This window comes from Lepisma saccharinum, chromosome 9, assembly GCF_977018435.1.
Source record: "Lepisma saccharinum chromosome 9, izLepSacc3.1, whole genome shotgun sequence".
NCBI classification, from domain to species: domain Eukaryota; kingdom Metazoa; phylum Arthropoda; class Insecta; order Zygentoma; family Lepismatidae; genus Lepisma; species Lepisma saccharinum.
In genome coordinates, this window is record NC_139237.1 from 76,390,427 (window position 1) to 76,531,074 (window position 140,648).

Here is a 140,648-nt window from a genome sequence, read left to right on the forward strand (position 1 = left end):
AACTCAGTGCTATGGCATAACTAGACATCCTTATTCCGGCGGACAAAATCAACGTTATAGAACAAAGTATATGTTAACAGCCAAACAATAGTTCATTGAAATATATTTGTACCGCCAGAAACGTTAAAAGGGTTCGCATAAAGAACAATTAATCGCATTACGCTTAAAACCCTAAACAGTAAATTGTAAAATAGCAATGTAGCCAAGAAATCACATGAGTATCGTCAAAGTATTAATTAATTTAACATTTGTAATTGTAATATTGTCCCAGTATGCCATGGAATGTGTGTATGTATGAACGATAGAGTGAAAGAGGGCATGATGTACTGTTTATTTATCTGTTTTTTAATATATGTGTATATTCTGATCACCGTAGTACTATGTCACGTCATTTCAGGTGCTTGAAATCTGTGCTCCTAGGTTTATTCTTAGTAGCTCCGACTGTAGGCACTTATCCTGACCGTTTTATAATTCAGGTAATGATTTAATTAGAGTGACAAGTGTGAAATTGTGAGCGATTCTGTGTTGTTTTGTTGTTTAATTTTGCATGGAAAAGAGTCGTCGCACAACATTTTGCTCCTAAGCTTCGTAATTGATAATTTATTTTTAGTTTTAGGCAACTTGGGAAGCAGTGTCGAATTTATGCAGATGCAGAGAAGGAGTAAGGGGGTTTCAAGACTTTCATTCTGCTTATTTAATTTTTCTTGAAAGTTTATTCACACGAAATTACACAAATATTCGAAACTAATGGCAAGCTAATCTTAATCTTCACTACCAATATCACTGGACATTTTATCTAAAATAAAATTGCGTAACAAGGTCACTATTGCCGCTCAACTGAAACAATTGGCGGACACAGCGGTTTATGCTGGAGGAAGGAGATGCCTCAAAGTGTGACCATTTGTTCATTGGATCCCAAAAATGTTTATGACCTGACCTGTCTCCGTGTCGATGAGCAAGGGCCCTTGTGCTTCACCGTGTTTAATGGTTAACTTGATGAAGGGACACTTACAAATACCCATGTCCAGGCCGGGATTCGAACCGCACCCCTGGCGTGATCATAAACCGCTACCAAACCAGAGATCCCAGGTTCGAACCTTGGACAGTTATGGTTGCATCATGTCTGTCCCATCACCATTTCATCATCGCATTTAACCCAAGAGGTAGAAAAATGGTACATTATATTAATAGCTTGTTAATTGTTAATGGTTTGATAGAAAAAATGCTTACATTTTGGTTTTGCCCCCCTCCCCAAGCCGATCAACCTAGCTACGTCCCTGGTCACAGCTTCCGCAGTCTTGTCATATATCGGCACGAAACAAAGGAAGTCTTCTCGAATACAGCGGGATCGCGAAACAATTACTACACAGTGAAAACCCTTCAATTCCCAACACATCTAATATTTCGTCTCACAATATGATCAAATGCTTACTCATTTATCTCCAGCGACGTGCCCAACGGAGGGTTGGTAGGTCATAACCCCATTTGATTAAGTATTCCTTAAAAAAGAACGTCAAAGATAGGAAAAGATGGCAAAATGAGTACTACCATTCTATGGTACTACCACCAAAAATAGTATGCCGCCCTTCCGAAAATCCTGGGCACGCCACTCTTCATGTCAGACACATTTTTAAAAATCAACTCACCAGAAGTTTTTATCATTTCGTAAGATGCGTTCTTCCTACAGGTTTGGATAAGCTTATTATCCGTTAGGGTGAAGTTGCCTGCCATCGCACCTAACCTTAAAAAAGCTATAATTTTCCATCCTTGTGACTTGGATCTTCACGACTTAGGAAGATCGAAGGGACATGCGATACCTATCGTTTGGAATGGGCCAAAAAGGGCCGAGTCTGCTGCCACGCACGTGTCAGCAGTAAGAATAAGCGTCACATTTGCTCCTGCCACGTAATTCGTCTGCTAAAAGGATGTTACAAATCTTAAGAACAGGTGAAGACGAGTAAATTGCAAGTTTATGATTAGTTGGAATGAATTACATGTAATTTAGAACTTTTTTTTTTAGAAAGCATTTAGCAATATTATTTTAATGCTAACGGAACCTAACCTAACTACGTGACAGCAGACACTACCGCACTCCCTTGTGCTATCCCTATAGCAACTATGCAAGACTGTTGGGCCAATAGGCTTGGCCTTATCCATGGGAGTGGAAGCTGGATGGGTTTTCAATAGTCGTCTGCTCCAGGCTAAGGTTTATGTTTGAGTATTTATTGACGAAAAAAATGCATTCATTGTGTATATTCCAAGAATATGACTTTCCTAGTTTTTACGGCTGGGTTGCTTGGGCTTGGAAACTGTAGCACCAGGAAGGCATGATAAAATTACGAACATATGAAGTGTTTACTATTTTAGTTATATTTTGTTTATCAAGTGTGAGGAGTAAAGTTTGCGAACGATCATCAACCGAATTAAACTTTAATAATGTTGAGGGTCGTAGTCCAAGTAAGATAGAAATATCATGTCCAAGACCTGATGATCCTAAAGATTACACTGAATGTTGTGTGGAAGGTCCCTGGTGCTGCCCTTCACAGCCAATTATTTACCTGATTGATGATGAATTAATGAAAATCGTCAGTTTATCTGTGATATGTACATGTCTATCTCTAACAGTTTTAGTTGTGATATGTTGCTTCTCTAGTCGTTGCCCACTGTACAATACCTGCAGAGTAAATTATACTGACAGAACATCGATCGCATATGTAAAAGGTGACGATCCACTGGCTTCTGTAATGCCCCAGGAGGATAAACCAGGCCAACACCACTACTCCCCAAATGCAGTGAAGATTAAGTTCGTTGAAGAAGTTTGAAAATGTGTAGAGACCTAACTTAGCACTTGAAAAATCAAATTTCAAGAATATATTGAACAGTTTGAAAGTTGTGTTCAGACAGTGTAATTGTAGAAAAAAATGTACTTTACCCACACACGGGAAAATAAAGTGAAGGAAGATCAGTCAGTTTTGTGGTGGAAGACTTGTGGGTCATCATGAAATTCTGTTAACCATGTAGAAACTTACGAAGTACGTAGTGACCCATAACTCAAGACATAGGTGAGTTATTTCTCACATATTAAGTTCGTTTCATTCAAGTCACTTTTCATCTTTTGCCCATTCTTGCTGCTACTTTTTGGTTAATGCTGATTTATATTATTACATGTTCACAGAGTTTAGATTGAACAATTAACTTTCATGTTGCTGTAGCACAGCGATGTCCAAATATTTTTGTATGCAGCCTAATCTACTACTTCAGTTATTTGTTATGGGCCATATTACGGTACTACTATAGTATGGGATGACACCTATAAATCATATATTTCGCACTTTTTTACATTGCTAACATACTATTTTGGAATGCGGAACATTTCCTAAGGTGGAATAATGCATTTCTAACTAAGATAATGTCTATTTATTACATTTACGAGTACTTACTGTTACTTGTTATTTCGATTCTGTAACACACATTATGGCGACAGTGTACTGGTTCATCGCATGTTGTGCGAGTGTTTTGTCGATTTATGCAGTGTTGCAACCTCGTTCACTGGAAAATACCTACTTTCGTGACTGGATTTGAAATAATGCCAATACCTCTCAAACCATTGACGTTAGCCTCACAAACCATTGATGTTAGCCCCCCTAACCATTCACGTTAGCCCAAAAAAACATTTTCCGTAAGGTTAGGTTAAGTTAGGTTAGGCAATCATAGTTAAAAAAATATTAAAAATAAAAATACTCGACATGTCATGTTCTAGTGAAAACACGGCGAGTTTGAAACACTGACTACGGGATTACGTCCTCTAACACAAGGAACAGTAAGTACTTTCTCCTGTAAATTTGAAGAAATCCGTCACCCCTATACTATAATGTTACCCATATTACTTTTAATGCCACAAAGTAAACTTAGTAACAGTTTGATATAGGGAAAACACATTTCTTCAATTTTACAGGAGAAAGTACTTACGGAAATGAGTTTCTGTAGACTTTTGAAAGGTCGTGGAAGTGTTTTCTCGGTAACAGTTCATTATATCGGAGACACATTTCTTCATTTTTACAGAAGAAATAGGGTTACCAGATCGCCGTAAGGGAATTGTAGGACATGCTGTCCCAAAATGTAGGACATTAAGTCAAAATGTAGGACACAAAACATTCTCAATAAATAATACATATTTCTATAAAACACGTTAGAAAGTAGTTGAAAAATGACACTTTTCAGTTTTAAAAAATGGATTCTTAATGAATTTTTAAATGCAACATTTCAAAACTTGCAATCACACTAATCAATGCACCTCTTACTACATGATTTAAGTGGTACTTCTCAAAGGAGACAATTTTTATCAAAATCTCAGGTTTAGTCAAACTATATTTATGTTAGAGTGGACAGTCAATTTCAAATTAGGGACCAGTACCAAACGAACATTTTACAGACTTTATGAAAAAATAATTTCTCTCGTGAGTCTATTGTGCTGATGGTAATGAAAGTACTCTCTCAACATTTGAATTATGACCTGTAATGACAAACAAATATTCAGCAATTACCGTAATTTAAAATGGTTTGTGAATTTTCATTTTGGCTAGTTTTTAGTTCAATAACAGGGTGTCTACCAAAATAACACATCCAGAATTCTTGAATTTTTCTGGACTCTTCTATGCCTTTTTTCCGTTTTTCTTAACGTTTATTTATTCGACCCCTACTTAGGTAAAGTTGGAAATTAGTAATGAAGAAAATAAATATTTATTTAATGAAAACCCCTACCAAAAGACCAGTTAAGATAAAAACTGAAGCTGAATTTAAGAAGAGAATTAGATCTCCTTTCTCGTATAAATGCATCCTGAACTGTGTTTGGCAGACAAGCGAGGCTTTGGCATCTGGACTCACAGCCAGTATAATCTTATGTGGGACTTGTGTTGGTTGTCCCTTATCCCTATATGTTCATCCATCTTATGTTACCACCATTCATCTTCATCTTTGCGATTAGCCAAAAGGACAGAAAAAGTGAAGTAAAATAAACTAAATCAACCAATCAGTCATTATGATAGCAAAAATTCTTGACCACAAAAATATTTTTTTTATTATTGAATTCTTGACCTACTTGTTGATTTCTTTACTTTTTCTTGACTACCATGACTTTCTTGACTGGCAGACACTGAATAGCTTTGTTCTCTATACCTCTGCTTTACAATAAAATTATATTGAATAAGAATGGGAAACACCTTGTTCCATCAGCATAAACCCTAAGGCAAGAAATTCTACTCAGGCATTGAACAGTGACGTTATCAGAAAGTGGTCCCAAAACTTTGTTCATTAAGTGCTTCCGTTTTCCCCGTTTGTTTAATAGCACGACAAACTTTTTTCTTTTTGTTCAATGACTGAGTCAAAATAAATTTCACCATTGAGTTTGGAAGTGCAGTCCATAGACTTGTAATTTGCATGATTTTCTTCTGTTACCTATTTTCATAATTAATATTATGTAACGCTCAAAATGTAGGACATTCATGATATTTTTCAAATTCCTCCCGGACGCCGGACATAAGGCTAAAATGTAGGACATGTCCGGGAAAATCCGGACGTCTGGTAACCCTAGGTATTCATTTAATTATGCATATTTTTTGTATTTGTCATTGCTCCTTTACAAGCTGAGGTAGCTCAGTCGTGAGAGCGTCTGACTACCATGCGAGAGACCCGGTTTCGATCCCTGGCGAGGGAGAACCGAGATTTTTCCCACCTGTTCAAGCGGCTCCGGCGCCTACCCAGCGTCGTGTTTCCTGGAGGAAACTCTGGGAGATAAAGGCAGCCAGGGGCGTGGTGCTGATCACATCGCTCCCACCTTCGGCCGTGATGAAGAAACCCCCACACATCCTAGATGCCTTCATGGCATAAACCCTAAGGCAAGAAATTCTGCTCAGGCATTGAACAGTGACGTTATCAGAAAGTGGTCCCAAAACTTTGTTCATTAAGTGCTTCCGTTTTCCCCGTTTGTTTAATAGCACGACAAACTTTTTTCTTTTTGTTCAATGACTGAATCAAAATAAATTTCACCATTGAGTTTGGAAGTGCAGTCCATAGACTTGTAATTTGCATGATTTTCTTCTGTTACCTATTTTCATAATTAATATTATGTAACGCTCAAAATGTAGGACATTCATGATATTTTTCAAATTCCTCCCGGACGCCGGACATAAGGCTAAAATGTAGGACATGTCCGGGAAAATCCGGACGTCTGGTAACCCTAAGAAGAAACTACTTACGGAAATGAGTTTCCGTAGCATTTGTGGAGGTATTTTCTCACCGTAGAATGCTGCACAGCAAGAAATAGCACTTTTGATATAATAAACTTGCATTTTGTGCAAAGCGACAACATTATGCCGTTGTTTTATGTACCTGCAGATGGCGCGAGCGTCGAAAGTCACACGGTCTCGCCAGTGTTTCCAAACGTGTCTCTTTTTTTTACGAGATTTTTTTTTTATATAACTATGCTTACCTAACCTAACCTTGGTCCATGGGGTTACCGTGACTGGTTTTTGGGACTATCCGTCAATGATTCATGGAGTTATCATGAATGGTTGTTGGAGCTATCTGTCAATGGTCCGTGGGGGTATCGTGAATGATTTTTGGGGCTATCCGTCAATGGTTTGTGGTGACATAATGAACACGAAAGTAGGTATTTTTCGGTTAAGAAGGTTGAAACACTGCATACCCACTCCAAATCGACAAAAAACAAGCACGACGCACGATGATCCACAGCTGTGCGTGCCATATTGTACGTTCCGCAACGGAAGATAGGAACCAAAAGAATTACTCGTAATGTGAAAAATTGATGTTATTTTCATGTAAAAAGCATAATGGCACCTTCAACTATGTAACGCAATACACAATTCATAAGTACGAACCATGAGAAACACAAAAGATCCGATTGTAATGTTTCTCCGATATAACGAACTGTTACCGTTTTCTCCCTTTGTTCAACTTATTCGGCCGGTAAATCATGTATTTGTCGACATTAATGTCTCTCCGATGCACAAAAGCTCTTGCCTCCATTACCTTCGACTACGTGAACCAAATGTTCCGTGCGTTTGATGACGTAACCCCCCAGTCAGTGTTTCCAACATGCCATTGTTTTGCCAGAACATGACAATTTTAACTATGTTTGCCTAACGTAACAGAACCTAACTTAACCTTGCCGTGCATGGTTCGTGGGGCTATCCGTAAATGGTGTGTGGGGCTACACGTGCATGGTTCATGGGGCTATCTGTGCATGGTTCGTGGGGTTTTCGATCCCGGAAAAAAATACAACACAAAAGTAGGAATTTTGTCGGTGAATAGTTGGAAACACTGCATACGCACTGATGATAGACGACGCTAGTCAAGATTTGCCTGCCATATTGTGTGTAACACAAGCGAAAGAGAAACGAACAATAATGTGGAAAATTGAAGCTATTTTCGTAAAAAAAAAAAAGCAAAATCCCACCTTAAAGAATGTTTCAGAATTCATAATAGGTAAGTACGAATGTAAAAAATGACGAAATGAACGAGTGAAATGTGTTTTCCCCTATATCAAACTGGTACCATAAACTTTTGTTTTATCTGTTCTAAGGTGGGCACAATGTGTCCTGCGGGACATAGTTTGGACCCCTGCTTTATTTTTTCTTAATTTTTTTGTGATAAAATATTATTTCAGTTCATCAATTGTAAGTGTATGAAACATACTTAACTCTGCATTGGTCGTGCACATACTCTATTTTGGAGTGTGTGGTTTTAATGTCACCATTTAACATGCCAACTTTGAGAGTGTGGTACTTATTACAATTAACAGGGCAAGATTGATATCATATACTTGTAGAGCACCTCAGTAGGTTTCCAATGATGTATGACAATTCCATGTTCACTTAATTTGGAATTTTTTTGTCATAGTTAACATTTTTGTGGAATTGCTCACTATAATAAGCTAAAAGAATTGGATGATATAATTGCAATCAGGGATGGGAAATTACAGGGTGCATGGTCACCATGGTGCCCAAATTTTCAAATACAGTAATGAAAGAAACATAATATTTCAAGTGTGCTTACGAAACTTCCTTATTATTGTGTTACATACCGAGTATAGTATGTGTTATTTTTATGATTGCATTTTTTCTGTATCTTGTGTAATTAAATCAGAATAATAAACATGTCATTATAATTTTTGCACTATTGCTAGCAGACTTTTAAAATCTGTAGCGGTTAAACAGTTGGCCATATATTAAAATGCATTGCATTGTTATTCATGATGTTACCTGTTGAGCTGTAGGAATGACAGTTCGGGACAAGAATTAATTGCTTTTAATTCAATATTGTATTAATTAATATATTAAATGTTTTAAGGTCACATTTCAAAATGTGTAGTGCTCATATTTCAAGGCATATGAACTTATATCACTATATTATACTTTATTTCTAGGATGGTCTCACAAATCTGGGAGATTTTCAATGGAGCTAATTCTTGGCTTCAGTACTGTGGACTGAATGGTGAGCAAAGAAATAATCTCCACACTGTTAGTCTGCTAGTCTTGAAGGAACGTATAGAGAGGAACTGTGTAGAAACTTTGTCATAATGAGCCTAGTGTTGCTCAGTGAATATACACTGTGGCAGAACTTCTAAAATAGTCATAATGATTGCAGTAAGGAAATAAGTATGTTTTATAAAGAAGCTCCATAATAATTGTGTTTTCTGCTGTATAATGTTCCTATCACTCAGTATTTGAAAACATGTACATTGTGCATTGTATGTGGCATAGGTATATTTTGTGTGAAATGTTCCTATACAATGTTTAACGTTTTCAATTTTTTATTTCTGATCTTGAATTTCAGTGCCACTGCCTCAAAACAAAAAAACTCAACGTGGATTTCTGAGGTTAGCCAAAGATTTTTTTTACATAAGTATTTTTTCTAGAGAAAAAGTGCTTCAACAGTTAATAACTGCCCTTAATGTTCATTATAATACTTAAACTTTATTAAATACTGTGTGTTATTCAGTGTCTGTGCATATCAAAGTGCCACTTAGTTAAATGTATTTACATACATGGCACAATTCTTCATCTTTCACCTTTACATGTAGAGCTTTAACTGTTATATATTTATAAAATATCCTTCACAATATTCATTCAGTCATACGCATAACAGAATTTATAATAATACTAATATTGAACTAAATTATCTAGCAATATATATATTTCATATATTTTAAAATATTGAGGAGCAGAATTGATAGCAAATAAAAAGTGCCATTGGTGGTTTTGTTTTTGCTATTTTCTCAAAACATGTCAGTATGGACTAATTAAAACCTACACTGAAATTCCTGTAATTTATACTGGTAGATGTTACAAATGATATTTACAATATGTGTTTCAGTAATTCCATAACATGCTAAATTTCTTGCGACTTCAAATGAAATTACAGCATTTGTTGAATGTAAGTTCAAAGAATCATTTATATTTGTGGTAGTGTTGAATTGGTGAATTTTTCACTTAAACACATCATTAAATTAAGTGCCAGAAAGCATGTAGAATCAACCAGATAATGCTCTCAAGTGTAGTAATCTTATTAATAATTCTTTCATGCTCGATGTGAAATAATATTTCTAATTTTGTAAAAATAATATTTCCAATGTTGCGGCAATGCCATTTTTGTTCACACACATTACATGACGCAAAAACAGCATGACAAAAAGAAGGGGATACTATAATTGGTCGTCCTCCTCTGTGGCCATGCAGTCTAAGCTTGGACTCCGACTGCGTGACGGCATGGATTCGAGTTCAGTCTGGGTTTTCGGCCTGTGTATAGGACCGGTGGCAACCAATCATCATAAGGATATTGGGGAGCTACGTGTGACTAGCTTAACCTGGTCTGGGAAATCTATAATGGCTGAAGTTTCGACGTGCTGACCCCATTATGGGCTTAAGAGCTTGACGCCTCTAGGAAGGATTGTGGGAGGGAGACTGGCAGTCGGGAGATAGGCCATGGCCCGAAGGGCTGTCGAGCCATGGGTTATTATTACTGTAATTGGTCCCAAGCTTTCAACTTTTCCCCATAGTCATGAGGGAACTGGATGGTGGGGTGGGAAACTGCTGGAACAGTGTTGCCAGGAGCCTTCTAGTGACACTGCTGTATTTGCCTCTCCCTTTCTGCAAACCAGTTACCTCATAATAACTCTTCGGAGCCAAGAGTAGAGATGGCCATATCTGGATATAATTTTATCAGCATATTGGGTAATTTTCTATCTTGCATTCTGATATCTGAAATATCCAAATGTGCATTATCTGGGCAGGTTTGCAGATTATCTGCTTTACGGATTTACCAGATATTCTTTTATTCATCATGTGTGTATTTCTGTCAAATGGATTCTCAATAAATCCATCATCCAATCTTGCCATTTATCAGATTCTCTGCATATTCTTTAAATATTTACCCACACTTTTTTTTTCATAAAAGGAATCTCTGTATCACTTAGTACACTCTGACAAGGGGGGGGGGGTGATGCTGAAGGAACAGATGTTCTTCATCACTTAATCCAATAATTGTCCTGTTTGTACCACACCTCTTTTACAATATATTCTTGAACCTTTATTTAGTAATTATTTCATTAATTTCAGACACTATTTTTGACCGAATAACTTACAAAACCTAAGAAAGTAAATAGCAATCCGCTATTCAGATATCTGTTGAATCCAAAATGGAGACGGGATAATTTGAAATTGGATTTTGTTGCCATCCCGAGTCCAGAGCTGAGGATCAGTTATAGTCTTGTCATGCTGTTTTTGTGTTGTGTATTGTGTTTGAACAAAAATATTTAATTCTCTTCATTTCGTGATCCTTGGGTATTCTTTTTATTGAAATAGGAAAAGCACCCACTGTAGTGCTGCAAGTAGAATAATGCAAAAGTAATCTATTTCATCTTTTAAAAGTCAGTGCAACAAATGTGAAACACATCCATAAAAGTGGTTTATCTGCAACAACTTTACTATGCAGTGACGTGAAATTGCATTTGGCATGCATACCTAATATAGTATCGGTTCTGTTGTTCAATGACATGGTACTTAAATGTTGACATTGTGCCAATATTGGCTTCACGGTGCACCACAGTCAGAAGCAGAAATAGTTTGGTTTAGAGAAGATAACATAAGTGTTTGCAGAGTTGCTATCCTTGAGCTTTTGATTCTACAGGTAATGGGCAACTATATTTCTTCTTGAACCACTGTGTACTGTGCCTCTAAAATTAATCAAAATCTCACCCAGCAAAATAAATTATAAAACTGTAACAATACGATTTAGCACAAACGGATTTCTTTATTTTTACAGAAGAAACTACTTACGGAAATTAGTTTCAAAGTTCGTGGAGGTATTTTCTTTCATCGTGGAATCTATTTGACCGGGAATTGATGTATTTTTGAAGAAAAATATCTCTCCGATACACAATTGCCATTGCTTTTTTTTCTTTCTCTAAGTGAACCAGATGTTGCGTACGTTTGATGACATAACCCTCTGTCAGCGTTTCCAACCACGCCGTGATTTTCTGATGTTGAATTCCACTGCGAACCCTTTTTTATAACTATGTTTACCTAACCGTGAATGGTTTTTGGGGCTATGCATGAATGTTTTGTGGGTCTTTTTTGGTTAAGAAGGTTGGAAACACTGCATACCCACTGATGATCCACGATGCGACTCAAGCTGTGCCCGCCATGAAGCGAAAAAAGCAAGAACAATAATAACTGTTAATGTAAAAAATTGCAATTATTTTCGTGAAAAAAGCAAAATGCCACCTTAAAGGATCTTTCACAATGTATAATCGGTAAGTACATATGTTAAAAATGATGAAATAAACGAGTGAAAGGTGTTTGTGCGAGATTAAATAGGTAATATTAAAACAATTAAAGATGAAATATAAATGTAAAAACATAGTCCAGAAGTACAAAATAAATTAGGCTTGTGAAAGCAGCTAATTTAAATATATGTTGTAAAAAGTACAACACGCAACTGCTCACGGAAGTGAAATAAGCATGCATCCTGAAGGATTGAAGCAAATGGATAACAGGCTTAATTTCACAACTGACACGCCACTTGAATGTTGTCATGAACATGCAGATCATTATGTAAGTGCATGCTGATGTCCCTGTAATGACTTGCCAATGAATGAAGGGAGTTTGAGGTTTAACAGAACCATGACTATAGCTCTGTAACCGGTAATTTCTTTCTGAAGATGTCTCAAATTATGAAATATTTCTGCAATTATAATAACTATAAATATGGCATAATATATGTTCTGAAGCCACCCATGTGTCCATTGGTATATATGAACTAGAGTTAGCAATAACATAGTAAACCACTTTCCATTGGAGCTGCAACTACATGAATTATCTTTACAAAATACTACATAATATAAATCGATGTAAATACACATACACATGTGTATGTTCATTCACTGCATAGTAAAGTAGCTGTCGATTTCTGTCAGTGTTTTCATATGAATATTTTCAGTCACTAGACATTCCATATCTGTGGCTAACACTTTCGAACCTGTCAATAAAAATGCATTGTGATAATTATAAAATTATTGCCTAATGCTAAAAAGTTTATCTTCTCATGTGTATATATGCACGTATATTTGTAATAAAAAGTGCCAAGGTTAGTACAATAACATGTTTGATCTTCAGTATTAATATTTGTCAATCATGTAATTGGTGTTCAATAATTATATTAATGGTGATGCATATATAAGCTGTAACTTAATTAGTAAGGAATGTCTGTTTTTCTTCATTCCTTTCATAGCACAAATTCTTGCCACCTTGAGTCTTTGAGAGAAAGTTCCCTTTTCTGTCTTATAGTTTCAATACTTTTTTCAATGTAACTTCACAGTTGTTGAATCTACCTCACGAGTTTTGTGTATTAAATCATCACGAATTTCAGGTCAGGCCTGTAAAATGGATGTTTGCCTGCATTGCTATAATAATCAAATACAGTAGAGCGTCGATTATCCGAAGTAATTGGGGGACATGGGTGTTCGGAAAACTGGTTTGTTCGGATAATCGAACTGTACATGTTTATTTGCCAAAAAGAAGTACTGTACAGTAAATTTATTCATAAAAACAGGCATCTCTTTAAGTATGTATTACAAAGTAACGTACAAAGGCAACTTTAGTAGGAATATATAGTATGTGGTACAGTTTATTAAACAAAAATATGTACATATTACATACGCATTTTGCATGAACAATACACACAGTACACAAAATTAACGTTTAAAAAAATCCTTTATTTTGGTCTGTCTAAGCAAGCCTACACGCTTACGAGCAGCTAAGTCACGTACTTTTTTCATTACAGATATCTGAAAGTGAGCGAGTACACAGTTCGGTTAAGCGGTCGTTCAGTTGACCGACGTTCGGATAATCGACGCTCTACTGTAATCATAAAATATGAAACATCTATGGTGGAACCACAGGCAAAAAAGCCTTCGCAAACTATCCAGTTCTGGCAAGCAAACGATCAGCTGTACCGTATGAATGCTGTTGCAACGATAGTTGCTCCGCAGAACGCACAATGAGTGTCACAAGAATCATTAGAAACAGACTATGTTCGTGTATGGCTGATAAGTGATTAAATCTTCCTTGATTCCACCCTATGAGTCCAATATTTTAAAAGTGGTACAAAATTATCAATAAGTTTGCTGCAACAACTTTGTAATGTGAGAAGTTATTACCATTTATGTAAAATGTTAATTCAATCAATGTCAAAGTAACATACAATAAACATGTAAATGTTTATATTGAAAACAATACCTAAAGTAAACATATATTGCTTAAGTATATCTGTATTATATTGTTCTGCAGATTTTGCCCTACCAAAATAATTTGTGTAAATAATTCTGCATAAAGATGGGGGAGGGGGTGTTCCATACCTTTTGGGGGGAGAGTACATAATAGGCTTTGGGGGGATGGGCACTCCTGTAATGAACCAGTCTCATTCGAATGAAACCACATCAATCATCATTTACATTCTTAATTTGCACAAAGAAGTCTCCAAATCTTTACTGATAAACTATCCTCAACTTTGACAGCTACGGTAACATGAACACGATGTAGTTCATTTATTTTTACTACAATTTCTTTTGATAATACGTGAAGTTTAGCCTTTTGTGCATGTGTCTTGAGATTATGCTGTGATCACAATTGCTGTGTTTGTATTGTCAGAGCAGTTTATATTTTATATATTTTTTTTTGGAAGAGTTAAAGGATGTATGGTGTTTTTAACTATCATATTTCTTCAAATTGAAGGTGCACTTTTTTCTTCTTCTTTCTTTCTTTCTGCAGGTTTTCTATATTGAAGATTTAGGTGTGCCTTGGATTTGAGTATATATGTATAAATATACAATAGCATTAGTATAATATCGAATGGAGTATTTACCAATTTCAATAACCAATTTTTTTCCTCGATGTTTTACTGAAATTCCGGTATTGATAAAAATAAACCTTAATGAAATTTTCTTACAGTAGTACTGTTAACAATAAATGTAGCAACAATGCAAATGTAATACAAGGGATAGTCGAAAAAAGTTTACCTAGTCTTCCATCTGCAGCGAGTTTATTTGTGACACGAGTGGAAAGAGGCATCATTACTCTTTTTTCACATGGTCCTCAGTGACATTCAGATATTTGTACTGGCTCACAAGTTTCAAGAAAACTGTGTGTTCTGTTTACGGATGAACAGACTTTAATTCATTGTTGAGAAAAATCAAAATTTTCATTTTAATTGCATTTATTTGTCTCATCACATGACGTATCGGAAATCCCACCCATTCGTAGCTAACAACAGCGTAGCTAACAACAGCTCGCAATTTATCCTTTGCGATTGCAACACACCTCTGTTCCCCTAGCCAGCCGGGCACACACTTCTCACCTGTCTTCAGGGCAGCAGTATGCTAGCACCCTCTGCAAGGAAAAGGTCGCGTGGTAGACAACATAAGGATGATCAACAACATATTACCGGCCCAAAATTTCCAGAAATACACATGCGCGAAACTTTTTGTCCGACTGTTCCTTGTAGTATACAGTATTGTTCTAATAAAGCACCAGTATTACCGGTGTGTAAATCTGGGCATGTCAGATTGGAAGTAAATTTTCTTGTCGAAAGCTGAAGCAATATGTATTGCGGCTTACATTGGACGGCATCTTCAATTTGAGGAAATACGGTAATAGCTTGAGTAAATTGTCCATGATTCTATTTAGAAATACAAATACGGTAGATGTTTTAGTTAGAAAATTATGCCTAGTGTTAGTATTAGTTATGGTTCTAGTCTACAAAATAAATGCTTCCGTCTTATATGTATTACGTGCAAAGTTGAATTGAAGTTATCAGCCAGGTGAATGCTGGTAAAGTTTTTATAGAAGCATCATCACTCTTATCTGTAAGTTGAAGTGCGCCTCATTTGTGTATTGCACTGCTGAATCCCTTGGTTTTAACCTGTCGCAGACAAACTACCAAGCATAGCATACACTTGTTAGTCTCGCATGGGACCTATTTGACCTTTGAGGTCGCAAGTGCACTGCCTATGTACGACCATTCGAAAGTGTCAGCACGAAACATGACGACAGCACAATCGTAGCTACTAATGACTCACCATGTGCATAGAAGAACAACGGGAAGTAAATGTACTGGAGGTGTAGAGAGGAACCTTCTATGGATTGTTCACAAAATGTTCAAAACACACCTTTAAGTTGCACCATGAGCAAGGGTTATCAAATGACATGCCACAGTGATCACAAATTTTCCACCAGCAAGATCAAAGGTAAACTCCTTGGGAGTTGTAAAGTGTTCAGGATAATCAGGTAAGTACCCACTCTTATGTTTGCTTTTTAGCCAACAATGCTTTGTTTTGATGTCAATGCTACTAGTACTATAGCACTGTTGTGCTTTATGCTTCAACTTTACCATTCGACTATGTCTCGTAGCCACACGTTCGGATACCTCTTGTTGCACCTCCTGTTGCAATTAGCAGCCAATATTGTGCATGCATGGTACACGTCGTGTGGGGCTTTGAACACTGCCAACACCATTGGGCGATTGCGACCTTGAAGTCCGATAGGTTTCTTGTGTTATTGCTTTTGTGTTGAAGCAAGCCTAATGATGACACAGATGATAATCCAGCATCCTCTTTTACATTGTATTTTTTTCTGCCGAGTGCCTGAAGATAAGAGTGATGAAAGGTTTTGAAAAATTGTATGAATATTTTTAAAAGAGTTGATTCAATGTTTCCCGTATTTGTGAGTATAATTTCTAAGTACAAAGTATAAGTTTATTGTAGATTAGGCACACACAGGAGATGTACTACGTAGACATTTTTCGCTGAAAAAGTATAAGTTTGTATGAATTTCAATATAATTTGAATTTATTGTGGCTGTGAAACTTTTTATTTGCATTTGAGATACTTTTTAATATTTTTGTGTGATTATGCTCCCCATACATATTTTTTCTAACGTTTGTGAATTAATATGGTAAAAGCATTTGAATTTACTTTCACATATAATGTTGTTAATTCATTCATCTGGAGTAAGCATAAGTTTCTACCCCTAGTGAGGCTTTTAGCATAAGATCAATACAAAAATGTCAATTTATATCCAATAATAGCTTATATTTTTGTGCAATTTTGTGAAAACTGTGCGCTCATATTGCATGCATACGTACCACTGTTTTTTCTGTCCATTTGTGCATTGTTAAACTACTAAACATTTATACACACAACACTAGTGATGAAATTAAGTACACACTGAATGTAAAAATAATCATACTTAGCTTTGTAGTTTAACATTCTGTTGTGTGTTTACTCTGTAACTAATATTGAGATGTATTTTCAAACAAATACTATTTCCTGCCTTTCGATTGTGCTTACTCATTCAATGTTTATCATTGGTGTGATGCCATATATTCTTATAAGTGTTACACAATAATGAACATGTTGGGTCATACACTCACTCTATTAAGTATGAAAATGTATTGTTTACTGAAAAAAATAAAGTACTTGATCATGTAACTTACATAAATCGACACTATCACAGGTTTTCAATTTAATGCAACTGTCATCTTCAGGTACTTGCATTTTCACAAGTTGGACATGAGACATCTTGTCCTACCAATGTTGAGTGATACCACAGTTGGTACACTTCCGGCTTGTGACAAAATGGGGTTGTCACAGGCTTTGTGATTGTCAAGAGCTTCAATTGTATGTGTTATTTTACACCACTTCTCTTCCATGTTTGGGTGATCATGAGGATGAGTGATGAAGGGATACTCACAAAGGACACGCCCTTGCCCAGGCTAGGACTTAAATCTTGGAACTTCAGTCAACTACTTCAAGAATACGCAATGATTGGAAAACAAAAATAGAAGCTGAAGCAACATTAAAAACAAACCTGGAGATTCCTGTCAACTCACCCTTAAGTAGGTAATTCGCACATGACAAATCTCTACCTTAGTGGATAATTTTGAAAATTGCAAGGTTTTACCAGTCTCCAAAAATGCATCTTCTGTACTTGAAGTACAGAAGTGCTGCTTCAGTGTCGTCATGGAAAAATGCAAGAAGCTAGGGGTCCCAGGTTCGAATCCCAGCCTGGAAATGGGTGTACTTTTTTAGGTCCCTTCATCAATTTCATCATAACTCATCATTACGATCAGCCAAAATGGGAGAAAAGTGACCTAAAATAACTTAATTCAATAAATCAATCAGGAAAAGCATTCATGCAGCTCGTCAATTAGCACATACACCTCAGCTCAAAGTGTAAGATAAACACAGCTAGCAGAGTGCCAACGTGGAAGTAGTGTCTCAATCTCATGGTAATTATGCCAAGTTAAATACTCTGGATATCTCCTGGCAGAAATGCAAACTAACTCAGGAGGCAGCGGATACAAGCCAGAGAATGTTGAAGATTGATATATCCATCCAACCCACTGCAGATAACAAGTGGGCATGATGGATATATCCTTCATACCCACTAAAAGTGTTGAAGCATTTACACACATGACATTGACAGGCTGTTCTCAGCATTTACCTCTGAATAGTGTAGATATATGTAAGTACGTACTTTTGCTTGCAAGTGCAAAAAGTTCATTACTACAATGAAAAGTCATCATTTTGCAGAGAAGTATTTGCTCATAACTGTAAAGAATATTGTTTTGAATTGTATTCACTTGACAACCTTTGATATTTCCGCTAATGTCCAAATGTGTTTTTGGAATGATTATAATGATTTTGTGTTGTGCCATGAATTAGTAAATTATGCTTCTGTGCTGTGAAAATGCATCTTGTTCTAGTGTAAAATATAACAGCCAATGAACATTCTTTGTATGTTTGTGATTTGTAATCTTTAAGGCAGCCTCCTTAAGCATGGAGCCATATTGGATCACATGAAAAATGAGCAACGCTTATGAACAGGTGCCTAATGTATTCATGATGGATGAGGTAAATGAGTTTTTAATATTGCATAAGTAAAGTTTTGTGTTTCCATGTTGCAAATTAGTTTTTTTCCAAGATTAATTTTGAAGACTCCATCAACTGGGTCAGATCTCTGTCCCAGATGCTGTATCCTCTGTTAAAGAAGGGTACATCCAGCTGCTAACAGTTTTCCAAACATGCTGATAGCACCAAACTTAACCCTTCTAATTAACTTACATGCATTATTTTCACAATCATAATCCTAATAATTGCTCATGCTGTTTGGTTGGGGGAGGGGTAGGTTTAGGGTAGGAATGGCCACAAAATCTGGATAAAGGATATCTGGATTTCAAATTGTACAATATCCATTTGGGATATCTGATTTGATGATGAAAACATAGTAAAATGACGAATAAAAGAATTTGTGGATAGCCCGTTAAATGGATAAATAATAAACCTGCACACATTCAGATACCCAGACATTTAGGATAATCCAAATATCCGGATTTGACCATCCCTAGTTAAGGGCAGTTATAAACCCATTTTTGTGACATGTTAGCAGCTGGATGTGCCTCACCCGACAGTCAATCTTGATAAACACCAGAAGTGGTTCAATAAGAAATTTTAGACAACACTGCAAGTATTATACAGAATTTACCACTAACATACAATGTTCAATGGTATACTTTCCATTCTTAACTCCTTAATTAACATTCAAACAAGCGATTTCAATGGGTTTTGCATTGAAACACAAGTCCATGAATTACACATTTATATTCATGAAATTAGTAACAAAATTGTAGAATTGCGCACTCAATTACACATTACTTTTACAGGGGCGGAAACTAGTCAAAGGGTTCAAATTACTGATTTGACTGACCAATGTAATTACAGTTTATCGATAAATTAGTATTTTAAAAGTCAAACAAGGATCTATAAAGAAAAAAAAATATCAGGCATCTCACAGTCCCCCAAACCAGTCGTGACATATTGAATACAAAGCTATAATTTCTATGAAGGTAAGAATGTTTTCATTATTGTACTATATTATATTTTCATTTTGTATTAAAAAGTTTATGAACTAAACAAAGGTGACTTTGTAACATTTTGCTCTACTGGAACCATTCAGATTGAACGTAAAATATAATCATCCAGGAATGTAAAATTATATTTTCACCAAAAATTGAAAGTTGCTTTTAACTTGTTTGTTTGTATGTAATAGATAATGCAACTTGAGTGCATAATTCCAATTTAGAAATCAAAGTAATACACTTATTACATATATATGGCAGTGTATTATATTTTTAAGAAATACATATGACAATGGACAGCTTTTAAAGCTTCTAAACAGAAACAAAATCATCTTAAGTAAATACATGGACTGGCACAGTCAAACTGTCAGAAGAAAGTAAAAGTTCTTTAAAAGTTCAATTATAATTTACTGAAATCTGTCCCAAAACACCCCACTTGCACTGGATTCTTACAAAAATCATACCTTGCACACTTCCATTCAATGTTTGTGGTGTATGATTTTTATGTTTATTTCCAATGTTCTTCTGAAAAATTATGTGGTTCCTGAACACTGTATATGATATCACTGGTAAATTGAGAAAAGTTAATGACAAAAACAACAAAATCGCTCACAAACTCAACTTGCAAGGACAGATTTCAGTCGGATCCATCACACATTTGTACTGTTTGAACCAGATGCGTCATCGTCTACACTACTATCACGAGTTCTGAGCAATGTGTCATCTTCCTTATCGTCCCCATCATCGCTATCTGGAGCATTTTCGTTGTCAGTCTTCCCTCTCTTTGTCGGTGGCTCGTCAGTTTCCCACATAAAGTCGTTACACTCTTCTAACTGATCCCCGTTCACACTGTCACATTCCACTTTAATGAACATGTCCTGACTCTCCATCATCGGAGAGTTGGGTCTGCTTGCTGTCAAGGTCGTGCTACTCTCATCATCCTTTGCACTGAGTGCCTCGGCAGTTGGTTTGTTGCTAATGTCATCAACAACTGCCGGCTTCGGGTTAGAGTCGGCCTTTGCTTGCGTTTGTTGTGGGGCCAACTTCACCATTTGCAACTGATTCAGAGGTGCGAGAATTATACTTTGATTTAATTGGCCACCATACACTGAAGGATTTGTGACTAAAGTTACGGGGTTATTTACAGGCATTGTCTGAAAAAGAAATAGACAATTTATGATACTATCCTAATGTTTATAATCAATTGTTGTACTTCTTGAACATTTTACACTACAGAATGGTGGCATACAAGGGGCATGTAAAAGAAAAAAAAAAGGGCCGATTGGTTATTACAGAATAAAATCAAGCGAGAAAATTTTTATTTTGATGCTATACAAGTGCATACCCTGCATATTTTTCTACATAGTCACCATGACACTCCAAGCATTTTTGGTACCGTGGAACAAGTTTATGTAGACCCTCTGCGTAGAAATCTGCCACCTGGGATCTCAGCCAGTCGAGAACTGATGTCTTGAGAACTTCACTATCATTGAAACGTTGCGAAGCAAGCCACTTTTTGAGATGAACAGAAAGTAATCACTTGGTGCAAGATCAGGACTGTATGGTGGGTGATTAAAACGTTCCCATCGGAATTTTTGAATTGTTGCAACAGTACGGTCAGCTATGTGTGGGCAGGCGTTGTTATGAATAAGCAGAATTCCAGACCGTAACATTCCTCTTTGCCGTTTTGGATGACACGTCGCAGATTAGACAGTGTTCGAAAATACACATCTGCTGTGATGGTTCGTCCCGGTTCCAGGAATTCCACGAGGATTACACCCTTTTGGTCCAAAAACATGGCAGCCATGATTTTGCGATGTGATGGTGATTGCTTGAATTTCTTCGGTTTCGGTGAACCGGAGTAACACCATTGCATGGATTGCTGCTTCGACTCACCAGTAACGTACGATATCCAGGTTTCATCTCCAGTCACTGAGAAAACAAGTCATCCCCATCCTCCCAGTGGGGCAAAAAATCACGTGCTGATTTCATTCTTTCATCTTTGTGAGTGTTTGTCAACATTTTTGGCACCCACCTCGCACACAGTTTGCGATAACCCAGATTGTCCATTACAAATCGGTGCAATGTTTTATCAGACACTTCAGGAAACTCCTTGCCTAGATCAGTAATGGTGAAACTGGGATTGGATCGCACTTTCTCATTAACATGTTGCACAAGGTCGTCCGTCCGAACACTAGGCCTGCCGCTCCGCTCATCATCATGAACATTTGAACGTCCTTCCCGAAAGCATGGCACCATTGTCTTACCTTTCCTTCACTCATTACTGTTGGTCCGTAAATGGCACACAATTCCCAATGAATGTCAGCTGCACTCGGTCCTTTTGCATTGAGAAATCTAATCACCAACCTCACCTTGCATTTGGCGGGATTTTCTATTACAGCAGCCATTTCAACTTCCTCCTACTCGTACCTCCACACTGAGAAATATACCTCTGTTGCAGGTACAGAATACTAAAGCATGCTTCCGTGCACGCACAGCTTCATCAGCGTTGCCAGTCCCAAGTAAAAAATTATCGGCCCTTTTTTTGACATGTGCCTTGTATACCAATTTTACATTCCCAGGCTTTGTTTTCCCACATACATTCAATCTTCATGGTGCTAATGAAGGTGTGTGTAATATTATTTTCCCATATTTTTTTCATATTGGTTTCCTGAAAAACTTAAAATTGAGGTTCCACTGTACTCTATAATGTTAATACGGTGGAACCTCAAATATACATAGTCCCATATATAGATTGACCAATACAAGAATGCCCCTGTGGCACCATAGTCGAATTTTCGACTGTAAGCAAGCAGAGGGAGTATGGGGAATGCAATCAGCTGCTTGCATTGTTCCCATGTTTCTGTGTTAAGAAATTGTGCAGCATTGTCCAAAGGCACAAAACAAGGGGAAGCAAGAGGAGAAAACAAACGACTGTGCTTTTTGGTTCATGAGTTTGCCAGAGGCATTCTTATCTTGGTTAAGCTGTAATGTAGAACAGGATGCATAAATATTATAATGCACCATGAGTAAAATTGCACTTGTTTGCATCCAACTGCATTTTACCTGTGTCTAGTAACTAAAGCAACGTGTTGTAAAAATTTTCCCACATTATATAAGGTCTTTAGCCAGCCAAAATATTGGAATCACATTCCATAGTACTTTATATTGGATTTGTTGTTTACCTGGAGCACATTAAATTTGTACTGTGGTATCTGTATCATAATGCACTTATTTACCTATACCAGTAGATACTTTGCAGAATCATGAAATGTTTTATTTAGGGCTGAGCCGATGAATCGGTATTGGAAAGTATCGGTTGAAATTCATCTACTGATACCAGCCAATATTTTTCCTGCATTTTGGTCTTTCAAGGGGTCTAATTGTCCTTGAAATTATGCAAAATTCAAACTTTCATTTTATTTTGCATGAAAACTGTATTTTTTTTATTAACATATTCTGATGTTTTTCTTGAACATTCTAAAGCAAATATCTTGGTAAACTGATGCATATAAATAGAGAAAAATATTTACACACCATTATTGATCAATATTTTGAACAAATTTTGATTATTGCAATTCTCAAAGTATCGGTATCGGTGGGAATCGGTAAGAGTATCGACATCGGTATCAGAATCGGCTCAAAAGTGGTATTGGCTCAGCCCTAGTTTTATTACAAGGAATGCAATTTGAAGTCCAAATATCCTGGGGAGTTAGCAAAACATTGATGCATTCGAAAAGTGTGAATCAATAATAATATTTTTAATACGTAGAATGGATTGCATTATCTCATACGTCAAATTACTAAGGCAAGTCAAAAATTATTTCTTTTGTTACAGCGTAAACATGGCAGTGTGCACCAAGGGAAAACAGAAATCAGTGATTTGAAGCTTGTCTTGGATGATTTTTGCATACAGGGGGCTTCACGTCGGTGATGGATGTCTTGATCCTGCTTCATGCTTCACGCTTGTCTGGCCATTTGTAAACTTCTCAATCCACTCATAGACACTTCTACATGGTAGAGCGCTGTCCCCGTATTGTACTGAAAGCCTGTGATGAATTTCAGCCCAGAGAAATTGGATCACTGATCTCTGGCCTTCCTTTATCCTTGGTGCACACTGCCAGCAGAGTGGCCATATTTACTCTGCTATAAAATAAATAAAAATTGAGCGATTAATATGAAACCTCTGCCACGTAACCACAAGAGTACCACCTTTCAGCATGCGAGCACTGAAGGCAGTGTTGCCAACCTAAAGAAAGTTATGGTGAAAATGCAGATTTTTTTTACATTTCTCGTACAAGTGCTAGGGATGGGACCTATGTGAAATTTTAATTGATACTGATATAAAATTGCATTTGTTTCATAATGACCCATTCACCTCCTTAATTGTATGTAACCAAGTGACTGAAATGGTATTTTAAAATTGTACAAAACTGCTTAATATGTATTGAGCGGTTTGGGAGTAAAACTTGATAACCCACAAAAGCATGAAACCGAAAAAGATGCAAGTGAAAGTTCATCCATTGCATAGTGGCTCATGTATTAGCCAGATGTTGCTGTATGTTTTTGCCAATTACCGCTACTGTATATACATTATTCATATTGATGCAGGTGTGACTTACATAGTATGAATTATCAGTACAATATAAAAATGATTTCCGTAAAACTACGTTTCGGGATGTAACTACTCCCTTCACCAGGTAGATAGGCTATGCCAATTTAATTATGCCATTGGCTGCATCAAACAAGACATGGATCAAGAGGTATGGTCAAAATGGATAAAAGGTTAAAATGTGATTTAAGGCAGCTGAACATGTGTATGTGGCTTATTCCTACCATTACGTTAGAATCCTGATGAAAAATTCGTAAAAACAGTCGAACACTTTTCCAGAAGTGACTCAGTGAATGCAGTACAGCTGTCTAAGGATGCCTCTCATGGAATGGCGGAAGTTGTGCGGTGTATTTATCTCTTACTCCCTTTCCCCCTACTTCCATTGGGTTACGTCATATCTAGCTCAAATTCTATTATTTCGCGAGATGCGTTGATCACAGCCGGGTTGACCTGGAAGCAGATTTTTTCCTTTGTTGTATCCCACCTTTTGAACATTTTAATCCACTTTTCATCAATGTTCCCGTCCTCTCTGTTTAGTTTATTATCCCTCCCTTTACAGATATACGCTGCTTCGTATACATTTCTACTTAATGGTTTATGATCATCTCTCATTATTTCTCGCTTCTGAATTTCATGTTCTTCCTCTTTCACGTGTTCTGATAGTCCAGTTCTTGGGGTTCCTTCTTTTATATCTTCGTCATGCTCCCCCACCTAATTGTCATGCTCCGGCCAGTTTGACCTATATATTCTTTATTACATATTATATATTTTCCGGAAATCATATACTCACCAACGTAAGTACTTTCAGGTATTTTATAAAATATTTTTTCTTTTTATATTGTACCGATAATGTATATTCATTGTTCACTAATGCATAAGCAACAGGAGACCATGCAGCAATAATACCTAATGTCATATCAAATTTGAATGGAGTGTGGGTTATCGAGTTCTACTCCTGAGTTGCTCCATTATAGCTTTATAAATCTGAAATAACAACAAGATTCCAGAACTGTGCACCAATTTCAGTAATTCTCATCTTATACTTACTTGCTGAAGAACTGAAGCACCTTGACCGGTTACAAATGAAGTTCCTGAACTTGCTGGAATTGTCCTTATGATGGCTTGTCCATTGTTCGTCTGGAAGGCACCAGGGTTGGGAGTGATTGCAGTTATGATAGGCTGTCCAGAAATAGTGCATCTTGTGGCTGCAGATAAAAGTCAATAGTTTAAATATCCATTTTAAGAAGAATTCCAGGTTGATTGATACCGGAGGTTCAGAAATATTACACACTGTAGTGTGTCAATTATCTGAGCAGTAAGTGTGCAAGATAATCACTCCACTACTTTGCAATCTAACTTGTTTGATCAGCAAAATATTATGCTACGGAATATACAGTGGAACCCTCATTTTACATTTTCAGTTTTGTCAGCTTGATCCCCTTGAAATCGTAAAATCGAGGTTCATTGTAGTTACCGAGAGATTTGACCATCTGCAGCTTCGTAATTGGTGTCACCAGGAAGAAAGTACATGATTTTATGCTCCCTCATGTTACATTTCCCCACATTATACAGTATTGGCCAAATTATTGGACTTTCTAAATAAGAAGCACACTTCATTGTTTTGAAAGTGTTCTAACTAAATAAACTTGACGATTGTTATAACTTTTTATGGGATTAAACTGTTTGTCTGCTTCGATATAATCTTGTTTCCCACAATCTTTTCTTTACTGTGTCCCAAGAATAGGTGGTGCAAAGAATAGGATTCCTTGCACATTCACAAAAATGCCTGGAACAATACGTACATTGTTTACCATGTTATTTATGCTATTTTTTGTTATAAAGAAAATAATATTAATTCTGATTGTTGAAAGGGTGTTCTTTATTTTTATCTGCAGATAAACGTAATTTCATATACCACGTCCTTTGTAGTTTCGAAATAAGAGTGATAAAGAAATTTTACAGAAGCAGTGATTAAAATGGCCTCGAATAGAACCAAAGGTGGTCATACGAAGTACTTACAGTGTGTATCACAAAACATTAAATCTGTCAAATTTCTCTACATAAAGTGAGTTTATCCGTTTCATTTTTCAACTAATCAGTCCTTTGGCCAATACTGTACACTACTAAATATTGATGGTCAAAATTACATTTTCCTGCATTTTACCATTTTGGTACCAGTTTCGAATGGGGAAAACACCTTTCACTCGTTCATTTCGTCTTGTTTGACATTGGTACTTACCTATTATGAATTGCCAAACATTCTTTGAGGTGGGATTTTGCTTTTTTCACGAAAATAATTTCAATTTTTCACATTACGAGTATTTATTGTTCTTCCTTTTTTCACTTTCGTAAGGCACAATATGGCGGGCACAGCTTGGCACGTCGTGGATCATCAGTGGGTATGCAGTGTTTCCAACCTTTTAGGCAAACAGTTAAAAAATTAAAAACAAAACCATTCACGCATAGCCCCAAAAACCATTCACGGGAGGTTAGGTTAGGTTCAGTTAGGTTAGGCAAAGTTAAAATTAAAAATATTTTATGACTGGTTAACATATATTCTGTTTCTTTTTTCATTTCATTCTACATCTATCAATGTTTGACACAATAAGGGCTGTTTCACTTTAACTACATTATGCATTTTTCAAAGTTCAGTACTTCTTCGTAGCATGCATCTTTCAAAGTATTTCAAATTTGTATTTAAATGTACTGCATGGTACAGCCGGCAGCCGACGAGAAGATCGCTGAATGAAGGGAGACGGGGCACAGAGGGAAAGGGAGGGTCAGGTTCATTTGCAGAATTTAGGGGTGGTCGGGGAGAAGGAAGTCTTGTTTTCTTCTTGGCGGGTCATTGTCAAGCTGACGAGAAGAGTTCTGGCGGAAGAGCACCTCCCCCACGCGAAAGAGTGGAGTCGCCTGGCAGTACGTCACTCTTCTCGTCGGCTGCCAGCTGTAGTGGCTTGTTTAAAAAATTCATGCACATTTCTCTGCAGTGGAAAATTGCTCTTGAAGAGGTACTCTGATAAGTAGCCTGTGAAGTGATATTTCTTGCATCCAAAAATTGGAATGGAATGCCGGACATTACGCCAAGCTCTCTCTATGTTTTGTGAGTGGATTGGAATTTCGTCGTCCATCATTCTTTGCAAGTTCTGCTGATGAATATGTCCACTTGCAGGTGTGTCGACAAACTCCACACTATGTTTAACTCTGAGCTGTGTGTATCCTGCTCCCTGTAAGTTGATATATGCTTTGCAGCAATCTGATATTATAGTTGTTCCAGGAAGGATGAATAGTCATATTACTTGCAGCAGAGTTTATTCGTTATGATTTTCTACAGGAACCACGAAGAAACGTTTACGGTTTCCCCCTTTCAATTCCTCTGAACACCCACTGCCCCTCAACTGGACGTGCCCTTCTAGTTACACACGTCTTTGTTTTTCCAAACTTCGCTTCATCTACTTCTACAATTACTTACTCCCTGACCTCCTATTGGTCTAGAATTTGCAATTACCCATTCCTCACACACTTGTCTACTGTGGTTTGATCAGTCCACTATTGTTGATTGACTCATGTTCAGTTCGAATTCTAAGAGATCTGCTCTTGGGTACGGCAACAACAGCCATATCTTACAAAACTTTATGATATTTGGTACAGTGAGTTTACTTTCTCCTATAAATGTACCCTTTCTTGCAGAATGTTTAAATCCACACGGAAATCTTTTGTACCTTCATTTAACACATCCCTGGACACTCTTTGTACAGAGATATATCGACTTCCCATTTGGTCCAATGTATAGCTTACATACACTGCCACATTTAGGACATTCCATTTCTTTCTTCATGATTTTATGTTCAATTAAAAAATCGCGTAGATCTTCAAGATCCGGGAACAATTTCGCGATGCATCCTGGACACGTCATCTTCTTGTAAAACAACGGCATGGTTGGAAACACTAACAGGGGGTTACGTCATCAAACACAAGGAACATCAGGTTCAGTACAGGAAGCAGATAAAAGCTACGGCAATTGTGCATATATACATGATTTCCCAGTCCAATAGATTAAACGATGAAAGAAAATACCTCCACGGACTTTCAAAATGCAACAGCAAATCATTGCCGTAAGTACTTTCTTCTGTAAAATTGAAGAAATGCATTTTCCCCATATCAAACTGTTACCTTAATTTTTAAGCCAATAGAAGGATTCCAGTGGTCACTTAAAATAAGACTCAAAAGGTAAAAAGTAAAGTGCTCCCCTGTGCATAGCACCACGCCATGAAGGCGTATAGGGGGTGTGGGGGTAACGCCCCACACTTTCTTGATCCGGTCGTGAGTGAGGGTGATGTGATCAGCATCACGCCCCTGACTGCCTTTACCCCCCAGGGTTTCCCCCAGGTACCCATGTTATTCGACGCTGGGTGGGCACCAGGGCCACTTCCATCGTTAGAAAAGTTCCCGGATTTAAACCGGCCGGGGATCGAACCCGGGACCTTTAGCATGATAGTCAGACACTTTACCGACTGAGCCACCGCGGCCACTTAAAACGAGACTCACCTGTTCTTATCCCATAATTCCTGAGCAACAGCTCCTGCAGTCCTGTGTTGAGAGCTCTGTAGTACTCAGCCTCCCTGCTCGCCTTCTGCAAGTCCTGGTACAGTTTACTGTTCTCGTCAGTCACCTTCTGCACGACGGCCCTCATCTGAGAGAAGCTTTGCTGAAGCTCTCTGTACCGTACTTCGATGCCAGACTGCTTGGATGCGCCTTTGCTTTGACTCTGATTGCCTTGATCTTGCTGGTTGGCTTGCAGTCCATTGTTTTCATTGCCTTGATCTTGCTGGTTGGCTTGCAGTCCATTGTTTTCAGGTGGCATCTCTTCAGGATCTTCTTTGATTTCGCACTTAGGGGTTAAACTTGACAAATTGACCTCTGCCGGTTGGTTTCTGAATGCTTTTTCTTTCAGTCTTAAACTTGTCCTTGCTTCAGTTGAGTTAAGTTTACGTCTTGGTCTCCTGTTTTTAAAAAGAGTGTACTCATTAGTAAAAGCATGTAGCTTTAGCCTCGTCCAAAATTTACAAAAATTACTTTTTCTTTTGAGTGAAGCACGTCACCCCCAGTTGATTGCCAATTGACCTAAAACATCCCACACAAAGTTTGGGATCAGAGCGACATATGCTGGCTGTGCCGCTCATTTTTTTTTTTTCGTAAGGGTAACATGGCTAGAATGTAGGCATCCCGTTGAACATGCTCGAAGGATCTAATCACTTTAATACAGTGGTTACCAAAGTGTGCACCACTGCATCCTGGTGCACTGTGACTGTCTTACAGTGGTGCCGCGAAATGTTCTAATATTTTCACTAAAATTATATGGTTGTTCCAAATATGTGCTTATTTAGCACTTTTTACACATAAATGTTTCTGAATTTGAAGGTCTACATTCTGACTTGGGCACCGCGGAAAAATCTTGAAACACTAAGGATGCCATGAAATGAAAAAGCGTGGGAACCCTTTCTAAAATTGAGGTATGTAGTACAGTAAAACCTGTCTATCCCGGAACATGATGGTTCCGAGCAAAATTTTCCGTCTTAACAGTTTTCCTTCTTATACAGGGTTGACTTTGAATACAGCATAGAGCGCTGCAGGAAAAAATGGAAAGACAAATTTACATTTTGCATTACTTATAATGTAGAGTACTAATGCATGTACGTACATGAATAAAAATGCGATACATTCATCAATTTAATCATATCATCACTCATCCCCATCTTCGAAAATTAGCCAAAAGTGGCACAAAAAGCGAAGTAAAATGGACACTTACAAATATCCATGCCAGGATTCGAACCCAGGACCCCTGGCATCGTAGCATAGAGGGAAAGAGAAACATTGAAATATGGAATAAGAGAGGTTAAGAAAGATTGAGATAAAAGTGAAGAAAAAAGACGAAAGAACAGAGGAGAAATAGACAATGAAAGGTGGAGAAAGAGGGTAAGAGATGAAAGAAAGAAACAGAATCGTAACAGCTATGAGTATTGTAGCGCATTCTTTCATATCGACAATGTTACCGCTAAGCGAGTGGCAACAGAGGCGTGTTCCACTTACAGTATTGCATTGTTTTCTTGTGAGCGAAAAAAATAAAGGAAGAAATTTCCGTCTTACTGAGAATAAAAACATCTTGTTGGTCTTTAAATGGTGTTCCGTTTCCACGTTAAGGAGGTTTCCGCCTTAAGCAGGTCATTTTCAGGTATAAAATCGGTCCGTTCTGGGGACTTTTTTCCGTATTTACAGGTTTCCTTCTTATAGAGGTTCCGGGATATGCAGTTTTTACTGTACATGGAACTATGGTTCCCCCTGGCCCTAACTTGTTTTATCATGACCAATTGCATCCAGCATAACTACTTTACATTTTATAGGGGGTGTTGTGGGACTTTTTACTCACCCTGTACGTAAATACTACCTTTATGAGTATGATGTTAAGTACTTACCTAACAACTGTTAGGAAAGTACTGAAGTTGCGACTTGTACTCTTTTTTTTAATATTAAGCAAGTATGAAGTCGCGATTTCTACTCTTTTTTTAACAGAATCTTGTTATAATATTATACAGTTTGCCAGTCTTTATGAACGAGGAACACACGCTTGTGTACATTGTAATCCCTATACATTCGAGCCAACACTACCGAGATGCATTGTTGTGGAAAAAAACAAATGAAGGTCACTGGAAGAGTTCAAACCTATTGGAAGAGATTAGATCCTGTTTTACATTGTTCAAGGTATGTACATACAAAATTTCAAGACAAACTTTAAGTAAATGGCAGTTTTATGGACAAAAGTTTGGGGCCTCTAGCGAGGGAATCACCCAGTATAATATATACATTTTCAATATCACGTTGCTGCAAATATGTATTCTGTTAATTTCTTGAGTCTTCCATGACCTTCATACCTTTGAGCTATAGTTTTAAATAAACATTCAAGTGATGCCTACATTGTAGGCATGTTATCCTTATGGGAGAAATAAAAGTGAATGGGGCATGGCCAGAAAATGTCGTTCGGATCCCAAATTTCCTGTGGGACGTCTTTAGGTCCACTGGCACACAAATGGGGGGCAAGTTGCTAAATTCTCACATTTTGGGAATTGTGGACCAGGCAAACGTTGCGCTGAATGAGACATTTATGCTAGGTCTAAATTTCACATCATCCTAAGTGTCAACCTTAATGGTAATGGAAAAAATGGAGCTGATGCTAATGCAGATACTCTTGCAGCTCATATTGGATCCAGTTTCTCTGGGGGACATTCTGGCGATGTGGTGACCACCTTCATGGTCGCATCACATTGCGTGAGGAAAATCGTCAATAAATGGCCATTGAAATGTGACACTGGAAAACTTTTTACTGAAAATTTTATTGAATGTGGAATACCAAGATTTTACAGGGGTGTCAGGGTTGCAGAAGAAAATTCACATCATGGTCCTTACTTGCTAAAATGATTCATCCACTCTTTGGGATACCAAACAGTGTAGAAATTCCAAAGCATCATGTTTAAAACGTGGTTAATTCTCAATATTTTCTGCATTCTGAATGTCCCACTTGTGGGGCAAGTAGTGTATAGAATTTGAGATTTCCAGTGCCTGTAAATTTTGAAAATGTCCCGACTTGAATCTAGAACAAGAATAATTCTCATTCAAAACATCGGAATTTTAAAACTTTCTCATCCCAACCAAAAAATTGCATTTGTGCATATTTTTATTAACAAAAGTTGTATGCAATTTCTCTGTAGTTTTAAGCAATAGTTTCCCAGCTCCCCATGGTGATAATTCTTGATAGATGTTTACATTCGTAAACCAAGTTAATAAATGTTTATTGTCCACCGCCACCCAAATAATGCGGGAGCTCAAGTATAAAGAGCACACAGCACTATACTTCTGGTGAATTTGACTGAAAAAGGAAATGACTTGGTTTGGATCTGTGGTCAGTGAAACATAACTGTACACGCAGGCTCCAGAGTGACCGCCCACCCTTGTTTACATCTTGTTGTTTGTTCTATGGTTTTCTATGTATGCCAGTTTAGTTGAAACTGGATCCAGTGTGACCATACCCTTACTGACACTTGAAAACTGTAACAATTCAAAGTGGTTCAGACCACTATAACGTAGAAATCTATAGGTAACCACCATGTACTGTTATCAACCTTGAAAGCTATTTTTTTTTCTAAAATATGATGTTTTCTTACTGCTTTCATGGAATTACCCTTTATGAAATCAGAATGCAAATGCAAGGTGAACTTACCTTACTTTGACAGGTACACTTGAGCCATTTTGCAGCTTGTTACTTTCATCCTCATTTACATTTACTTTGGCTGTATCACTCTTTGTTGAATTTTCACCACTGCAACACAAAATTAAAAGCCTAGTACAGATGTTGGGCAAAAACACAGTAATGGAAGCTAAAAACAAAGGAATTGTAATCAAAATCCAAACCCACGATTTAATGACAATGTGCTATGCATTGAAACAACCAAAAACGTGACACACACTTACAAAAGAGAGAGAGAGACAGAGAGAGAGATATTGAAAGAAACACACTTCAATAACTTTTAACCTAAATCGTCACATACAAACTTCAATAACAAAATAAGGTTACTTAAACAAGTTCTTGAGCATATCAACAGACAGTTTTCTTTGAAATTAATATTCTGCCAACATAGTTAATCAGAAATTATGTGAACTCTGTGTACAATGTTAGGAAAATTAAGCAAGGGCTGAAGAAATGTTGTACATGCTACAATTCAAACTGTGAAACTCTTAAAATCTGACAGTCTTTACATTGTTATTCATTATACATTCAACCTTCAGTTCCCTAAAACACTCAAAATTCTTTTGAATCATCTTACATTCAAATAACAATGATTTTGCACAAATATATATATACATCTTGTGAAAAATCATATTTCCAGTTTAATGTTTTAAGTTTTGATCCTTGCTCATTCAACAAAAAAAAATCTAGGCTCTGCTGCATTTAAATGCATTCCATTTGATGTTCTCAATTTCTCAACAATGCAAATATCAAATCACATGATACATGATTGGGATGGCCCCAAAAAATTTCCAAGGTGGATAAGCTGAATTTTCCAATATCTGGATACACCGATACATGATCAGTCAAAAAAGTGTAATGTTAAATCATTCTGTTCCATTTGTTTCATTTAATGACAGAAAACTTGTTGCATAATTACCTGCCAACTAAATCTGCCAAAAAATGCCTAACATGCAAATGTGATTCCCCAGACTTCGGCTCCTCTGCCATATTACTTACAGATTCCTTCTCCGGTTCTGATGTACTCTGTACATTTGATTGGCTGAAAGACAAAATGATATCTTACAAGCAAATCAATAGGGCTTTTTCTTTTATCTCGGCAACTGCAATGTCAGATTTCTTTTGAAACCTACTAGATATGGACAAATATTAAATTTTAATACCAATCAAATTCTATTATAAAATTTATTGATAATGATAACCAGTAGGTTTATTAAAACCTTTAATTCATGCATGTAACCAGGTGGCAAATGCTTTTGCCTAGGGTATTGGTACAAACAATACAAGTGATTATTAAGAACTACTCATGTTTGTTGGATTTACGCAACTTGAGATTAGTTATACACTAGAATCCATGTCCATATGTCTTGAATGCAATATTAAACAAATAATCTCCATCAGACCTGATATATTTCTGCATTGTAACACCATTGTCCATTCTAAGATGGTGCATGTGACCATTGCCTACCATGTGGCAAAAGCAGATATGCATGTTGTTTATCATTTTTGAATTTTAAGAAGTTTGTAAAAAAAAGAAAAAAAAAAGTAAAAAGTAAAATGCTTCCCTGTGCTTAGCACCACGCCATGAAGGCGTATAGGGGGTAACGCCCCACACTTTCTTGATCCGGTTGTGAGTGGGGGTGATGTGATCAGCATCACGCTCCTGACCAGTGTTTCCCCAAGGTACCCATGTTATTCGACGCTGGGTGGGCACCGGGGCCACTTCCAACGTTAGAAAAGTTCCCGGATTTGAACCGGCCGGGGGATCGAACCTGGGACCTTTAGCATGGTAGTCCGACATGTTACCGACTGAGCCACTGCAGCCAGTTTGTGCCATATATTTTATTTTACCTGCTTCAAGATAAATCGAACGCATCTTTCATTTGTTTGGCTTTAGTAAAATTTTTAAAATGTTTCAATATTATAGAGCAAGGTGAAAAAAATGACAACATTCAGTTTGTCCTAAATTGACCAGAACGAGGAACATGTCCCAGGTTTGAACCAATCATCTCCAAATATGAGCCTAGCTTCTTTGTATCTTACGTAAATCACTTAAATTGGCTTCAGAATTCCTGTTTAACATCCCAAACATGAAAATGACAATTTAATTATCATGGAACTGAAATGAAGCTCTAATCAAACATTATTATTCATCAATCAATATCCTACCTTACACTGGACTCTGAGGTTTCCACATTGGCAGTTTCCTCCCCTATATCTTCTCCTTCACTTGCACTTTCATTCTCTTCAAGCTGCTTCTTGCTACAAGAGAAGATACACAATATTACAGTTCTAGACAGAAGAATAGCAAAATGAATTAAATGGCTGCATTGCCTCTTCCTCTATGCAAAACTATAGTGCAATAGAGGGACACTGCAATGATTTGGATGACTGATGAATTCATGAAATGAATGAAGGAATAAGAAAAATCAAATGAGCTTATAATTCACTTTATGCACAGATAGGCTAATCGGAGCTGGTAATAAAAAGAAGGTAAAGTTCCCTGTGCACATTCCACTGTTTCATGAAGACACGTATAGGGGATGTGAAGGTAGAGTCACACACATTCTTGATCTCAGGCATTTTTGTAGATGATGTTATCAGCACCATGCTCTGGCTGCCATTACCTCCTAGGGTTGCCCCAGGCATGCATTCATTTGAGGATGGGTAAACTGCAGAGGTGTTTTATGCAGAATCTGAACTACAGGGTGAGCATAAAGTCTTTCCCTGATTACAAACTTTTATTGCTAAAGAACTATGCTAGACAAATATATGCAGTTTGTTGGAAATGGTAGCTTAACTCATAATGTTTTGTTATCAGTACACTTCAGTATACTTTGACATGTGCTCCCTTTGTTGCCCTTAGAACGTCTAGGCGATACTCAATTTCTCTCCATGTTTTTGCCAACATCTCTTCCGTCACCGTCTCTATAGCATCCCGTATTAGTGTCTGAAGAGTTTGCATATCAGGAACTGGTGAACTAAACACTGTGTCCTTGACGTAACCCCATAAAAAAAGTCAAGAGGTGTTATGTCCGGCGAACATGGTGGCCATGATATGGGAGTCAAAATAAGAATCAGACAAAACAAAGAAATTGAAAAAAACTTGATGTATTGCACTACTTATTGCCATAGGTTTTATTTGCCTATCTACCGTGGAAGTTGAGATATAAATATTCATAATCAGGGAAAGACTTTATGCTCACCCTGTACTATGTGCCTCCATTGGATATAGATCCCAGGACCGCTTGAATACATTACCACTATACAATCAGGGAGGCCTAAGAACAAAGAAATGTCCATGATTCGAATCTGCAGATCATGGACCACCTCCATGGAATTTGGCTGAGACATTTATGCTGATGGAAATAAACACTATGGAATACTCAAGAATAAATCTTTACAATGGAATACTAATATCAACCCAACCTTCAAATTTTGCAAATGAATTATATAATCATAGCCTACTACAATCCTTCCAGCCTGGGCACTAGGTCAGTTTGCATTTCATTGCAAGAATTTACAATTTCTGCTGCAACTCACCTAATGACACTGATGACCGACCTGTCTGCTTGTACAATAGATGCTTCAGTGTTTGTTTCTTCGCAGGTTTTATAATTTTTCATTCTCCATAATTACTGCTTGCAGTTTCATTAAATTATTAGAGATGCCTTGGTGCTAAGCAAACTTCCAGTGTCAAAGTTGATTATAAATATTGAAAGCTTCTTTTGGATGGAACAAATCCCATCGTTCAATAATAAGACCATTTACTTTGAAGCATTTTGCCGCTACCTTGGAAGTTAACTACTGTTTCTAAATTGCTTACCTTTGCAGCTGTTCTAGTTCCAACTTATATTGAGAGAGGTTCAACGTATCACTTTGTAACAATAGTAATCATAACTTCAAGCATACATATAATAACAATTAAAGATTCACCTACTATCAGCATAAATGTACACAGGTGCACAGGAAAAGTCTTAATTGCATGGGTCGTGGTCGAGTGCCTCTAGCAGAAAAAAGTGTATTACAAAAAGTATGTATTTGTAACGGCCAAAGCACCCAGACTGGAAGGATCGTAGCAGATTTTTTCACACACTAACAAACATGTTGGGAAAAAATCACAATTCTAAAAAACAAAGAGAATGCACCTCATGCTACTCCAGTAGCACCAATTCTGATATTACTGTGTGGTACAAGATTCCAAAGACAAATTTCCTCACGTAACCAACGCGAAATACCTCCTTTGAAGATCACCGCTCGGTTAACAAAAATTATTGTAACATTTTCAGATTTTCCAGATTAATTACCTATTACATCACCTATCCCATACTTTCAAGTTTGCACTTTTTACAGCTGAGGAATATCCCATAATGTATCTGATTACTAGGCAATGGGAATAACAAATGAGGAAGAGAACTCACAATAACTTCCAGCATTGTTATTGGGATATAACTGGCCAGACAATTCAATCTTGGGATTATTGCTGGATGAAGGTCTAACTATTAGTGAACAGATATATATGTGATCTACCTTACAAAGGAAATATGCATCTAGGACAACTTTACCCACTACTTAAACATGCTGCACTGACGATGAAAAACAGGATAACATTATTTACTGTGATGCTCAGGACAATGCTTACATATGCATGTGCAGTGTGGTAACAAAGTGCCACAAGAAATCATGACAAAGCATGCAGAACAAAGCAATGCCAATACATGGAGCACAGATATGCCTAAACATCCAAATTAATTAGATTGATAGATTGATTTGGTGTTTTAAGTCCACTTTATGCACAGTAAGGCTAATTGGGACATGACCTACAGTTTAAAGTGGGATCCAAACCACTTGTGCCTCAAATTAATTAGAGAAATGCTTTTTAATGAAACAATATTTTGCCTTCACACAAAGGGAAAAAACAACATTATTCGAATCATACATTCACATCTTCTTCCAACGAGGTCCTAGAAGAAGAATTTATAAAATACCAAGACTTAATTAACATAAAAACAGCAAAAGAATGTATGAACAGTGAAGCAGCTTCGACATTGGTCATCAAATCAGAACAGATGTCATATATGGTAAAATATAATTGTATAATTTCCAATATAATAGATTATGATCATCATATGACCTCTACTAGGTCTAGAACCTGTATATAAGTAAATCCAATCCATATGTCAAATGCTCAGTTTGCATGACAGTTGCGCAAAAGGGAACATCGCCATAAAACAAAAAAACACAAAACACGACATGAATAAAGGTCACAGTAACAAAATAAGAATGCAGGGCAACAAATGTTCCTGAAACTTCCAAAAATGCAAAACTGCCAAGATTACCAACGAGATCAAAAAAAAAAATTACGTTATATTGGAGAATTGAGGGCTATCTTGTTGATTTTAACATTACACTGACCAAATTATGCTAAAATAATAAATTCTAACAATGGATATCTTCAAATTAACTACTCCTACCTAATTCTAATCCAAAAGCAATTTTTGGAAGGTTGATTCTTTAACATTCTATACCAGCATAAATATTAAAACATGAAAATCAGATTGCAATCACAAAATATTAATGAGACACTTTACAGTGTGGCTAATCTAGGACCATGATAAAATTCAAGTATAATTCCCGGTTTTCAAGACGAATTTTCAAAAAATTCAAGGCTACAAGCACATGTTTTCTCTATTTCAACTTACGTATTACCGCCTCTCACCACCCACACACATACATATTAGCAATATAAAGGGTACGTGTGATCCCAATGTATCCAACAATTCTAATTAAATTAAACAGGATATATATTTAAAATATTTAGTTTAAAGTGGGGAGTTTACATTGCTACTTCACATACTCAGACTTGAAATGCATCTACAAACACAAGTCACAAATGTTACAGTTTCTACTCTAATCTACGAAAAACTGTTAATTGCATAAGAATTTCAGACTAAAATTTACCTAATCATTAGAGGCACATATTTTTGGTAAATAAAAAAGCAAAATTTCGGTACGAAAACTGAGTCAATTTCGGGTTCAAAAGCGGTAAATAAAATAAAATATCGGTGTTATAGCGGGTGAAAAAATGGATGAAAAGTGGTATATAAAAAGACATATTGGTTTTAAAATTGTGAATATAATCCTAAATTTGATATAAAAACTACACTTATTCCACAGAATTAATATTTCACTTCTAATAGCACATTTATGAAGTTATCAGAGTATTAAGTTTATTTCTGTGTAAAGGGGTCCATTTTTGCTTCTCCAATATTAACAGCAGAATTAATCAATTTTCCGTAAATTGCATAACTCTCAGGATAATTCAGACCTTGGAAGGTGTCGCATCAGTGAATAAACCCTGAATTTCGTGTTTAAGAGTTCATTTCGCTTTTTGCAGTTCATTTCGCATTATTTCGTGACAAAATATGGTCACAAAATGCATCTCACACCTTTCAAAAACATGAAAAATTAACACTACAATGTGTTTTTCAAATTTCGTTTTTTCGTTAAAAACGAAATATGCATGCCCCTACTAATCATCTTCAAGATATCTTATCTTCTGTTTGTCTGACATTGTTCTGCAAAACACACTAACAAAGTAAACAGGTTGAGAGAATTCTGTTTTATTTTCCGTCCTGGATAAAAATAAAAAATAAACTAAAAATCTTGCCTCAGGGCATTTATAAATATGTATAAATTCGATAGGATTTGGATTTATAAAAGTTGCAATTTTTCACGTCTCCGGAGAAAAATTCAAACAGAATTCACGCATAATTCCCGGTAAGTAGCCACCCTGCTTTAGAACTAAAGCAATCCTAAATTTCAATTAAAGGATAATAGCAACATTAAAAATATGATTATTTTCTTGTAGTTTACGGTTATTACAAGCATAAGAACAGTTTTTCGTTGTGACGTTTCAGGAGAACAAAAGAGAAGGGTTTTCAAAAGATTGATGGGAAACACAGAGTTGAATGTCTGGGAAGCTTCGTTCATTGCAGAAGAACACTGGAATAAATTAAATAATGAAAATGGTAACATAGATCCAGTATGGAGTTCTCTTTTTCACAAATGGAGTAAGCCACCATCTTTAAAATTTAATGTAACAGAAAACATCAAGAGACTTTGTGAGAACAATGACGACTTTGAATTACCTGATGATATTTGGGATTCATAATTTTAAATAAAAAATAATGTGATCAATTTTTTTTATTTGAAATAAAAATAAAACAGCCTGTTTCTTTTCACAGTTAGGTTCCTATATTACAACAATGTAACATTGACAATATCCATTATATAACGGATTATTTTTGTTTAAAAAATTGCTAACCATGTTATAACTGTATCTTTAGTCAAAATGAAAATAAATGTCTGATGAAGGGAGCGTGTGTTCTCCTGAAACATCACAACGAAAAACTGTTTTCTTATCTTTGTGATAACCGTAAACTACAAGAAAATAATTTTACAATGCAAGTAATGCGTACATACAAGAAAAACTAAAAATATGATGTTTATAATTTTGCTATTATCCAATAACTGAATTATTTTAGTGTAGCGGTTCCTGAGACTTTTGTCTACAGTGGATCCTGATGTAAATAAGGGACTTTTTTTCCTTTTTCTTTTTTTGTAAAAGTAGGTTCTACAGAGTTAATATTTCCAAAATAACCATGTGGGTTACTCAAAATGAAAAACATGAAGATAAAATTTGAGTAAAACGTGGAATCTTGGATTAAAAGGAAGGGGGGAAGCATTTATATGAGTTTTGGAAGGCACAAAAGTCACTAATTTTTTCTTAAAGAGAGTCTCCCCCCCCCTCCTTCCTACATGTACAAGAATGTGATTTTCCAGCACCAATACATATATTACAATATTGCTAACTTCAACTTAATATTTATTGTTACTTATTCTGATGTAGGTACTCCATGTATTGATTACAATTGAATGCAATTGCACTGTTTTGCCATTATCATGTAGCAGGGTGCGAAATCTCGGTGGGAATGGGGGAATTCCCCCCACCAATGATCTTGTCCAGAAATCCTCCCCCAAAATTTTTCCAGGGGGGGGGGCATTTTGTTCTAATAACAAACATAAACAATTAGTTTGGGATTCGACTATACTTTGCTGGAATAATATTGAAAACATACACAAAGAACAGACAATAAGGAGCCTCATCTCTAAAGACACTGAACCCAGCAATCCCCAGAATACAGGAATTAGTCCGACGTGATATTTCTTTCCCATTTATCATTGCCTTTTGTCAGCTACCGCAAAGTATATACATATATTAATGAAACACGCAATAGCAAACTACACTATCTACCAAAAAGTAATTGGGCACCTATGATGGTGGTTAATTTAGTATCTAATTTGAATCATTTAGTATCATTTAGTGGGACCACTGGTGGTTGTTCATGGCACAATGAACTCACAGTATACTGTACAATACTAGACAATGAAATGCTCCCAACCTTGTGGCGTTTTTACGGAATGGACCCCTGTTGCTTCCAGGATAACAATGTTAGGTGGCATGTTTCGGAGGCTACTATGCAGTGGTATGCCGACAACAATGTTCACCGATTGGTCTGGCTTGCACAGAGTCCTCATCTCAATCTCATAGAACACCTTTGGGAGGCATTGGACTGGCGGGTGAGGTCTCGGGAGATGCGGCCAAATTCCATTGTCCAACTGAGGGAGATCTTGCAAGAGGAATGGCGACGCGTTCCAATGGACGTCCTCCACAAACTAGTCGAGAGCATGCCTGACAGAGTGGCTGCTGTTATAGCAGCAAGAGGTGTCTCCACGAGGTCCTAACAGGGTTCGCACCACCAGACAACCATTTTGTACACGTGCCCAATTACTTTTTGGTAGATAGTGTATTATCTCCTTAATGTCTTAATTTTTACCCCTCTTAGTCATGCAAATCATTGCTCATAGCTAGAGGCATGCAAATTTAGTTTCTGACGAAAACACGAAATATGAAATAACATGCTGTAATGTTCCTTTTTCATGTTTCTGAAAGGTCTGAGGTGCATTTTTCTACCCTGTTTTGTCAGGAAATAATGCAAAATGAACTGCAAAATGCGAAATTGACTCTTAAGCACGAAATTTAACGTTTATATACCGAAGCGACACTTTCTGAAGTCTGAAGTATCCTGTTGAGTTATGCAATTCACGGAAAATTGATTAATTCTGCTGTAAATATTTGAGAAGTAAAAATGGACCCCTTTAGACAGGAATAAACTTAATACTCTGGTAACTACACAAATGTGCTATTAGAAGGGATAAGTTTATTTTGTGTAATAAGTGCAGTTTTTAAATCAAATTTAAAATTATATTCACAATTTTAAAACCAAAATGTCATTTTATATAGCACTTTTGATGTGATTACTCACCGCTATAACACCGAAATTTTATTTTATTTACCACTTTTGAACCCGAAATCGACTCTGTTTTTGTACCAAAATTTTGCTTTTTTTATTTACCAAAAATACGTGCCTCTACTCATAGCATTGGTAATAGTATATTCAAATCTTCAATTTGTGATCAAATTCTGAATGAAGGACAGTCGATGTAATATATTGTATATTTTTAATATAATTTGATTATTTAATAATTAACACATATTTAATGACATTATATACATATACATATATGTGTGTGTGTGTGTGTGTGTGTGTGTGTGTGTTTGCTCCTCCCCCACCCCTCACCAATCTGCAGTGATTTTGCACCCTGTCATGTAGATAAAACAAGGAACATGTACATTACAGAATGCTACTTCACATGAATCCTAGGCACATCACAAAACTCTTATAAAAATCTCTGATAAGAATTGTGAAACCAGTTGATCTATCACTCTTAAGATACTCCATTTGCAAACGGTAAAGGCAATTTCTTCTCTGGAAAGTTTGCTACTGCATACATTTTTGTTCATTGTTGACTCATTGCATATTAAATTCAGATATAAAAAGGGCATTTCTTCACTTGTTAGTTTGTTAAATACAACACAAAACACACAAACAGCATGATACGAGACACTTGAAAAGTTGTTGCCAACATGTGAAAGAAGAAATTATATAATGTCATACGAGATAATTCTCATCGAACAAAATTTACAGCCTTCATGAAAAGATTATTTGGTTCAGCACGAAATCGTAACTAGTTTACTAAAAAACTAGTTTGTGGAAGTGGGGGAATTATAATATACAGGGTTAAGGAAAATGCTTGTCAGGGTTTCAATATTTTTTCTGGGGAGGTCAGGAACCATATAACCATGTCAATTGGAGACATTCTGAGAGTTTTCTTTCATAATAAGGAAAAAAGGTATATGCAGAGCACTGGCATAGATAATTATGCATGCAAAGTTTAAACGAAACTATTCTTGCAATCACCTTCAATAACTATCAGATTTTCTGCACTATGACCAATTACCTTCAATTCGAAGTATTATACAACAAAGTTACAAAGTGACTTAGAATTAAAACACTTGTCATCACAAAGTAAAATCAATTACCTTTGACACAAACAAATTTGACACCTCAAGCTTATAAACATGGTTCTTTAACAATGAAAGGATGCCACATTTAAACAAAGTTTTTTATAAAAAGGACACTGAAGCATGTTAGACATTGGCCCTGGTCATGTAAACACCAAATCAAATTCTTGTGAACAATTGAGTGGCAAGACCATCATTTACAAATTGCCAATTTCTAGAAAAGAAGGGTTTATTTTTCCACTTTTGTCATCAAGGCCACACGTGATTTTCAGGTCTTTATATAATCTTCCTTGGAACATGTTCTAAATTGGTGTTTTAAGTCCACTTTATGCACATGCACAGTAAGGCTAATTGGGACTGGACCTACAGTTTAAAGTGGGATCCGAACAACTATGTGCCTTGACCGGGTATCGAACCTGGGACTCCTTGATTACAAGGCAAAAACGCTACCACTGCATCATCATCTCATGAATTTTCTAAAGTAGGACTATTAGCATGTGTTTATTTTCATACAATTAGCCATTGAGAAACTTTATTTTAGACATTTAGAGTGTGAAACGATATTATAAACTGAAAATGCAGAAGCATATATTCTAGACTAGCTAGGCTATTTGCGAAGCCTGAAGTCTAGAGAATAAAATACAGGAGGAAAATCGATCAGAAATTGTAAATAATATTATTCATATCAGTGAGATGATGCTGATTCTGGAGTTGGCAACCTGATTTCTTATGAGTTTGCAACCCGATTTCTTATGAGTTGGCAACCAGATTTCTTATGAGTTGGCAACCAGATTTCTTATGAGTTGGCAACCTCATTTCTTATGAGTTGGCAACCTCATTTCTTATGAGTTGGCAACCTTATTTCCTATGAGTTGGCAACCTCATTTCCTATGAGTTGGCAACCTGATTTCTTAGGAGTTGGCAACCTGATTTCTTAGGAGTTGGTAAATTTATTTCTATTCATAGCCTAGGGCCACATGACATTGTGAGATAGCCCAGATGTTGGACTCAGTATACGTCACTGTGAAAATGGTATCCCGATGTTTTATGCTTTAATATGAGGTTTAAGTCTAGTATTTAAATTTATTTTTACGTACTATTACTCTCATATTTTGTGGTGTTTTTATGATTTCTTTCCCAATTTCAATATTACCTAAGAGCTAAGCTAAGTAACACATGTTTCATTTGCTGTATAGTGTGAAAGTTCTCTTACACATGTCTCCCATTTACCTAAATCCATTCAGCATGCTTCAGTTTCATTTAACACATTTTAAACATATGTGTAAATAATTTATACCATCAAGAAAAAAATGTCCATCATTATCAACACAACATTAAACTAGGAGATTCCTTCTTCAGCTTATCACAGTCCGAGTGCACAAAGTTCTTCCAAATGTGAAAGAATAAAATTTTGATCACAGAATCACAATATCACCATCATTCTTTTACTGTATCACAAGCTAGTTGCACATTTATCTCAACGAGCAACATGTATTCTTCACTTGACTTGCAAAAGGTGTTATACAATACACTTAACATCTTGTCCACAATGGTTCACATGGAAGTCACACTCCTACAGAGCAAGCTGAGTAGTTATTTCCAAAGCACAACCAGCTTCTTACATTCTCCACTGAATTATCTTCTGAAGCACCTTTAAAAAGAGATCAAACATTTTGCAACAGTTCCTTTGCGATGAACAGACTGGATACGTAATCACATAGACATAACTGCATTATTGAGCAGAATATCAAATGTAAGCATACAGAATACATATTTGATTAATACAATAATATTTCAACATTACAAATAACAGACATTTAGTAAAATACTGCAACAAATGTATACTTCCTTAGCATTTTCTTTTTCAGTTTAATGCCATAAAATACTAATTGTCATCCTATCTCACTGCCATATGTGACTGAAAAGTATATTCAAGTAATCTTTTCTGCAAGAAACCTTTAACCTTTTACATGCCACTTAATAAATGCATCATGCTTTATTATTCAACAAAATCTGTTTTCATAATTTGTTTACTTTTACGTCACTTTTCTACATTTTCGAGATTAATTGTGATAATGCAAGTGAATGATGATTAGGTGAAATTAATAGACAAAATAAATAAACACATATGTTCAGGCTAGAGCTCAATCCAAAACCCTAATTAAAAGACTGGGTCTTAAACATACTCAATCAGAAATTACTAAGGTTCACTAAAGTGTATCTACATTTTCACATACACATTAATATGAAATGAATCATTTTTATACAATTCTTCATAAACTTTTCATCTTCATAATAAATATAGTATTTATAACTTAAAACAATCAGAAGTGTTTCAAATTGTGAAAAACACTTCTAGTGTACACTTTATTGTACACTAGCCTATTCTCAATTCAGTTTACTATATACAGTTAAGGCAAGAATTATTAACGGGTAATAACCAGGAAGCAGTTTTAGGAGTGCAAGAACAGATTTCTATTTTTAAATTATTATTTTCAAAATATTACACTGTGAGCAAGAAGCAACAAAGTATATTGCGCTCTTTGCACTTAACATTGTTATTCAGCCCCATCCCTTCTTTTAGGCTGCCAAAATATAATAACATCTCAGACAAAAGGGAATAAGAAAGACAACGGATCAATTTTTGGTAGCGTGAAAAGAAAATCACTAATTCTAGCTTCTTGCAATTGTAGAATGCTTTTGCACTAAAGTGTTGCTGGAAAAGTACTGACAATAAAATGATAGCCTGTGTGTGTAAGCATGTGTGCCATTTTCAAACTTCTAATTGGTGGCCATTTATATGCTTGCAAATGTAACTTTATATTTTCAAGTCCACTTTATGCACAGATAGGCTAATCAGGACTGGAATTGCGGTTTAAAGTGGGATGCAAACTAATATGCGACTCCACCAGGTATCGAGCCAAGGCCCCTTGATCACAGGGCAACAGCAGTAGCACTACACCATCGGGGAGGCCCGCAAATGTAACTACAAAGGAACATATTCCGTCTTCTAAACTGCAGATAGAAACATGTTACTCAGCCTGGAATTATGTGTGTGTTACACTGCATTTTTCAATTTTACATAACTGTGATCTGTACTTAAAAAAGTGACTTGAGTGGCTGTAGCTTAATGAGAATCTTTAAACACAAATATACCCTTTCATCAAATAAAATCACAGAATGTAGATTCAGAATGTTTATTTTGCATAGTTTTTCTGCCACCTTTGGGCTAATCTCAACGAGGAGGAATGGCGATTAGATGAAGTTAATGAAACAAAAACATCCATGCCCAGGCCAGGATTTGAACTTGTTGTGATGAGATTGAATGTCTTGAACGGCTGTTTCATACCAAGTTCAAGTAATTAGTTTCACCACTTACTATGGCCAAGTAGAGGGGGGAAAACCACACTGTTTGAAACTGCACCTTTAAGGTCAATTTGCCTTAAACCTCTTCTGTTGTATAAGGATGTTAATGGTGTGATGATTGGCCATTTTAATATTGTGACATAACACAATCAGAAACACATTCACTTTTACATTACAGTGGAACCTCAATTTTATGTTTTTCAGGAGACCAAGCTCAAAAATCTTAAAATGCAGGAAAATGTAAAATCAACGAGAATTTTATATTTTGCTATGTTGGAACCATCATGATTCACTGTATAATGCGGGAAAATGTAAACTCAGGGAACACAAAATTGAGGTTTCTCTCTCTAAATATACCCAATTCAAATCAACTCCTTACTCATTTCAACCTAGCTTTTGGAACACAACCAATTTCGCCACCTTTCTGACAGCTTCACCAGGGACGTACCACGCCAGCATCAAAAGGACAAGAGGAAAAAAGACTCTCGTCAGCTAGTGCCACCAAACACACGAGTGGGCAAAAAAAAAGAAGAAAATTAACACCTGCAACAAACCAGTATGTGTCAAGAGTTTGACAGAAAGGTGGTGAAATCAACTGTGCTCCAAAAAGTATATGTAAAAATGAATAGAGAGTTGATTCGAATAGACCCAAGTTAACTTTTACATACAGTTTAGAAGTGTAATTACACATCAAAGAAAACATTATGTAAAAATACATTTTCTATATTATTAATATCCTTAGATATTTTACACTAGTCCAGAAACAGTTCTTATATGTTTTGAGAAGGACCGAAGTTATGAAATTTAAAACCATTACAAGAAAACAAGAGCTTCAAAACCATTATTTTCTTTCAAGAAAACAGGGGAACACTACATCAATATGTCTTCTAAGATCAAAATTTTTGAAGTTAAAATACTGAATCAAAATTGGTTTAAATATAAGAATTTTACTGGTTCCAAAATACCATTTACAGTCGATGTTCACATATCAAAAACTGAATTCATGACACCCCTAATTTACATGTTTCATATTCTTCAACTATAGGAATTTTATTCCTCTTGTAGTCTATGGTTGTTACAAGCATAAAAACAGAGTTTTTGTTGTGATGTTTCAGGAAAACACACGCTCCCTTCACCAGAGATTTATTTTTAGTTTGATCAAATCAATGCCTGATGAAGGGGGCGAATGTTCTGAAACATCGCAATAAAAACCTCTGTTTTTATGCTTGTAACAGCTGTAGACTACAGGAGAATTAATTCTACAATGCAAGCAATGCGTATATACAAGAAAAATTGTAGGAATTTTTAATGTATGTATGTATTGCTTACACTGTAGAACTATTTCCGTTGCAGTTTGTGGTTTTAAATGCTTGTAACAACTGTAAACTACAACAGGAATAATTCAAATAAAGGAAGTTTTTACAATTTCTAATGTGATCAGCATATCCAGGTACAGTCAAATGCATAAATGGGTGGGAATGAGCTAATTAATGTTTTTTTGCGGAAGCACTGATAAAATTCGGCTCATATACAGCAGCACATGTCCGAAATACAAAGTCTTCATACTTTACACACCCATTTCATTCACAATTGTTGAAAAGTCCAAGTATCATCAATAAAATTGGCAGGTATAGGTAAAATGTTGGTGCAAAGTGAAACCCTGTTCTACTAAGTACGACAATAATAATATAACCAATTCTGCTTAAATTCTAAGGAACAACTTACTCCTCTATCTCCATCTCCCTGTGTAATTTCTCATGCATCCACTTCTTGTGCAACCTGTACACCCAACTCTGAGCCGGGCTTACTCTGCTGTCATGTACTAGTTCTTGTCTTCCTGTGCTTGCATAAAGAGTCTTGTGGTACAATATGGCAACAGCCGGTGTCATTCCTTCAATGTAACAAAACAGAAATGATTAAAGCAATGCCTTATTCATAGTGCTGATAAGAAGCATTGTCTTCCAACAGATATGCCTTCTTATCTCATAAATTGTTGCTTACTACAAAATACCAATTGAGGAAACGTACCTAGGAGAGACAATAACAAACAAAACACTCTTGTTCAGTTATGACAAGTTTCTCAATAGCTTGTGTGTCATCACTATTATTACGAGGTCTGACAAAGTTCACAAACTCGCTATAGTAAAAAACCCAGCGTCAAATAACATGGGTACCTGGAGGAAACCCTGGGGGGTAAAGGCGGTCAGGGGCATGATGCTGATCACATCACCCCCACTCATGACCGGATCAAGAAAGTGTGGGGCGTTACCCCCACACCCCCTATACGCCTTCATGGCGTGGTGCTATGCACAGGGGAGCACTTTACCTTTTTTTTTCTTACCTCATTGTTGAAAATTACTGGGTTTGCATACAAAGTACCCTTTTAGGAAGTTATAGACCTATGGCCCCTTCGAAATTTGGAGAAATCAAAATTTTCAAATGAAGCAGTTATACCGCGTTTGTTAGAACCTGTCCCGTTTCCCGCGCTAGGGATCGCTCGACAGTTTCGGTGCCAATGAGAAACGAGGAAAAAATCGTCTGCTGGACAGTGAGGAGCGAATGGAAGCCGGAAGAGAGGCGCTTACGTAGATGCTGTTGCCACGTTGCGCATTTTAATTGGCTGCCTGGCTTTGACTTTCTCCAGCACCGAGAAAAGCCAGCGATCAGCTAGCACGGGAACCGGGACAGGTTGTAACAAACGTGGTATAAAACTCAGGAAAAACCAATGTAGAAATGCAAGCACTTCATAAAATGACACCCAATTACCATTTACGTCATCGAAGGTTAAAAATTATAATTATGATATATTTTATTGTGTGTATCCCTGCTTACCCCACAACATAGCCCCATCTGAAAAAAAATCTGCGTACGTCAGTGGCCAGAGCCTAGTCTATTAGTTTTAAGGAATGGCCTTTGGATTGTCAGGAAGCTTTTCTTTCAATATTTCCTTTTAGGAATAAAAGCCATTCAGAGCTAGAAAGAGTGTTTGATCATATTTATTGTTAACTAGATTAAAACTCAGTCATGCAAGCTCTTTGCGGATAATTCTTGCATGGACCTTTGTCACCAAAAAGATCTTCATTAAGACTTTCCATTTCTCTGTCAATGCAGTCAATGTTCACATGCTCTATTGTGATCCTGATAGTCATCTGACAATTTTTATGCACCAATTGATGAACATTTGTAATGTTTTCTACAGTTCTGCTTGTTTGTTGGCCACTGTGACATGCTTTCTCTTCCCTCAGAAAAAGGAATTCATTCACATTTGAAATGTCGTTTTCTCTCTATCATTATCCATGAAAACTTGCACAGTAACGTCTCCTTGATATAGTTTCCATTCTTGCCAAGTTCAACAAGATATTTACTAATGTTTCTTCGTTGCTCCAGAACATTAAATAAACTGCAGGGTGTTACCAAAGTCACATTAAAATACCTCACGGAATATCTGTTTATTTAATTAACAGAAGATTCCAAATACAGCATTAGGCATTTTACATTGGAATGTACAAGGTAACCAAAAAAATTGCCGTTCTAGAGCAGTGACAAACAAAGAGCAATACAGTGGATACCTTTAGGTTTTGAAGTAATCTTCATCAGCATCCAACACCTTTTTCCAACGTTCCTGCAGCTGCACAATACCCTGGTGATAAAACTCTGCGGACTTGGATGCAAAGAAGCCCGTGAGTGCGTTCCGCAGGTCTCCCTCATTTGCGAAGGATCTCCCATGGAGGTGGGTGTCGAGGGAATGAAACAGGTGGTAATCTGTTGGTGTGAGGTCCGGTGAATATGGTGGATGGCACAGTTTCTCCCGGCCAAGTTGCTGAAGGGTCTCCCGGGTCCTCTTTGCCACATGTGGCTTAGCATTTACGTGCAGGAACAGCACACCCTTTGCAACTGCTGAGAGTAGAGGTCAGCAGTGATGGTCTGACCAGGTGGAAGGAACTCGTAATGTTCCACTTGCCGACAATTCCACCATACAGAGAGCATAACCTTTCGCGGGTGCAGAGGTGGTCTTGAGGTGTGAGGAACAGGATCACGTGGCGACAACCAATGTCTGGTACGCTTGGGAGTGTCAACCCACTTTTCGTCACCAGTGAGCAAGCGATCAAATATGGGTGTGTCCAGGTGCCGAGTGAGCAAGGACAAACAGGCTGTTACTCGTTGTTCCTTGTTGGCTGCGACAATGTGTGGGGTACCCACTTGCTTAACTTGTATGACTTCCCTATCCCATGCAGGTGCAGTCTGACTGTTTCAGCAGAAACATGGAACCTTTCTGCAAGTTCATCACACGTTAGACCACTATCCTCCTCGATGGCTGCTTTCAGGGCCTCGTCATCCAACACATGTGGTCGTCCAATGCGAGGTTCATCCGAAAGGCTCACATCTCCTGAACGGAATTTCTGGAACCAATGCCTGGAAGTGCATTCGTTCACGGCATTCTCCCCAACTGCCTGGCAAATGCGGCAACTTGATGCGGCAGCTGACAGGCCCACTTTCAAGTCATACAACAAACACACGCGAACAAGCTGCTTCGATACCTTCATTTCTCTTCGACACTGGACGAGCTGACTGCTGTGTGTGCGTAACGTGCCTGTCGATGGTCAGACTAACTCCTGATCGCTTGGCAGCACGTTCATCATTTCGTTTCCTCTCTGTGAGCGCATGATTAATGGGACGTCAAAAACAGCAAGAACTTTTTTGGTTACCTTGTACTAACAATGGAAAATAACAACGAAGTAAAATATGTGATAAAGTGACTCATACATTTTTACACAACAGCTTTCTAAAACATGGCTAATTTTCAAAAATATCTACATGCTAAATTATGATATTGACTGGGTTGGGTTTGGTTCAATAATCCATGGGGAACATATTGCTCCATGCAGACATTTAAAGAGTAAATATTTCTCAATTTACACATAACATTACAAATAGCAGTCTCTTTAAAATTTTCACATTTGCCAGCACAAACCCAGCTCCTCCTATGGTGGCTTGAAGGGTTCCAAAAAAATTGAATTGTTATTTTGAGTCCACTTTATAGAAAAAGAAAGGATAACCAAGACTGGACGTACAGTTTAAAGTGGGATCTGAACCACTGTGCCAAGTCCCTCCATCAAGTATCAAACCCACGGCCCCTTGATTACAAGGTGATGACCTTACCACTACGTCATTGGAGAGACCCAAAGGGTTCCAATGGGTTTCATTAAACCATCTCAGGTCTTGATAAAACAAAATGCCCTTACAAAAATTCAAGAGGGTTTATTGCTTGACTGTTTCTGCTATTTAAATACCACTCACTATCTCTAGTTAGGTCTGCATGCAGATCGTCATGTTTATTTTCCAAATATAATTTCCCCAGCAGATATATTCTAGGGGATCCAAAATTTGAAAAGCACACCACTATTACATCACACTGAGTAAATGCCAAATACTGAGAGTAGCTTACCATCTGTAAAGTACTGCATGAATCTGCTTTTCGTTTCTTCAGATTTTCTTAACCAGTTTCCATTTTCTGCCTCGCTGAGGGAGTGGCTGTGAGCAAAATCTATCTTGATTCTAGTCCTGAGGCCCCATTTGACAAACATATCCCTGCGTCGACAATACTTGCTGTTTTTCTTTATGCGGACTAGCAAGGAGGCTCCACAGCGCTTGTTTTTACCGGTGTCCTCGTCCTTCATAATAAATGGAAAATATAATTAATTAACAATAACTTTAACTCTGCAAAAGCATAAATTTAAATAAATAAAATTTATTTAATATAAAGATCTAGAAGTTTATAGAGTAGAGTTTACGGTCAGCAAAAAAAAACAAAAAAACAATTAGTACTGGAAACATAATCTTCCAAAACCTGCTGCATTAAACCTTCCCTTCTAGTCTCCAGAAGTGGTAAACCACACCATAACAATTAGCGAAATTTTACTGATCTGCTTACAGTACAAATTCTATTTACTCTGGCATTTCAATATTTCAGTGGCATATCCTGAAAATTTGACCAGGATTACCGCAACAATTTCTATTAATTGTACATATTTCTTATACACCTTCATATAGATTAATTAGATATAATATAAGTAAAATACCAATGCCGATATGCAAGTAAAACAAAAACAGGAGTTCTACAACTTCAAATTTTCCAGGATTTATGATATTTTTCATACAATTGGGCCTGGATTTTCCTGCAGCAAGGGAAATTTCCCGTCATGTAGCATTTGGCTCTGCCAAACAGGAAGCAACAAGCAGTATTTTTTGCAACCAACATTGTTTGCGGAGTTGGAACTGAGCATGTTTTTGAATAGCTACTTCCCCACTTTCCCTTCAGCTCCCTTGCCCTTCCCATGGACAACCGAGGAGGAAACCTGATTACTAGATGCTTGCATTGGGAAATGATCAGTAGCATACATAAACCAGTCTTTCTAAATTCTTTACATGATTTAATTAAATTCTGGTTTAAAATCTACTAATAGTTTGGATTACATACAGGGTGAAGCATTATCGATTACCCAGTTTGAAAATAATATACTCAGCCCTAGACACAATGAAACTCCAAAAATGTGATATCATCCTTTTCACTACACTTGTCCATTTACCACGTAGACTTTACTACTGCACCTTATGTGCATTTGCTACAGTTATTTGTGAAACACTATGTCTGCCAAATGAAAAGTTTTCGGACATTTTTGAAAATGGAGAGTTGGCTACACTGCACGGACTGATGACGACGTGTGTGGAAAAGCTGAAGGAATACATCAGGGAGGAAATTGAGCACATAACCCGATGTCCTTGACCCTGTCATGCAAAGTGTCTGTAATCGTCTTGTGCAGTGCATTGCTAAACAAGGTGGTCATTTGGCAGACATAGTTTTACACAAATAACTGTAGCAAATGCACGCAAAGCACAGTAGTAAAGTCTACGTGGGATGTATGTAAATGAACAAGTGTAGTGAAAAGGATGATATCACATTTTTGGAGTTTCATTGTGTCTAGGGTTGAGTATATTATTTTCAAACTGGGTAATCAAAAATACTCTACCCTGTATAATGAGAAATTTCCCATGTATGAAAGCTAAAGGTATAAAACATATTGAGAAAGTTGGTTTATCTGCTGGTACATGGAGAATACGTTAATGATTTCAAATAGTATATATTCCCAACTGAAGTATACACGGTATCATTATTATGAACACATAAATGGCATGTTACTTATGCTAACAACCAGACTAATTAATATGCAGCAGCAAAATGAATCAATTAATTTTATATCATCGCAACAAAATCTGTACAATTATATAAAAAAAATAGTACAAACCTTAATCTTCTTTGTTTTCCCATATGATGAAAAGTGGCACACATAATTCCTCGAAAAAATGAACTTGGAACGTTTGTCACACTTCCTAGCAGTCCTCACAATCCATCCTGTGTTAGTTAGGCCCTCAAACTCGGCCAACCACTTGAAAAACTCACTGCCGGAGCTTATGTTCACCCTCAACTCACACTGAAAGTTCTCGGCTGATGTGACCACACTTTTAACTATTGCATACTGAAAGCTGCAGGGCAAAAACTCTTCACATCCCATAGTTCAAAACTGCTGCACAAATAACATTTGGTCATCAATGATACATTCAAACTCTTTGAAACTGGTTTACAAAATTGTTTCTTTTAACAGTGGTAGCATGTTGAACAGTACTGTTAGATTCATCACACTTCTCCGTATGATATCCTTTAAAAAAAATCTACAAGAATATTTTAAAAATCCACAGTAATATCTTAACACAAATATTTAGCATCATCAATGTTACTAGTGACACCTGACACTTGGAAATATTTGTTATCAGAGGGTATTTTCCATTGTAGCCCATATTGAAATTTTCAGGTACAATCAATCAAAAAAATTATGTCAATACATTTACAGACTTCTGCCATTTTCACCAAATACTTGGACATTTCAACAATTTAAAACTACTGTCAATTGTCATAAGTTAAAACATCAATAATACATTGCAACTCACCACGCTATTGTTAAAAAATATGTAATGGTTTCACGATAAACAAAGGAATTAGTAGTGTATAAATAAAAAAAAAAGTTTGTTTCTGCCACAGAATTAATCAAACCTCTGATATTTCTACATGCCTCATAAGGAAACCCATAAAATATTGTTGATGAGATTTGAACAGCAATTCTCTAATACCAATTCTACTCATAACCATATATGGATATACCATTCCTGGTAGAGGTTGACAAAAAGTTTACGCTCAGGTAGGTTAATTGGGAATGAATCTATAGTTTAAAGTAAAATTCAAACTGCTCTGCAAAGTGCCTTCACCAGGAGTCAAACCCAGGGCCCCTTGAAGGGAAAGGGCTTGGAAACGTCTCCGAATGTGTGTCAATAGTTCTTGATTAGAATGTAATGTTAATTAAACATTTTACCTACATTTTGAGAGCACCTCTTCTCTCATCTTCAACAATTCTACACAGGAATGATTTTGAGGCCAGGTTTATGAAGAGTCCTCTTTAATTTTTCAGCTTCCAATACTTTAGTTTAATACTTACACTAAAAATCTTGAGTCTTTGCATGTCCCAACTAATATCTGTTGTTTGAAACTAATTCTGAGAAATATATAACCAGACTGCTTGTATCATATTAACATATATAGTATTCACTGATATTGCTTTCATAGTGTGTGTAAAATCCTGTGTATTTCTATTTCAGACATTTTCTCTCTCCCTTCCACCTCTTGGGTTAATTGGAATGATAAAGATGAACATTGAAATAGATGGACAGAACAAAACCAAACTACATGTTTGACCTAGGATCACCGGGCTTTGCAGCACTTTACTCAAACCACACAACCATGGATGACTTATTGTGAAAGACTAAAGTGGAAATATGAAGAACATATGCACCTGACAAATGCATCATATGCGAGAAACATTTTTATTATTGCTGCTATACACAGAACAACACACTCCAAATTTTTCTTTTAAAAATTATACACAACATTATAATGAAGACATGAACACATTGCTTGAAATGTCACATTTTTGTAGAACACTAATGACACAATTTAATGCCCAGCAAAATAGCACACACAGATACAAAAACCATTGGCAATCATGTTTCACAGAGAAAAAAAATTGGTGTGAAAACCTGTAACATTAAAATAAATATAAATTATCCAACCATCTACATCTTACAAGCTTCCTTAGAACTTTTCTAGTGAAACCATGTTGCCATTCACAGTAAGAGGTATTTTCTTTTATTAATAATACCATCAAGTCAGTCAGTATTCGTAGTTTGGCAAGTTAAGGGCATTACTCAAACTTTCCTAAATCTACTAAGCCTCTAATAGAACATACCCTTGACATTAGACTGGAATGAGAAATTATTGCTCACATTGAGATAAAAAATTAGAAAGACATTTGATAACACAGTTTTGTTTTGGAGCATTCAAGAAACAGTGACTGGAGTGGAACAGATATATTTTGAAGTAATGCCTATGTCAATAGCAATATTTCAATAAATGGTACAATACAGGATGATTCAAAAGTCCCGTAACACTTCCTATAAAATGTATCAGATGGAAAGCATCGCATATTCTGTTTATTAACTTCCCTATGAACATAAAAATTAGCCTTGCACTGTGAAGGACTTTTCATTCCAGTAGAAGGGTCGCACTCTAATTGTTCGAAACAACCATCACAATATTCAATCCTTCTGTAATTAAAATCACGTGGAATGGCATGCAAACTTCTCTCCCTAGATGTCAGTAAGATCTTGATGCGTTACTGACAAGTTAGAAGTATCTTAAGTCTTTTTTTTCTGACACCTTGAATAGAAGAAAGTTCGTACAAGAATTCATTCATAACTTTTTACTGGTTAAAGATGCATTGAAAAACCTTCACCATTGCATTTCTCGTAAAATTCTAGCCTGATTTGGCATATCACATCACCCCCTTTCCATTTAAAAATTTTGAGTTGAATTCAATATGGTGACCACCAATATGACAGACGTCTGCTTGGAACACACCAATATGGTTCCCCCTAGTCCTAACCTGTCATGACCTATTGTACCCAACCTAACTTCTTTACATTTTATAAGAGGTGTTAAGGGACCTTTGAATCACCCTGTATAAATATTCAAGCAGGTTTTCATTAGGTAATAATGGCCACTGTTGAGTCCCATTGTCACCACTATCTGGCTTCTCAGAGCAACATCTGCTACTATTTATTTCGAGTATCTTATAAAAACTAGCACTGTGCTCGCTCAGCAGCAGCATTTTGGGGTTATCACCAGGTTTGAGTTTGAGTTTTTAAGTATACTTAAAACTAGGCTAATCAGAACTGGACCTACAGTTTGAAGTGGGATCCAAACTACTACAGGGTGGCCACTCTAGGACCATGATAAAATTCAAGTATAATTCCCGGTTTTCAAGGCGAACTTTCCAAAAATTCAAGCAGATGTTTTCTCTATTTCAACTTTATGTATTACGGCCTCTCAACATCCACACACAAATATCTTCATAATATAAAGGGTCTATGTGATTCCAACATCCAAAAATTATAATTCAATTAAACGGTATACGTAATATGATTAAAATATTTAATTTAAGGTGCTGAGATTCTATTTACAATCAGAGGCGCAACCACGAATTTCTGTCTGAGCGGGTGGGGAGAAAATGCCAGGATAAATGTACTAATACTACTACTACTACTACTAATAATAATAATAATGTTAATAATAATGTTATTATTATAACATTATTATTATTGATTTGTTTTATTTTACTTCGCTTCTTGTGCCACGTTTGGCTAACATGCGAAGATGGGGATGAGTGATATGATGAAATTGATGAATGGACAGTCACAAACATCCATACCCAAGCTGGGATTGGAACCTGCAAGGACCAAAATTGTTGTTGTTGTTATTAGTAGTAGTAGTATCAAAGACGTTATTATCCTCGTAAATTATGCAAAAAGGGGTTAGAAGTTGGTACTAAAGCATTTGTGTTCAAACAAACGATTTCAATTATTTTTTCAACACATGGCACAGTAGTTCGGATCCCACTTTAAACTGTAGGTCCAGTCCTGATTATCCTTTCTGTTGATAAAGTGGACTTCAAACCACAAATCAATAAATCAATTTTACAACAGTTTTTTCATTTAGATAGTTCGGCGCTCAAGGCTGACTCCTGCCTCCCCCTAGCTATGGTTATAAACTTCATAAGACTTAGAAAAGGAGGAATTGCGAGCAAAGTGAGGAAGAAAATTTTACGAAAATAATTTTAATTTGCATAAAATGTGAATAGGATTTGTATTTAAAAAAAAAAGTTGTACTTTTTCACATCTATGGAGAAAAATTCAAGTAGAATTCTCGCATAATTCCCAGAGCCAATAATTCACGCATAATTCCCGGTGAGTAGCCACCCTGTACTACTACGTGCCTCCAGTGGGTATTAAACCCAGGCCCCTTGATTACAAGGCGACTAATTTTTACCACTATGCAAGCGATCGGGAAAGCCCATGTATCCAAGTCTTAAAGACTGCTATCAAAGCAAGAACACCCATCACTTTGTTGCATGCACAGAATGAGCTGGACATCTAATGTACATCAGAACAAAGATTTTATATTTTCCTGTTTTATACGATTCTTTATGGTCCCAACAGAGCAAAATGTTTTAAAAATTCCCACATTTTCAATTATTTTCATCTTCATAACCTGAAAAACATAAAACTGAGGTTCTACTGTAGTAGTGTTCTACTCCTCAAAAATAATTTAGCTGCAAAATTTTATTAAGTTTGCACTTTGCATAATTCCGAAGTCAGTATATGCATCATCAGGATTTTCCTTACCAAAGATGATATTCATGCCACAGAAATATATTGAGTGGCATTGATGATGGAAATCAAACTGACACTTTCCCATGATGTCATTGATATTTTAAGAATACTGATTGAAACTTACACACACATTCTTGGAATATCACTAACTTCAAGGGGAAAAAATTAGAAATGTCAGTACTGAGCACAACATTCATAATGTTGCCCTATCATTCAGTCATTCTCTATCAGTTAAGCTAAGGCACCTACAATATGTTCACGACATTCGTTTCATGCAACAAAAGTCATCATACTGCATTTGTAAGATGTACACTAAACACATACTGTGGTAGCCCTGTTTAAATTATTGAAGGAAGATAGAATACTTAGCAAATGATGTTTGACAAAATGCCTAACATTGAAAACAGAAGCTTATGATGAATTTACAGTTACTTTGTGGTCTATTCGGTAGAGCATCTGACTGACACGTGGGAGACCTAGGTTTGAATCCCAGGGTGGGAGATCTAAGGTCGGAAATTATCGGGTCTTGTCTCCGTATAAACTGTCTGGGATTCACCCAGCCTCAAATCAATGGGTATCTGGGGGTAAAGGGGCGGGGCCATGGTGCTGATTACATTACCTTCAAAATAGCTGAGATCGAGAATGTGTGGGGCTCTACCTCCTTATTCCCTAAATGTGCCTTCAGGGCATGGTGCAATATGCACCTTATCTTACAAGTAAAAAACACTTTATTGTTACATTTCAAGAAGTACTTAATGCAAATCGGAAATGATTATACAGCAATAAGTTTTGACTATAACCATGGGATTATTTCACATTTCAAAAGTCTGACGATGGAAGAATGTGATCTGCTCCAACATAACAATAAGGATTGTGCTTGTTGTAATCTAGGTCACTAGAAAGGAGCTGTGAAACATGTACATATTAGATTTTTTTTAAAAAAACTACATATTCAAGTCATTTTAGATGACGGTATACAACTAGTAATTGACAATACTGTGAAGAATAAAATAAATGTTTTTACCTCAAAAATATTGAAGGATTTCAAGAAGCAAGCAAAGGCATGGGGGTACTAAGCTTCTTGACAATGGATTTTTAAAAAAAAAAAAATGTGTCCACTTATTAACAATAGCACATTATCTCATACTGCCAACAATATTTTGATCTTAGGAATATTTTGATTCATCAAACGCTTCACATGACCCTTAATTGGTCACCAATTACAGATTAACATGGCATCAGTCATCTAATTATGACCCTTCGATAATTTCTTACAAATGTTTCTCAACCAAAAGTGACATTCTGGAAAAATATTCATGCTGACTTCTGCCATTTATTAATTTATAGATTTTTTTGTACGGAGTAAACTGATAATGTTAAGCATTGAAAATGATCTCAATGGATGAGGCTTTGTAATTTATAAATCCCAATGCAAATATCTTTTACGATTTTCATGTTACAAGCCATCAAAGTTTGGGTTGAGCAACTTTTGAAACACACTGTATTTTAGGGCATGATTGAAATCTAAATAAAAATTCTTGCTGCAAATACCTTCTACTGACTTTCTGTGGCTCAAAGCAGAAGATACTGGGTACCCAGTCTATGTTGTCTTTGTCCTTTGAGGGCTTCCCTGAAAAGAATGAAAAAATGCTTCTTTACAGACTACACTAAGCCTTGCGTCAAGTTAAGTTTGCAGCAGGTTTTACGTATTCATGAACCTCGAGCTCTTCGTATCGCAGACAATGAGAGAATCGGCAGTATTGCCAACCCATTAACACATTAAAGCCTATACATGCATGTCAAGCGGAATGCATTTTTGCTTCTTTTTGTCTCCTGAACTTTACAATTTTTAAAGTACTTTCTGCGCATAGATTATGCAATAAATGTGTCCTTAATTAATATAAATCGTGAAATATCTTCAAAACATAAGGGCATGTGTGTGTATATGTCGAGTACACAGAAAAGAAAAAACAAAGGTAAAAGTAAACAACAATAACGAGTTATTGTTTCTCGTTTAGAAAGAAATAAATGTATGAAAATTTTGGTTGCTTCGCTCGTAATACATACGTTACTCATAAGATACCCGCCCTTCAAGTTTATACTACCAAAAAAGCATGATTTGTTATTGGTGATATATACAATGTAGTGAATTGTCTGCTACTATTACTCTGTTTGGTTTCAATTTATGAATCACTTCACTAAACCAGGAGCCAAATGTTGGTCTGTCCATTTCTTGGTGATAATCACCCTTCCCTTTCTTTGCACGGAACAGCAAATATGCATCTTCAAAGCCTTCATTGCCGCCAGTGAAACAATAACCGCCCCCCGTTGGTTGCTTCAGCCCTGCCGGTGGTTTAACACGTTCCCATGCTCGAATCAATGTTGATGCATGCCTCGTCCAAATAATTAACATGTTTCTTTTCACGGCGATATATTTTAATACCGCGGATTTTCTTTTGAAACAATCGTTTCCTACTCCTACACTCAACCGCAAATCATTCAACACCCGAGACACAGTCCATGCGCACACTGACGGCAAATCACCTCACACACTGTTTAATTTTGGTCTTGTTGCCACATAAGGAGGAATATGTATTTAAAACAACTTGTTTGACTTTGAGAGCTTTTTACTTCAGATGATGCTCAAAAATAACACTCGGGCAAAGCCGGGCACTGAACAGGAGACCTCAATTCAGCCATTCTCGCCGCTGTATAGAACAATTAGCAATGAATCACGATAAAAATGGGGTTAAAATAGTGGGATGTGCAACACTGGTATCACTGATTTCATGCGCTCTGCAGCTTGAGTGACTCTCGCGCAATAAATATCCCAGTTGGCGAATCTGCGGATCCAAGTTTGTCTGCATAGTGATTGCAATCGATCAAGTCCATACCTGCTAATGAATGTATTATTTTGTCTGTATATTACACATTAAATAATGGTTTTCTTCCAAGTGTGCAGTTGTGTCGGAATGGAACCAGTCTCAGCGGAACTATATTCTGCATGCACCTTTGGATCTACATATGCAAAAACCTGCTGCAAACTTAGCCTGACATGTGGTTGTACAATAATTAATTACTACCACAATGTGACTAATTGTTACAAAATTACCTTCCACTGTGTAACATCAGAAAGTAAAAACAACATTCTTTGTTGATTTAAAATGTTCATAATATAAAGTTTCTTACAGATTGATTTAGCATATTTTACTATGCATTTCAGGCACTTCTGGCTAATCGCAAAGATGAGGGTGAGTGATAAAATTGATCAATGGGCACTCACAAAAAACACCCATGCCCAGACAGCTAGATAATTATGTATCGAAGAAATTTTCTCTGCATAAATCATCAAGCTACTGAGGCCATGTCATCGAGGAGGCAATGGCCATCCATGGTGAAAAATCTGCATCTGCACAGCAAACACAGGGATTGAAATAGAGTCAGTCTAGCTGGTAACATTCAACCAAGAGCACAAGCTTAACACATTCCAGACAAGCAAAGGGAATAGTCCTCCCTCCATTATACATTCAGATTGTAAATCACCAACAGGCTATATTTGCAAAACATGTCTTTTGCGTGTGCATTGTTTTTGTAATGAACATCCATATCTGTAGGAAAAGGACGTTTTGTACACTTCTGTTCACAGAAAGTGGCACAACCGTTTGAGTTGATGTTATAATTTGGGTCTGGCAGTACAGCCAAAGTAAGTGTTCGGAAACCAGCAGTGTTTCTTATTATTTAACATTTTAACCACATGCAGGGAATTTTGTGTCTCTCAGACTCAAAGAAAAGGGTTAATGGAAAGATTGCAGCGTAAATATTAATTAACTGGACTGTCCACATCTACATTGAAAGTAATGTAAATGCGAAAAAATTGTGAAAAATATATTTAAAAAAAATGCTTTTTTGACATTCGTGAAGAAGTGGTTATCACAATGTGTTAGAATGAGAGGACCCCGGGTTCAAATTTAGCCTGAGCATGGGTGTTCTTTTTGAGTCTCTCTTCATTGTTGCGAGTACCCGAAAATGGAAGAAAAGCAACACTAAATAACGGGGGGGGGGGGGGGAGGGGAGCAATTTGAACCAGCAAGGTGGAAATAGTGATGTTGTAATTCCAGAAAATGATGCAAATAAAAACATACATTTTCATTTGGAAAAAGTGTTATCCTAGCCTGGGAGAAGGCTTTAAGAATATATAAACTCCTTCCCCATCCACTTTGCAAACATAATCGCAAATTCAGCACTGAATATGCGATGGGAAAAATAATAGAAATCCGAAGCAAGAAGACTTTATGTCACAGCCAGAGAGCCACATGAGAGGACGTACACCTCACACACACACATCAGTCATCCAGGCTATTAACATTAAGTCTTGACGTGTGCGATGGGGCGTTGTCGTGGAGGAAAATCAGCTTGTCATGTCTTTGTTGATAATCCGGCCTTTTGTCACACAGAGCACGGTGCAATTTGATCAGTTGTTGGTGGTAGCGGCAGGCAGTGACAGTTTCACCACGTTGCAACAGCTCAAAGTAGACGATACTCTGTTGATACCACCAAACAAACAGCATCGTCTTCCGGCCGAAGTGATTTGGTCTCGAGGAAGATGTTGATGGTTTGCCGTGATCAACCCACGATTTTTTGCGTTTAGGATTCTCAAAATATATCCACTTTTCATCGCCAGTCACAATCCGATGGAGGAAAGACTTTCTTTTTTTGTCTGGCAAGCAAGTGTTTTGGCGTCTCTCCAGCTGCCGATCGGTCAGTTCATGCGGCACCCATTTTCCGATCTTTTGAACCTTTCCCATGGCACGTAGACGCATGGCAAGCATCTTCTGTGTTTGGGTATCGTCCTCGTTTAAAAGAGCCTGCAATTGATGGTCCACAACCTTCCTGAGCCGATTTTCACGCTTCTTGTCGCTCAGGTCAAAATTGCCATCTTTGAACCGACAAAACCAATCCTTGCACGTTGTTTCCGATACATCACTGTCACCATAGACAAGCATTCGATGCGATTCGGCAGCCGATTTCTTCAAATGGAAGCAGAAAAGCAGAGCTTCCAGCATATGCTCTTTTTCTGGCACAAAACTAGAAATGCTTACCACAGGAACACTGTCTGTTGTTGTCTGCACGTGCTGACGATGTGCACTGATTCATGTTGGCAGATGTCTAACTCATACAAACACCAGGTATGGCGTGCCCATGGTAGCTTCATACGCTCACTAACGCCATCTATGAGCAAACAGCAGATTTAAGCTTTTACACCTGGTATTCTAAGGAAAAATTAAAGAGCAATGGAGATAATGCATATCCTTGTTTTAACCCATCATGAATTGTAAATTTGTCAGACACATTAATACACACACAAATTTTACTTTCTGTTTCACTGATGCATACTTTTATCATACTAACAAGCTTCTTAGGTATTCCAAACTCAACTAATATATTATATAATTTATCTCTTTTGATCGAATCATATGCTTTTTGAAATCAATGAATAGCTGATGGTCATTTTGATTATATTCCCAATTTTTTCAAGTGTGTCTGATGTGAAAAATTTGATCTGTAGTTGATCTGTTACGTTTAAATCCACATTGATAATCATCTATAATTTTATTAGCATATGGGGTTAGTCTTATTAAAATAATGTTAGATAATATTTTATATGTTGTTGAGAGTAGAGAAATTCCATGGTAATTATTGAAGTTCAATTTATCACCTTTTTCCAACACAGGAAAATTATGGATTCTTTCCACTGTTGAGGGATTTCTTCTTTATTCCATATTAAACAAATTAATTTATGAATTTGACATATTAACGAATTTCCACCATTTTTAATTAACTCGGCTGGTATTAACTCAATGGCAGGTGCTTTGTTATTCTTTAGCCTTTTAATACTAGGGACGTTCAATATATAAGTTTCCCTGTGCTATAAAATATTGTATAAAGCAATGCCATTAAAAAGAAGCACATAGTTGACAAGCGCCATCCTTTGTCTACAAGGAACAACAATCCATTCGTTATCAGATGTGAAGGTGCATGCGATCAAGGGTGAAAAGTAAATGTTTGTTTGGAAAACACGGGCTTGCGTCATAAGGAGTTCAGAAACATGGATGGTCCACGCGTGTTGGAAAGCTGCAGTAAAGAAGAAGTTAATTCTATCATTCGATATGAATGGGCGAATGGCTTACCTCCTAGTGCCATTCATAAGAAACTTGCTGTTTGTGGTGATTCCGTAATGACAGTGCAAATGGTTAGGCATTGGTGCAAGTTGTTTGATGATGGCAGGGTGTGCATTTTTGACAACGTTCGAGCCGGGCGATCTTCGAGTGCCACTACTGATGAGAACATTGTGAAGGTGGATGAACCGTCGCGTGAAGGTATGCGAGGTTGCAGAAAGGTTGAACATTTCTGTTGGAACAGCCCATCACATCATTCACGAGAAATTGCAATACTGCAAAGTGTGTGTACGTTGGGTTCCTCATCAACTGAGTCGCGATAATCGACTGATGAGAATGGGCTGCAGCATTGAAGGTTTAAATCAATACCAGCAAGATGGCAATGCATTCCTCATGAGCATTGTGACAGGGGATGAGACATTTGGCCATCATTACACTCCCGAATTAAAGAGACCGTTTTCTGGGATGCTAAGGCGTTCTGCTTATGGACTTTTTGGAACGAGGAAGAACAATTAATGCTGACTGTTATTGTCAAACATTGGATAAACTGAAAAATGCAATTCGACATAAGCGACCAGGTCTCCTGTCAGCTGGTGTCATTCTTCTTGACGATAACGCTCGTCCCCACTCAGGAGTGCAAACACAACACAAAATCGAAGAATTGGGGTGGGAACGGCTGCTCCACCCTCCGTACAACCCCGATTTAGCACTGAGTTATTTCCATCTTTCTCCAGTGTTAAAGTCTGAATTGCAAGGTTATCGTTTTGAAACAGATGAAGGAGTTGTGACTGTCTTCTACATTCACAAATAACCAATATTTACTTTATTTCGATTGCGTACAAGTTTATAAAATTAACAGGGAACTATTGAGATTAAGAATGCTGTATCATTGTCGATATTTGTTTTAAGTTGTTGATTCCGATTTGTTTTTGTTATATATGTAAGAAGATTGAATTAAAATGTATTGTGTTAAAAATCAAAAAATGAGTTTATATCAAATGTTATAAAGTGAAATAATATTTTGGAAGTTGAGTTGTGTTGCTTAATTCTTGTAATGTAAGTATAACAACATTATGAAACCCAGTTGAGCGCTGAGGACTTGCAATTTAATTCTAAAATTGTGTTAGTCTGCTCATCCTTCGCATACAATATATATTCAGTGTGAAGTATCGTTGCAAGAAATTGGTGGCCAGTGTGCGGGAATTTGGTTACACTGAAGAATTATAAATTTTAGACTTATTAGTGTCCCTTCCTTTGTGTACTTCATATTTTTGTTCTGTTGTCGTGAATACAAATTAGTGCAATGACAACGAAGAATGCCTATCGTGCCATTACCTACGGGTACTTCAGATTTTAATGCTCAATTATTGGTCATGTTTCGGGAATTGAAGGAATCGAATGACAGCGTAAGGCAAAAGTTGTCTGATCTTGAAAAATCTCAGAAAGAGCAGTTGTCATCTCAGAAAGAGCAGTTGTCAGAGCTGGAGAAATCTCAGAGAGAGAGCAGTTGTCAGAGCATGAGAAATCTCAGAAAGAGCAGTTTGCAGAACTTGAAGACAGAACGGTGAAGTGTATGGAAAATATGAACAACACTGTTAAGGAGTTGGGCAACTCACTCCGGATGGAGATTGGGCAGGTTGCTGAAGCTTGCAAAACAGCAAATGATCAAATAAAGGGACACGTTAAAGTGTTGGATGAAAATTTTCAACAGTTGAATACATCTGGTGAAGCGAATACCAACAGCATTCGTAAGTTAGAAGATAGTGTTGCTGGATTGGGTTTGCAGGTAAACGAGCAGTGGAATGTTATCTGCCAGATTAGGGAAAATAATAATGAAGGTTTAATTCAACGTGTTGAGATCTGTGAAGCACGATTAAGTGATGTAACAGCTAAACTGCTGATGACTAATGCATCAACAATCCATAGAGCTGCTGGGAACAATGGCAACATTACTGAAATTTCACGTAATCCAGAGCATCCTGTATCTTTATCCTTGTCATCTTTCAGTGCTTCAGAAGATGAATCTTTTCCATTGCATATGTCAGGAAAACGCAAATCTACAGGAAATCCTAAATCTAATTTGTCAGCTCCTACTTCACCAGTTAATGTGCGAAATTCTCGATTAAAGAAGCCTCATAAAACTTCACATGTTAGTTATGTTGATCCAGCAAATAATGCTTCACAATCTAGCAATATAGACTCTGATATGTCTGAAGTAAACAAAACTAGATATAATTCGCAAGCAACTTCTGGCAAACGATTTAAACCTAATTATAACATGAAGCACCATAGGCACGCTACTATCATTGAATTCTGATACAAATAAACCATCTACTTCTAAGAAACAACCACGAAAGTATCTACGGTTGAATGACTTGAATATGTTGCCTAAAGTTTCTGGAAATCCAGAGAAATCTAGCCCAAGGAAGTTTATTAAAACCTTAACTTCACATTTGGATTTGCTTCAGATTCCAAACGTTCAGAGATTGGAATGTATTCGGAATTGTTTTCAAGGGTCAGCCGAGGGATGGTACAATACGCACGTGGATTCCTTTATGACATATAAACATTTTGTACATGAGTTTCTGAACCAGTACACTTCATACTCACTGACGCAGGCTCAGTTGTCCGAATTGAGGAACAGAAAGTATGACCAAAATAGCGGTATGAGCATGGAGGCGTTTGCCACTCGTACTTATTCAACATATTACAATTTGGTAGAGCGTCCTAAAGATGCAGAAGTCATAGACATTTTGATTAATCAGTTTCCATCGATTACGGCACAGACGATATTAGGTGCTGGCCTAACGAAGGTTGACGACATTATTAATTTACTGAAGAGACTGGATTTGATAAAGACCAGATCTGGTAAGTGTGATTTGCCTAGTGATTTTGTAGTGAGAACATCTAGGTTTACTAAGGATTCAAATGGGTCAATTTCAGAGATAAACAAAGGTACAAAGTTCAGACAGTTAACACGCAACCAAGGAACAGCGAGCAAAATCCTAATCAAAGGAATAATAGACAGTTTTCTCGAAACAATAGAGATTCTAATTCTGGTTCTACAGCCGGTGGTAGCTCGTATAATAGAGGGCAAAATGTAAATGACAATTCTGATCGGCGTCAGGACTTTACATTCAGAAGAAGGAATCAAAATAATTATGGCAATCAACAGTTCTTTAGAACTCATTTCTACTCGTTCCATTCTATTGCTCTCTCCCTTCCAACAAGAACTTTTATTGGTACCAGTTGCATACATCGGAGACACATTAAAATCTGATATTTTGTGTTTCGCATAGCTAGTTCGTACTTACCAATTCTGTATTGCGGAATATAGTTCAAGGTGCCATTATGCCTTTTACACGAAAACAAACACAATTTTACACATAGAGTATTTTTTTATTTCTATTTTCGCTTCCATAACACACCATATGGCAGCCACAACTTGACTAATGTTCTGGGTATGCAGTGTTTCCAACCTTCTTCACCGAAAAATACCTAGCAGGTAAAATTTTAGTATACCCGAAACGTATTTCTTCAATTTTACAGGAGAAAGTACTTACAAAACAGACTTTCCGTAGACTTTTCAAAGGTCATGGAAGTGGTTTGCCATCGCTTACTGTATTTCGCCGGTTGTATTTTTGAAGATTAATGTCTCTCCAATGCAGGAAAGCTGTTGCCTCTATGTCCTTCCACTACGTGAATCAAATGTTGCGAGCGTTCGATGATGTAACCCCTGGTCAGTGTTACCACCCACACCGTTGTTTTCCAAAAACATAATAATTTTGAAGACTATAATTTTAACTATGATTGCCTAATCTAACCGAACCTTGCCGTGCATGGTTTGTGGGGCTATGTGCATGGTTCGTGCGGCTATCCGTGCATGGTTTGTGGGGTTTTCGAACCTGGAAAAAAATACGGCCCAAGTTACTTTTGTTTTATTGCAATTTCATCATGCTACGAATGCAACTTTTACATGGTTCGATTTCGATGTACGTCTGTTAACACATACTGCAGAGTTTTAGCGATTACTTAAGGATTTGTTCAAAATATGCTTTCGTGGTTAGGTTTGGTTCCCTTAGCATTAAAATAAAGTCCCTAAATGCATTCTACTAAGGTTCTGATTTACTTCTACATTCATTCCCACGCTTCTATGATACTTACTGTCGCTTGTCGACGGAGAATATCTTGTCCATGAGAAGTGTGTAAGGTTATTTTCAAGTTTTTTTTTCAACATAAACAACTTTGTTTGGCTAGAGTCTAGTTTACGTCCTTCTTGCCCGTTTACGTCTTTCTTGCGCACTCCTTCTTGCCCGTTTACAAAACCATGCTAGCAGGCAGCCGGCGCTCCGGCATCCGTATGGTAAGTAAGTTTTTCTATTTACACTTTCTGTCACTAACCATTCACAGGAATGAGGTATGCCTACGAGGTTAGGTTAGGCCTGTTAGGTTAGGTTCCATTAGCACTCATTTCACCCCTAAATATGTGCTTCATCATCGAAAAATGTCCTCAGTACGTTCAATCACGCATATCCGGATAACATCGGTTTTTCTCGATTTTCTCGATTTTCTCCTCCAGGAAATTTTTCCTCGCCTTGGGATTTACTTTGTTGAATTCCTTATAAAATAACCTTTCCAACGATATATGACACATATTCCTTATGAAAACAACGTAAACTAGACTCTTACCTTATCGTAGAATCTTGGAAATCATTGTAACACAAAATTTGAACCTTCCTTAAAGTAATGAACACTGTTTGGACTCAAAAAAAGTGGTAAGAGTCTAGTTTACGTCCTTTTCCTAAGGAATACATGTTACAATGATTTCCAAGATTCTACGATAATTAGTCTTTGTGCTAGGAGAAATCATAAAACAATTGGAACCGTTATCAAAAATACAAAATCAGTAACACGAAAATAGGTATTCTTCAATGAAGAAGGTTGCAACACTGCATAACCACTGATCATGGACAACGCTAGTCAAGATTTCTCCGCCATATTGCGTTTACGCAAGCGAAAACAAACAAACAAGATTTACTCGATATGTCGAAAATAGAGATTATTTTCGTGAAAAATCGAAATGGCACCTTCAAGAATCCAGAATACATAAGTACCAATGTGAAAAAGAAGAAAATAAAGGAATTTCAGACGTTTTGGGTATACTAAACTTTTAATAACCGATGTTGTCCGGATATGCGTAATTGAACGAACTGAGGAATTTTTTTAAATGAAGCACATATTTAGGGGTGAAATGAGTGCTAATGGAACCTACCCTAACAGGCCTAACCTAACCTCGTAGACATACCTCGTCCCCGTGAATGGTTAGTGGGGCTATCGTGAACAGAAAGTTTAAAAAGAAAAAGGTACTTACCCAAAGAGATCCCCGTTGCCGCACCACGAACGCGAAGAAGCAATCACCATGCAGATAAGGACATAGTCAGGCCCACGTTGTTACTAAACTGACAGGGGGTTACATATTCGAACACACGGAACATTTCATTCACGTAGTCGACAGTAATGGTGGCACGAGCTATCTCGCAACGGAGATACATTAATGTCGATAATGACATTAATTTACCGGCTAAATAAGTTGCACGAATGGAAAAAACACTATTCCCAGCTTCCAAAAGTCTACAGGAACTCAATTCTGTAGATACTTTACCGTCATTCTCCTGTAAATTTGAAACAATCTGTTTTCACTATATCTGTTACCATCGGTTTCTCTCGATTTACTCCTCCAGAAAATCTTTCCTCGCTTTGGGATTTACGTTGTTGAATTCCTTATAAAATAAGCTATCCAATGATGTATGACACGTATTCCTTAGGAAAAGGATGTAAACTAGAGTCTTACCACAACGTGGTAGTTTTACAAGATGACTTGTGAGCAGTTTTTGTCTTCCAATTTAATTTTCTATGTTTCTAGTATGTGCGGCACTTTTCGGTTCATAAGTTTGGAAACACTGCATATCAGCTGACGATAGACAACGTGAGTCAAGATTTGCCCGCCATATTGTGTGTAACGAAAGCGAATTAGCAACAACCAATAAATACTTGTAATGTGAAAAATTACGCTTTTTTCAGTGAAAAAAAAACACAATCCCAAGTTGAAAAATGTTCCGCTATCCATATAAGGTAAGCACAAATGTATGTAATTCGGAAATAAACGAGTTAAATGTGTTTTCAGTATATCTACCTGGTACCCAGGAATATATTATTTAAAAACGACAATGCAATATCCATACATTTTACATTACTATGAGAATAAAATATTTTAAAGTGTGTGGCAATTTCAACCACGAATACTTTATATTCACAACACACCTGAAACAAAATGTAAGCTGCACAAACGGCTGTTTTCTGTTGGATGCCATTCTTTTCTTCTCACCGCTTTAATCCATCGAATTCTCCTCTCCGGATCCTTCGGAAACCTATGAAATGTTACCTGACTCAATAAATTAGTTTTGGATCGCATAGTGCAACCATACGCTACACAACTGGAAGTCATTTCGTCCTTGCAAATCTAACACGTTACTTACAATTGCAAAATTAAGATGCCTTTCGTCCTTGCTTGGAGCTTGCCGGAAACACAAACGACAACATAATAATGCGCATGCTCTGTTTGAACTTCTACTAACGCATCCGAGACAATTACACGAAATCGCAGAGAAATTACGATGATGGTATAGAATATAGTAGATTATTTAATATAGTATTTATCATGTTGGTAATATCCTAAAATAGAATAATATTTTTATTACCAACAAATTGTTTCTAAAGTACCTCGCTTGATTCACATAGTTTGTCTATGGTTTGCAACAGTGGTCCTGTGTTACTACGTAAAGTTATTTTCTGCAACAAAAAAAATACAGTATGTTAATCGCTAACATAACATACACTGGAAAATCCAAAATACGTGATGATGGCAATAATAAAATGAGAGAGATACCCATGCTCGGACGAGTCCCAAGTTTTGTTCAGCCATACGTATTCTCGGACAAGCAACGTAATCGTCATCCAATCACAACTCGCTTCTTATAATCAGAATGCATCGGCTATACGATGTACACAAAGATTTTGTTTGGAATTCAGCAGAAATAACACCTATTTATTATTAATTGTGTGGTGCTTCGAAGTATGTAATGGACAAAGCGGAGAAATGACTTTTGTCCGTCTTGTGATGCTGTTGGAAATTTTGAACATTTCATTGCTTTGAACCACGTAAGTTCACTATTTGATTGTCGAAGTGAAACATTTCATTGAGGACATAGAGGTATTTCCTGATTCAAAGTATATATGTGTGTATGTACTGCTAATGAAGTAATATATGTAATTTCCCCATTACATAACACTATTAATACACCAAGCACAAGATTGAAGTTTTAAGTTCGCAATTCATTAGTGTAAATGTAAAATTTCACACTTAATATCATAGTTAAATGACGTATTTTCTTCCCCAAAGTCACACAAGTTGTTGTTTTTTTTTTGTCAGGTAGGTTACTTTAAACTTACCTTCAATACATAACCTAGTAACTACAAGAGCAAATTGGAAGACCCTATCCCTCTATGAAGGGTTTCTTGGTTAAATCCATGGTGGGGACAAATTTGAGTGATTCAGATATCACTTCAAACTGTAGGTCCAGCCTCCATCCAGCTTATTGATATACACATAGATTTTATGTAAGAACTAACATTTTGGTGCATAATTTTAGTAGGGCACCCATAAATTTTATAGGAGGGATATGACCTCACTTATCAAAATTGGGAGTGTATCCTGTTCTGAACTAAAACATAATAACAACAATACTCTGTATGCATTTTCAGTTGTTTCTCATCATTATATTTCATCTGCCTGTGGGACTACTCAAGTTACTAGAGCTGGCCCATGGGATAGCACATCGTGATATGATGCCAGGGGTTCCGGGTTTAAATCCCAGCCTGGGCATGGATGTTTGTGAGTGTCCTTCACCAATTCCATCACATCATCACGGTAACAGTTTCATAGATCGGAGACACATTACAATCGGATATTTTGTGTTTCGCATGGTTCGTACTTACAAATTGTCTATTGCAGAACATAGTTCAAGGTGCCATTATGCTTTTTACATGAAAACAAACTCAATTTTTCACATTCTGAGGGCCTTTTTTTTATTCCTTTTTTCGCTTCCGGTACTATTGTGTTCGTCACCGGTGGAAATTATACATTATGCACGGGTAGCTGACGGATAGCCCCACGAACCATTTCCAATAAGATTAGGTTAGGTTTGGTTACGTTAGGCAAGCATAGTAAAAAAAAGATGGGGTTGAAACACTGACAGGGGCTCACGTCATCAAACGTTCGCAGCATCCGGTTGTTGTAGGGCAAGCAAATGAAAGCAATGGCAATCGTGCGTTGGTGAGATATTTCTCTTGAAAAGTGCATGATTTCCAGGTCAAATATATTCCACGATGAAAGAAAATACCTCGACGAACGTTGTAAAACTTGGAGAAACTCATTTCAGTAAGTACTTTCTTGTGTAAAATTGAAGAAATGTGTCTCCGATGTATGAAACTGTTACCATTTTTTTTCAAATTATTTAAATATAAGACATTGTTTGTATATATTTTTTTCTAACTTAGCAATTATTGTACTGACACACAGTGTCATAATTCTCCACATAGCTATGCACAGTTATGATATCTTTTCATGAACATTGACTCTCCATAATTGCTGAAAAATGGATACATATTTATATATTCTAGTTCGAAGGCTGTTTTCTTCTTAATCACCACTTTGTTACCAAGTCACCTTTGTTTACAGATTACTAAAATTTTAGTACAAAATGAAAACAGGGGGCATACAGTACAATAATGTTCAATGAAAAGGCTTAGCCAATGTTTGATGCCAGTTTGTTAATAGAATTCCTGTTTCACTTTTAAAATGATAATTTATCCATAGGCTGTAATTAAATTGGTCAGTACTTGGTCTATTTTTTGGTATTTTGGTCATTTAGATCAGTAATTTGGACCATTTGAATAGTTTCAACCTGTGTGTATGTTTACAAATCATTAAATTCAACATGAAAAACTACAGAGATACATTCAATGCCAACACACCAATTCTGCAAGCAATTGCATTATAAGAAATTGAATATTGTAACTCAAGAGCCAGTTCAGGTATGTTCACAAAGACAACACTTCTGCATAAAAAATTCCATCATGTGTTTGGTTGCAAGTTTGTACTATGTGCCAAAATTTTATACTCACCTTGGTTCCTTTAGGGGACTGGGACTGTGAGGCACTACTTTGAAGTTTAAACCCCATTGAACCTTACCAAATGTGTTTAGGTATTTTTTATCCAGAAAGTTGAATTTAATGTGCCTATGTATTATTTGAAGTCATGTTCCATGTTTAATCAAGGTTTTTTTTCTTTTCTCTTTATTTTCAGGGTAATTACAGTTAATTGAGAAAGATGCATCAGAGAGCTAGGGTTAGAGGAGGAGGTACATCAAAATCAACAGCAGCTAATCCTGTGCTCCGGCATCGTATCGTTGCAGAGAGGTTGAAACAAGCTCTAAAAGCATATCAAGCTGGTGGACTCACAGTACGAGAAGCTGCAAATGAGTTCAGTGTTTCCAAATCCACCCTTCATGACAGAATTCTAGGGAAGAGGCCCCTGTATATCCAGCATGGTGGAACTCGTATGACGAAGGAAGAGGAGACCGCTCTAGCTAACTGGGCATTCCGAATGGTTGCTTATGGATTTCCGGTTACACGTGTGAAACTTAGGGAGGCAGCAGAGAACATCATTGCCTTGTCCGACAGCCCCGATCGTTTCGAAGGCCGACAGCCCGGTGCTCACTGGGCTAAAAAATATCTGAGACGTCACGATGATCTTGCAGCCATCAGCACGGAAATCGTTCATACCTACGAGTCGGACATTAAGGAATGGTTTAACAAACTGGCCACATTCATGGCAGCTATGGGCGCTGTGGACATATTGCAAAGCCCCTCTCGCATTTTTGGGTGCGATGATATTTCAGTTGTTTTCCACACGTTTGAGGGAAGACGAATATGTTTGTTTCTACAAGATCTGTTCAGTAGGAAGTTGACTGTTGGCGATGAAAGACTGTCGGTGCACGTTACATTTTCTGCTGCAGGGCTCATTACCCCATCCATGATAATATATAGAGACGACTATTTCCCTTATGAACTTGCATGGCAGGCACCAGAAAATTGTGTAGTCTCCTACAGTGATAACGGATGCATGAAGGCATCCAACTTCCTGGAGTATCTGTACCACTTCAATGACTGGTTGGTACATTTTAGCATTCAACGTCCTGTGATCTTGTTTATGGATGGACGCAGAAGTCACCTAACACCGGAGATCACAGACTTTGCTGAGGAAGCTCAGATAATCCTGTACTCCATCCCACCCGGAACTGTACATTTTATGCATCCTGTGAAGACAGACTTCTTTGGGCCTCTGAAAGATACCTGGGACAAAATTGTTGGCCAAGATGTTGTGGACAAAAGCAATTTTGCTCGGATTTTTGCTAGAGCATTGCAAGATATAGTTACTCCAGCAGTTGTGCAATACTCGTTTCAATCATGTGGGTTGTTCCCACTAGATCCTGGTGCTATTGATTACTCTAAGTGTAAGCGAAAAAAAACAAGTAAGTAATTCTTTTTTAGCATGTTTATTACTTGTCAGACTCATTAGCTTTGCAAATAAGGAAGGGCAAAGTTTGTCAGATTTACACTTTGTGAAATTAAAAAGTGTAAGTCATAAGCAAATGAGGTTTTTACAAACAGCATGTTAACACATTGACACCCAGCTCGGAGGAGCATTTAAACAGCCATCTCATGCATTTTCTGAATCCTAACTACCTAAAAAAAAAATGTGTCCTCCAATGGCACCCTGGAGGCTGCAAATGACACTTTGTTGTGACTTCTTCAGCCCCGTGGATAGGAACCCAGCCTCTTTTGAGGGTTCTTGCTGGTATCCCCTACTGATGACTCCCATTGGCCCTCCGAGGATCAGAATGGAGCCCTCGGTAATTTGGTGTACTGCATTGCACCTCTCCTCAAAGTCATGTGGTGCACCCTTTGTCGTTCCAATCAACGCAGGGTAAGAAAATACCCAAAAAATGAAAAAATATTGACACTGCAGCTAAACAACATTAGTCGTTTATGGGCAAATACAAGCACATACTTGAAAATAACCATGGTTGTTTACGGGTGGGAACATGTTAAGTAAACAAAAATAAATGCATAAATTATTACTGAAAAAGTTGTCAAGCAATTAATTCTCGTGGGATGTACCACCTATCCTTTCATTTTCATGACTTAATCATTCCTCGTTGGGGTCACAGGTTCGAATACTGGCCTGGGCATCCCTTAATCAATTTCATCCTCATTGTTGCAATTAGCCAAAAGTGGCAGACGAGAATGCTAAACGTAAATGAAGTCAAATCAAATATGCACACTAAAAATGTCAATACTTACAAAATTGTTATCAAAGTTAAGTATAAATGTCACAAATTCTTATTTACAATTGTGGCAATGTATTAGTGTCTTGTGATTTTGTAAGTTGCTTAAGTTGTTACTTCATGTGTGTAAAGACAGCTTACATTTTAGTTTTCATATATTTCACAACTCTTTCATCTCAGATTTATCAAGATATCCTTGTTGGTAGGTTTGTTGGGATAGGGTTGCATCCACAAAAAGATTCTCCTAAGGCTACTTTTTACAGTAATCAAATTAAACTCTGTGGCTCAAAGCCCATTATCCAATTGTGCTCACAATGGTGGGTCAATTTTTTTCTAAGATGATTGAAAAATGTAAGAAAAACATTGACTGGTTCCGTTGCTAGGTTATACATATCAATAAAATCACTCACGTGGAAGCATACCCAATGCCTCTCATGTTATTTGTGATCCCTATTATTTACTACAAAAGAAGTTATCCTTTCGATGCCATTTGCCATGAGTCTGATTAGAACAACTGATTCTTCTGCTGGAACATTCTCCAATTGTGTATCTAAAAATAACCTTCCACTGTTGTCAGATTTTTGGTGCATTTTTCATTCAAAAGTAAGTTAGAGACAGGCTTCAGCCTCTTCTAAACTATGCTGGTTCACCATATTAGACAACCCAAAATATACATGAGTAAAATAAAAAAAGAGCGGAGAACATTAAAAAGTTTCCTCGCAATGTATCAGATTGATAGAAGACACTTAGAACAAAGTATGCCTTCACTGCACAGCCTAAAGTGACACACAGTTCAACTATCCAACCTTATAAGATGTGCCACTTTATATGAGCAGGAGTGTACAAGAAGGTACCGTGAATGGGAAGTCCAATTAGCAATGTGTTTTAAGGGCATGCAAGACAGTCTCTGCCCAGCTTTTCCCTCTGAGTCAGTGTTGCCAGCTTAGCTCTCTTGAAGCCAGATCTGGCTCTTTCATGCACTCGTTTGCCTGTGAACTGGGGCACCCTCTCTCATGCCTCACTATGATACCATCACTGGTTCCGGCCCACATAGACCAACTTTTGCCATGATTATACATTTTGCACGTGACGTGATATTGTTATATTGGCTGCGTCGCCTCATCCCCTCTTATATCCCCAGCTACTTTTTTTTATAGCGCCATGTTGACATGAAATTGGCATATATTGTTATGAGGGAATCCTTTATTTTCGATTTCGTACGACCATGAGATGGGTGATGCCGCCGGATCTAGATGGTGAAAACTAAGAATAAATTGTTATCAATTTAGAGTTAACGGTAATAGCAGTGCCCCACTCCTTTGACAACTAACATTACTCTAAGAAGCACTTCGTAAATCTAGCTCTTTGAAAGTCAGATTTTAACTCCATTTAAGGTGAAATTTAGCTTTTTTATGTGCAGCAGGTTTGGTAACACTGCCAGGAGGCAAGGAGAAATGTATTGGGCATATGAGAGTATTTTTTGATTTGTTATCTTGGGAATATCAAACTTCGGATGGAATAGAAAATGATATTAATGGGAAGAGGGCAGTTTGAAGAAGTGATTGCCCAGCAGAAAAGTCGAAACTTCCATTTGATTAACCGTAACTTGATGTTGAAGTTGATTCCCAATAAGGAATACACGGGATTCCGAAAATTCTTATTCGTCATATTTTTTACAGGTTGTATCTAGCTTAATAATCACCTTTGAAAAGTGCTTCGACCTGCCACATATGGAGAAATTCATATCCTCTTGTACCCCACATTTTTCTTCAGTAGCATTCCCCATTCCGACAATATTCAAATAAATGCAAACGTGGTACGTAACTGTATCTCTTCGCCTTAAAAAGGTTACAAAATGGGACACACTTGTATCATTCTGGTATGCATGCACTCGTTGGAGGCTTCAGTGTTGTCTATTATTCTTTTCTGTGCTACTTACCTGTTAATTTACTTAAATGTACATCAGTGAGTAACCAATATTGATTTTGATGATTTATTGATTCTGAAATGCTTCTCGTAACAGGTCAGTCAAGGTGTCGGGAGCTTTCAGTATCAGATGAAAGTGATTATTTTGAAGATGAAGAGGAGGAACAAGCCAGCAGAGACAGTGACAAAGACACTTCAGATGCTGAAGGTGAGGAGAGTGATGATGAACGGATACAAGTGAAGAGAGAAGATGAACAAGCAACAAACAATAAAATAGGATCAGAAGATGAGAAGAATTTCTTGAAATCCAGTGAAAGTTCTACAAGTGACCAAAAATGCATTCAAAGAAGGTAAAAAACAGAATTAATTTTAACGAAATATTAATGTAGTGAGTCTGAGTAATTTTTCACAGAGTTAGGTTTTTATTGTTGCTGGAAAAGTAATGATGCAGTGGCGGAGGAACTGGCAACATTACATTATTTCCCACTGCTGATTTTGGTCTGTAAAGAGAGTGACCAAATATGGTAAAATATTTATATGCAAAAGATCCATCCAAGGGATAAACATTTGCAACATTTGAGATGGGACGTAATATCCAGAGGGAAAATTCCTCTTCCAGGCACCCTGCATGTAACAGTAAGCTCCCAGCAAATAAATATGTTTGGTTTTCTTTCATAAAATGTTGCAAAGTGTACACTTATTTTTTTACAAAATAGCCAAAACAAAGTTCATAATGTACATGAACCATACCTTCTGAAACAAATGACCTATTGGCGACCTCTGCCATCCTTCATGTGGAAATTACTATCCATTACATAAAGTGCTATAACCATGCATATTGCTTTCTTCCCCGAACACGGCTACTGACAAATGACAAGATAGAAACAACCACACCACACTTAGCACAGAGACAGACCCAGTATCTGAAATGTAGCATTAAGCCAAGCTAACTCCCAACACGGAACCAACCTTTATGGCAATCACCCTCTGTTGCTGTGTTTACCTATGATGCAGTCAAGCAGCCAATTAGGCCTATCGCTGTTGGCGCAACAAGTAGCAACCGTAGAATCCCTCCTCCTGAAGCGGCCAGCAGGGAAACAGGATTTTGTCAAAATAACTGTTCTGCACTGTGAATGGAGGCTGGGAGTTAGCGTGGCCCAGGTACACATAGAAGCTAATAACAGTGGTTAATAGTACAACAATCCAACATCTAATATTTTCTATTTGTCTTTCAGACGCAGCAGTAGGAAACAAGTTGAGCCAAAGTGGAAGAGAGATGAGGATTTCCTTTATGATATTCCTCATTTCATGGATGCAGCCCAAGACCATTACGATGATGACATGGCAGACACCGACTGGAAAGATGCTCACGAGTTAAAGAGGACAGAAAGCAAAGGAAGGAAGAAATGTCACAAGAGAAACATAGCAAGTATTGAGAATTCACAACCACAGACAAATCACAACAACGGAAGATACATTGAAAGCCTCGTGAACCAACTAAGGCAGGAAGTGAAGAAAAATAATTGGTGCGAAGTGTGCAGTGAATCATTTCCTAACATGAATTCACTTCTAAAACATACAAAGGTCCATGCAGAAACCCCTTGCGTGTGTGATATTTGCGGTGCGTCAGTTCCGTGCAAAGAGGATATGAAAGTGCACATGCTAAAACATTCTGATAAGTTTCCTCTCACGTGTGAGATTTGTGGCAAAACGTTTGCATATTTCTCTCTTCTGGAGCAGCATCTAAGGACCCACATGGGAACGAAACTGTACGAATGTGTAATATGTGATAAAAAATTCTCTTGTGCATATTTTGTTCAAATACATTTACAGCGTGTGCATCAGGAACAGGACCTTCATGGGAAATGGTACAAACGCCCTTTGTTGTCTCGTGCAAAAAGAAAAAGTACAAAATTACCAGAAAAAGATGTAAAAGTTGCACGAACAAACGTGAGGAAAAGAGGAACAGGACGTAAAGTCACAAAAATTAGCAGAAATCAGACAAAGCATAATGCAATTAGGAGGAAACCGAAGAGGAAATCAAATACACGTCCAGTTAAAAGGACAGACCGTTCTGTTGTGAACACAAATAATGAAAATTGTGTTGAAGAGCCTGTTCATATAAAAGGTGAGTCTGTTGAGGAAGACTGCTCTACCGTTTATGCCATGAACAATGTTGCTAAACAGAATTTAAATGTTAACTTGGACAGTTTTCCAGAAGGTGTTCAGAAAATAGTGTATGAAAGAACAAGTTTCGTGAAGTCTGGATCAAACAAGAGCACAGATGAGGTTTCAACTGTAGAAGTGATTGAGGTTGATGATAATGTCGAACGTGAAATAGAAGATTCGGCTGATGAAGAAGCAAACATGCCAAGTATGGAAGATGATGTCATTTTCTGCCAGTTGTGTAAAGCACAGTTCACCTGCCAGAAAGAATACATAAAGCATGTTCAATGTCATTTGTTTTGAAATTTGTGTTACTGCATTTTGCCAATAGCTATAAATATGAATGGTCATCTATGATTTAACGTCATAAGAGTTTCTGTTGTGTGGCACTCAAAGGAATCTTCCTCCAAGTTTTGAATTGGCATCGAAGTTTTTCCCAAAACTCATTGTTACTGCCTATTTTCTACCTGTATGTATGCAGTCTTATAGTAGAGGCTCACACTTATCACTGTCATTTATTTTTCTGTCAGATAACTTAGTAAAAAACTATAATATCCCATAGAGCAGGTTTATCAGCAGCACAGCATCATCCCAATAGATCCACCAGTTGGATGAAGTCACCAAGTTGAACCCTCCTCCTTGTATCGTTTATGTATTACCACCCATGCATTGTTACACTTTTTTATTTTTATGCTTCTTAGAAGTATTCAGAATCTGTAGGTCAGCCGTGATTGGTCACACAGTATCTTGGTAGCAATCATCCTAAAAATTTATCACTCCAAACAGAAAAAGAGAATCTCGTGGCTGTATATGTACAGGATACAAAATACCAGTCTTGTACACCCCTATTCAGATAAAGTGGCACATACTTCAACTGTCCAACCTTATAAAATATGCCACTTTATGTGAACAGGAGTGTACAAGGGTCGTTTGAAAAGTTCTAAGAATGACAATGAAAAAACACAGTTAACTGTTAAATTGGGATTTATTTTTGTTCATACTCCCTTGAGAGCAATGCACTTCATCAAGCGATGTTCCAGTGCCATGAGCCCATCACAAAATGCACGTTCCTCATGGCTTGCAAAATAGTCCTCCACAGCGATTTTCTCGTCTTCATCTGATGAAAATCTTTCCATCAAGGAATTTTTGAAGCTGTGGGAAGAGATGAAAGTCTCAGGGTGCCAGATCAGGCAAATAAGGAGTGGCAGGAAATCATACTTCAATTTGTCGATTTTTGCCATTGCAACAACACATGTGTGTGGGTGGGCATTGTCTTGATGCATGGTGATTTTCTTCTTCTTCAATTCTGGTCTTTTTGCACGAATATTTGTGTCCACTTGGGAGATAATCTATCAACAAGATGCCCGATCACATCCCAAAAAAATCGATGCTGTGATTTTTCTCACTGATTTGATAGCCTTCACCCTCTTTCGTGGTGGTGAATCATGATGCTTCCACTGCTTTGATTGTTCTTTTGTCTCTGGCGTGTACGTTTCACCTGTAGTTATGAATCTGCTCACAAAATCGTTTGTGTTGTTCTTAAAATGGGCCAGACATTCATTGGACACTCGCATCTGCATTAGCTTCTGGTTGACTGTCAACAAACGTGGCACCCATCTTTGCAGACATTTTTCTCATCTCCAATTCTTCTGTCAAAATACGAAACACCCTTTCACCTGAGATGTCCATGGCTTCAGACGACCATCCTGCTACACCATATCATGGACCTTTTCAATTTTCTGCCTTCGTTACTGATTTTGGTCTTCCGCTACACGAGTCATCTTCTAAGCTCTCACAACCATGTTTAAACTCTGTAGTTAACTTTTACACAGTGGCAAATGAAGGAGCAGAGTCCCTTAAAGTGTCCTCCATATCGGCATGAATTTCAGTCGCTTTCATTCCCTTTTTCATGAAGTACTTTATCACTGCACGATGCACAATCTTCTCCATTTTGCACTACACTCACACTTGCTCTGCTGTTCCTCCCTCTCGACACAAAACAAAGGAAGACACTCTGGATGATACTGTGCATGAAGGGTGGGGGATTCCATTGGCATGCATCATTCTGAACTCCTGCAGCCATCTGTCGGTCATTCTTAGAACTTTTCAAATGACCCTTGTACCATCAAAATGAGGCCTTAATGAATGAAGCATTATTAACTTGTTAAGTCTTCATATCCTCTGTGTGTTGTGGAAGTTTGTTGGGGAAGGGTATACAGTATTCATAAAACATAAGTTTTAGTGTTTACTGAGATAAGAACAATTTATGCATGAAGAGAATGCACTGATTTTCCGTACAAGAACTTCCCTTTCCAACATTATTACAGTACGATTCATGTGAGTGTGTCACTATACTATTCAAAGTATAAAATGTGCAATTTTCATTGAAATGAGTGGAAATCAGCAGAAGATGACATTGGAAGCTTTGTAAAATGCAATCGCAAATAGCATTATTATAACATTAATGATGGCACTGAAAACATTTAATTTCAAATTGTGCTTAGCAGTTAGCAGGATAAACAGATACACAAAGCCTAAATTTATTATTTTACTTCACAATGAAATAAAATTTGAACATTTTAAAGGGTGTGTAATCAGGATATTGACTAATAAATAATAAGTTTTTTAAGGTTTTTCTTCTATAATGGCACTAATGTGTTATTCCAAATAAAAAAATATAGATGGAAACGAACTGCCTTGTCATAAAATTGCACTTGGTGATTCCATGCACAAACAATAGTTGACTAGTTCTATTGCCTTTTGAAGATTCTTTACACAAACTTTAATATATTTTCTACACACATGCCATTTCTTCATGCATTAATTTATGAAATTGGCAATTCTTTTCATGAAGACATAATGAAAATGCATCCTTTGTATTTCTAATTATTTACCAAGTCTAGTGAAGATATTACTGTAAAATGCAATGTAGTTCAAAAAGTAACTGATTCCATGTATTGTAATGACAAGATGATGAATTTTTATTTTTTGAGTGTTTATGTGACTACAAGAGATGATTATGTATTTATTTATACAGTTGTTGAATAGATGAACTGGAAAATCGATGTAGTGTTGTAATTTCTGTGCTAAGATAGGCTGTAATTATTGCATTAAGGATAAGATGTGCAATGAATTACACAAGAAACTTGATGATGATTCGCCATCTAAAGCCATATTTTAAGACATAAAGTATGTAACACTTTTAAGAAATATTTTTTATTTACTAGTATCATTCTTTAACCCTCCGTTGCTCCTACGGCATCTGAGACACCCGAGAGTCTATCAGTAACGATAACTTCTGAAATGAATTAGCTTGGGTATTCTCCGACCCGGTACCTTTCTGGTATGAGCAAATGATTATTCACAATGAGCTACGACAGTTCAAGTTTGTGCGGTGAGAATTTATTAGTGATATTGTCTGCACCGAGTCTCTCAGATGCCACGTGAGTATTTGTGTTACAAAATTGTACACACAACATCTATTATAAAACACGGGTTCATTTGTACCCAAAACAAATAATGTGTTTTATCCAATTAAAAATGTAAGTTTTTGTTGTGTATTGCTAGAGTTTTGTATTTTTATTAAATATGTAGGTTTGTGGCTGCAGTGGCTCAGTCGGTAACGCATCTGACTACCATGCTAAAGGTCCCAGGTTCGATCCCCGGCCGGTTCAAATCCTGGAAATTTTCTAACGTTGGAAGCGGCCCCAGCATCGAATAACATGTGTACCTGGGGGGTAAAGGCAGTCAGGGGTGTGGTGCTGATCACGTCACCCCCACTCACGACCGGATCAAGAAAGTGTGGGGTGTTACCCCACACCCCCTATACGCTTCATGGCATGGTGCTAAGCACAGGAGAACACATGAATATTTGTTGCATTTGTGCCCAAAACAAATAATGTGTTTTTGTAAGTTTTTTTGTGTATTGCTCGAGCTTTGTATTTCTTATTAAAGTTGTAGGTTTTGTATTTTTTTTATTAAGTATATTGGTTTGAAGAACAATTCTGTTCACATTTAGATTCGTCTGAACCACAATAATCCTCAAAAAAATATGTTTTCAACGCAGGTCATCTTTCAGACGCCACGTGAGCATCGGTGTTAGGAAAATACGTGCGAGTAAGGGAGGGTTAACAAAATAAATAAATAGCATTTATTTAATTTTGGTGCATTTTAAAGTTATGACTGTACTGAAAAAAAAAAATATCTTCCAAACAAACTTGCATGTGGGAACATTTCAGCTGGGCAAATGCATCTTGCACAGACCTCGAAAAATATCTGTGATAGGATGCACAGATATATACCAAATTCAGTAATATTGTTTTCTGTTAGTATGAGATGATAAAGTTACAGGCCTGTAAAGAAGTTAGATATGCGTATTTTGGAAACAATATTTCGTACTTTCCCAAAGTTTATCAGTAGAGCCCGGAAGTTCAGGCATTTATTTTCGTTAAAATAGGAAGGCAAAAAGGCATTTACAATGTGGTAAATAGGCACTAAAAATGAAAAAAAAAGCAAAATAAACCGAAAAAAGGCACATTTAGAAGTCGCTTACTTTTATCTATAATTTCTGGCAAAATGTTAAAATCTAAATTGGGAAGAGCATTTCAATTTTCTCCGTCGTGATTGCACATAACTACAAGGTGCTTTTTAAGTTTTAAACATTCATTGATAGTCGTCTGTCAGAGAGAATGTTTTTCATAATAGAAAATGATCTTTCTACTTCGACAGAAGTTATTGCAACATACATATAACAAGCTAATGTAGCTGGACTCATTTTGGTAACAGCATTTTCACCTTTTAGAATATCACAAATTGTTTTCAATTGTTTCAAGTCCTCATTTGCACTCACTACCCGTTACCATTTTTCCGCAACAGCTCACCCCTTTTCTCCTGGCACTTCCATCATCTGCTGCATAGATTCCTCGAAGATTTTCATGGATGCTATAATTGTAATTGTCTCTGGCAATGCACCATAATGTGCAAAAGTAAACTTGAATAGCACAGGAGTTTTTTCACTTCACGAATTGAAGCTGCTTCATTTTCTGGAACAGCATCGATCACCTCACTGATTTTTTGAAGGTTGTTAGTATAATATATAGCTGCTGATATACAGGTTCCCTATCTCGTCAAGACTGGTTGCTGAGGTAAACTAAGCTCAATCGCAACTTCCTGAAATTTTCGGGTTCGAGAGGGAGATTTCAGAAATATTTTCTTTGTGTTCGAAATCAACCTGTCCACTTCAGCAGTCAATCATGCGCAAGAAATGTTAACCAAAAGGCAATATCCTGACTCAGCATGAAATACTTTTTTCTCACACCTTTCTCCTTCAGCAATGTTGAAACATGCGTGAGTTCAATATTACTTAAATAAGGCGAAAATTATTCACATAATAAACGGAAGAAAAATAAATGCCAACAACGTTTTTTGGGAGAAAAATAATATATATACACATTTTTTTTAAAAAAATGTCAAATTTCATTGAAAAAGGCAAAAAAAGGCATTATAATTAAAAATAGGCAGTGGGGTCCCAAATAGGCAAAATAGGCAAAATGAAAAGACTTCCAAAACATTCGAAACAACATAAGAAACATATATCCGGAAAAATTTTATCAATATATGCAGTAGATAAAAAGAGGCATTTTGCCAAACTTCCGGGCTCTATTTATCAGTAATCAATGGACTGGCGGTGATGTATCAAAACCAAATCAAATCTTGAGCTCTAAGTATTTTCAAAGCGAACGTGGGGAAGATATTCTTGAAATCATATGGCAATGAGACTATAATAATAATTTTATCATAATACACATTCATTGACACAGAAACAGCACAATTAGAAGTTGCAAGCTTTCATGTGTAGAAAAACTTGGGAGTTTGTCCCACATCCTCAGCTTCCCCAATGGCATAGTGGTAAAATCATCACCTTGTAACCAAGGAGTTCGGAGTTGAATACCTGGTGGAATCACACAGTGGTTTGGATCCCATTTTAAACTGTAGGTCCAGTCCTGATTAGCTTATCTGCGCATAAAGTGGACTTAAAGGGACCCTGCAGTCACTTCATTATGTTGCCTGAAAATAAAGAGAAATACTTCTCAAAATGCTGGAATAAAATTTCAGTCTGATGAAAAGGCATTTGGATTGCATTCAAAAAGTATATTTTTCAGTTAGCCAGGAAGGGCCTCCCTGATGGTGTAGTGGTAACATCGTCGCCTTGTAATCAAGGGGTTCTGGGTTCGATACACTGTGGAGGCACATAAGAGCTTCAGATCTCACTTGAAACTAGAGGTCCAGTCCTGATTAGCCTTTCTGTGCATAAAGCGGAATAAAAAAAACTCATCCAGGAAGGCTTCAATTTGTGCTACAGAAAGATTTCAGGTTAATTGTCATCTGCAAAATTTGTACCATTCTCTGGTTGATTGATTGAATTGGTGTTTGAAGTCCACTTTATGCACAGTAAGGCCAATTGGGACTGGACCTACAGTTTAAAGTGCGATCCAAACCACTATGTGCCTCCACCAAGTAAAGGCAACGACACTACCACTGCGCCATCGGGGAGGCAATAGCCCCGTTCGGCGGGCAAGAGAACTTCAAGTCGGCTTGAAGATCTTGCACGTTTAGCGTTCGGCAGGCGGAAGTTGACGTCACGTCTTAAAGAGTGAAAGCTTCCGGCCATTCAGACGGGTTACAGCCAACTTGCAGCCGGAGGAAGTCAAGGAAAAGTTGACTCGTTTCGCCTGCACATGATCTTGCAAGATGGTGGCATCCCTGGAGATATATGTGATTTTTTGATAATGTTATTGCGGAGATGGCTATAGTTATACTTGGCGATGTCTGACAACATTCTTTGTAATGAAGACAAATAAATTATACTTTCAAAATGTTGAAATATCGGTTTGAAGTGAGAGAAGTTCATTGTTTTATATGAAGACCACATTTACTGAATATCTAGTCTGCTTCAAAGAACGAAGAGCATGACTTAGACACAAGATTTGAACAATACAATCTACTTTAATGAATGCTAAGTATATATCCATAATGAGATCTAACGTGGTGACATTTTTTTCTATTCAGAACAACTATTTTGATTGAACTCTGAATATTATGAAGCTGAATATGAAAATGAACTCAAAATTGATTTTAATTACTTAAATACAATTAATCGTATGACCAAAGATGATGTACCATATTTACCCCCTTTCCGAGAATAGTAGCTACTTTTTCCACTCTTTCATAAATATATTTATTCTCCATAATTTTCCCCTTTGTAGCTTGTATGCTAGTTGTTGCATTGACTAGTTTCATCCACAGACCATGTGCGACTTTTTTTGTCGTCCAGCGATTCAACTAAGATGATCTTAAGCCGGAAGTTGGTAATCACGTGTTTCCTCTCAGATGCATCTTGCAGTGGTCTGGCTCGCCAAATGGGGCTCTTGTACCATTCTCTGGGAAAGTCATGTAATGCTGTTATGGTATTCTATTGAAGAACCTCACTTCTGAGATGCCTGCTTTTTTTTTACACCTCTTTAGTATTTTTACGATGCTCATGTATACCATGTGTAACTCTCCAATCTGTAGCAAAGCTGCATTAACACAAACTGTATAATGGGAGCGACACCATCTCTCTCGGCTGTGTAGTCAAGAGCATTGTAGTGTGTGTATGTACGGATGGGTGGACCTTAAGCTTCAGATATATGTATATGTATTTGACTATTAGGAGCGAGTTCAAATTCTGGATCTAATCTGAATCTTGGATCCAGGATTCAAACACCCATTCCTAGTGTTTGTGTACAGGAATAGCATCAGAAAAAGAGCCTGAAGGGCGAATAAACAAAAATATGTAGGCTGCAAAATATCGACCTTTCTCTACTCTGTGTGTGTTTTTACCATCTCCCACTTTACATTTTTTGTGTGTGTGTTTGTGTATGTGACATTAAACACAACCTCAGAATCACTAACCACCATTCTTCAACCCAAAACTCTGACCTCACAATTGTTCCGATCTTGCCACCGCACCCTTCTTGTAAATGTCCCATCATCGATTTTATCTAATCATCATTCATCCTGACTGGCACGATTAGCCAACAGTGGCAGTAAAAAAATGTATAACAACAAAAATGCAATTAAGTGCACTTTATTATTATATAAAATTGATGGCACAAGGAGACGTTGTCTGGCCATCTTGAGGTGACTCACCGCAGCATTCCGGCTATCATCACAAAGTTTTCCAGTTGTTATTTTATTTCCATTCAGTAAAAATATGAACTTCATGCAGTTTGTTATAATAGAATTGAAATTACTTAAATTTAATAATTGACAATTATTTCCAATGCTGCTGTTGTGAGCAACATTAGTGCTGTCGCAAATACACGTTGTTTTCGTTTACATTACTGTCGACATTAATGCTGAAATGAAGATCACCTTTCAGTTTCCAACCTACACATAAATTCATAGACACCATATTAACCTTTGAAAGGCTTTCCAACATGTGACAAAATATGGGGCTTCAAGATAGAAATATGACATGCCTTGCTTGAGTCATTCGCGTCTTATCAGTTCACGTAGGCCATAACTCATTTGTTTGTTTGGGTTGCAACTTGAATCTAACCCATGTGCCAGGGTCCCCTTACTTGAGTGAGAGATCTGCTTTGGTCTGTTTAGAATTTTTCCCTCTCCCGAAAAAGTGTTTTCAGTTGTGTGAGCTCTCAGTGATTTTTACTTTTTTAAGTGATTTCTGAAGTGTCATATTCGTGCATTACATTCGCGTGTGTAGTGATCGCAATGGATCATAGTAAAAAGGGTAACTGTAACGTTCACAGTATAATATTAATGTTAATAATTACATATAATTATCATTATATATACAAAATATGTAACACCTTCATTGTGAAGGAAGGTCATCATTTCCCGGCGACATGATCTAGCGCTGTATTGGCAACACTGTGCGGTTTCTCCATAAGCGCCGTTGTCTCTTCTGAACGTGAAAACGACTCTAGTCAAAGTTGCTGAGTTCAGGTGTTATTACTATTATATATGATCCAAACTGTTGTTGCATATCATTCACTTTCTTCGCATCACTAATGACTAGACCTCGGATTTAGGTTTATAACCTATTTTTCCCTTTGCAGGTAAATATAATTCAATGACTGGCGTGTTTGAAACATGTTTTCTGTCGATTTCCCTCCCTCCAAGTATATGATGTTTTATCAAAGCTTTAAACAAAACAAAAATGCCTGACGTCACTGTTACCTGCAGACAGGGACGGCAAATGGGGACAGTTCCCCCCTACTTTTTACCCCTGCACTATAGACTTAATACTAAGCCTTGCCTACTTGCCCCATTCTCAGTTTTGGCACTCAATTGTCTCGACTGCCTGCACAGTCCAAGTACAAATTTCTGATCCTTGTGGCCTTGCTCACTTTTACGTCAGTTTGGTCCTTCTTGGCATTCATGCGTTGCGAAGTAATGTTTCAGCATTCAAATTAGCATTACTGACTACGTTTCTGTTGAAAGATCATTTTCAGCACATGAAATGATCCTCACAGACAAAAGGTGGAATTTGAGTGTGGATAACGCAAAAAAGATTCATGGTGGTCACTAGGACCATGATAAAATTCAAGTATAATTCCTGGTGGCCGCGGTGGCTCAGTCGGTAACGTGTCTGACTACCATGCTCAAGGTCCCGGGTTCGATCCCCAGCCGGTTCAAATCCGGGAACTTTTCTAACGGTGGAAGTGGCCCCGGCGCCCACCCAGCATCGAATAACATGGGTACCTGGGGGGTAAAGGCGGTCAGGGGCGTGATGCTGATCACATCACCCCCACTCACGACCGGATCAAGAAAGTGTGGGCCGTTACCCCCACACCCCCTATACGCCTTCATGGCGTGGTGCTATGCACAGGGGAACACTTTACTTTTTTCTTTTTTTGTATAATTCCTGGTTTTGAAGGTGAACTTTCCAAAACTTCCAGGATACAAGCAGATGTTTTCTCTTTTCCAACCTTACATATTATCGACTCTCACCCTCCCTTCCATACACAAAAATAGTGACAATATAAAGGGTTTGTATGATTCCTATGTAACAACTTCAAGATATATTATTTTGTAATAATCATCTTCCATTTGTCAGATAGATTGTTCTGTAAAATACACTAACAAAGTAAACGGATTGAGAAATTTTTGTTTTATTTTCTGTGTAGCTTTCTTTTTCATTCTCAAAAAAAATGAATGTAATAAAAGCTAAACTAAGAGAAACTTGCCTCAGGGCATTTATAAACATGTATAAATTTAATGGGAAATGGAATAAAAAAGTTGAAATTTTTCACGTCTACGGAGAAAAAATGGAATAGAGGACACATCCGCTTGTACCTTATTTCATGTCTTGCCAAAATTCATGAATAATTTCCAGAGGCAATAATTCACGTGTAATTCCCAGAATTCAAGGAATTCCAAGTGAGTAGTCACCCGGATTTTGTGCAGCAAATTATATATACGTAATTCATTTTTCATATTAACGAGTAACTTTTCCTAACAGCACAAGTGTAGATAATTTTGAAAATGATATAAAGAAATGAAAATTTGTTTAGAAAATTAATATTTGGTTATTACGGTTCTTGTGAAATTTTTTTTTAACGATTGTATCTAATCAATATTTTTCAGGAATTTTTTACCAAATTAAGTATTTTTGCAACCTATTTCAGGATTTTCCGAGCCTAATTTAAGGTTCTAGAACCTAATTTAAGGTTTTTAGAACCTATTTTAGGATTTTTAGAGCCTATTTTTCGAACCTAAAAATCCGAGGTCTACTAATGACTAATGACTTATTGAATGTTGTAGTCCGTTCTGTTATTATCGTGTCATTCTATAGAATGAAGGGATCTGAACCAGTTAATTGATGGGGTGATGTAAACTACTCATCATTCATCCTCTTGATGAGACCACTCGTCATTGACATGACGAGTTATTGCTTGGCATGCGAAAGGTACAAATTACACAAAGGAATTAAACTACTGAAAAGACAATGGCAACTCGTTGGATTTTGTGAACCGTTGAACCTGTATCATGGCTGGGTGTAGGATAATTACCTGTCTAACTGAAGTCTCTGAGCTGAATGAAAATAGCGAAGTCCTCTGTAAGCTTCTAACTTGTTGACCAAAGCGTGCTTCCACTATCGACCTCCTGTCTTGCTGACCTCCTCTCTCTACCAACTCAATTCCCAAAGTCCAGTCACTTCCCAGCTTGTCTCACCTCTATATTCCCTGGCCATCGAGCTCTTCCTCGATGCCGAATCGCCGAATCGTGTTTATTATAATTGCTACCATGCAAACCGCTGACACCAAACCCAGAAGTATTACCTGCTTCCTGAATACTCAGGAGGTTTGCATGGCACAACACAATGCATTGTAAACATGCCTAAGAGGCTTGAGACAGCTGAGAAAAACAAGTGAATGCCCTGGTCAACATGAAGCGTTCAGAGAGACTTAATAAAATAAACATACAATCCTAGGGATTGATACGTTATAGTATAACGGGGACAAAATACCTTCAATGATAGGATCATGAGTCAACTTCTCATTTTACATTATTCCATCTGTATGGAGACTGTTAGTACTATTTGGAATTTGCTTTTCCTTAATTATAAAAAGAAGGTAGTGGAAATTCAAGAATTCATCATAATGCAGTGTAAAACCATTTTAATTTCATGAAAAAATCTTTTAAACATCATTCTGATTCATTTCTACATGAAAAATGAAACTAATTACTACAAAGTGGCTAAAAATATTTGATGTTTGAAATCTTATATACACAAATGCATACATATATATAGTATATACACAAGTAAACATGACACAAATTTTATATTTGTGCAGAACTAGTTACACAATCATGTATTCAAGGTTTAGTGCTTATGGCCTTAAAAACTAATATCTAACACAAAACAAATTAATAGTTTCTCACATTTACAACAAAATTAAATTTGATTCTCCATGCTTTCTCAAGCATACATGAATTACTATTAATAGTATAGGTGCTGAAATATGGAAAACAATTGTCAATAACAATCACAATAATACGCTGAAATTCTGACAATATTGAAACAAATTTGAGTCTCTCTTCATTAATTGGAAAAATATTTCTGAACATGTCATTTTTCCAATATGACTAACATAATTTGTATTTTGACAGTTGGCCATTAACTTCATTTTTCATGTTAAATATTGGTAATAAGTAAACAACACAGAATTAAAAAAATAAAGTACATTGGCTGATGTTGCTACTACATCAAAAGTAAAAACTAGTTATGGTGAAACCTCATCTTACATAGACCTAAAAGGCAGGGAGAAGTCAACAGACTCGAAAATGCATAAAACTGCGATATGTCCTCAAATATTTCGTGGCAGCATCATCATCACAGCAAAAAAAAGAAAAAACTAAAGCATACAAACGAAAATAGATTATGCATCAAAACAATGGAGAAAAATAAGGACACAAGGCAGACACAGCTTGAATATCAAGAGGCCATTATTATAGTGCATGTTGTGTTTTACAATATTTATTCATACATTCATTGTGTGATGTAATTTTTAAAATATCTTCTTCAATTTCAGATCACTCATGCACACTATTGAGTGAAATTACTCTCTTCTGTACACCCTTCAGCTGTTCTCACCAATTACCAGCAATCACTTGCATACGCACCACTATTTACGAAGAAACAGTCAGGACAAATTTCGGGCTCTTGACCAGCTGAGAGAGCAAGCGATTTGGAAACTTCAATTGCATAATTCCTTAATTCCATAGATCAAGAGTGAATTTTCAACTTACTAAGCAATCCCAAGTTGATAACTTTCTCGTAATGGCTTGGTCTGACCCTAATGAAAAAAAAAAGTCTTCATGCATATGACACCGTGCCATGAAGGCACATTTAGGGAACATGGAAGTAGGATGCACACATTCTCGATCTCAGCTATAACTGTATAATAGCTTTAAAAGAATCCCCTATTGAACAATAAACAAACGGGTCACAGCCCTGTTTTTTGAGACTACAATCTCATGTTACACCCCCATCCCTGCATCCAGGTTGTTGGAATTCATAACTATTTCAATAATATTTCTTGTACGTTGCTTGCAACTTGCACCCCCCCCCCCCCTTTCTTTCCTGCCATCTCTAGAAAATCTCCAAGTTTGAACCATAAAGTTTTGTTTTTTCATTTCCGACTGTCGATGTCCATAAGGCTATTGGTATTAAAGACCTGTGTGTTTCTTTATAAAATTGCATCTACCCCCTTTTTCAAATAATTAGTAAGGTTCAACAAAAACGAAGCCTTTATTCTCAGTGAATAACATAATTACCCGGGTTGAAAAGTTCATTGGTGGTATGCTCGAGAGCAAGGTTAAAACTTATATGATCTAGCACAGGCAATACGAACGTACAACAAAACAGTCACTTGCTAACATGACATGGTAACATGTTGAAGTTATAGGAGAAACAAAAAAATCTCAACAGGATTCAAGGAATGTGTTTAACTCCTTGCGCTAAGGTGTGTTGTCAGGGCAAACCATGATAGTCCCAACGTGTGATGTGATAAATTATATCACTGATAACATAATTCAGCTGAAGTAACAAGAGTTTCATTTTGATTGCCTAATTGTAGTTGATAATCGGACATCCCAATTAAAGTATCGTATTTCTAGTTTTAACAAATAAAATCCATTTATCAATTGGTAGTTATATCAAGAAACATCAACAAAAACAACCATTATGCTAACAGTATCAGAGTCTTTTAAAAAATCATTCTATCCCAATACAGTTTTATATTTTATCTTTCTCAGAACAAATGACACTGCAAATGCTCGACCAGTTCTTTCTCACTATTGAAATGCATATTACACAGTTGACAACATCCACGCTTCTCTGTTGCTTCGGGGAGAGGACATCTATCATGCTTCACATAAATCATATTACCACCACTTTCTACTTGTTTCTCGGCATGTCCTTTAGGTGTCTTCCCAGTTTCATGAATTCTGCTAGGATTCGCTACCCTGGAAGGACCGTGATCTGAACTGTTACTTGGTTTTAGGTACGAAGTGTTCCGTTTTAGCGGAACACGCTGTGCTTTTCTGGTTTTTATTGCTTGTTTATTGCGCTTGTCACATGATTTGCGCTCATTTTTCCTACCCGTTTGGCATTCTTCGTGTTTTCTTGCATTCTCTTCGTGTTTTCTTGCACTCTCTTCGTGTTTTCTTGCACTTTCTTCGTGTTTTCTTGCACTTTCTTCGTGTTTTCTTGCACATCTTAGTGGACGTTTACTTTTGTTTCTCACCATCCTCCTTGCGGGTTGTTTCCTCTGGTTCATTTGCATCCTATTTGAATTATGCATCCTGTCAACGTGCAACCTTACAAAATCCAGACGAGAGAATTTCAATTTGCAAATCATACATTCATAAGGCTTCTCACCGGTATGTGATCTGCGATGCTGCCTCAAGTTTGTTAGGTAGATGAAATCTTTGTCGCACTGGTCACATTTGTAAGGGCGTTCGCCGGTATGAAAGAGCATGTGAACATTGATGTACTCTTTGCGAGTTTTCTTCACGCCACAAATTTCGCACACATATGGGCCTTCCCCGTGGCTTTTTGCATGCAATAAGAGCATTTTTACAGTCGGAAAGTGCTTGCCACACACACCACACATCTTAAGTTTGTCTTGACTAATTGCTTCGGTCCCTCTTGCACTTCTCTTCCGACGTAACTCTGTCTTTAACTTCTCTATGTATTTATCAGGACGTGACTTGGAGCTCCCGATCTTTCTCCACTGCTTATCACATGAACTTGTTGTTACTTCACGTACATTTATGTTTGCTTTAGACCCTGGTCGATTTTTAACAGTTTCCACATCAATATCGAACAAGTCATACACAAAATCATCCAATTTCTTTTTCTTTTTAGAAGACGGCCCTCGAAGGCCATACCTGTAAAAAGGAGTATTATGAGTTTAGACGTTTCACTTACAAATAAACACAATGAACTTATGAGCCATACCATTGTTACAGTTGGGACATATCAGAATCATAAAAACATTATTATCTCTTCATAAATACAGCATGCTGAAAAGTAATCAAGCATAACATGTAACAATAACAGTCAGCAATCTGAGAAGGTTTTTTTTTTCAAATTTCCCTTTTAAGTGGTAAGCAGTATTACAGTTACGACACAGAAATCCAGAAATATTACACACAGAAAGTGTACACCACCCACAGCTTAAGAAGTGTGTGTGTGTTTAGCTCTGATGTAAGTCAATTTGTGACAAAGCAATATCAAATTTGTTGTTTTATTTTTTTATTGTTGTTACGGTTTGGACAACGGTTGTGTAAAAAACCTCAGGTAAATCCGTCACATCGACAATCACAGAGCTTGGTTTACGGGACTTATCTGTACGGTCTGGCCAAATCCACATTTTCCCACTTGCATGCACATAATAGAGATGGAAATGGGCATCATCTTTCATCCAGAACCACTTTGACCTTTTCAAACCTGTGCACCCAGCTAAGAAAAACAAAAAATGGTATGTCATTCTTTTATGTTTTAAACTCCTGGTAATAATCAAGGAAGGTCATTGAGACAGGGCTGAAATGTCAAAATTTAAAACAACATACCTTGCAGTGGTGTGTTTTGTAGTCACTTAATGTTTCAACCAAGAAGCACAGAATAGTTAGTAATGAAAGACAGATGCAGCACAAGTACTTACTTGAATACGACAGGTCTGAGTTTCTTCACATTCAAGCTGATCCCCCAGTCCTCATAATTTAATATTAAATAGAACAAAAAATAAGTCATTATAAAGTATTAATAACTATCTACTCTAGAAAACTGGACCTGGATACAAACCACTGTGTCATGTCTTGCACTGAGGAAAACACCTAGGACTCCTTGATTACAAGGCAAAGTATCAGTGCTTACCTAACATCATAAGCCAGCCTCCGTGACAGAGTGGTTAGCACAGTACACTATGACAGCAGGGGTTCTGGGTTTCAATCCTGTCTCGGGCAGGGGCATTCTTTGTGAGGGCTACGTATATATTTTTCATGATACATTACATTATAGTGGTTTTTTTTTTATAAATTCACAATAAATATTTTGATGGAAGTCCAAATTTTTTGAAGCTGAATATGAATTTGAGTAACAGGTCTGCAACATTCAAAATTGGTTTTAATTACCACAATTCAATTAAATGTACAACCAAAGAAGATACACCACATCTATTGCCTTTCCGAGAATAATGTCTACTTTTTTAAAAATATATTTGATCTCCATAGTTTTCTCCTTTTCATGATACAGTGCGTCCATTTCGATCTGCAGCCGAGAGATCGGGAGAAACGTGGCGGGCGGCGCTGACGGAGATGCCGACATTTGAGGCCTGTAATGCCCGCTTATTTTTGTGGACATCTTGCAAAACGAGCACTAACCTGTGTTATAACACGCAAAGGTTCTTCTGTAATTCTTCCAAGTTCCACCCTTATATACACAAATAAATACGCTTTAGAAATTATATTAAGAGCCACAGATAATACTCTGCAAAACATTTTAATCATAGTTTTGACCAGTAACGTCCTGCTTAAGTTTATATCCTTGAAAGAGTTTTGTGTCGATGGGGATCGTTTGGAGGTTTCGAATGTGCAACACTGTATCAAGATTACGCTGCAGACGAACCGTTAAAAGCTAATGGTGTTCGTGAGCTTCCTTGCAATCCGAAATCTCCTAGCTCAAGTTTTTTGTTCCTTCGCGACTACAGAGCTGTGAATATAGTGGCAGGCAGATGTAAACCAAGAGCGTGTTAATTTCGCACTGTGCGTAAGAGTGTTATTCTTGGTTACTTGCCGTTACTTGTTTGTGTTATTGCAGTGTGTATGTGTGTTGTGTCAGTCAGACGATTGGAATGCCAGCCGCAAGGTTCACGTTAGAACAAAGAATTTTTATGTATGACACTTACGTGAAAACAGACTCGTGTCGAGACGTGTGTAGGCAATTTGTACAGAAATTCCCAGGCGTTTCACCTCCACATAGAGATACGGTTAGACGTCTTATCCTTAAATTACGAGAAACTTGATCGTTAAATTTTAAAACACCTAAGCAAAAACGACGGATTCTAACCGAAGCAAAACTCGATGAAATTTGTGCAGCGTTAGAACGTTCTCCAAACAAACCTCTACGCCGTGTTTCACAGGAGATGGGCGTGTCAAAATCATCAGCACATACAGCCACTAAGCTACTAAAATTAAAACCGTACAGAGTTTTTATAGTGCAAGAATTACGGCCCCCTGACAACGTAAGTAGAGTAAATTTCTGTAATTGGGTTTTGCAGAATATTGTAGATGGTATTGTTGATCCACAGTAAATAATTTTTTCGGATGAGGCATGGTTTCACTTGCGTGGTCATGTCACAGAACAATAGATACTGGAGCACTGAAAATCCCCGAATAATACACGAAGTTCCGTTACACGATGCAAAAATTGGTGTGTGGTGTGCTGTAAGTGCCAAAAGAATAATAGGGCCTATATTTTTTGAAGACACAATAAATTCAGAGAGGTACCGCACACAAATACTCGCGCCGTTTTTTCAGTTGTTATCAGATAATGAGAGACAATATGGGTATTTTCAACAAGATTCGGCCACAGCCCATACCGCCGCTGATTCTTTGGACGCTATAAGGGAGGTGTTTGATGACAGAATAATTTCAAGAGGTTTATGGCCTTCACGTTCGCCAGATCTTACCGTATGTGACTATTATTTGTGGGGAACCTTGAAAAATAGAGTCTACCGAAATAACCCTCATAGCATCGACGAACTAAAAGACAATATAAGGGCAGAACTAGGAAGAATTACGGAAGAAGAACTTTTGCGTGTGAATCAAAATTTCATCAAACGATGCCAGGAATGTGTGAATGTAGGTGGACATCACTTTGAACAACTCTTATAACACAGGTTAGTGCTAGTTTTGCAATATTTATATAAATGTCTGCATATGTCCATAAAAATATGCGGGCATTACAGGCCGCAAATGTCGGCACCTCCGTCAGTGCCGCCCGCCACGTTTCTCCCGATCTCTCGGCTGCAGATCGAAATGGATGCACGGTATGTTACTTGTAGCATTGACTAATTTTATCCTGCATGGTAGCTTCTTTTATCGTTCAAACGTTCAGCTAAGGTGATCTTAAGCGGGAAGTTAGTAGTGACATATTTCCTCTTGGATAATCTCACAATTGTCTGGCTTGTGAATGTCGCTAATATTCCTAAGAAGCTCTCTCGTTAATATATATACACATATATCTATCTACCTTTAAAAATGTAAAAACTAATACTATACCTTTTTGCAACTTGTTCTTCAACTACATTCTTGTTTTCTCCATTCACAAAGTTGTCATCTTCATGAAATACTGGTTCTTCCTTCACAACAATGTCATCTATTAACCCATGTTCCTCCAGAACAATATCTTCAGGTTCTTCTTTGATAACTGCTTGATCCACAGTGCCATTCTCCGTGTGACAATGGGCAGTGTTTGTTTCCACTGCACTTATATCTTGAAGTGAAGAAGAACCTTCTTTTGTGCTAGTTTTATCTTTCTCAACAGTTCTTTGTTGTCTTGCACTTTGCTTAACTACGCCAGCAGCTGTATGGGTTACATTACTGCGTTCTTGTTCACTTTTATCTTGTGAAACTCTATTACGCTTACTAGCACGTCTTTCTTGAACTTCATCTCGCACAAACACTTCACTTGTTTTTCTATTACTTGCACATATCTTTTTGGTTAAAATTTGTGTATGCTGAATATCATGATTATGCTTTGAAGTTAGTTTTATTGACCTCCTTTCCATTCTCAAATAACCTACAATAAAAGAAAAACATAAAAATCACAAGGCTCCCACTAATAAAGCACCAGCAATACTCGTGCTTTATTAGAACAATAGTGTATAGTATTACATTTACACCGTTAACAATACTAGCCTACATAAGAAAATGTTGTTAAAGGTGAATTTTACAAATAATTTGGTAAAACATCACTGAAAAAACTTGATTATTGAAATTGGCAAATACTCCACTCTATATTACACTAATGCTGGGGTATATTTATGCCTATATTAGAATCCAAGATGCCATCCAATACAAGGTGCACCTAAATTTTCAACATCCAACCCCCTCCCAAAAAAAAAGGGGGGGGGACTTTAGATTCGAAGAAATACGGTATATGTACAAACTATAGCATTTGAAGCATATCTTGGATGATACCTCAAGTTTATTGGTCTGCACAAATGAATGAATTTATTTTGGGTAGTAGCAACATTAATAAATTACAACAATAAAGTACAGCTTACGTGCTTTATATGCTAAAAAAAAAAATCTTGACGTCAATATCTGAAACTTACTCATTACCCAGAACAGTGACAAGTACATAAACAAATGCAGGTTGCAAGTCCTGGGTTGCATTCCTGGTGGGGGCTCCAAAATTTCATTGACGATCCCAAATTACAATTTGGAAGTTACTTGAAACCATTAGTATGTTCTCAAAAACCAGAAAACAGCAGCAAGGAGACTCAATGTGGTCAATGGACTATATGGCCAGCAGGTTTTGTTCAGGATATGGGCACAGACTACTTATTATTATTGTTATGAAAGCAACAATACTTTATTATGTTTCATGCTTCAGAAACATGAATTATACAAAAGGAATAAGAATCAGAAGGGGGTTAATATGAAAATGAAAACAAATATGAGACACTCCCAGACAAAATGGAACTTTATACTTCACGGCCTGGATATTTTATCACTAGACATCGGATTTTAGGTTTTTAACCTATTTTCTTTCCTTTACAGGTATGTAGGAAATAATAAGTTACGTCAGTGTTTCGTTAAAAAATGCAACAACTGAAGAAGTTTTATAGTGCCTAAAAAAACATTTTGCTTGTTAGAACCTGTTTTAGGTTTATGTATCTAAATCAAGCCGTTTTTTAAGTTTTTATATATTTTTAAAGGTTTTACAGGATTTTTATGTCGCACTGATGTATTTACTTTGTTTGGTCACTAAAAAATTCAATGACTAACATGTTTGAAACGTACTCTCTGTAGATTTCCCTTTCTCCAAGTGCATGGTAATTTTTCAAAGCTCTAAACAAAGCAAAATGTCTGGGGCCGCTGTTACCTGTACAATCCAAAGGGGTCTGATCTGTGTGGTTTTTCTCACTTTCGCATCACTTCGGTGCTTTGTGGCATTTACACCTTGCAAACTGACATTGAAGTTTGCACCACTTACTATGTTTTTGTTGAAACATTATTTTCAGCATATAAGATGATCCTCACAGACAAAATTGCGGAGTTTGACTGTGGATAACATGAAAAAGATTGTTGCCTAACTATACGGCGAAGAGTGGATTCTAACCCGCGGATGAGCACTGCGCTCACTTTCAATTTTAATGAAGTGCCATTTTAACAGTGGTGCTCTCTAGCTGACTTTTAGAGTTTCACGAGTGACCTGATCACATGTTTATGAGATGACGTAAATGGCATTATTAGAAAGACCATTGTTGTGGAAATAATGATGTCAGAGCGAGTGCAGAGCTCTAACGCAACAGATTACATTATATATTTTTTTATTTACATTTCAGCATTATTTAGTCAATAGGTTTATCCTGTTTCTAGCGAGTTTTCGTGCATATATGTTCTTGTTGTGACTAGAAAATTCGAAAAGTGCCGCAGTGATTTTATATCATATCAGATGTCAGGAGATCAGATGAAACTATCTCAGAGAAACATGTGCTTTTTGTTAACTCTGAAACTTGTTGGCTTCGACGATGTATACTACGCTGTTTGAAAACAAATAAAAGTTTTGAAACAAAAATGTAATGAACAAGAAGAATTATAATAAACAGATCATTACAAGTACAAAAAATAAATTTAAAAAAATTAAAATACGACCGATGGAGTGACTCGAATGAGCGCGACCGATTGCGGGTTAATAGTAAATTACCAATGGTAAGTTCTGACATTGCCATAGGGTTAGGCAACACATATAACGTTATGCAAGATAGTGCATATTCAGGGTATATAGGTGTCCCATTTTCATTGGCAGTGACTATATGTAATCAACTTTTTTAAGGAATTTTTAATTATTTTAATTTTATTTTAACCCACTCCAGGATTTTTCGAGCCTAACTTACGATTTCTAGGACCTATTTTAGGATTTTTTGAACCTAAAAATCCGAGGTCTAGTTATCACATTACAACACAAAGAGACACTCATTGCAAAGAAAAGACTTGAACGAACCAAGAGCTTTCATGACAAAACCATCATGATTAAATCTAATCTCAGTTCTGTTGATTTTTCATGTTTATGATGAAAATCAAATTTAATTCAAGTAAGTACAATAATTAATGCACGATCCCAAGTAAATACACACACACACACACAAATATAAATATTTTCTTGCTTGCTTTGCTCATAGTACTACTATTTATGTAAGTATATGCATCAGAAAGTGTAAGTATAACAATAAACACATTTATACTTAATGCTTAAAACCAGTTATTGCATGACTGTTCATGATGATGTGTTACGGAAGGTACCAAGTAATGGCAATATGATAGTACATGTGAGAAACGACATTTTAAAAACTAAAAATGGCCAACATGAATAACATGTTTTTATGAAGGTATGCGCTGTAGCTGCATTAGAAGACAAAAAATGTTATGATTAGGACAGGACATTTAATAATCTCAAGACTGCTAAAATATGTGGACCGATTTCACAATACCGGAAGTATCTCCAATTGCTTTCAAATTCGACATACTCACTAATTTAGGCCTCGTAATCACAAATCTGCAGTTAAAATTTTGGTAACAGTAGATATAGGGAAAACACAATTCTTCAAATTTACAAGAGAAACTACTTACGGAACTGAGTTTCTGTAGACTTTTGAAAGCTCATAGAAGTGCTTTCTCCCTTCGTTCAACTTATTCGGCCGGTAAATCATGTATTTTTCGACATTAATGTCTCTCCGATGCACAAAAGCTGTTGCCTCCATTACATTTGACTACGTGAACCAAATGTCCGGTGCGTTCGATGACGTAACCCCCAGTTAGTGTTTCTAAACTCACCATTGTGACATGACATGACAATTTTAATTATGTTTGCCTAACCTAACCTTGCATGCATGGTTCATGGGGCTATTTATGAATGGTTTGTGTATTTATGATTGGTTTGTGGGGCTATCCGTGAATGGTGTGTGGGGCTACACGTGCATGGAATAAAATACAAAATGAGTAACATGAAAGTAGGTATTTTCCGGTGAATAGGGTTGCAACACTGCAAACCCACTGATCATGGACAACGCTAGTCAAGATTTCGGTAAATGTCTGTTATATCAGAGACACTTTTCTTCAAATTTACGGGAGAAACTACTTACAGAAATGAGTTTCTGTTGCATTTATCAAACTTCGTGGAGGTATTTTGTCACTATGGAATGTTGCACAACAGAAAATAAGCACTTTTGATGTAATAAAGTAGCCTTTTGTGCGAAGCGACAACATTATGCCGTTGTTTCCATTATGAACCTGTAGATGGCACAACAGAAAATAAGCACTTTTGATGTAATAAAGTAGCCTTTTGTGCGAAGCGACAACATTATGCCGTTGTTTCCATTATGAACCTGTAGATGGTGCGAGTGTCGAAAGTCACGCGGTCTCGCGAGAGGAAGAAGTGTTTTCAAACATACCTGTTTTTACCAGAATTTTTTATATTTTTATTTTTTCAACTATGCTTACCTAACCTAACCTTGCCGGAAATAGTTTTTGGGGCTATCCGTCAATGGTTTTTGGGGCTATTGGGAATGGTTTTTGGAGCTATCTGTCAATGGTTTGTGATGACATAATGAACACGAAAGTAGGTATTTTTCGGTTAAGAAGGTTGCAACACACTGCATGCTAACTCCAAATCGACAAAACACAAGAACAACGCATGATGATCCACAGCTGTGCACGAAATATTCTATGTTCCGCAACGGAAGAAAGGACCCAAAAGAATTACTTGTAATGTGAAAAATCGAAGTTATTTTCGTGTAAAAAAGCATAATGGCACCTTGAAATAGGTTCCGCAATACACAACTGGTAAGTACGAACCATTTGAAACTGTGTCTCCGATATGTCAGACATTTACCATTACCAAGATTTCGGTAACACTTTACTATACCAGAGACGGATTTCTTCAAATTTACAGGAGAAAGTACTTACACAAATCATTTTCTGTAGCGTTGTTGATGTTCGTTAATGTAGTTTTGATCCATTTTAATGCGAATGCATGTGATTTTCTACGAAAATTTCTTTCCGACGCGCTATTGCTGCAGCCGCCATTTGCTTTCTGCATGAGAGCACAACGTTCCATGTGTTTGATGACGTAAACGCCGTAGTCAGTGTTTGAACCCACGCCATCTTTTCGCTATTAGATGACGTGTCATTGTCCGTATATGCTAAATTGAATGAAAGGAGTGCTAATGGAACCTAACCTAACCAAGTAGGCATACCTCGTCCCCGTGATGGTTCGTGGGGCTATCGTGAATTTTTGGGCTAACGTCAATGGTTTCTGGGGCTAACGCCAATGGCTTAATAATTACTCTTTATGTCAAAAATTGAACTTTTTTCGTGAAAAACTTTCTTGGTGTTTCTAATTTTTTTATAAATTTAGGTATTTTTCAGTGAACAAGGTTGCAACACTGCATGCACACTCCAAATCGACAAAACACTGGCACAACGCACGATGAACGGGTAAGCTATCGCCATATTGTGTAAAAATAAGGAAGAACAGTAAGTACTCGTTAAAGTAAGAAATAGACATTATTTTCATTCGAAATTCATTATTTCACCTAAATAAATGTTCCGCAATGCAGAATAGTACGTTAACAATGTATAAAAGTGCAAAATAAATCATTGACAGGTGTCTCTGGTATAGTAAAAGTAGTACCAAGATTTCTTCGCCATATTTTGTGCAAGAGGAACGAACAATAATTACTCTATATGTGGAAAATTGAAGCTATTTTCGTGAAAGCAAAATCCCACCTTAAAACCTGTTTGGCCCAAGTTCCTTTCGTTTTATTGCGATTTCATCATGTTACGAATGCAATTTTTACATGGTTCAATTTCGATGTACGTCTGTTAACACATACTGCGGAGTTTTAGCGATTACTTAAGATTTTGTTCAATATATGCTTTCGTGGTTAGGTTCTGTTAGCATTAAAATAAAGTCCCTAAATGCATTCTACTAAGGTTCTGATTTACTTCTACATTCATTCCCACGCTTCTATGATATTTACTGTCGCTTGTCGACGGAGCATATCTTGTCCATGGGAAGTGCACATGCTTGCGTAAGGTAATTTTTAAATTGTTTTTTCAACATAAATAACTTTTATTTCGAGTCCAAACGGTGCTCATTACTTTAAGGAAGGTCCAAGTTTCGTGTGCCAATGATTTCCAAAATTCTAGGATAATTAGCCTTTGTGCTAGGAGAAATCATAAAACAATCGGAACCGTTACCACCATGTTTGATGATATGAACAAGTGACATGCGAAGCGATGGGAAGGTTGCCCAATTGTTGTGCAATAAGTGAGACCAGTTGATTTGCATGTGAGAAAATGGCGTCTTGCGTAAAGAAGGAAAAAATGTTTGGACCACGAACCATTCACAGTATGGTTAGGTTAGGCAAGCATAGTTAAAATTCAGGGTCATCGTGAACATAATTTTTAAATGCTAACCATTGCAAAAAATAGTTGTTTTCTTCATAAATCAATGGTGTTTACTCCATTCACGGACCCCTTATTTCGGCTTATTTTGCAATTTCTAGACTTGAACGCCAAATTTTAACTGCAGATTCGTGATTACGAGGCCAAAATTAGTTAGTATGCCGAATTTGAAAGCAATTGGAGATACTTCCGGTATTGTATATTCGCTCCAATAATTTTATCCTATGTTGTTAATTGGAATCACAAATTTCAGTGCTTTTTCACAAATAGCAAAATGCATCACAAAACTACTCACCTTTACGCAATTATAACTGAACTTGCATTAAGTTAATTTAATGGTAAACACTGCCACTATGCTACAGTTACTAGTTGTTTGCAATAAATATTTTTTGTAAGGGTGAACTTCTATGGACACACATTCATTTTCTCTTCTCGTTTGTGATTTTTGGTCAAGTTTAAAATTCCGGCCAAAAAAATACGATTACTCTGAGCAACTTTCATAAAACAGACGGTTTATAAATCGGAAGATTGGCCTGTATATATGCGATTACTACTGTATCTTACTTAACGTTTCTGGAATAGCGACACTATGAGAATTCAGTAAAATGTCCGATTCAAGGAGTTTAAATTATGTTATGTGCTTACATCAACAATACCGACAGCGTCCAATTGAAATCTGTTCATTTAGTTACAACATATGAATGTCATGGTGCAACTCAAAATTGAAAGTGATTTCCATTTTTACAATGTTAAATTATGAAATAAAACTTGATTTGAAAGCATTAATGCAAACTTACCAGTTTATGTGGTTTTATTGATGAATTCAGAATCAGGGACAGCTCTTTGTGATGGACCTGCTAATCCTCTACCACTTCTCAACTGGCTTGAATTAAGTCTCGTGTCTTGAGTTTAACTATATCTTCAATGATGATATGGTACAAACACAAATAACACATCATATAATTAATACAGGCTAACTCCGGCCAATAGAAACAAATCATTCAGCGAAGAATAACACATTTGTTTCGTTCGTTTTATGCATAGACAGATTTGCGTGCGAGAAGTACACGAGTTGTGTTTTATATCGAACGTTACGAGATCCTTGTCATGAGCAGGGGTAACATGTTCCCTGTGAAAAGTTGGCCCGGAGCAGCAAAGAATTTCTGGAAATAACTTTCAGATTTTCGGGATTTTTTAAAACATTTTCCATTATGCCAGGGTACCCGAAAATTTACGAAATATCATAAACAATAATCTATAGTAATTTTTCGACTGGTAGTATATTATAGGTTAAAAGTGCGTAATTCTCGGAGTTTTCTGCAGTATAAGCGGAGATATCACGAAAAATCTCAATTTCCATTCCCAAAATGCGAGAGCAATTGCTTCAAGGAAAAATGTAGAATTGAGCCATAGATTGAGCATAAGCACGGAGTGGGGGGAGGGTGCGGGAAATTTATGCCCCTTAATATTTTCACTTAAAAATTTAGTGTAGATAGATTTTATCACAGTTCATGGAAAATATTATATTCTTTAAAAAGGATGATTCATTTTTAAGCCGATGCAGTGGCGTAGCGGCAATTTCTTATTTAATAAACCGCTCCAATACCCCGTACTGCTGAAATATTCACTTTAGAGAGAGACCTTCGATCTCGTGGGCCCTCGACCCGAACTAGTCGTAGCACGACACTGAAGCTCCGGACGTTCCGCTGTCGTCAATGCCTTCAGCTTTGGCTCCGAACTGGAACTAGTAATAGACTTCGTTACCTTACGGTATTTAGTCCTTTTCATTTTCGAATCACTAGATCTTATAAAGCAACCAATGGATACTGACTGATCACTAATTGACTATATGAATTGTCACACTAACCTCTGAAGTCTCAACCGACTCTGTTGTAGGCTACAGATCAACCGGGAAATTGAAGCCGCGTATTTATATCCTCATTATATTCTACAATGTTCCGCAGATAAAACGATTCGTAAATATTGCCAGTAGTTCGACTCCTTCTCTTATTCAAGAACGTTCCCTCTCGCACCTTCCAGAGAATAAAAATTTCAACGAATCGCCCTACGCGCTTTCCAAATGCTGACAAGTCTCTACATAGTGCTCAAGTTCTCTGCAACAACACTGAAAGCGCAAGCAAAGTTTACGTAGAATATTATCAACAACAGTATTATATAACATTCTCCGTCTTGCCTTGATAAGTATTTCTCTTCTCAAATTATTGTCACATTATTCAAGAAGACAAAAACCTAATTTTATATAGTGTAAATTGAAAAATTTCCTGTTGAAGGGTGACTCGAGCCACCTGATGCCAACCTTGGTTTGGTTTGAGTTGCTGTTTTAAGTCCACTTTATGCACAGTAAGGCTAATCGGGACTGGACCTACAGTTTTAAAGTGGGATCCGAACCACTTGTGCCTCCACCGGGTATCGAACCCGGGACCCCTTGATTACAAGGCAAGGACACTACCACTGCGCCATGGGGGAGGCCCTATGCCAACCTTGGATACGCTCTATTAACAATAACAGGGTTATAGAACATTCTCCATCTTGTCTCGATAATTATTTATCTCAAATTATCATCATTCATCACATTATTCAAGAAGCCAAAAGTAATTTTATCTAGTGTAAGTGTAAACAAAAAACAATTTCCTGAAAAGGAGAGAGTCGAGCCCCTGATCCCCACCTTGGATAAGCGCTATTAACAATAACAGGGTTATAGAACATTCTTGCTTCGATAGGTACTATCGCTCTCAAAGTATCATCACTTTATTCAAGAAGCCAAGAACCTAATTTTATCTAGCATAAACTGAAATTTTTTGAAGGGAAGGGGGGGTTGAGTCCCTGATTCCTACCTTGGATACGAGCTATTAACAATAACAGGGTTATAGAATATTCTCCGTCTTGCCTCGATAATTATTTCTCTCCTTAAATTAACGTCACATTATTTTATTTAACACCACAAGAAACAAAAAGCTCATTTTATCTAGTGTAAACTGAAAACTTTCCGGGGGCCTATGGCCCCTAAGCCCCCCCCCCTTGGATACGTGACTGGTAATAGCGTATTGTCTCAGCTAGAGGGAGCCAGGCAGCTTGACATATGGGTCTTCTCCGAAATGCAGAATTAACTTACTTGATAGCCGATGCCCATTGATAGAATATGGCAGTGTCTGCTGCCACGTTCTTTTTCTGCTGGAACCTCAAAAAAGATGCGCATGGCAGTAGACTCGGTCTTTGTTTTATCGTGATTTCATCATGCTATGTATGCTATTACGTCTGTAACACATACTGTGAAGTTGTAGCGATTACTTTCACAAAAATGTTTTAAGATTAGGTCCCTCAGCATTCTTCTAATAATAAACCTAAATGCTCTCGTAGTTAGGTTAGGTTCTGTTAGCATTAAAATAATATCGCTAAATGCTTTCTAAAGAAAAAGGTTCTAAATTACCTGTACATTCATTCCCACTAACCATAATCTTGCATTTCTCTCGTCTTAATCTGTTCTTAAGATTTGTAACATCCTCTTAGCAGACGAATTACGTGGCAGCAGCAAATTTGACGCTTATTCTTACTGCTGACACGTGCGTGGCAGCAGACTCGGCCTAGGAATATATCCCACATCTCATACCTTTACTACTACTCGGTTTGTCGTAAACGTAATGTAGTGTAGTACAGTGGGATCTAAGAGTATTACCGTGCAAATTGTCCATCACCATGTTCGTGCACTTTATTTGACCCAATAAGAACTTCAATCATTGAAACAAAACTCAAAACAAGCTGTTGACAACTTCTGCACCAGCATACATAAGAATCCATAGCTTAAAAACACATAGGATGCAAGGGAAAAATTAATGAAAATAGTCATGGACAATTTGCACGGTAATACTCATGGATCCCACTGTACAGTCCTGAATCTAGTAGAAAAATTCAGTTCCTCAACCAGTCGATGCCTTATTGATATTGCTGCACAATAAACAAACTTGATAATGCACGACCATTTACCAGTAATATTAAGTGTTACACGTGATATTATTTTAAGTTGGCCGCGGAGGCTCAGTCGGTAACGCGTCTGACTACCATGCTAAAGGTCCCGGGTTCGATCCCCGGCCGGTTCAAATCCGGGAACTTTTCTAACGATGGAAGCGGCCCGGCGCCCACCCAGCGTCGAATAACATGGGTACCTGGGGGAAACCCTGGGGGGTAAAGGCGGTCAGGGGCGTGATGCTGATCACATCACTCCCACTCACGACCGGATCAAGAAAGTGTGGGGCGTTACCCCCACACCCCCTATACGCCTTCATGGCGTGGTGCTAAGCACAGGGGAGCACTTTACCTTTTTACGTGATATTTAAAATGTAATTTCTCACCAAATATTTTCAAAGGGGCCCTAAGCCTCAATATGATATTGAAATAAAATCTTAGTTAAATTTCCCAAATCGTCCACACCTGTTACGTGTTTCTTGAAAGGGGCTCAAAAACTCAGCCCTTAAGCCTGGTTTACATTGGTCGAATAGACGGGGGAGTAGCTGGAGCGAGTAGGGTCACGTCAAGCGAGCTACTCTCCCCGTTGTTACGACCTTTCACATTTTGTAACTTGGCATTATGATTGTCAATGTACATGTTTATTTAAAGAAGAAAGATGTAGTGTCATCTTGATTGATTGATAATATTTGTAAATTTACCTGTTGTATGGCTCAGTTTGTGACGCAAACGTGAACGCACCAATCAGAGTGCTTGTGATCTAATGTATTAACCTTTATGTATTAGTCTAATGAAGTCAGCTCGTTTAACGCAACATTAACATGAAAAATAGACTATCCTGGTTATTAGAACGTGAAATTTTTTTTCATTCCACACAATTTGGATTTCGAACTAATCTTAGTAGTCAAGATTCGCCACTCTAACAGCAGCAATTCAAAATAGTAAAATTACACGTTCCTACTGTTTCAGTTTGTTTATAGATATTGAAAAAGCTTACGATTCTATAAATTTAAATAATCTTTGTCATAAATTAGAGACTCTTCATATACACCCAAAACTTTCAACAATTGTGTGGAATCTATATTCTAACAAGATTATATTTGGATGGTTCGCCGATAAATTAAGCGATCCTCGTTCCACTTCAATCGGCATACCTCAAGGTTCACCTCTGAGCCCTCTATTATTTAATATTTATATGAAAGAGATACATGCATTACCAATTCTACCATTTCATCCCCTTCAGTATGCAGATGATTTCTGTTTCTATAACATTACAGATGATGCTACTCAAGGCATAATAGCAATGCAGAATTTAATCTCAATCATAAGAGCGTGGTTTTTCAAAGAAGGATTATCCATCAGCGAAACAAAATCAAAAATTATTTGGTTTAATAATAAACGATTGGATACTTATCCTAACAATATATCACACATTTCTAATATCCCAGTTATCGAAACACATAAATATTTAGGTATACACTTTGACAGGCGATTCACATGGAATACACACATCACGCATTTAATCAATAAAGGCCGTAAAATAATAAATATACTCCGTAGTATCACAACTATTAAATGGGATGGCCACCCCAAAATCTTACTTCTATTTTATAGGAATTGTTTTCGATCAAACTTTGAGTATGCAGCCTTTAGTTATGGGGGTGTAAAAGTAAGTCTTTTAGACAAAATAGACATACTACAGAAAAAAGCTTTGAGGACCTGCTTAGGTCTCATATCAGTGTATATATGGAAAACAGAGAAACTAGTTTGACACATAGACGGATCCAATTAACAATAAAATTTCTGCTCAAAACCTGGGAAAATCATACGCACCCATTCAATAAATTGTTTGAAATACAAAAACAATGGACAGAAGCTAAAGTCATAGATCCTAAACACACATTCTTTTATTTTATATATTGCCAATACATAGACCCGGAAACCCGTGCAAAGTCTTTCACTTTCCAACATCCTTTAATGTATCAATTAGACATACCCTTATATACCCAATGCAATATCCATTTCAGGGATCTAGGAAGACATATCATGTATAAAGAGAAATGGCCAACACACCTAATCATATATACTGATGGATCCAAAGACCGTCTAGGTGTGGGTTGTGCTTATTTCATTCCAGATCAAAATATAAACAAACAATTCCGTTTACCACCTGACACTTCCATTTTCACTGCAGAAAGTTACGCAATATATAAAGCTCTCACATACGGTATCCATAAAAATTTCACAAAAATTCTCATCATAACAGATGCTTTAAGCGTATTAATTGCGCTGAGTTCCCCATATCCTCAGATTTGCAAAGATCCTTTATTTATAATACTTATAATCCAACAAACTCAGTATGCTAATGGAAGAAATATCAACGTCCAGTTTAGTTACGTAAAGGCTCACCAAGTAAACACGGGAAATGAACGTGTGGACACATATACCAAAGCCGCTCGATCATCGGAAACTACCTCACTTGCGAGACTTCCATACACGGACCTTCTTCCAAGAGTTAAATATAAACTTCAAGATAAATGGAAACAGTGGTGTATAGAACAATTTCAATCCACGGGCAACACATATAAATGGTTTGCAGAACATTCACATAACAAACCTTGGTACTACTCATATAATTTTTCAAGATCAGTTATTATTTTTATAATACGTCTACGTACAGGTCATGTTCGCACTAATGATCATTTATCACGATTACATATTTCAACAAAACAAGCCTGCATATGTGGAGAAGATAATCAAGATGCTACACATCTCTTTTTACAATGTCCTAATTTCGACAGAGAACGAGATAAATTATATAATGGTTTGCGTCGCCATAGAGTTCCATTCCCTACATCTCTTACTGCCCTGCTCACGAATCCCATTCCTCCCATCATATGGCTTCTTTATGGATATGAAAGAAGATGTAATTTGACGATCTAACAAACATTATAAATAGATATCTATATGTGTTTTGTTTTTTTTTCATTCTTGTGAAATATAAGTGAATAGCGAACTAAATACATATTGCAAAAAAAAAAAAACTCAGAAAGATGACTAAAATCGACTACCAGTTGATAGGGTCAGAAAAAGAAGAAGAAGAAGAATTAACGCAACATGCATTTATCATGATGTAAATATAAACTCGCCAATCAAAGATTACCAATGTTAATGAGCTAACCAAATTGTAATTTGATAATGGCGGAACATTTAAATGTGTATATTTTCCAAAATGTAAGAAGTTTATCAACGTTAAAGAAATAATTGTTAACTCAAATGAATATGTAAACTTTCTTTGTAAATTACTCAAAACAAAACGATATATTTTTCGAATATCTATCTGTTATAATTCTGAGTACTGTATCAGAAAATTACCTAAAGGCTGGTGTTCGAGGCTGGACACTTGAGTATATACAACGCATCTTGGCTTGGAAAGGAGGTCTGTGTCAGTCTAGGATGACGTTATATAGGTTCAAGCCTATAGATGTAAGCCGCCCTTCTGTAATCCCTAGGTTGGCCGAATGGGATGAAAGTCGAGTGGCTGTCCACGGAGGACAGCGACTCGACCGAGTTACTTCTTCTCCCATCGATTTTTTCACTCGCGCGTAAACTCGACTTCATTTGGCTTTTGGGGATGAAGCACCATCCAATAGGACTGTGTACAATAGGTTTTCCGAATTCCAGCGTGGTCGCACATTTCTCAGTGATGAATTTCTCGAATGTCGTCCATCCACGTCTGTTGTTGCCAGTAATGTTGATGGTGTGCGTAAAATGATTGAGAGAGATATTGGCATGTGACATACCGTGAGATTCAGGTATCCTTGAACATTGACATGAAAGCAATACATACGACTTTGCGTGGTCATCTGAACGTACGGAAACTTTCAAGCTGTTGGATCCCACACAATTTGACCGAAGCTGAAAAACAGGTGTAAAGAAATGCTCAAAAAATTCAAGCGAGGCAAGTCAAATTTGGAGTACTACATCGTTACAGGGGACAAAACTTGGATCTATTCATACGAACCCGAAACTAAACAGCAATCCACTGTTTGGGTGTTTCAAAGTAAGCCGAAACCAACAAAAGTTGCTCGTTCGAGGAGTGCTGCCAAGCAAATGATTGCTTGTTTCTTCGGTTATAACGGAAATGTGGCAACAACAGCTTTAGAAGATCGAAGGACTGTAAATGTTGAGTGGTATACAACAATTTGTTTGCCAGAGGTCATCAATGAATTGCGTAAAACAAACCCAAATCGTCGCATTATTCTTCACCACGACAACGGCAGTTCCCACTCAGCACACCAAACTGTTGATTTTTGTCCAGTATAAATGTCGAATTAATGACTCATTGTCCGTACTCACCTGATTTATCACCTAATGACTTATTTTTGTTCCCACACATGAAAAATAAGATGCGTGGTGAGCGATGTGTCGCCTGAAGCAGCTGTTGACGCATTCCGAATTTTCAGACCTGGCGCGTAGCTCTGAAGAAATGTTTTCGAGCACTGTATATATATATATATATATATATATATATATATATATATATATATATATATATATATATATATATATATATATATATATGGAGGAAAAAGGGATACAGAGTAGAGTAGAGAAGATAAATAAAAGTCAGATATAGACTGAGAGAGAAAAACAAATAAAAACTTGAGAGAAACATAGAGACAGAAATTTAGAAGAAAAAGGAAAAGAAATATAGTAAAAGGTACAATCAAAATAGAGATGGAATAAGAAAGAAGAAAGATATTATTGAGCTAATAAAAGATGGCGAAAATATTGAAAGAAGATAAGATAAAAGTTAAAAGGGGGTAAGAGATAATATTAATGAAGAAGGGAACAATAAGAAAACAATCACACCTCATTTCAGAGGGGAGCGGAGTGTCCTGAAATATGCATTTACTTAAATTTTTATTTCTTTCGCAAAGTTCTGGTAAAATAATTTCATCCATAATCGTGATACAGTCATAATTATATTTGGGTCGTTATTATTACGTTGTTCACATGGAAAAACAAAAATTGCTTTCCAACGTTATAGCGTATATTAAAGAAATTTCCGCTTTAAATTACACAAAGTTGGTCAATAACTGCTCTGTTTTTTTTTTAGATCAAATATTTAGATAATTATATTCAAATCATTTCCCCTGACCATCAGACTCCTAAAATTTGAGCAGAATAACATATACCAAACTCGTATTGTTCGTGTAACTTCCCGCTGCATGAACCGTTTCACTCACTCACCTGAACTTGGCATCTAGTAGTGTTTGTAGGCAGAAACAACAAAATGATTCTATCAACGAATCCGAATGGTGAAGTGTGCGTTGCCATCACTTCATAATCAGTCCAATCCAGCAGGAGCTAGGTAAAATAAAAAGATTACATGAAGCACTAGGTAAAAGAAAAAGATACATGAAGCACTAGGTAAAAGAAAAAGATACATGAAGCACTAGGTAAAAGAAAAGATACATGAAGAACTAGGTAAAAGAAAAAGATACATGAAGCACTAGGTAAAAGAAAAAGATACATAAAGCACTAGGTAAAAGAAAAGATACATGAAGCACTAGGTAAAAGAAAAAGATACATGAAGCACTAGGTAAAAGAAAAAGATACATGAAGAACTAGGTAAATGAAAAGATACATGAAGAACTAGGTAAAATAAAAAGATTACATGAAGCACTAATAAAAGAAAAAGATACATGAAGCACTAGGTAAAAGAAAAAGATACATGAAGCACTAGGTAAAAGAAAAGATACATGAAGAACTAGGTAAAAGAAAAAGATACATGAAGCACTAGGTAAAAGAAAAAGATACATGAAGCACGAGGTAAAAGAAAAGATACATGAAGAACTAGGTAAAAGAAAAAGATACATGAAGCACTAGGTAAAAGTGCTTTTTTCATATTGATTGCAGAAACATTTCCAGCAGCCCTCGTATTAGAAGTCTAATGTGAGCGGCTCTTACGTTGAATCTTGGTCTGGCGCAGCCAAGGAATTAACAATTCCCAAACAGTATTCTTTTAATATCTGTAATATATGTAACTTAAATTTAGGAAATGTTTCAAGCAAAAAATACAAAGGATCACGAACAAAAATATTTGGGTGCGTGAAACCTCCCCGCCCTTCAAAAAAAAATCCTGGCTGTACCAATGCGTTGAATTAAAAAATGGGAAAGGATAGTATTTGGGGTAGAAGTTAATTAATTTTACAACTTGGGAGGGTGGAGAACTGCGCTACGCCACTGAGCCGATGAAAAGTTTCAAGCAACAAGGGGCATTTATTTTTTATGTAATTTGATGTGAGAGTAACAACGTGAGTGGATGGTAATGGTTCGGATCACACTTTAAACTGTAAGTCCAGTACAGATTAGCCTATATGTGCGCAAAGTGGATTTAAAACCAAACTTAAACAAAGTTGGGGTTTAAAATTCTTGAAACACAAAGCAAGAATGCAGTCCATGGTAGTAAGTGGTGTGTCCAGGGTTTTCAAAAAAGGGTGGGCACATTTTTTTTTCCTCAGCGCGATACGATGCCAGGGAGACCCGGGTTCGAATCCCGGTCTGGGCATGCGTTTTCTCCCATTCCACCTTCACTAATCCTCATTGCCGCCAGGGAATGAGGACAGAATACACTATTGGTCCAGTCTCGATTAACCTACTACCTGTGAATAAAGCGGACTTAAATCAGCCAAACCGAATTCTTTATTATTTTGTTGAAACACTGTATTGTAACACTCATACTTCAATTTCCAACATTAGTTATAAAACTATTTCAATTTGTAGCCAAATTACATACGATTTAAATAAAAAAATAAATGGGCAAATTCCGACGATTAGGAACAGTGGAACCAATGCTGAAATGAAGAACACGTTCCCACTGCATCCGCTCATGTTAAAGGTAGACTCAAATAGTGTACGCCCCCCCACCCCGATGGCGCAGTGGTAGCGTCGTCGCCTTGTAATCAAGAGGTCCCGGGTTCGATAGCGGTTCGGATCCCACTTTAAACTGTAGGTCCAATACCAATCAGCCTTACTGTGCATAAAGTGGGCTGAAAACACCAACTCAATCACTAGTGTACAGTGGGATGCACAAGTATTACTCGGTAAATAGTCCATGATTATTATGTGTTGTCAGCAGCTTGTTTGGCCTTCTCTCTTTTGTTTCAAATGCGTATAGGGGCTATCCACGAGTAAACAAAAACATATCGAACGGCACAATCGATTGTGGAACTGTAGCACAACAACTTCCGGTTCACGGCGGCCGGGTAATTCAAGCGCGTACTTGTGGCCTTTCTTCTTGTTTTGTATACCGGATGAAATAGATCATACAAAAGCACTTGACGACGAGGAGAATAAGAGATATCAGGGCAAAGTAGAGGCCTTTGCATATCAATTGGATGAGCATATAGGAAGTAATACGGCATTATTCCAGGATGAGATCCATTTGCTAATCGTCGTTGCATTGGCGATATTTGTAGCCTACATATTTAATAGAAAGTAATTTTTCCTACAGAGCGAGAGCGCTTAAAGCATGTAAATCTTTGGATGCATACATACATTTATGTTTTAAGTGAAAACGTGTGAGATGTACGGGCATATAAAAAACAGGAAAAGGAGCTTTTTTTCTTCTTTCTTCAGTCAGGGCGAGTCAGAGGAATGCGGTTTCGTTCCCGTTTGAACGCAGAAATACAAAATGCTCATTGTTATTTTAAGTCAATTTTCTGCTATTTGTGTTAAACATGTCGATGAAGGTGTATAATAAACTGGAAAAATTACTGATGGGACAAACACAATGACACACCATTGCCTGACCATGGTGTTCAAACCTAGGACCTCTTCTCTATCAATGTTGAAAATATTTCCATTGCAAAAGACGAAAATTAATAATAGTACCGGCACTTAATTTTCTGGTTACAAAAAAAAAAAAAATTCCTCTGGTTACAAACACAAAAAAAATCTGGTTACACAAAAATTTAGAACAGTTCGTGTGCACTTCAAGAATGTAACGTGTAACCTATCTGAGCATGACCGAGCATTTTTTGAAAGGAAAAGTAATATTCTTGCTCATATCACTAGAGAGAAAATCGAGATTTTAATGATTTCTCTTCTACCTTTAATGAAGTGCAAGGAGTGCGGGACGCAAAATTTTTGGTTGGGAAGGGAACAGGACGGGGTATTTTTAAAGTCCTAACGTTCAAAACTGAAAAAATAATGTTATTTCCCGACTAAATTGGGAGATTATAGGAGCGGAAAATATTCAACATTACCCGATACTAAAAAAATATTAATTATACACACAATTTCACTCTCGGGTGATGATTTATTTTGCATTTCTGGAATAAAAAACTGCTAATTTCAATAAATTTCGGACATTTAGTACAAAAAAAAATATGTAGGGAATAAACTACTTTTAAACTCTTATCATTTCTTCCGAAATCTTGATCGGACCGGGATTTTTTTTCAGGTTCCGACTTTTTGGTTTCCTGCACATCCGTTGTTATTACTGGGGAGTCTACTCCTTGCTAATGGACTTCCAATTTTCACGCCTGACAGCTTGAATGCAATAATTTTGGCGCCTAGATCTCGAGGAAATTGATGAAGAAAGATCCGTGAAAGATTATTTAGCCCTGATCGTAGTTTACATCCTCCTTGTACACACCCATTCGTTCCTTTCATACATGACACAATCTCAGCTCCCTTTAGAAGCATGTTATGAGCCTACGAACCGGAAGTTGTTGTGCTACAAGTATGGCGTCTGCGCGAAGACACTTCCTTCCGGTGGATAGCCCCTATAGAAGATGTAATTACTTGGTAACACTGATGGACCCCACTCTACATGCATTTAAACTAGAAATGAAAAACAAGAAGCTTAAATATTCACTGGCCTTGTCAATTCTTTCTTTATTAGTAACATACATATCTCTTATGCATTTGAGTATTTTTTTCTGCTAATTTCTACGAATGTAATGGACATTGTTTTAAAAGAAGTTATAGTGTCCCACAAAAATTTCGTATCTTACTTTGACCTACTTTATTATCTTCAGAACTGCGTGTTTCGTAATGTGAAAAATCCACAGTGCTACAACAGACAAGGGCCACAACATTGTAATTACGGAAACTTTTCTTCTCTTAATACTAATACATATTAGTATAAAAAAGAAAAAAAATAGTATCTAAGTTAATGCATTAAAACAAAACGCACTTCTCAACCCCTCCCCCAAAATGGAAAATAACACCCTTTTGAGTGACATTTTTCACGCGATGCTGTGCGGAATGTTACATTAATCAGTAATTGTTGCAATTAGTGATGGAATAGTGTGAACACACGTCATCACTCGTGTTTTCCTTAAACACCGGATCGCTGGGCAACTCGAGAGATCTTGTCCCCACTACTAGCTTATGGAGGTTGCAATAATTTCTGCCCAAGTCCGTAAACGCATACCAGGAAGTCGTTTTGGAAGTTCCCTGCAATATAATATAAATACAAGAAATTATCAATGACGATATTCATGTCTTGGAAGAGAATTACACTGCCTATCTGCCTCTAACATGGAGCGGAGGGACGTAGTGGAATAGGAATGCACAAGTATTACCAGAAAAATTATTCATTCCTATTATAATAATAATTATAATTAAGAATAATGCTAAAATATTTTTCAAAGCAGCTAAAGAGATAGGTTCGGAAGTTAGCAAAGAGAAAACTAAATATATGTTCACAGGTCGAAACCAAGTGTTAGGTAATAATCAAAATCTAATTATTGATAACAACTCGTTTGTACCAGTTTCCAAATTCAAGTACTTAGGAGTAATAGTAACAAATGAAAATGATATTAAAGAGGAAAGGAAAAAGCAGGCTTAATTCAGGAAATGCATGTTACTTCTCTCTTCATAAACTTTTGTCTTCTCGTTTAATATCTAAGAAACTAAAAGTTAAAATATACAAAACCGTAATTTTGCCTGTATTATTATATGGATGCGAAACTTGGTCCTTTACATTGAAAGAGGAACATAAATTGAGAGTATTTGAAAATAAGATCCTTAGGAAAATATTTGGACCTAAAAGGGATGAGGAGACAGGTGAGTGGAGAAGGTTACATATAATTTGTATTCATGTCCAGATATTATTAGAATGAATAAATCAAGAAGACTTAGGTGGGCAGGCCATGTGGCACGAATGGGAGAGGAAAGAGGAGTTTACAGGATTCTTGTTGGGAAACCTGATGGTAAGAGACCTGTAGGAAGGCCAAGACGAAGATGGAAGGATAATGTTGAGATGGACCTAAAGGAAATCGGTAGGGATGGAAAAGAGTATATAGATCTTGCTCAGGATAGGGATAGATGGAAGGCCTGTGTTGCTGCAGCCATGAACCTTTGGGTTTAAGAAGGCTAGAGAGTTAGTTAGTTAGTTATTATAATAGGGATGTTCACTGCAAAACTTTCAGGTGGCGGCGTCACCCTACTTGTGTCCTTGGAGAATTTCGTTCTTCATTTTCACAGGAGCTCGATGCAGTAACATTATTCAAGCGTTATTTTCACCGAAGTGAAGAATTTTTCCAAGTCGTAAGTTTCCGAAAATGACATCACAAGTAGAAACATTTTAAGTGGGAAAAGGCGAAAAGAAGAAAAATAATGTAAGCAATGGAGAGAGGTAAGATATATACAGGGCTCGAAAATTCCCTGTCGCCAGGTCGCCATGGCGACTAAAAATTTCATCTTGGCGACTGTGATCTTTTGCTGTAATATTGACGTTTCTTAAGTTTTAGTGTACAAAACTTTCAAGATTCTAAGTTCAAATTGCAGTACAGCGTAAGTTAGCAAATTATTTTTTTATCAACGTTGTGAACATTCTATAGAATCAGTAACAATTTCTTACTCTTTGTCCCCCAACTCCCCATTTCCAGCTTTCTCACATAATTTAGCGGTGTTTTGAACACGGCGATGCTCAGCTTTAGTGTTGCCCACGAGACGAGATTTTGGCCTGTCTCGTCTCGTGGAGTCTCGTGGAAATGCTGTCTCGTCTCGAAAATATTCGTTTGTCTTATGGCACATGGTCAATCTCGTCTCGTCTCGAATTTTTAAAAGCCTGTCTCGTCTCGTCCCGTGGGCAACACTACTCAGCTTCTAGACTGATTGATTTGCTTCATTTTACTTCGCTTTTTGTGCCACTTTTGGCTAATTTGCAAAGATGATGATGAAATTGATGAATGGACGCGTCCAAACATCCAAGCCCAGTCCGGGATTCGAAACCGGGACCCCTGGCGTCGTAGCGCAATGTGCTAACCACTCCGCCACAGGGGTTGGCTCAGCTTCTTATAGTATCCACAATTACTAGTAGGTGGTTTCCTGGCGCCTGATTTTCAGACCTGGCGCGTAGCTCTGAAGAAATGTTTTCGAGCACTGTATATATATATATATATATATATATATATATATATATATATATATATATATATATATATATATGGAGGAAAAAGGGATACAGAGTAGAGTAGAGAAGATAAATAAAAGTCAGATATAGACTGAGAGAGAAAAACAAATAAAAACTTGAGAGAAACATAGAGACAGAAATTTAGAAGAAAAAGGAAAAGAAATATAGTAAAAGGTACAATCAAAATAGAGATGGAATAAGAAAGAAGAAAGATATTATTGAGCTAATAAAAGATGGCGAAAATATTGAAAGAAGATAAGATAAAAGTTAAAAGGGGGTAAGAGATAATATTAATGAAGAAGGGAACAATAAGAAAACAATCACACCTCATTTCAGAGGGGAGCGGAGTGTCCTGAAATATGCATTTACTTAAATTTTTATTTCTTTCGCAAAGTTCTGGTAAAATAATTTCATCCATAATCGTGATACAGTCATAATTATATTTGGGTCGTTATTATTACGTTGTTCACATGGAAAAACAAAAATTGCTTTCCAACGTTATAGCGTATATTAAAGAAATTTCCGCTTTAAATTACACAAAGTTGGTCAATAACTGCTCTGTTTTTTTTTAGATCAAATATTTAGATAATTATATTCAAATCATTTCCCCTGACCATCAGACTCCTAAAATTTGAGCAGAATAACATATACCAAACTCGTATTGTTCGTGTAACTTCCCGCTGCATGAACCGTTTCACTCACTCACCTGAACTTGGCATCTAGTAGTGTTTGTAGGCAGAAACAACAAAATGATTCTATCAACGAATCCGAATGGTGAAGTGTGCGTTGCCATCACTTCATAATCAGTCCAATCCAGCAGGAGCTAGGTAAAATAAAAAGATTACATGAAGCACTAGGTAAAAGAAAAAGATACATGAAGCACTAGGTAAAAGAAAAAGATACATGAAGCACTAGGTAAAAGAAAAGATACATGAAGAACTAGGTAAAAGAAAAAGATACATGAAGCACTAGGTAAAAGAAAAAGATACATAAAGCACTAGATAAAAGAAAAGATACATGAAGCACTAGGTAAAAGAAAAAGATACATGAAGCACTAGGTAAAAGAAAAAGATACATGAAGAACTAGGTAAATGAAAAGATACATGAAGAACTAGGTAAAATAAAAAGATTACATGAAGCACTAATAAAAGAAAAAGATACATGAAGCACTAGGTAAAAGAAAAAGATACATGAAGCACTAGGTAAAAGAAAAGATACATGAAGAACTAGGTAAAAGAAAAAGATACATGAAGCACTAGGTAAAAGAAAAAGATACATGAAGCACGAGGTAAAAGAAAAGATACATGAAGAACTAGGTAAAAGAAAAAGATACATGAAGCACTAGGTAAAAGAAAAAGATACATGAAGCACTAGGTAAAAGAAAAGATACATGAAGAACTAAGTAAAAGAAAAAGATACATGAAGCACTAGGTAAAAGAAAAAGATACATGAAGCACTAGGTAAAAGAAAAAGATACATGAAGCACTAGGTAAAAGAAAAAGATACATGAAGCACTAGGTAAAAGAAAAAGATACATGAAGCACTAGGTAAGAGAAAAAGATACATGAAGCACTAGGTAAAAGAAAAAGATACATGAAGCACTAGGTAAAAGAAAAGATACATGAAGCACTAGGTAAAAGAAAAAGATACATGAAGCACTAGGTAAAAGAAAAAGATACATGAAGCACTAGGTAAGAGAAAAAGATACATGAAGCACTAGGTAAAAGAAAAAGATACATGAAGCACTATGTAAAAGAAAAAGATACATGAAGCACTATGTAAAAGAAAAAGATACATGAAGCACTAGGTAAAAGAAAAAGATACATGAAGCACTAGGTAAAAGAAAAAGATACATGAAGCACTAGGTAAGAGAAAAAGATACATGAAGCACTAGGTAAAAGAAAAAGATACATGAAGCACTAGGTAAAAGAAAACAACAACAGCATTTCCAAATAATAAAAGATAAACAGTCATTACAGTCGGAATTCTAAACTACTGTATTTGTTCAATGCAACAATATGAAACAAGTCAAACTCATTGGCAATCATTTGTAGTGGTATAGACTACATAATTTGTGTGCCTCTTACTGATGGTGATAACGTTGTCGCCTTGTAATCAAGGGGTCTCGGGTTCGATTCCCGGGAGCCAAATAGTGGTGTGGATCGCACTTAAAACTGTAGGTCCAATCCTGATTAGCCTATATGTGCAAAAAGTGGACTTTAAAAATAAAAAAAACTCAAATATGTCACTAACAAGGAACTTCCCTGAAGTGGTTTAATTAAAAAAATACTGTTTACTTCATTTGCCAAATTAGAAGTTCAGTAGAAGTCAAATGAGTTACAATTCAGTTATTTCCATTCTCTAGCCATACTTTTTTTAGTTCTCTATTAATTTACATCTGATAAATGATATAGGAAAATACATTTGTGTGTGCGTCTTCGTTCAGGGTAGTATTTGAAGTGGGGATGAGCGTAACCCTTTTGGTTATTGCGTCTCCCCTCTGCACTGCTTTGGAGAGGGGAATATACGATTGATTGATTTGGTTCATTTTACTTCGCCTTTCTGCCACTTTTTGCTAATCGCGAAGATGAGAATGAGTGATGTTACAATGAAATTGATGGACACTCACAAAGACTCATGCCCAGGCCGGGATTCGAACCCGGGACCTGTGGCGTTGTAGCCCGTTGTGCCAACCACCCGGTCGCGGAGGCCGGCTGGGAATATACGAGTAATATATCCTGATGCTTCAAGAGTAGTTATTGGATTTCACCACTGCAAATATTTTAAATACCACACTGTGTGTGTCCGTGGAAAGGTAGTTAATGAAATAAATATTTTATTTCAACGCATGTACAGTCACTGCCAACACCTAGATCCTGAATTACTCGCTGCTGTTATCATGTTATGTGGTGAGCAAACTTGCCATTGAAGATTTGTTAATGAGGCTCGCTCATCGCCGTAGGGTTAGGCAGCACACATAGAGCCATGCAGCGCAGTGAGTATTTCAAGGCGTCACCCACTTTCATTCCGGTGACTGTACAATAGCAATTAGCACCTGAAAGGCATATCAAACCAGTAACGGTGCCAGGCAACGGTGTGGCACTTTTGATATTAACTTAAGCACTATACATAAATTAATATTTGCGCAAAAGTACACTTGAGAATGGAGTATTTCTTGTTTGTCGGGTATCGGTAGGGGTTGGTTTGGTCCTCAAGGGGACGTTGCTCCTTGCCCCTCTCTGGCGTCGTCATTGTATCAAATTTATAAGATTAGCCGTTGCATATGGTCAGTATATTCTCCATATCCTTGGATAATTGAGGATAGAGGAGGAAGAGGACACATCTGAAACAGCCAGGAACTTTCGATTGGTCGTGCATCAAAAGTGCATTGTAGACGTTTTCAGAAGTTTCTTGGAAATGGTAGTTTTCAATACAGAAATGCAAAATCAATTATTTTATGGAGAAGTAGTCAGTGTCGGGATATCCCGAATATTAGGACGATGAGATTTTTTCAATTAATTGCCGTAGGCTTATTGCCCAAAACATTTCCGTTTCGTACACTCATAGTAAACACTAATCAGTTATGTTTGGTTTGTAATAACATATTATGTGGTGGATACAATCTGTAGTTTTGCTACGGATAATGTCCAATTAACATTGCGTGCCAATATCACAAACATTGAATTTAGAGAATATTTCTGAATAAAATAAATTAACCTGATAGGGACAGTTTCCGGCTTCCTTGATGCAGTTGGGTCTTGGCTCCAACGTCACAATCCGCCTCATAAGAGCCATCTGCACCGTCATGCAGTCCTTTCCAAATTCCCTGAAATAATAACAACTTGGGAATTTACAGCGATTGGAAAAGGGAGGGTTAATAATATGCGTCTACGCTGAGAAATAAATAATTCCACGAGTTTTTAAAATTCGTAACACTAGATTTTTAAATGAGAGGGCACTGTGAAAATACAAACTTCTTTGATTGCTAACTACATAAACATTTGCCAAATAATCGCACTTGAACCCTCTATTTTATTATTTTCCCCAAGGATTTGACTTAAATGGGATTGTTTTAAGTTCGATATGGGTCGTTGTTGTTCTTATAATTTGACTGGCCTTTCTATCTTAAATTTTCATTGCCTATGTAGGGAGAGCGGGGTCAATTGTAACACGGGGCAAATGTGACAATCGCTATTGTGCTGCTCTCGTGAGGTATTTTTTAAAACTATTCAAACCTGTAGAAAGGAGACGTCAGTTGGGAGTGACTCATGTGGCGGTGGTGCTTACGTAGCGATTGTTCCGGCTATTATTGGGAGTTTTTCAAATTTTCAACACGTAAGTAAAAATATAAGGTTCCTTTTTATTTTTTAATAGTGATTTCGCGATGTCGTCTGATCAAGGTTTGTATATATCATCGCAATACACAATATTTGATGTATTTGTTAAGATAGTTGTGATCAATTTCTGATGTCGGGGTTAGTAGCTGCAAGCCAGCAAACAATATGGCGTCAGGATGGGGCAAATGTAACAAATGTAACTGGGGCAGTTGTAACACTGTTACAATTGCCCCTTATGCGTTTTTTATGTAAAATATTCACTTGCATTGAAATAAAAAACATTGTTCAACCATCCTGAATTATTACATTCTGTATGTTTCAGAATGGTGAGAGACAGAAAAAGAACTACCGAACGAGGCCCTTCACAAGATAAGATGGAAGAAGCTGCAAAGTCAGTTTTGGAAAGCAAAGTTTCAATCCGACACGCAGCAAAAGCGTACAATATTTGTCATGTGACATTGACCCGTTTTGTTAAGAAGAGACAAGAAAAATGGAATCCTGTTATGGGTTATAAACCACACAATAAAGTGTTGTCTGCCTACATGGAGACCCAGTTAACTGAGTATATAAAGACATGTGCAAATATATTTTATGGACTCACCCCAAAAGAAGTCAGACAGCTAGCCTACCAATATGCAAACCAAAATCAGTGTAAATTTCCAGAGTCCTGGGCAGATCGTCAAATGGCTGGCGCAGACTGGTTTACCGCATTTATAAAGAGGAATCCTACTTTAGCAATAAGGACCCCAGAGTCAACATCCTTAGCGCGTGCTATGAACTTTAATAAAGAGAATGTTATTTTTTTTTTTTTTGAAAACCTATCGAAGGTTTTGGAGCAATATCAATTCGAACCTCAAGACATCTACAATGTCGATGAAACAGGCATATCAACAGCCCCTAAGCCAGACAAGATATTTGCACCAAAGGGAAGCAAGCAAGTTATAGGAATTAATTCTCATGAGAGGGGCACCTTGGTAACGATGTGCTTAGCCGTTAGTGCCATAGGCAACAGCATTCCACCCATGTTCATTTTTCCACGGAAGAACTTTCGGGATCATTTTCTCCAGAATTGTCCAATAGGAAGCACAGGAGCAGCAAATGGTTCGGGGTAGATGCAAGCACCAGAGTTTTTACAATTTCTCGAACATTTTAGGAAGTATGCCAAGCCGAGTGTTGAGAGAAAGGTTTTGGTTATCCTGGACAACCATGACTCGCATGTTCAACTTCCAGTCATAGACTTTTGCCGACAGAATGGAATTGTTTTCCTTTCTTTCCCTCCTCAGACGTCGCACAAGCTCCAACCATTGGACAGAAGTGTTTATGGTCAGTTCAAAAAGTTTTTCAACACCTTTGCTGACGGCTGGAGAAAAACCCATCCCGGTACTCGCATGACAATATACAACTTGCCAGGAATTGTTCGGGAATGTCTGCCATTAGCGATTACACCATCCAATGTTCAAGCAGGCTTCAAATGTACAGGAATATTCCCCTTCAACCGATGCATATTTCAAGAGCACGAATTTGCCCCTTCCAGCGTCACTGATAGGCCTGATTCTGCGGCACGAACAGAAACCTCCGACGAGGCACCTACTAATGATGACAATGAAGTTGTCAACAATCAAGTAACTTGGAAGAAACTAGTTGTACCCAGAACAAAGAGCAATGCAACCCTTGCAATGAACCTCTTCCGTCCACCTCAACAGCTGTTTCTCCGGCTGACATTCGACCTCTGCCTCATGCAGAATCTAAGGAATCAGCACCTCGAAGGAAAAGAAAGAAAAGTGCTATATGGACAGATACACCTGAAAAAGAACTACTTATGGCACAGCAAAGATCGAGACCAGAAAACAGCAAAGGGAAAAAGAGGCTGTTCGACAGAAGTGATAGTCGTCAATCAAAGAAGAGAACTGCAAGCAGAAGCGCAAGAAGGTGTCAGGAAAGCAGCTCTGAAGGCGACGAATGTTTTTGTTTAGTTTGCCTTGAGAAGTGGTCCAATAGTGCATCTGGTGAGCAATGGGTGCAGTGCTTAACTTGTGACAACTGGTCACATGAGAAATGTACCAAAGGAGACAGCTTTTACATTTGTCATAACTGTCAGTCAGAATGATCAGATATATCTTTGTTAGAAACAGTGTTTGGGACCTGGTATGGTTTGATTAGCCTACTTATTAACAAAAGCACAGTTAGCTAATTGTTAATCATTGTGTAAGGGTACATGTTATTTCCAGCAAAAAAATAAATTGTATTTCTGGTAAATGTTAGTATGTTACATTTGCCCCTGTAGTGTGTTACATTTGCCCCCGAGCAAGGGTCAATTGTAACATTTGTCACACATTTTTAAAACATTAATTATGATTAGCATATTATATATGGCGGGATCGTGACTGCATAATATCAATAACAACATATTGTAGTGTTTCCATGCCGATTTTCACGCTGCAAAGATAAATAGTTTCATAGGAAATGCATCATTTGTCAAAATTGTTATAATTGACCCCGCTCTCCCCTATACTAGCGTACGCAGGACGTTTTGGAGAGAGCTTGAATTGTAAAAGTAGATATTACATTGGAGTGAGCGTTACACACTATACAATATATTGTGAATACCATCTTTAACATTTGTTTTAAAAGTTGTTCAAAGATAAGAATTGTAATAAAGGTCATCTTAAGATGGGTTTGCATTTACCACATTGTTTCTTTTCCCCCGAATTCTTACTGCTCTTATTTGGAAATTTTGATTATCTGGAGCCTCCCCGATGGCGCAGTGGTAGCGTCGTCGCCTTGTAATCAAGGGGTCCCGGGTTCGATACCCAATGGAGGCACATAGTGGTTCGGATTCCACTTTAAACTGTAGGTCCAGTCCCGATTAGTCTTACTGTGCATAAAGTGGACTTAAAACACCAAATCAACCAATCAATCAATCAAAATTTCTGGAGGGGCTGTAGCCCCATTAGCGCCCCCCTGCGTACTCCAGTGCCTGTGTAGTCTGAGTAAACTATAAGCCAACACGTGTATGTTGTGTTCCCACAATACTTGCCATATTGCGCAAAAAAAAATGCATGTTTCTGTCAAAAGTGAGGGACAGTTCGATACCTGGTGGAGGTACATAGTGGTTCGGATCCCTCTTTAAATTGTAGGTCCAGTCTCGATTAGTCTTTCTGAGCACAAGGTGGACTTAAAAAGAAAATCAAATCAAGAATGAGAGACATTCAGCGAAATCTGAATATAAACCCTGAAACTTATGCAATCAAATTCACACTACAGATTGGCAGGTTGCGTGCGGCAGTCCAGACTTAAAGTTAACTTCTAAAAGAGATGCATATTTGTGGTAAATAAAAGCAATACTGGACTATATTTCAGCGCTATAGTTTTCTTCCTTGCCCTGTGAAGGATGGAATGTATTTACAAGTGTTGCTACGTAAGCAGTTTGTTAGGTACATATTCTTTTGAGAATGTAACTATATAATGGTCACTTACCAGTTAACAGCACATTCCGCCCGAAAGTCAAAAGGATAAAGAAGTAAAATAGCTGATGCTGCAGCAACAATCACAATCAACAGGATGAAGAACGCCGCAAACAGCTTCATAGAAAAAGAGCAGTCACGTCGGAACACTGAAATGATATTAAGTCGCTTTATGCTCAAAATATGGTTTTCTGAAATCTGGGATTTCCTAATATCGTAACAATGTGGTACGTACGTACGAAATTCAAGTCTACCAGTGTTTCTTTCAGAAAATTTGATCCGGGGGGGCAATCCAGAGAACCGGGAGGGCGTTGCGAATCTCATCTGCGAAATACAACATATGTGCGTTTAACATTGAGAATTTCCAGTGGTCGTTCGTGGTTCGTCAATGAACTTGACTAATTCAATGCAGTGGCTAGATTCTAACTATCGCTTGAAAAGATATTTTTTTTCAACTCAACACTTTTCAGTCAGTCCACCTTTGACTCAACAATCGATTTTCTTATCGTTTACAAGCATACTGTTGTGTATCAATTACAAAGAAAACACGCGTCGACTCTGATGACAACGAATAGGCGCTTTTGGTGTGGAAAGCACTACTGCACATTCGAGATGGGAGAGAGCCCGACCCTGTGGCCGAGTGGTTAGCACATCGCGCTGCGACGCCAAGGGTCCCGGGTTCGAATCCCGGTCGGGCTTGGTTGTTTGTGAATGTCCATTCATCAATTTCATCTTTTCATCACTCATCCCCATCTTCGCAAATTAGCCAAGAGGCACAAAACGCGAAGTAAAATAAACTAAATCAATCAATCAATCAATCAATCGAGATGGGAGAGAGGAGATAAGGCTAGTGCGGTTGCCAGTTTTATTCTGCTTCTTCTGTAAGATTTAGGGGTTTGGGGATCCCGAAAAGTCGGGACCGGGATCGGGAAAAAAAATTCCCGTCCCGATCCTGACTTCGGGAAATGGCTTCCCGACTTTTCGGGATATACCGAATGATCGTTAATTCTCGACGTTTTATGCATTGTAAATGTCTGGAAATTATCGGAAATCGTTAGTTTTTTTTACCAGAAATGCAAAAACAAACACTTAAGGTGAAAATCACGTGTAGAATTCGAGATTTCCAGAGCATCGGGAAATTTCGAACATATCCCGTCCCGAAAATTTCCCGACTTCGAATTTTTCCTGTCCCGAATGTCGTGATTTAAAAAAAATTCCCGATCCCGTCCCGACCCAAAATATTCAAGTGTGGGCGTTGTTATTTAGTACATATGGAAATATAAAGGCAAAATATTCGCCACACAAAGTAATGCAGTCCGATGCGAGGGAAACAACGGTAGCAGAAAAGTTTTATACTTTTTGGTTTTATCGTATAATTTTGTCCTGGGGGCGGTAGAATCCCTCTGAAAGAAATACTGAAGTCTACTTTCTCTGGAGAATCAAGGTTACAAGTGCATTCAGAACTTAAATAATCGGCATGCAGATGGCGACAATGTAGGTTAGGTCTATCACATTGATTTCCATAAATGCACCAAGTATTTTTTTTATGTACGGTGAGATTCACTGCGTATGGATTAAATTTATTACATAGGCCTCAGACCTGTTAGCTTCATAAAAAGACGCTTCTGGCTATGAAAACAAATGCACCTGCTTGTTATTCAGTAATCATTACTTGATAGAAATAAAATGTTTTTTTTTACGAGTGTTCATAATGTAGGGTATGATATTGCCTGCAAATTGTCCTTCGATCAATTGAAGCTCTGCCCATCAGCGTCCTCAACTTGTTGGCTTTATTTTCTTCCGGAACTTATAACTACGAACTTTATAATAATAAACACTACAAATTTGTGTTATAAATGGATATCCAAAAAGAAACCCCCATCTAGTCTAAGAAACTTGGACTGCACTAATTAGGTTCACCAAATAAATTTTACTAAACAATTTAACCTGACATTCGACGGACACGCCCTGTTCTGGTATTTACTTTCTTCTTAGACCTCATGCGTCCACTTTCATCAATGAGGTAAGCGTCTCCCTCCATATTTTATAACAAATTCTGCTGTAATAAAAAGTCAACATGTAAACAACTTTTACTGAATTTACAGCTTTACATCTTGCTGTTTATGCCCAGCATACATGTAATAAAAGGGAAGTTAATCTCTGGAACAAGATGGGTACATACGGGTGAGTCATTCAAAGGCTCTGAACGAACGTTGTTTGATGGGAAATGACGTAAATTGGAGAAATGTGCTTTGTTGTGAAATGAAGTAGTCACTGACACTTCTGGGTTGTCGATGATTGTACACATTTAATTGATTTTCAATACAGTTATTACAACCCAGAAATGTCTCAATCGTACAAGCGCACATACTATGTTGCAAAAGAGATGGTACTGCGCTTTTCAGTATCAAACCAGTGGTCTGCTGCCCCATATTTATTTATTGAAACACTTCAAAATTACATGCGATAAAATTCATTTCATGCAAAGCATCGACGTCTGAAGGATTTTTTCCAGGCAGGGGCACAAGCAAGGTATTTTTTCGGGGGGGGGGGGGGGCAAACGAGGCATATTTACTCCTGTAATAATGTTGACCCCTCAAAAAAACACTCCTTCAGATTGATGTTATTGTGCTTCTGCAACACCCTAATGTAATAATTAACATAAATTACTGTGACGAAATGAAATTATGATACAGAAATTTAAGGGTTGCCCAAATGAAAGTGAGACTCTTGTCGTAGCATCTTAGCCTAACTACACAGAGCTTTGTGTTTGCTCTGGTAGGTGGCGTTGTATGTAAGAAAGCAGATTGGTATGGCTTGACGGTGCAGTGTGTTGTTTACATGTGCAGAAGCACGTTCACAACATGGATGGGTATGGAATGGACGCATCCCAACTCACCATGCCCAAAAAAAGGCTCATTCCTCCATCAGAGCTGGAAAAGTTATGCTCGCTTTTGGCTTCGACAACAAGGGCCCATTGCTTTTGAATTGGCTCGATGAAGGTGGGGACTGTCAACGCAAACATATACTGGACTACCCTAAACAAACTGAAATCGGCCCTCAAGAGTAAGATGATCGAGTTGATGTTTTAAGCCCACTTTGTGCACAGTAAGGCTAATTGGGACTGGACCTACAGTTTCAAGTGGGATCCGAACCCGGGACTCCTTGATTACAAGGCAACGACGCTACCACTGTGCCATCGGGGAGGTTTCCTCAAGAGTAAGCGACCTCGCATGTTTTCAAATGGGGTTCTTCTGTTGCACGACAATGCACGCCCTCATGTTGCACAGGTGTGCCGTTATCTGCTGCGGCATTTCCGCTGGGAAGTCCTCAACCATCCTCCCTACAGCCCCGATATCTCGCCCTGAGACTACTACATCTTCGGGCCACTAAAAAAAAACATCTGAAGGGCTACCGGTTTGCCAACGATACTGAGGTCCATGATGCCGTTGAAGATTGGTTCAGCAGTCAACCACGAACGTTCTTTGCTCAGGGTATCCATACCCTTGTGACATGCTAAGACACTTGCTTGAACAGACAAGGTGACTATGTGTAGAGGATATGTCATCCATGGATCACTTTTACTTCCTGTATTACAACCAATAAATCATTACAGAAAAAAAACAGGAGTCTCACATTCATTTGGGTAACCCTTATATATAATTATAGCTTGAGATCCACTTTTTTTTGGGGGGGGGGCATGACTCTCCCTTGCACCCTTCAAAGCAAAGGCATACAAGTCAGAAAAAAATCTAATTCATGTCTATGTAACTGTGAAATATTGATTATAAATTGTTCAGTAGAGCATAATTTTAGCAAGAAACCAGTTTTAAGTGATTATAACACAAGCAATGGAACAATATTTTCACATGGAATATAAAATTATCTTCTGAGAATTTATTTAAGACCTTTATTGACCTTTTATATATGCACAGGGTGGTACCTGGAAGGGAGATTAGGGAGAAATCACCTCCTGTCTGGTTGCAAGATTTTTGAGCTTCCAGTGCATTGATGGCACCAGAAAAAAAAATAGTGTGTAAAGTGGTTAGGCAGTTACCTTTAATATACCATTAAATATTATACACAAATGCTTAATTCGCCTAAAAGAGCATGGGGGGGGGTCATGGTAGTATCCATTCCGTTAACCAGTGATGTCAGACACTTCCTACTTGATGCTTCAAAACATATTACTGGAAATTCTCCTATTGGACATTTCTCAAATACCACACGTGAAAGGGTAATTGACCCCTACTGTCTTCAGTGAGTCTTGGGTTCCTTCAAAGCATCTCCTAAAGAAATTATAACTGCATTGTCACAGTAGAGCTACACAAAATCACAAATACAAGAAGTGAAAACTAGACAAATTTATCGAATTTCTTATTAAATATGAGAAAAGGCTTACCCTTCCCTTCATATATGCATTTACTGTTAAAAGTACAGTGCACTCATTTCAATTCAAACTCAACGGCGACACGAAAAATGTTCGAATTAATAAAAACATGTATCATTAAAGATGATTATGATAGTCGTGGTAGCTCAGTTGTTTGGGTGTCTGACTACCATGCAAAAGACCCAGGTTCGATCCCCGGTGGGGGAGGACCAGGACTTTTTCAACCTGTACAAGCGGCTCCGGTGCCCACCCAGCATCGTATAAAGTGGGTACCTGGAGGAAACTCTGGGGGGTAAAGGTGGCCGGGGCATGGATCACATCACCCCCAGCTAGGCAGAGATCAAGAAAGTGTGGGACCCTAATCCCACACCCCTATGCACCTTCATGGCATGGTTCAAAAGCACAGGGGAGCACTTTACTTTTTTTATCATTAAAAATGATTTCAAGGGAAATAAACTTCTCTTCAAATTACCGAGCAATTGAAATTATCCAAGTTAAGAGTTAAAAAGAGTCCACTGTATATTGAAAGAGGAAATTTGGAAAGATTTCTTAAAAATTCGTAATAATTTTGTACTTAAACATAACATTTATTCGCCATCAACTTGATGTATAATTGTTACTATAAGAAATTAATCAATTCACATCATAATGTTGTTTTAGAGTAGGGTTCCTAAACATTCCATAAAATAAGCGAACATCCTGTTTTTCGTTAAGGTAGTGAACATCCTGTTTTTCATTAAGCTGTCCCATTGTTCCAACAAAAGTCACTGGGATGGGTTTCACTCCCATATTCTAAATTTGACATTGTTAAGTCAAACTGGTAACTTACCTATTAACATATTCCATAATAATTTCTTAGAAACATTACCCAGAATTTTGAGGAAATCTAAACTTTGCTGACAGCATATTTGGTGCACATAATGCATCTCCTTGGATAATTTTTAAATTAATTTATTACTCATGCTATGAGAGTGGAACCTCAATTTTGCGTTTTTCAGTTGAAAGAACTTGAAATGTGGGAAAATGTAAAAAAATGGGAAAAATTTATAGCATTTTGCTCTATTGAGACCATGAATATTATATGTATAATGCGGGAAAATATAAAACCAGCAGACATAAAATTGGGGTTCCACCGGTAAGACTAGTTAGTGTTTTGCTGTGAAATTTGTTAATTCTACTCAAAATGCTGAAATAACACTGTAAATTATATGTCATTATTTTATTCTTTTTTACATTGTAAAACATGGAAATCAAATTATTATTGATGAACAATTTCATAGTACATATTGATTCTCTTTATTATAATTGTTCTGATTTTGTAAAATAATTACTATTAAGACTGACTGGTACACATTCTGAAGCAGAACTGTTATCCTTATTAAAACGTACAAAACACACGAAGATGCAGGCTAAGTGAGGTAACTATTATTAGAAGTGGACTTGAACATATAATGATACATATTGATTATTATTAGAAGTTTGGAAAGTTGTCAAGATATTATTAGAATAATTAAATCGGGGCAAGCCACGAATGGGAGGAAAGAAGTGTTTACAGGATTCTAGTTGGGAAACCTGATGGTAAGAGACCTGTAGGAAAGCCAAGGCGAAGATGGAAGGATAAAGTTGAGATGGGCCCATAGGAAATCGGTAAGGATGGAAAAGATTGGATTGATCTTGCAGCCATAAACCTTTGGGATTAAGAAGGTTAGATTGTCAGTTGGAAAATTGCAATTGCAATTTGCAATTGTTGAAAATCAAATTAGATCACATTTGTAATATTACGAGGGTCACTATTTATATTTTGAGCCTTGGCAACACTGATTGAAGTTAGGCGCGATTTGATGTTTGCAGGGAATCGTCTGGCATTATTGACCATAACGTACTTCAAATGTTTTGTCAATAGCTTGATTTGTGTTGTTTATGTTGCCTTGGAGATTGCGCGACAACAATAAAATGGAATTAACTCGTGAACATTTTCGTGCGATGATTTTTTACGATTTTCGACGTGGATTATCAAGACAAGAGTGCATCGATCAACTTACTTCCACATTTGGTGATGAAGCCCAATCCTTTGCCACTGTGAAACGCTGGTATAACGAATTTAATCGTGGCCACCATTCGCTCACCGACGAGATTCGCAAAGGTCATCCAAAATCAGTTGTTGTTCAAGAAAACATTGATGCTGTGCAAAACCTAATACTGCAAGATCGTCATGTGACATACTATGAGATTGAGGCAACCATGGGCATTAGTTCCACCAGCATATATAAAATATTACATGATCATTTAGCTGTGAGAAAGGTATGTTCTCGTTGGATCCCACACAATTTGACAAAAACTCAAAAAGACGCTCGCGTCAATTGGTGCAAACAAATGCTCAATAAATACAATCGTGGTGCTTCAAAAGACGTATATAAGATTGTAACAGGTGACGAATCATGGATATATGCATATGAGCCGGAACGTAAACAGCAGTCGACTGTATGGGTGTTTCAAGATGAACCCAATCCAACAAATTGTTCGCGCTCGAAGCACATCCAAACAAATGGTCGCCTGTTTTTTCGGGAAAACTGGTCATGTGGCAACTGTGCCTTTAGAGGAACGTAGAACGGTCAACTCTGAATGGTACGCAACAATTTGTTTGCCAGAGGTCTTCGGTCAAATACGGAAAACAAACAAACGCCGTCGGATCATTCTTTATCAAGACAATGCCAGCTGTCACACATCTCGTCTAACAACCGACTTTATGAACAGTAAAAAAATCGAATTGATGGGTCATCCGCCGGACAGTCCTGATTTGGCACCCAATGACTTCTTCTTGTTCCCGAATGTCAAGAATAAATTGCGTGGACAACGATTTTCGTCGGCGGAAGACGCCGTTGATGCATTCAAAAACCATATTATGGAGGTGTCTCAAGAAGATTGGAAAAACTGCCTTGACAAATGGTTCGAACGAACGCAAAAGTGTATTGACCATAAAGGAGAATACTTCGAAAAACAATAAAGCAGTTTTCAATGCCAAATTCCTGTTTTTTCATTGTTAGGCTCAAAATATAAATAGTGACCCTCGTATTTACTCCATTCCCCTTCAGAAAAAAGAAAGTTTGAAAGTACAAAAACTATTGACCCCAAATTGAACATGAACATCGAAAACGATTCAATTACCTCAGCCAGTATACTGTTCTGCCAACCTTTCAAATGGGAATTCTCATTCTCTTATAGATATGTGTATATACACCATGAAATATGCATTTCTCTTGTACAAAATATGTCATGTGCATAGTTATGAATGCTGAATCGGTTGGCATACATTTTATTGGACATTTTTTAGATTAACGGGATGGACTATGGCCGCCATCTTGAAAATTCGTCCCATTCATTTACATGGTAAATTGTTACCATAATTGCGTTGCTCTGAAATGGAACTTCGACCATTTGCTTGCAGGGCCTTGTTCCTCGTAACCGTCCCCTGTGTTCTAATACTTCGAAGCATAAATTTTATAATTATATTGAGAGCAAAATAATAAAAACTGACAAAATGCAGCTGACATGCCTTTCCACTTAATTTTCTTATTTCACAAGAAGAATATTATAAATCCAACATAATAGTTCACTAGAGGAAACATTTATGCTGCGATTGATGTATACTTGTCACTGGGAACTTTGCGTATTATTATGCAATTACTAAAATATTCAAAGTCTGCAGCGTATTTTTTTTCGCAGCATATTGTGCTGTTACCTATCATTACTCTTGGAACTTCCAGGAGGCGGATGGATATTTGAGTTGAGCAGCTTCTGCTAGCTAAACGTTCGTCGAGTGCTGTCAACCAACACAATCGCCAAAAAATAGAGAAGATTGTCTCTATCAGGTCAGGGAAAAGAAAGACGAGGCAAGCAATTAACTTGAAAATTTGGCGAGAATAACAAAAACAATATAGATAAATGTGAATATGTATTTATATTACTTCCTTTAATGTAGATAATTTAAAACTGCGCAGTCGTCACGCAAACAATTTTGTCTGCAAATTCATGGGTCGTCGAAAACCTTGCTGGTCTGAAACCTAGAAATTGCCTGAGGGAGGGATACCGCTATGGTTCTTCCGTCCCTCGATAGGAGCGAGTTCCAAATGTTTGTCACTTCACTTGTGAGTGGCCAAGGTCAACTTTTCGGAATGACACAACGGTGTGTTTATTTACGATACAACAGATCCCAGTGATTAGGCGATACAACCAGAAACATTTCCTCTTTTTGGAAACCGTTACGTCTTTCCATTGGGAAAGGGTTTCTACAAAATGTGTGAATCCTTATTGTTTTCATTGCACGATAAGCTGCATATTCTATTCTTGTGTAAAAGTATTTTCTTTCACCTAGATGCTTCCCTTGAATAAAATCACAAATGATAGTTTACATATTCTCACGAAATCCGTACTGCTTATGTACGGTATCCTACAAAAATAATTGTAGACAAAAGACATACGAAATAGACTGACTGCAAGCATAGGTGAGGTGGATGCATAAAATTTTCCTGGGAGGGTCACAAAATATGCCGTAAAGATACGACAGGATGTAATATTGAGAAGATTATGGGCAGACACAAGATTCCAAGACAAATGCAAGCAGTGGCGTCTTGTGGCCTCAAATTTGGCCAAGGCTTATTTTTTTAAAAATTTAAAATATAATGACAATTCACATGATTACAAAAGAAACAGGTATTGTTGTGAAACATACCTTTCTACGAACGTTGATTCCTGTTCTTCTGCTCACCAAATTTTGTTATTTCTTTTTCGTTGAAGCCCTGTATGTTTGAAATGTATTCTATCTCTATTGTAAGCAAGTGCCAAGGCATTTGGTCTGTCTTGTCCCATTGCATTTCTTAAGCAGGTTTTAATACGCTTCAATGTGCTGAAACATAGTTCAGATTCAGCTGTTGCCACTGGAGTTATTATATGTTTGTCATTTTTACTGTTTCTGAAAAGGTACCCTCTAAATAATTTTAAATAAAAAATGAATGCAATCTACTGATAGAGTTTATGTTTTTCAACTCTTCACTACAAAAAAGAACACGAAGTTCCCTTTAGTTTTTCCTCTTCTATGAAGGGATAATAAATCTGGGAAGATGCCTCTGTTTAAAGATTGTTCTCTTTCATTATGTCCTCGTAGAGCAAGTTCATGTCGACCACAGAATTTTAAGCAATCGATAATTCTATTTTATATATGTCTATTTTTCCGGACAAATTCATTGTGTCTTGTAATTGACAGCCTATGTCCTTCATCAATTTGTGTTCGAACATCAACCCTGCCAAACTCACTCAAACATAGCGAATGAAAGCCACCAAAACACTACAGAACAACATGCGAGATCGAACACGGCACAACGGAGCTAGCCCCGAATCAGCACTCAAATCCATTGCACTCTTCCCTCCTCTCTCTGCTAAAATTAGCATGTGACATTCACTGTAGCGTAGGTGGGTGTAGGCCACGCCTTCCTTTGCGACGTGCCCTCGGAAAACGATAATTGACATCAATGTCACTAGGAGCGCTGTCGTATCCATTGCAACAGACGATGAATTTACGTGGGTAAAAATCGCCTTTTAAAAGACTGTGTGATAGTTATGCATTATGGTGATTGATAATTACGTGAATACGTCCTTTTTTCTTTAGGGGCTAAGCCCCGGAAGCCCCAAGGGACGAGACGCCACTGAATGCAAGGATGAAACAACTGTTTTTTCTTTTACATCCACTTTTATATCTCACCAAATCCGAACCCGGGACCCGTTAATTATACCGGAAAGGAAAGGCACCAGCGTTAGAAGCATTTGATGAAGTACCGTAGAAGTTGTTCCACAATTACTTGTATTGACAATGATTAAAAAAGAAATACTTTTGAGAATTTTCTTAATCAGACGAAACTTTATTTTTTCTTATTTAACATTGCTTTTACGCCACTTTTGACTAATCGCGACAACGAGGATGAATGATAACACTGGTCGACAGTGAATTTTTTTTTTTTTTTTTTTTGAGCTGCTGAAGGCGAATCTGAACTTTGGTTTTGTCCTGCACCCTCAGATTTAGAATTTATGCCAGTTATAGTATCAACCTTAGACCCCGGCCAAAATTTGAAGGAAATTGCAGAGCTTCATGTTGGTGGCCTTTGTACCCCTCTACTAATTAGCCCAGTCTACTTGGCTGCACTTTTTAACACTCAGTGCAGTGCAGGTGTATCCAGTCAGGGTGGTGCAAGAAAATGACGTTCAACCAACTAGATGGAAAGCGGTGTTCAAGTTCAAAAGATTCAACAAATGCCTGTCTGCTTCTTTAAACAGTCATTTGATTATTTAGCACGTGTCCTTTTTTATTTTTCAACACGGATCATGAAATACATATCAAATTAACAATTTATGCGCGTTTCACTACGACCCCGATACCAGCAGATTAAGAGAAATAAGATCCTTAGGAAAATATTTGGAACACAATTTCAAAAAACATCTTTTACATATGAAGCAAATTAAAACTGGGTCAGGGGAAGAATTCATATATTGTGACAACACTTGAAAAATTCAGGTCCTCCCCCTTTGTGGCAGGTGCAAACCCGTGCAACCAACTAGATGCTTCGGTGCAAAGAGAGTCAAAAAGTGCAGCCAACTAGACGGGGCTATCATCCCAGAATCACAAATGATACCTCGTTGGAAAGCTTATGGAACTCAGATTCCAACGAAGTACATTTAGGTTCCATCATGCCCAATTTGTAGAAGAAGAAGAAGAAAATAAGAAAATTTGGGGAAAAGTTATTTTTTGGAGAACTTGAGGTAAGTTTTGCAACACTTACAGTTGCGCTACGCAAACATAAACTCAGTAAGACACACCCTAGATGTTAAGTTGGCTAACTGAAGTTGTCCTGTAGGACGAATTTCAATGAAGAAACATATGTAAAGTATACATATTGAAATATACAGGGTGTCAAAAGTCCGTGACCACCCCTTAAAAAATGGAAGGGAGTCTAGATTGCAACAATTCAACACTTTTTCCAGTTCTTAAAACTGGTTAAAACTGAGATTAATTGCGAAAATTACAGGACATAAATGAATATCATCTATGCCCAGGTCGGCGCTGGAATCTTGAACGAAAGTCACACACACATATGTATATATACTAAAACAAAATTACTTTTTGTTATAGTCGTGTTGGTATTATAAGCAGGAAAAGTGAAGCATACAGAATACACCACTTAGAAAACTGTGAAAATTGTCATACTCTTAGAAATGAACTCTCTTATTATTCGATATTTCATTAACTTCAGTTGGGGGTTAGGGGGCAAGGTGTCTGACTAGGGGAAGTTTGTGGAGGGGAGTTTGAACGAGGGTCGGCACGTGTTTCGTATTTTGTGGGTGAAAGTTTTATTTTAGCGTATACTATTTTTCGCTGTTTGTAAGTAAAATACAGAGTGATTAACTTATATTTTAGGAAAGGAATCAAATGGTAACACTTCCTTGCAGTAGTTTGCAAACATTCAACTACACCTTTTATTTTTTTTAGCTAAATTAAATCGAAATATAAAACAACCTTTCTCATCTTGTTTATTCTAATGCATAACATACAGCCAAAGTACATCTACGTTTCATGTATTGCACTAAGTACAGGTAAATTGTAGAGGAAGAACTGCAGCGACGGAGGAAAATGCAAATCAAACAGGGAACTATATTCAGTTGCGGAATAAGCCACACTCTTGCGTTGGACCCGCTCGCGAAAATATCGTCGGTGGTTGCTAGTAATTCAGAAGTTTCACCACCAGATGTCTCAGACGTAAGGGTGGCAAAGTCGTTTCCTTGATCCATGGCGTTAAGTGCAAGTTTCTTTGCAAAAATTCGATTTGCAAAACAATACATTTTAATATACGTATTTCCAAAATGCTGAAATTTCATTTTATGAAATCCAGAATTTTCGGATCTCTCTTTATGGAACCACCTTAATACATACACAGTGGAACCATAATTTTTACATTTTTTCTGCATCAGATCTTCATGTTCCCAAGAGATTAAAATGTTAAAAAGAATTCCCTTCAATATGAGGAAATATGTAAAAAATGAATAAATAAGGATTCACTGCATTACTAAAATGATAAACAAAGGTACACATTAACTCTTTGGCATTCCTAAACCTGAAGATTTATTGGTACAAGAACATGAAGTCTTCCATCTGTACTATCCTGGGCAAGGTGTATCCATTCTTGATATGATAACCTTTGTCAATTAGGTACATCTCAATATTGTCATTCTGTCTTTCTCTTGGCCTTCCGGCTGGTCTCACGTCATCAGGTTTCCCAACAAGGATGTTGCATTCTTTTTTTCATTTCTGGGCTTTATGGCACAGTAAGGAACTATACAAACAGTGGGTAAGGAAGCACAGGAATATGAATGAAAAAATGTGCACATAAGGAAA

The 140,648-nt window shown here is 37.2% G+C and overlaps 4 protein-coding genes across 10 annotated transcripts; 1 reads left to right on the top strand and 3 right to left on the bottom strand.

The window, feature by feature from the left end:
• Positions 1-19,232: 19,232 nt before the first annotated feature.
• On the bottom strand, positions 19,233-70,936 carry LOC145992157 (uncharacterized). 7 transcript variants are annotated; one of them, XM_083128433.1, is made up of 12 exons: positions 70,805-70,936; positions 59,644-59,722; positions 53,562-53,985; positions 51,704-51,929; positions 47,983-48,148; positions 34,572-34,664; positions 33,322-33,444; positions 32,376-32,474; positions 28,922-29,106; positions 28,652-28,879; positions 25,151-25,308; positions 19,234-20,645 (listed from the first exon to the last, which is right to left on the bottom strand). In XM_083128433.1, the coding sequence occupies exons 3-12, from the start codon at positions 53,826-53,828 to the stop codon at positions 20,142-20,144; spliced, it is 2,049 nt and encodes a 682-aa protein (XP_082984559.1). In that variant the 5' UTR covers positions 53,829-53,985; positions 59,644-59,722; positions 70,805-70,936; the 3' UTR covers positions 19,234-20,141. The 7 variants fall into 7 exon arrangements, with proteins under 7 accessions (XP_082984558.1, XP_082984557.1, XP_082984556.1 ...); XM_083128432.1 differs by having other exon boundaries at positions 19,233-20,645; positions 28,652-29,106; positions 53,562-53,837; XM_083128431.1 differs by having other exon boundaries at positions 19,233-20,645; positions 28,652-29,106; positions 53,562-53,840.
• Positions 70,937-71,029: 93 nt separating this feature from the next.
• On the top strand, positions 71,030-82,919 carry LOC145992158 (uncharacterized). Its single transcript, XM_083128438.1, has 4 exons — positions 71,030-71,486; positions 73,693-74,920; positions 77,760-78,012; positions 78,898-82,919. Exons 2-4 carry the CDS (start codon positions 73,717-73,719, stop codon positions 80,129-80,131), a joined length of 2,691 nt encoding a protein of 896 aa, XP_082984564.1. The 5' UTR covers positions 71,030-71,486; positions 73,693-73,716; the 3' UTR covers positions 80,132-82,919.
• An 8,591-nt stretch (positions 82,920-91,510) lies between these two features.
• On the bottom strand, positions 91,511-105,648 carry LOC145992159 (uncharacterized). The gene is made up of 3 exons (XM_083128439.1): positions 105,400-105,648; positions 98,186-98,705; positions 91,511-94,792 (listed from the first exon to the last, which is right to left on the bottom strand). The coding sequence occupies exons 2-3, from the start codon at positions 98,692-98,694 to the stop codon at positions 93,652-93,654; spliced, it is 1,650 nt and encodes a 549-aa protein (XP_082984565.1). The 5' UTR covers positions 98,695-98,705; positions 105,400-105,648; the 3' UTR covers positions 91,511-93,651.
• Positions 105,649-117,804: 12,156 nt separating this feature from the next.
• Positions 117,805-129,888, bottom strand: LOC145992747 (uncharacterized). Its single transcript, XM_083129134.1, has 5 exons — positions 129,769-129,888; positions 127,835-127,970; positions 123,738-123,846; positions 120,727-120,843; positions 117,805-118,057 (listed from the first exon to the last, which is right to left on the bottom strand). Exons 1-5 carry the CDS (start codon positions 129,860-129,862, stop codon positions 117,878-117,880), a joined length of 636 nt encoding a protein of 211 aa, XP_082985260.1. The 5' UTR covers positions 129,863-129,888; the 3' UTR covers positions 117,805-117,877.
• Between the last annotated feature and the right edge of the window lie 10,760 nt (positions 129,889-140,648).

Excerpts from the sequence above, each read along its gene's own strand:
- LOC145992158 (XM_083128438.1), top strand. The coding sequence starts at position 73,717 with ATGCATCAGAGAGCTAGGGTTAGAGGAGGAGGTACATCAAAATCAACA. Across the intron at positions 74,921-77,759 it reads GTGTAAGCGAAAAAAAACAA|GTCAGTCAAGGTGTCGGGAG; the intron begins GTAAGTAATTCT and ends TTCTCGTAACAG. Across the intron at positions 78,013-78,897 it reads CAAAAATGCATTCAAAGAAG|ACGCAGCAGTAGGAAACAAG; the intron begins GTAAAAAACAGA and ends TTTGTCTTTCAG.
- LOC145992157 (XM_083128432.1), bottom strand. The coding sequence starts at position 53,828 with ATGGGATGTGAAGAGTTTTTGCCCTGCAGCTTTCAGTATGCAATAGTT. Across the intron at positions 33,445-34,571 it reads ACCTCAGAGTCCAGTGTAAG|CCAATCAAATGTACAGAGTA; the intron begins GTAGGATATTGA and ends TTTGTCTTTCAG. Across the intron at positions 20,646-25,150 it reads GTGCTTCAGTTCTTCAGCAA|ACAATGCCTGTAAATAACCC; the intron begins GTAAGTATAAGA and ends TTTCTTTTTCAG.
- LOC145992159 (XM_083128439.1), bottom strand. The coding sequence starts at position 98,694 with ATGGAAAGGAGGTCAATAAAACTAACTTCAAAGCATAATCATGATATT. Across the intron at positions 94,793-98,185 it reads GAAGAACAAGTTGCAAAAAG|GTATGGCCTTCGAGGGCCGT; the intron begins GTATAGTATTAG and ends TCCTTTTTACAG.
- LOC145992747 (XM_083129134.1), bottom strand. The coding sequence starts at position 129,862 with ATGGAGGGAGACGCTTACCTCATTGATGAAAGTGGACGCATGAGGTCT. Across the intron at positions 127,971-129,768 it reads GCGTGTCCGTCGAATGTCAG|TGTTCCGACGTGACTGCTCT; the intron begins GTTAAATTGTTT and ends ATATCATTTCAG. Across the intron at positions 118,058-120,726 it reads CTACTAGATGCCAAGTTCAG|GGAACTTCCAAAACGACTTC; the intron begins GTGAGTGAGTGA and ends ATTATATTGCAG.